General features: G+C 31.4%; 12 protein-coding genes and 3 long non-coding RNA genes across 22 annotated transcripts; 9 read left to right on the forward strand and 6 right to left on the reverse strand.

The window, feature by feature from the left end:
• The first annotated feature begins 2952 nt into the window (after nt 1–2952).
• LOC126837466 (centrosomal protein 43-like) lies at nt 2953–4720 on the forward strand. 3 transcript variants are annotated; one of them, XM_050571378.1, is made up of 7 exons: nt 2953–3248; nt 3403–3456; nt 3534–3732; nt 3805–3872; nt 3956–4202; nt 4295–4530; nt 4628–4720. In XM_050571378.1, exons 1-6 carry the CDS (start codon nt 3165–3167, stop codon nt 4513–4515), a joined length of 873 nt encoding a protein of 290 aa, XP_050427335.1. In that variant the 5' UTR covers nt 2953–3164; the 3' UTR covers nt 4516–4530; nt 4628–4720. The 3 variants fall into 3 exon arrangements, with proteins under 3 accessions (XP_050427335.1, XP_050427334.1, XP_050427333.1); XM_050571377.1 differs by having other exon boundaries at nt 4295–4519; XM_050571376.1 differs by having other exon boundaries at nt 4295–4500.
• Nucleotides 4721–4942: 222 nt separating this feature from the next.
• Nucleotides 4943–20625, reverse strand: LOC126837465 (DNA-directed RNA polymerase II subunit RPB1). The gene is made up of 27 exons (XM_050571375.1): nt 20348–20625; nt 18536–18668; nt 18091–18227; nt 17844–17993; nt 17413–17706; nt 17188–17348; nt 16656–16877; nt 16287–16544; nt 15939–16149; nt 13121–13330; nt 12852–13020; nt 12448–12746; nt 11147–11369; nt 10607–11068; nt 9565–9770; nt 9336–9470; nt 8961–9252; nt 8644–8879; nt 8328–8531; nt 8024–8208; nt 7744–7862; nt 6919–7104; nt 6454–6829; nt 6257–6382; nt 6093–6176; nt 5671–5994; nt 4943–5578 (listed from the first exon to the last, which is right to left on the reverse strand). The coding sequence occupies exons 1-27, from the start codon at nt 20423–20425 to the stop codon at nt 5464–5466; spliced, it is 5595 nt and encodes a 1864-aa protein (XP_050427332.1). The 5' UTR covers nt 20426–20625; the 3' UTR covers nt 4943–5463.
• A 326-nt stretch (nt 20626–20951) lies between these two features.
• LOC126837467 (uncharacterized) lies at nt 20952–22350 on the forward strand. The gene is made up of 3 exons (XR_007685527.1): nt 20952–21176; nt 21985–22129; nt 22207–22350. It is a non-coding gene; the product is annotated as an uncharacterized LOC126837467 (long non-coding RNA).
• A 2269-nt stretch (nt 22351–24619) lies between these two features.
• LOC126837423 (probable serine/threonine-protein kinase dyrk2) lies at nt 24620–27542 on the reverse strand. The gene is made up of 2 exons (XM_050571326.1): nt 26419–27542; nt 24620–24889 (listed from the first exon to the last, which is right to left on the reverse strand). Exons 1-2 carry the CDS (start codon nt 27540–27542, stop codon nt 24814–24816), a joined length of 1200 nt encoding a protein of 399 aa, XP_050427283.1. The 3' UTR covers nt 24620–24813.
• On the reverse strand, nt 27539–30894 carry LOC126837424 (dentin sialophosphoprotein-like). The gene is made up of 2 exons (XM_050571327.1): nt 30875–30894; nt 27539–29654 (listed from the first exon to the last, which is right to left on the reverse strand). The coding sequence occupies exons 1-2, from the start codon at nt 30892–30894 to the stop codon at nt 27539–27541; spliced, it is 2136 nt and encodes a 711-aa protein (XP_050427284.1).
• Nucleotides 30895–31863: 969 nt separating this feature from the next.
• Nucleotides 31864–43892, reverse strand: LOC126837458 (protein ELYS-like). Of its 4 annotated transcripts, XM_050571365.1 has the most exons (22): nt 41659–41721; nt 41543–41592; nt 40893–41141; nt 39110–39253; nt 38730–38883; nt 38527–38661; nt 38288–38432; nt 37954–38146; nt 37690–37804; nt 37180–37473; nt 36821–37014; nt 36477–36657; nt 35878–36045; nt 35495–35663; nt 35171–35407; nt 34851–34968; nt 34518–34693; nt 34319–34428; nt 33980–34127; nt 33680–33864; nt 32315–32429; nt 31864–32061 (listed from the first exon to the last, which is right to left on the reverse strand). In XM_050571365.1, the coding sequence occupies exons 3-22, from the start codon at nt 41115–41117 to the stop codon at nt 31974–31976; spliced, it is 3294 nt and encodes a 1097-aa protein (XP_050427322.1). In that variant the 5' UTR covers nt 41118–41141; nt 41543–41592; nt 41659–41721; the 3' UTR covers nt 31864–31973. The 4 variants fall into 4 exon arrangements, with proteins under 4 accessions (XP_050427322.1, XP_050427325.1, XP_050427321.1 ...); XM_050571368.1 differs by lacking the exons at nt 41543–41592; nt 41659–41721 and adding an exon at nt 43688–43892 and having other exon boundaries at nt 35896–36045; XM_050571364.1 differs by lacking the exons at nt 41543–41592; nt 41659–41721 and adding an exon at nt 43688–43892.
• Nucleotides 43893–45108: 1216 nt separating this feature from the next.
• On the forward strand, nt 45109–49817 carry LOC126837440 (uncharacterized). 3 transcript variants are annotated; one of them, XR_007685518.1, is made up of 4 exons: nt 45109–45419; nt 45524–45925; nt 47797–47918; nt 49722–49817. It is a non-coding gene; the product is annotated as an uncharacterized LOC126837440 (long non-coding RNA). The 3 variants fall into 3 exon arrangements; XR_007685516.1 differs by having other exon boundaries at nt 45524–45719; XR_007685517.1 differs by lacking the exon at nt 49722–49817 and adding an exon at nt 49220–49461 and having other exon boundaries at nt 45524–45719.
• A 21307-nt stretch (nt 49818–71124) lies between these two features.
• Nucleotides 71125–73461, forward strand: LOC126837425 (uncharacterized). The gene is made up of 4 exons (XM_050571328.1): nt 71125–71252; nt 71994–72191; nt 72486–72626; nt 73263–73461. The coding sequence occupies exons 1-4, from the start codon at nt 71125–71127 to the stop codon at nt 73459–73461; spliced, it is 666 nt and encodes a 221-aa protein (XP_050427285.1).
• An 80-nt stretch (nt 73462–73541) lies between these two features.
• On the forward strand, nt 73542–74892 carry LOC126837426 (zinc finger protein 726-like). Its single transcript, XM_050571330.1, has one exon. The coding sequence runs from the start codon at nt 73555–73557 to the stop codon at nt 74890–74892; it is 1338 nt and encodes a 445-aa protein (XP_050427287.1). The 5' UTR covers nt 73542–73554.
• Nucleotides 74893–87325: 12433 nt separating this feature from the next.
• Nucleotides 87326–87830, forward strand: LOC126837441 (uncharacterized). Its single transcript, XR_007685519.1, has 3 exons — nt 87326–87449; nt 87515–87655; nt 87717–87830. It is a non-coding gene; the product is annotated as an uncharacterized LOC126837441 (long non-coding RNA).
• A 652-nt stretch (nt 87831–88482) lies between these two features.
• LOC126837427 (uncharacterized) lies at nt 88483–91506 on the forward strand. The gene is made up of 6 exons (XM_050571331.1): nt 88483–88522; nt 88990–89175; nt 89702–89775; nt 89895–90117; nt 90374–90495; nt 91339–91506. The coding sequence occupies exons 1-6, from the start codon at nt 88483–88485 to the stop codon at nt 91504–91506; spliced, it is 813 nt and encodes a 270-aa protein (XP_050427288.1).
• Nucleotides 91507–92556: 1050 nt separating this feature from the next.
• Nucleotides 92557–101580, reverse strand: LOC126837437 (tenascin-like). The gene is made up of 22 exons (XM_050571340.1): nt 101416–101580; nt 101117–101179; nt 100881–100937; nt 100510–100782; nt 99996–100198; nt 98824–98956; nt 97931–97999; nt 97566–97694; nt 97360–97500; nt 97161–97298; nt 96946–97082; nt 95918–96107; nt 95468–95541; nt 95105–95327; nt 94758–94879; nt 94279–94465; nt 94062–94201; nt 93814–93979; nt 93420–93667; nt 93286–93358; nt 92978–93189; nt 92557–92783 (listed from the first exon to the last, which is right to left on the reverse strand). The coding sequence occupies exons 1-22, from the start codon at nt 101516–101518 to the stop codon at nt 92646–92648; spliced, it is 3219 nt and encodes a 1072-aa protein (XP_050427297.1). The 5' UTR covers nt 101519–101580; the 3' UTR covers nt 92557–92645.
• A 4101-nt stretch (nt 101581–105681) lies between these two features.
• LOC126837428 (piwi-like protein Siwi) lies at nt 105682–114672 on the forward strand. The gene is made up of 17 exons (XM_050571332.1): nt 105682–105873; nt 105959–106001; nt 106074–106187; nt 109085–109314; nt 109385–109570; nt 109670–109849; nt 110804–110959; nt 111037–111185; nt 112063–112171; nt 112246–112535; nt 112603–112754; nt 112824–112948; nt 113007–113178; nt 113250–113371; nt 113454–113605; nt 114331–114478; nt 114556–114672. Exons 1-17 carry the CDS (start codon nt 105682–105684, stop codon nt 114670–114672), a joined length of 2637 nt encoding a protein of 878 aa, XP_050427289.1.
• A 7184-nt stretch (nt 114673–121856) lies between these two features.
• LOC126837439 (major facilitator superfamily domain-containing protein 6-like) lies at nt 121857–129252 on the forward strand. Its single transcript, XM_050571342.1, has 7 exons — nt 121857–121983; nt 125528–125890; nt 126034–126221; nt 126383–126519; nt 128489–128610; nt 128688–128930; nt 129033–129252. The coding sequence occupies exons 1-7, from the start codon at nt 121914–121916 to the stop codon at nt 129203–129205; spliced, it is 1296 nt and encodes a 431-aa protein (XP_050427299.1). The 5' UTR covers nt 121857–121913; the 3' UTR covers nt 129206–129252.
• Nucleotides 129253–129674: 422 nt separating this feature from the next.
• LOC126837438 (cytochrome P450 4C1-like) lies at nt 129675–135914 on the reverse strand. The gene is made up of 12 exons (XM_050571341.1): nt 135841–135914; nt 135440–135730; nt 133937–134043; nt 133778–133868; nt 133503–133694; nt 132887–132956; nt 131920–132046; nt 131780–131840; nt 131523–131704; nt 130237–130405; nt 129995–130174; nt 129675–129902 (listed from the first exon to the last, which is right to left on the reverse strand). The coding sequence occupies exons 2-12, from the start codon at nt 135660–135662 to the stop codon at nt 129730–129732; spliced, it is 1575 nt and encodes a 524-aa protein (XP_050427298.1). The 5' UTR covers nt 135663–135730; nt 135841–135914; the 3' UTR covers nt 129675–129729.
• Between the last annotated feature and the right edge of the window lie 8265 nt (nt 135915–144179).

Here is a 144179-nt window from a genome sequence, read left to right on the forward strand (position 1 = left end):
CTAGTAGTGTGAGCAGTAGCAGCACCAGCAGCAGAGATTGTATTTAATTTAATTGATTCCGTCGCCTGGTCGTTACATAATGTTAATCATACAGGGACGAGCAATGCGCTATGACAGCTAATTATGCTAATTGAAAAAAAAATACTACTAGACCACTCCAACTTTAAATTATATATATTATACACCTGTCAAATTAACACCAAAGGTAGCAGCATCTACACGCGGCCATCGTCCGCTATGATGTTACATTAGTATAGAAGATGTAAAATAAAGTATATAGTATTAAATTATACAAGGAAAAATCACAGCCTCGGGTAAAACGATCATATTGGATCAAGTCCAATTGTTCAATGCTAATTGCGCGAAGAGCTAATGTGAATGACATACAATTTGGTCATCTCCACGGTTTTGGACAAGTAAATTATAATATATATATATATATATATATATTTTATATATTATATTTATATTGAGTGGCACTCGACGGTCAGCTGTGGGACCTCAGAGGCACCAGCCATATGGTTAGGTCAAACTGGGTATTGTTATTGTTATTATAATCTCCAGGGGGTGAACAAAGTGTCTACAGCCGGTGTTTATTAATTATCACACCCGAGTCTGAACTCTAAACGATTCCCCGAGACTAGTGAGAGCAATATATATATATATATATATATATATTGTTTTCTTACAAAAACATACACCTAGGTATACAGCTTCGAGTTTATAGTTATATGTTTTATCATAGAAGAGGCGTTTTCAATTCAAAACTTCTCCAAAACAAAACCCCTCAGGGTACATTAGCAAATGTTTTAGGTAGACAATAAATTGTCTTTCATTACAAACGTAACTAACGTTCATTATTAACATCCTTATAAGGGGTTACTTCATAGTAATAATTTTATGGGGATTGCAGTCTGTTTTTTATGGAGTTTTGTATAGGCAATATTTAAGAAAAGAACGGTTTTAATACATTTTTTGTTAATTCATTTTCCGGCGTTAACTGTATTTAAGCTTCGAGGGATTATTTTGAATAAATATAATTTTTAAATATATATTTTATTTGGTCTTATTTCAGACCAAAGGAGAAGTACATGAAAAAATCGGTTAGGTTAGGTTATAAAAAATAAAAACACATAATTGTAAAAACAATAACTTTTCGGCTTCACGCGAAAGAGGTAATAGTCGTTTGAATAGTTAAAGTTGGCAATAGAAAAAGACCTATCAATTTTGAGAGGTGTGGAATAAGAAGGATGGAAATAAAGTGAAATGATTAAAGAAATTATTAATTATTATTATTAATTTCTATACATTTGATAGGTTCATTGTTTTCAATAGAATATTAAAATTTCAAAACAAAAAAAATAACCGAACTATTGAATTTGTATAGTAATTAAATTAGTAAAACATTAAAAAAATAATGTCTAAATTCAAATTTCAAACGCTAAGAAAAGATACCTATAAAGTCTTATAAATATAATATAAACTTAAAACAAACAGAGAAACAAAACTACTATTTTACAATTGTTTTATTTTATTTATTTAAACGAAAATTATAATATCAAAATTAAAAAATAAAATACATTATTAGTAATAAAATTGCCGAATTTTCAAAAATTGTATTTATAAATTTAATTTAATATAGTGTAAAAAAATTTACATATTTCAACATTCTTATTTACATACGTACCTGTTTTTGTATATTATTTAATCGTTTATATATATATATATTTTATAATAATATTATAATATGTATATATTTTAATGGTTAAGAGGAGCTTCTGAATTAGATTTTATCAAGTGGCATTGTATAGAATAGATTTTTCTATAAAACTTGACATTAAAACTAAAATTTGCATAGGTATATTAACGTTGTAAAGAGGCATCTGTATTGATTTATAATTTCAAATTTCACATGGAATATTTCAAATAGTGTAATTTTTTTTTTTTTTTTTCAATAACAACCAAATCGGCGGTCATTAATTCAAAAACGTCATAGTTACATAATTTGTAATTTTTAACCAAACGCAAATAACAGCTTATCCTAAAACTAATTACCTTACTTCAGAGAGTCTTGCAATATTTTTGCACTTTCACCTATTCATTTTTCAAGACCTGTGATTGACAATTATTCATAGCAGTGTTTCATTTGATTTTTATGTAAGTAAAACATATATTGTTATTTCACTCATGTGTTGTAGCGTTGGCAAGCATTTTTTAGCAATTATTATTATCTATTTAAAATGTCCATAAGACAAAAAAACCTAACTTAAATACACCCAAGTTATAAAATCAAATAAATTTAATACTCGCTGTTTCACACGGGCTATTCGAGTATTTTATTCAACACTGCAATGTCTGTATATTAAAATTTAGCATACAAAAAGTATTTAAAGTACAACATTTTTTTTGTACGGATTAAAATTAAAATCGTCTAGAATTTGGGGGAAATAACTAAAAAAAAGTATATAATAATTTTGAAAAAAATGTACTTTTATAACATCTGGTAGATGGCAATTACTATAATCAGGTGTGCCACCTTAACCTAGATTGTACTTTTTCCTAACAAAATAAACTCGTACAATAAACATGTAGCATTTCTATTACTATGGGCACTGAATTATTCTATTGTGTAATGCCTAGGTATGTAACGTCTTGTGCGCACGTTTAAATATTATTACAACTGATATTTACTTTGGTTCGGCGGTTCGGTTGGCCATTGTGAAAACGGTTTTTTTTGTCAAAAATGAAATAAAATAAAAGCGAGTATAAAAGAGAACATTTCAAATGAATTATTTCATAACAATATATTATTAACACTATGATATTATTAGATGACGGTTGATGTTGAATTTTTTTAAGCATTGGCTGTAATAGTTTTATTGTTGTGGGCAACACACAAACACAGCTGTTATCACAGTTACAAAAAAATAAGTGATAAGAAGTTGGTGATAACAAGAGTTGTCAATATCACGAGCCTTTTTTCAGTTTTCTTTATAAAATTAAGTCTCTGTGTGTGTGTTATTCTGTACAATTGAAGCTTTAATATTGTATTGTACATTTTATAGTGTGTTCAGAGTAAATGTGAACATCTAGTTCGGCGATTTTCCCACGGTATTATGTTCACTATTTAAGCCGGCAATTCGATAAATCCGTTTCGCGACAACATGTCCACCACCGACAACAACAACAGTCTGGAGACTATGGTAGAAAAAACGTTGGAATCCACTGGAGTTCTAAGCAAAATGAGAGTGAGTATTCCCAGTAATGGCTCAGCATATTATTGTTATTTCCAAAACTAGTTCTGTCTAAATATATTTTCTCAGAGGCTTAGGCAACCGGCTATTACTATTGTGTTACATTATACTAAATAAGTGTTATAAAATTATTGCTATTGTTTTACAGGCTGAACTACGAGCAAACGTTTTCCACATTCTCGAAAAAGGTGCTACGTTTCAAGTGAGCAAAAATCTAAAGTCATCAAAAGGCGGCCAAACAACGTTTTCTATTTCTATTATTTACTTTTTTTTTTTCAGGAAAAAGTTTACTCGGATACTATAAAGAACTTTGTTTCAAACAACAACGGCATACTGTTGCTGTCCCTGGTGAAAGAACTATTGGAATACTTGGATTTGAATTTTACATCGTCCGTGTTCGACCCGGAAACCGGTGTGGGAAAAAATTTCCAATACAAAAAGGAAGACGACATCGTAGAAGAGTTATCGGTCGCCAAAGGTAAAGTATATACTATATAGTATCTTAAGAATTATCGACGGCAAAATGTTTTATTTTATTCTTTTTACACAGATAACAAGCGACCGATGCTTTTGCAAATTCTGGAAGCGTATCAGACGCATTCGAAATCGACCGCAACGGTTTGACGATAATATTATATTATATATTATTATTATAACAAAAACAATTCAAAAACATTGACATGAATCGTTTGTTCTCTTAGGACTGTAGTAAAACGACGGCAAAAGACGACGAAGACGTGCCGCCATTCGGTAAGACTCCGTTTGTGCAAATTTCCAAAAGCAAAAAACCGGAACCGTCCAAAGCCGACAACAGAAACGATTCTCCGACAAAGTCCAAAAGTTCGTCTCCCATAAAAATCAGTATATTCGAACGGGACAACATCATTATCAACAAAAACGCCGACCCCGATCGGAAACTCGCTAAAGAAACCAAAGATCGTCGTTCCGGTAAGTGTTTGTGTAAATAATAATTTTTCTTTTTAAAAATCGTACTGAACGATAATAATTATCATTGTATTTTGTTCGTTATCTCCTTTTAGAGGTTACCGACAACGGCGGCGGCAGCAGCAGCGTAGACCAGCCGTTGTCGTCGTCGTCGGTCAACAACGACACCGACCGAGACAACAATTACGATTCGAAAAGCTTACGAAACGAATCCAGTCTGGACGAGGTGGAAACCGACGAAAACATTTCCGTGGCAAACGACAGCGTTCACAGTAGTACGTTGACCGATGGTTCATCGTCGGTGAGTGAAACGTAGTAACGTTAGTAATCGGTATTTATCGAAACGTTTGTCATTTTTCAATTTCTTTATATAAAGAGAAAAACAAATATATATATATATATATATATATATATATATGTTAATATAGGCTCAAGAAGGACACTTGCACATAAGAAAACAATAATCCGACGCTCGATCACAATGGTTCCTATTTCTACAGCGACGGATCACCGGTACAGGATACGTTAATCGTACGATTAGTCTTCGCAGCAACACAACTACACTTTTTCTTCATTTGTAAATCACAAATTATTTGCAAAAAAAATTAACGAAAACTATAATTTTGAAAACAATATTTAAAAAGATACTTTTGTGACAATACACACACATTGTTGTACCGTTGTAATAATATCAAGTCATACGTTCCTTTTTTTTTAAAAATAATTTTTTATATTCATATTAAAAAAATAATGTACCATTTTGTTGTAATAAGTCGATGACAATAAATACACAATACTACTTTATGCCTCACAAGTGTTTTTGTGTTTCCAACTATAATCGTTGGAGAAAATCAATCGATTACGTTACAATATTGAGAAAATAAGATTTTACACAGTTTAAGTATAAAACTTGACGCGCTATAAAAATAATAACATATTTTGTTTGTAACATTATGCCAAATGTGAATGCGTTATTGCGTGTAAAAATTACATCAAAATAATACAATCGATTGTTGTTGCTGTCGTAAATTTTCATCCTTTGGAGGGTTGATTTATTTTTTTTTTATTAATTATAACTTTTTTACATAAATAATTGAGTTGTAATAATATTATATAATAATAATAATAATAGTAATAATGATAAAAAAAAAAATTGAAATAAAATAAAATTAACAATCATGCTCGAAAATAATAATTACTCTTATGTAGTTATTTAATTAAAAGTATAAAACGAAAAAAAAAAAAAAATAATAAAAAAAATGCATTAATGTTCGTCCGGGCCGCTGAAGTTGGGCGACGTCGGCGAATAGCTGGGCGACGAAGGCGAGTAAGTCGGGCTGCCGACCGCCGGAGAGTACGTAGGAGACGTCGGAGAATACCTACACATATATTTAAATATTACATTATCATTAAAGCTAGATCACGGTGATAATAATTGATCAACGGTAGATCATTGTAGATCATTTTTTACCTTGGACTGGTCACCGGGAAATTCGTCGGCGAGTACACCGGAGAGCTCGGGCTGTACGACTGATTGTATTGCGCGTTGCCCGATCCGGAAGCGCCGCGTTGCAGTGAAGACGGCGAGTACGAAGCGCTCGACGGCGAATACATCGGACTGGTCGGAGAGTAAGTCGGACTGACCGCCAGGGACGGCGTGGTCGGCGAATACTTGTAATTGCTACTGTTGGATCCGCCGCTGGGAGTGTACGACGGCGAAGAAGCCGCGTACTGCGGAGAGCTCGGACTGTACGACGGCGACGTGGGACTGTACGACGGCGAAGTCGGGCTGTACCTAATCGATACAGACAATGCAATCGTTGTGTTAAGTATGAAATAAATAGTTTTTAATTTTACAACAATACGCTAGCCAAACGATAAAAATACACTTACGACGGAGACGTCGGACTGTACGATGGAGAGGTCGGGCTATAAGACGGCGACGTAGGGCTGTACGCTGGGCTGGTCGGGCTGTACCTGAAGAAAGGTAAAAAAAAAAATGCATTAGTAAATAACATAAACAATAATAAGTGTAATAGTGGACAAACGTTACTTACGACGGCGACGTAGGACTGTACGACGGAGACGTGGGGCTGTACGATGGAGACGTAGGACTGTAAGCCGGCGACGTCGGACTGTACGAAGGCGACGTGGGGCTGTACGACGGCGACGTCGGACTGTATCTAAATGAGTTATAAACACAATAACGGTGAATCAATGTTTTAGACACAAAACATTGCGTTGTTTGACTTACGAAGGGCTGGTCGGTGAGTATGAAGTGTGCGAGTAAGACGGACTCGTTGGCGAATACGAAGGACTGGTCGGGGAATAATTATAATTGGGCGACATCGAAGAGTACTTGGGTGTGTTCTGCAGATTGGCCGTGTACTGTGGGCTGGTCGGCGAGTAATTGGTCGGCGTCATCGACGGCGACATGGCACCGAACTGAGGGCTCGACGGGTAAGTGTAGTTGGGCGACATGGAGCTGGGGCTGGGCACGTACGGGCTGGTGGCCAGGCCTGGCGATCCCGGGCTGCCCGGAGTGCCGCCGCTGGTCATCCAGTACGGGGACGTGCCGCCGGTTTCGCTGGATCCGGCCGGAGAGAAACCGGGACCTCCGGGAGTCATGGCTGTAACGGTCAATAATCATTGTTGTAACACTAATAATTACAAACTAATTTTGCTTTCGAAATGTAAAAAACATCATTAGGCGACTCACTCGACGACCAACTGTTTTGATAGAGCGGAGTGTTCGTATGATCCCACGGAGTCATGGCCGGAGACATCGAAGGCGTACCTGCTCCCATGAACATACCGCCACCGCCGATGCCCATGTAACCGGCGTCCATCGGTATTTCTATACCGTCCTTGGCTTTCTCGGCGTCCAACAGCAAATCGAAACAACCTTTAAACGGTAATGATAATTATAAAATTAATATAAATTATCTAACAGTAATAATACAACATATATTATTAGTACATAAGTAGTAGATGCCCTGAGCCAATTTACTTTAAATATAAAAAATAGATAATAGTACATTTTAGGTTGGCCATGGAAAGTTAAAAATAAAATACACATGTATCTTAAAAGATGCAATATCAAGTTAAGGGTTAAATGGAAAATGGCTTGGAACAGTAAAACAAACTGCCGAAGGCGATCAAACTAGGCCTTAAAGTAGCCTATGGCCGGTTAAGAAAGCCTAACAAGTTATAACAATTCATTGAAACACTAACAAAAAAAAAAATCAAATCAAATATTATAAAATATTGCTTGGGATTGCCTAAAAATATATTTTTAAAAATTGTTTTTTTCCCCAACTTACTTTTATATTAAAATGAATATTAAGGTGAGAGGGGGGATTAAGAGCAAAAATACAATTTGTTTAGACCACCACTAAGTTAACAACTTTAAGTAATTGTAAGGTATTTTACTTATTATAAGAAATGTTACAAATTATATTTAAGGAGGGTTTGATTGATAGATGTGTCTAAATTATGATAAAACAAATTAAAAAAAAAAACAATTGCTCTTGTCTAGTCATACCTGTTCCCATCCTGGGCAATTGTCCCATAATAATGTTTTCCGATACACCTCTCATTGGATCGACCTCGGCGTGCGAAGCGGCATCTAACAAAACGTCGACAGTTTCTTCGAAAGAACATCTGGGAAAAAGTAAACAATAAGTCATTGTAACCATAATCAGCATATAAAATAAATTTAATACAATAATAATAATAAATATAAAATATTGTTTCTCGGTTACGACAAATCATTAGCGTACTATTCGGTAACTCATATTATCGTAATCGTTGAGTAATTTTACCTCATCAACGCTCCGGTGTCTTGTCTGTTGATACCGTGCCGAGTGATGGCCATCAAATGACCTTTGGCCGTCATCACGTCACACAGCAAAGCCAAATGCCGATAGTTTACGTACAGTCCGTAGAAATTCAACACGGTGTTCATTTCTTTTTCCACAGACTTACGCACGGCTTCTATGCCCAGCACCTGTGTAAACGGATTGTTATTAATGTTTTTTTTTTTTTTTATAAACGATCCAATGATTTTTTACAACATAAAAGTAGTCAATAAAAAATGCAAAATTGACAACGCGACGATACACTTACGGAGAATATTTCACAAATATCGTTGGAAAACGTTCTCACGGGATCCACATCCCTTTCGCTCAAGACTTTCATCAAGCTAGTGCCGTCGGTTTCCAGTAACCAATCGGCGATGGCTTTGAATTCACCCGTGTCCGTGATGATTATTCTCTTCTTAGAGTCTGTCTGAGGCAAATGCATGTACACTTTCGATATTGCTTCTATACCCTGTTGTTGTTGAAAAAAAAAACAGTAAATATTGTAAACATAAATAAAACAGTAAATATTGTATACAATTTAATATGCACAAATAAAAATGAAATTTTCCATTCCGACATACTTGCAGGGTCATGTCGGACAACATGTTCGCTTCGATACACCTGAGGAACATGTCGTCTTCCATTTTGTCCACCGTGTCTTCGTCGTCGCCTCCGTTCATTTTGCCGTCCTCGCCGTTCATTATGCGTATGCGCAAGATCAACTTCTCGGCGTTGTCATCGTTGAAAATACAATTGAGATCGTCGCCAAAGCCGGCGTTGATCTTTTCGGATATCGCTTCCATAGTCAATTTTTTATCTAATAAAAATAGGTACATTAGTTTAAATGGAGACAATCAAACTTGGATAATATTGAGTTCTTTAACTCGGTAACGCGTACCGGTCATTCTTTTGCGGTCCAACTCGATACGCAACAACCACGGAGAGATTCTGGTCGGATCGAAATCCGGCATCTCGTAGTAGACGTTGACAAACTCTTGATCTTCCCGGATCACCGTGTTTTGCGGATCTGGATCGTAGTAGATGGCCGTGTTTGCCGTGACTTTCCTGAGCGTCGTGTGTTCCAGACGGCAGAGGACATTTTTCGCTTTCTCCGCGTCCCTAGCCGCGGCACCCGTCAAGAACACGGTCAGCGAAGGGGCCTTTGGTTTTTTACTTATGTTGATGATTTCCTGTAAACGATTAAGAACTGATTAAGATTAAGATTTCATTGGACAACAACAACAATAGGAGGCGCACAGCCGTTGTCGTTTACCTTCAACCTGGGCACACCGAGCGTTACGTTCTTCGAAGACACACCGGCGAAATGGAAAGTGTTCAACGTCATCTGAGTGGCCGGTTCTCCTAGACTCTGAGCGGCCAACGCTCCGACCATTTCTCCGGGGGCAGCCTGTTTTTTTTTTAAAAAATTAAACACAAAACCGTTGTTAAGACATTAAATAATGCATTCGATTATTATCAAGCACTTCTTCTCGGTCACTTGCCTGAGCTTGTTTAAATCTGTTTTCGATTTCACCGACCAACCATTCGAACGCTTCCGAAGACAAACGGAACTTCTCCGACACCGACTTGGTGCACAGGGTGGACCGTACCAAACATTGGAACAGTAACGTGGCGTTTTGATTGGCCTGTCTGCTCAGCTGGTCCTGGCCGGCCACGATAATGCATTTGTCCAACAACTCTTTGACGCCTGTGTACCAAAACACCACCGACAGTGTTATTATATAAAGTCTAATTGTCATATTTGTCACACAATATATGGTAAAACTGTGCAATAACAAGACAGAATGTAAAGTGAAATTTCTGGGAGAATTATCTCATCAGCCTTTGAAGTAAACTCGGGTTTACGGGCAGGGAGATGCCTTATCCCCAACTTGAAAAGGTGATACGAGAAATAAATCATAGTCATCGAGTGGAGGTGATAAATAAAGAAATAATATTGGCGTATGCAGATGGTATTGTCATTTTAGGAAATTCCAGACAAGATGTCACCCAGACCCATGTCTAACCTTTTGGCAGCCAGAAAAAGGATGGGACTTTGTGTATTAACGAAGAAAAAACAAAATTTACGGCGCTTTCCAGGAGAGGAGAAGATCAGCGTGTGAGACTTGGTCTGCGACGAAAGGCGATAACAAAAAACTGGCGATATTTGAGAAAAAGGTTTTGAGAAATTTTTTTGGCCCGGTGTACAATCTCGACGTAGAAACATTCGAAAAGCGGAAAAAACGAAAATTTGTACCAATTGTATGGAAAACCAACTACACTAACGTATATAAGAACCAAGAGGACGGAGTGGTTTGGACGCATTTGGAGAGCTGAAGATGATATTATATATTAAAAAAAGATCACAAATGCAACGATACAGGAAAAACGAGACCACTGGGTAGACCGCGAACGAGATGGAAGGATGCTGTGGAGAGGGACATTCACAATTGGTGGAGAGGCTTAATTGTGGCAGCTCAGGTCCTTCAAGGACCGTTAAGCCGAAGAAGAAGGGGGGTAGGCAAAAAGTTCATATCAACCTACCGTTCAACACTTTGACGGGGTTCAAATCGGTCGGGCCCCGTTTGTTGATGTGGAAAATCTTCTGCACGTTCCATATCATGCGTTTGAGATTGCACGGCAACACCACTTTGCTCTCGCCCGACGGGAAGATCTCCCGCAGCGTGTCCCGGTCGGTGTTCAGCTGTTCCCATTCCTTTTCCAACTCGGCCACCGTGTCGTTGCTGCCCAACAGGTCCTTGAGCACGTCCTCGGTGAATATCTTCCGCATGTGCCTCTCGTTGGACGCGTCGAACCTGAACTCGGCCTCGAATTTCTTGTGCGACGGCTCGATGGTGGCGATGCTCTGGAACTCCACGGCCTCGCCGCACAGACCGTCTTCGCCGTAACGCAGCTGGATCAGCTGGCCGACCGAGTTGCGGATGGTGCCGTCGTAATGGACCATCACGGACTCCATGGCCTTGATCAAACGTCTCTGGATGTAACCTGAATGTGGAACACGTGGAACACGGACGGTGTTAACATATCATGTTAATATCGAGTAGAGAGGTGCTGACGATTTACCGGTTTCTGCGGTTTTCACGGCGGTATCGATGAGACCTTCGCGACCTCCCATGGCGTGGAAATAGAATTCGGACGGTGTCAAACCGGCCAGGTAAGAATTCTCCACGAACCCTCTGGACTCGGGACCGTAATCGTCTTTGATGAAATGCGGCAACGTACGTTTGCGGAAACCGAACGGTATGCGTTTACCTTCGACGTTTTGTTGTCCCACGCAAGCGATAACCTGCAAATAGCAAGTAGCAAATCGGTAGTTTTAAATAGTAGTCGACCGGCTACACGAAAAGTTTTTTCAGCAGAGTCTCTGCAACCGCGAAAGAGCATTTTCCGTGTCTCGTCCAAGTACCGAATACATTTACAGTGGTGGTGGGAATTATAGATAATGACAGTATATAGTATATTAACGAGCAGTAACAAGCTAGTATAATAATATTAAAACATCAAGTTTCTCCGGGTAATATCGTAGTGTTTAATATCTGGCCTAGAAACAATTCATAGAGAATTTGGACCCTTAAACTATTTCGAAATTATCATTTAGCTCGTAATTTGAACGTTCAACGTACAACATATCTCTTATCTCTTATCAGAAAACCGCGTAACCCATTCCTACTCCCACCCCTCATCTATTATCTCCTATATCTTACCCCTATCTCATAACTCCTATATCTTACCCCCTATCTCATATCTCTTAACCCAACCCCGTTCCCACCTCCAACCCCAACCCATTTCAACCCCTAACCCCTTATCTCTTATCTCATATCTGTAATCTCTTATCTCTCTTATCAGATAAATCGTTATGATAACCAACCGGTGTCGGTGTCGATTTTTCCGGTTGTGTTCCAAAGTAAAAACCCATAGATATATATATAATTAACTAGATTGCTAACTGTATACACCACCAATAGAGAAGATTGAAGCAGCCACTTTCCGCCATCTTGATGGGAATTAGAACCTTATCACGCGAGAATTATATATGTTTATAACAATCACATATATATATAATATTGATTGAATAATGTATACAGATATAATTATATGCATTGATAACACACATAAATCCCACCAGAATGGCGGACCGTCGGCTTCAATTCTTATCGCTAGTTAGCAATCTAGTTTATTATACATATACATCTGTGTAAAAACCATCTCTTATCGATTTCCCTTATCTCTTATCTCTCTTATCAGATAAATCAGCTGTTATTTTTCGTTACGATAACCGGTGTCGATTTTTCGCGTGTGTGCGCCAGCCATAGCAAAGACATGGAAATAATACACTAACCACCATGTTGTGACACACGTCGTACCTGAGAAATGTTAATGTTCGATCCCTTGGACCCGGACACGACCATAGCCTTGAGATTGTTGTACTCCGTGAGGGATTTTTTCGCAGAACCTCCGGTCTTGTCACGGGCATCGTTCAAAATCCGGTTCACTTGGTTTTCGAAAGTCTGACGCAACGTGTTGCCGGGCGTCGGCTCCAGGTCCATGTTGTGCGCCTTTTGTATCACCTCGATAACGTCTTCTTTGGCTTTCTTGATGGCCTTTTGGATTTCCAAATACGTCTGCGGATCGGCAATAGTGTCACCGATACCGATGGAATGACCTGAATGAAAAACGACGTCACAACAGTTTTACACAAGTGTTACACACATCGTTAAACATATATATATATATATATATGTTTACATATATAAATACACAATATTACCTTCGTACAACAGCCAATTGTTGACCACGGTCTGGATGTTACCGTAGAACCGACCGCACACCTCGTGTCCAAGTTCCAACATACATATATGAAGCAACGAGCCGGCCGACGTACCCAAAGTCTTTTTACACAATATTCCCATTACCAGTTCACCGTGTTCCACCATTACCTGGGCAAAAAAAAACAAATGTTACAAATACACAATTATACCACATATTGATGATAACATTCAAGTGGCGGTGAACTACACCACCGCGGGTCACACATACCTTTGTATCTCCAGGGGATATCCATTTGTACGGTCCGTTGTCTTCGTCGTCCGGATGCGTGGAATGCGTGCGTATCATGTTAACGTTGCCGGGAATGATCAACGAGAACAACTGTTTGCCCGTCCACAGCGGTTTGGGTTTCAATATACAAGGCGTAGGCATTTTCCCGTCCCATATGGGCAAGTGCATCAGCAAGTTCATCATTTGTTCCTATACACACACACACACACATTAACAAATAATATTATAATCTAATTGGAAATATAGAGTTGTCCGAGGGTGAGGTAAGACAAGGCTAGATCGAATATGTGATATATTGTTTAAAGGCCAATGTAGTATATAATTGTTTATAGACAATAATTATGTTTACACCTTGAGTATTTGCTTTGCCAATGTTTTGGAGATAACGGTACAATGGTTATACGGTTATTAACGAGCATTGGCTGGGTAGATTCTCTAATTATAACAGGTAAATACTCTTTACAGCTTTATACTAAATAAATATATAATAATATATTAACATTATTATAAATGGTATATTAAATTAATGGTATATTCAATATATTTCATCAGTAAATTGTATCATTGGTTACCAAACATACATTTACATAAAATATTATAATTTTAAATAGAAATAGCGTCGTCTAAAGTGAGGCGTGACACTTGGAATGAGACACAAAATGTGGTTTGATTAAATATGTAATGTTTCTAAGGCCAATATAATATAATTATTGTTTATATTCAATAACTATCGTGTTACAATACACCTTGAGTTCGCTTTGCCAATGTTTTGGAGATAACGGTACAATGGTTATACTATTATTAACGAGCATTGGACAGATTCATTTCAAATTCACCATATATTACAAGCTTTATGGCTATTATACAAAAAATAGATTTCTATTAAGAAAAATGGGCCTATTATAATATTCTTTACAGCTTTATAACCGAATATATTTTTGGTAATAGAAAATATATATATTTTTTAATATATATTATATACGTCTCGATCAAATATGTAATGTTTCTAAGGCCAATGTAATATAATTATTATTTATATTCAATAACTATCGTGTTACAATACACCTTGAGTTCGCTTTGCCAATGTTTTGGAGATAATGGTACAATGGTTATACGATTATTAACGAGCATTGGACAGAACCATTTCGAATGTAACATGTTATTACAAGCTTTATGGCTTTTATACCACAATTAAATTTCTATTAAGAAAAATGGGCCTATTATAAAAGTCTTTATAGCTTTTAATGTATATTATGCATCTCAATCAAATAATATGTAATGTCTAAAGGCGATTGTAGTATAATTGTTTATAATTAATAATAATTAAGTTACAATACACCTTGAATTCGCTTTGCCAATGTTTTGGAGATAACGGTACAATGGTTATACTATTATTAACGAGCTATTGGCTGGATCGATTCAACTATTAAACAGCTTAATACTTAATAAATATATAATAATATATTAATATTATTAAAAATAGTATCTTATTTAATGTATTTCATCAGCAAATTGTATCATTTGTTCCTAAATACACACATTTACAAATATTATAATCTAAATAGAAATAGCGTTGTCTAAAATGATCTGAGACATGATCAAGTATGTAATGTTTCTAAGGCCAATGTAATATAATTGTTTTTAGTCAATAATTATAGTGTTACACAATACACCTTGAATTCGCTTTGCCAATGTTTTGGAGATAATGGTACAATGGTTATACGATTATTAACGAGCATTGGACAGAACCATTTCGAATGTAACATGTTATTACCAGCTTTATGGCTTTTATACCACAATTAAATTTCTATTAAGAAAAATGGGTCTATTATAATAGTCTTTATAGCTTTATAACCAGAATATATTTTTGGTAATAAAAGAAAACATATTTTTTAATGTATATTATACATCTCAATCAAATAATATGTAATGTCTAAAGGCGATTGTAGTATAATTGTTTATAATTAATAATAATTAAGTTACAATACACCTTGAATTCGCTTTGCCAATGTTTTGGAGATAATGGTACAATGGTTATACGATTATTAACGAGCATTGACAGGATATATTCTAATTATAACAGGTAAATACTCTTTATAGCTTTGTACTAAAAAAAATATATAATAATATATTAATATTATTATAAATGAGGCGTCTAGTTTCAAGACCAGCTAAAAGACATTTTGAAAAAGGTTTTTTCTTTTAAGTTAGCCACATTGAATTTTACACGGTGTGTAAAACTATTATTGAATAGAAAATAATAAATATTGGCAAAATCTTGGTTGGTTTTAAAATCGCCCACCTCAAGGAATTTTTTGTCGTTTGAGAACATTTTCAAAAAAATGCTTTTAGTTGGTTTCAAACGATATACCACTGTATAATGTGTCTGTTTGGCTGGTTGGCTAAGCTAGGCCCAAACGACAGTCGATAGAGATATGGATATATTTCTGGTATTAAAAATGTATGTTCTTTAAATTTGTTTAAAGAAAAGTCATAGTATAAATTAATCGTTTAGCTGCAAAGCTCGATTAAACACATGTAATTTTTTAAGGCCAATGTAATGTGTAATTGTTTATGTTCAACAATTACCGGTGTTACACCTTGAGCGTTCGCTTTGCCATTGTTTTGGAGATAATGGGGTACAATGGTTATACCGATATTAACGAGCATTGGACGGGGATCGATATCAACAACGCTATTAATACGGCTTTAACACCAGTAAAAACAAAATAATAATGTATAGCAGTATTAAGAAAAATGGGCCCTCCTTAAAAAAAAAAAAAAATTAATTAACAACCTTCTCGAGGAAAACGTCTCTCTTGGTCATTTTCCTGATAGCCGTCAGCGTGTCCTGTACGATGCCCATGACGGGTTTGTTCGCTTGCGGCGTAATGATCTGTCTCGGAGTGATATGGATGTTTTCTACTTCGGCTCTCGTTTCCATAGACTGCGGCACGTGAAGATTCATCTCGTCGCCGTCGAAATCGGCGTTGTAAGGCGACGTACAACTATTTGAACGATAAAAATAAAATAAATATACATATATACATCTCCTTATTATCGACAAAATTACTTAGCGCTATTATCTTTGACCAGTTTAAATTATATCACATTATACATCTTAACACACACACACGACGCTCACCTTAAGTTCATACGGAACGTAGACCACGGCAACACGCGGACACGATGACCCATCATACTCATTTTGTGCAACGTCGGCTGTCTGTTGAACACCACCAGATCGCCGTCCTTAATGTGTCTTTCGACTTTGTAGCCGCACTGCAAATGGAGGTCCGACGGTTTGGGATGAAAGCGTAAGTCGATTCGTTCGCCGTTGTCGCGTATAATGTACTTGGCTCCGGGATACTGGGAATTGCCGCGTCGCACCAACTCGAGCATGCTAAACAAGGTATGAAAAATATTAACATAACATTATCGACAAATTTAATTATTCGTCCAACGTTTCCGTTTTACAAATGCCAACCCTAAGACTTTGACTGCTTGCACTCACTGGTCAATGTTGAACGGAGTGACAATTTCCGGAAACGTCATGTTCTGAGCGATCGAACGGGGAACGCCGACCTCGTCGATACGCAAATTCGGATCCGGCGTGATGACGGTACGGGCCGAGAAGTCCACGCGCTTCCCCATCAAGTTGCCTCGGATCCTGCCTTCTTTGCCCTTCAAACGCGCTTTGATCGCTTTCAAAGGTTTACCGGACTTTTGCATGGCCCTGTGTAAAACAAAAAAACACACATACATTTAATCTCCTAAGTACTGTGGTGGGTACTGAGGTTAGGTTAGGTTAAAGAGAATACACAACATTTTAAATGCCCGGTCAAATCCGTAAACAAACAATTGACTCTTCACATTTCAACAACTTATTAAATATAAGTTAAAATTAATTAATATATATATATGAACTAGTGTACTTGTAAATATATATATCATATATATTAATTTGTATTTTATTGACCAACTAGGTTTGTTATGTAAAAAAAATAGTGAAAATTCATAAGTCAACTGCAGTAGTTAGGCATTACCTCGGCAGTCCGGGCATATCGTTGTCGACCAATGTAGCCACGTGGAATTGCAGCATTTTTATATTTTCAGATATAATGTGAGTGGCGGCGCCAGATTGTTCGTTGCGGATTAATTCGTTGTTACATTTTATTATGTCCGCCAACTTATGGGTTAGATCGTCCTGGGGGGGTTAAAAAAAACAAATTGAGAATTTGTACACGTTACTATTAGGTACGGGTACTAACTTGATTTCTGGCCGATCCGAACATGACGATCGCCGGTCGGACGGGCAACGGAGGCACCGGCAACACGGTGAGCACCATCCAATCGGGTCTGGCGAATCTCGGGTCCATTCCCATGATGACCACCTCTTCGTCGGTAATGTGTTTCAGGATTTCGTGCACCCGTTCCGCCGTCAACGGTATTTTCTTCTCTTGAGAATCTTCGTTGACGTGCTTCCATTCGGCCGTAAGGTCCAGGCCGGCACGTCGAATGTTCGGTTGGTACCGACCGCAACCGCCGTGACCTTGTTTCTTCGGCTGTAAAACGTTAATAATTGTTATAGCTGTGTTGAATGTTTCAATATTAAACCCTAATATTTTTAATAGGATAGAATATAAAAAAATTCTTCTTTCCCGATTAGAGTATAACGCCATTGGCTTTTTGTCGTACTCACTGGCAAATTGGGATCGTTCTCTTTGTTTATGTCCAACTCGTCGCCTCCTTCGCATATATTTTTTCCTTTACACAAATCGTACACAAACACCAAACGTTTTCTCGGCTGCCCTTTGGATTTCATCACGATCTCTTTGACTTTAGGATGAGTCTGTGAACAAATTTAAAAACGTGGGTTAATTTTGAAAAATTAAGCATATTTTGTTTCCTTTTTTTTTTTTTTGCGTCCAGCATCTATATATACTCACGGGGCTGACCAGAAGTTTCGAACAGTAGAAACAAACGCAACGTAATATTTTTATCACTTTGGGGATGAAACCGATGTGAAACACAGGTTTGGCCAGTTCGATATGACCGAAATGACCGCAACACTCAGTCATATTACCTAAGGCGAACAAAAATAATAATTATATGTTATGGTCTTATGGAATATATCGTATATATTATAACTTGTAGGAAATAAACACGTTTAAGCTCCAAAACAATAGGCTCACATAGAAAGTTGCAATATTTCATCATCATACTCTGTTTGACATTGTTGCAGTGTAAGGTTTGAGTAAAATGTTGAGCTAAGTGCATACTGTACTGTTTTAGAGCTTTAGGGAGAGGGGGGTTTATTTTTCTAGAAGTTAATGATTCAACACCCAAAAAAGCCACGGTGTGTTAAATATACACCGATACTGCTCGTCGTACCTGCACACGTCTGACATCTTGAAAAGCGATCGATAACTCCTTGTCTGGGGTCCATCAATCCTCCGAGTTTTGGACGACCGCCTTCCATCGTCTCCGAAAACCGGATACCTCCTTCGGTGACCGACATTCGGCGCTACGGATGCATTGAAAAAAAAATGTGATAAGTGTAAAACAACGGCATATCGTAACAAGTGACATAATAAATGTACAAATATATATATATATATAAATGTATTTGGGGTTTGTCGTGTCGTTGCACGATCGGGCAGAAACCACACCGCTGAATGTGACGAAAATTTAATTGAAATTTGACTTTCGCGCATCAACAATAGAGGCAATCGACACGTCAACAATATTAATGCATTAACATAATCATTTCAAACGTTTTTTTTTATGATGTGTACCATAATTATGTGTGTAAATCCAAGTATGTCAGAAAAAATATCTATAACATTGATGGACAAACAAAGAAAACACAAAATGGATCTTTAAACATACAATAGATACACGGGTATCCATTGACTTTGTCCATCATCATAAGTCTAAAACTAAGATCGCTAATTTAAAACGTTTATCTATTTTTGAATACTTTGTACATAAAAAAAACCGATATCCATTAAAAACAATGTTCTCTTTATTAAAATATCCAAGATCTAGTAGGTATCTGATCAAACGTCCACAGTATCCGTTTGTAGTAAATTATGTCTATTGAATTTTAATACATAGCTAGGTATATATTGTGTAAAAAAGGTGATATATTGTGTAATTTTATATAAAGTAAATAATACAACTATAATTACAATTTTGATTTTTCAAGCTAAATGAAATGTAAATGCCCGAAATGGTTTGCACTAGACAAGGCAAACCTCTCAATTGGTCCATAAAAATGTAATGGAAGCGTATTTAATTGCGAAATTTAAGGCTGTCCGTTTTGTTTCACATACAAGGACAAAAGAAATCGAAACTAAGCATAAAAAAACAATTGTCAGGCAATATTAGGTAACGTCATGACACCTTTATCAGCTTCTGAAGGTTTGGCTTACTTCCAATCGAGGACACGGATAACACAATCATGGACGATATATTTGACAAAGCCGATGGCCGAGATCAACATAATGTCTTAGGCACCCGTGTGTAGAAGCGACCTACATACGTGGACGAATAACCAGGTCTACTCACAAAAGACATGACCCAAACGATAAGAACGTTCACACGTTTGTTGTACGTATACTTAACCTAACAGTATACTAAATAATAGCCAAAAAAACTACACATGGAAATTCCAGGCGGTTTAAGCGGCGTTTCCAAAATCGGCCATCACAATACGGCAAATCTTTTGGAGTTTATCAATACGGATTGACAGTGACACATCGGTCCTTCCAAACGATAGGCTATCACACCAAACAGTACACATCATTGTTTGACCAGATTGAGAAAATATTCTTACTACCCAGAGCGCTACTCGTCTTGGACTGATTTTTCATTATTCGACGGCCAGGTATAGATCGTTATCGTCGAATAATGACACGCCCAAGCGCGCCGTGTGAACGAGACACGATATATTTGAATGATCGAGGTTTTTAAACGGCATATCGTAGATATTTTTTTGTGTAAAGTAAAGGAAGAGTATTTTTGTTTGTTTTTGGTGGACATGCCCGTTTGGACGTGCAACAATTGTGTGGAAAATATGCAATTCGTACGTCATCATTCGATGCGGTTTCTGCCCTCGGCCGAGTGGGTTGTGTAACGGATTTTCGTGGAAGAGATATTGTGTACAGTAAAAATAAGGAATTTCGTTCCAAAAAGACTTACACATTCGTCCGGAGACAAAATGCCGAATTGCACCCTTTTGACCGTCCGAAGCGGCGCTTTGGAATCGCTGGCGGCCATTATTTGTCAGAAATCGTTCAAACTTGCATTTTTTTTAAACGGCAAAACGAACTCGGGAAAAGTCAGTCGCAAATTGTTGTGTGATTTTTTTCGGGCATTCGTTAGTAACACACACACACACACACTTACACGACCAGCGAGTTTCAACAGCGCGGATCAAACAAGCCACTGGTGGTGACTAGCGTGTCTTGATAATACAAAATTCTGGTCATAATACTATTTTATTGTAATCAGAGAGCGCGGTCGACCCGCCAACTCGTTCCGCGATTGGACGGCGCGTGTTCGGCAACGTTGTGTTTGTTCCAAGGTTGGCGGTTACGGCGAACCGCGGTAACCACGACGGTAACCACAGCGGTAACCGCCGCCGCCGCCGCCGCCGACGGCGGGCGCCTTCACAATATAATGTCCGGCGTGTGCCTGAAGTTGGCAACGCGGCGCTTTCGAAAACCGTAGCTAACGTCACGGTAGTGATGACCAAATATTATGTCGATTGATAATAATATTGTTATCAACGTTGATTGTTGGATAATGTTATTGTTGAAAATATGTTCTCATTTATATTATAATATATTATTTTCAAAATGTAAGTATAAATAGTGAGTACAGTAAAACCAGCGAGGGCCCTGTTCCAAAAGAGCGTCTTGTGTGGAAATTTGAAAAAAAAAAAATCATCCTAGTACTTAATGTATCGACTTTACGTTACAAAAACAATGCGACACACATACGTGTATCAAAAAAAAAAATCAAACGGGTAATTTGCATTTTGTTACTTTTTTTATTCTTTCTTGGTTATTGGTTCTTTTTTGTTACTTTATTTGCTCGCAAATAACCCTCTTATGTACTATCTACTTTATTTCAATTATTACGTAGGTACTTATTTATTATCAATTTTCTTGTTTTCAAGTCATTGGATTGATTAGTACGCTGTGTGGTATTGGCAACTCGAATTACTGGGCAGCTCGCTTTATGTTATTTTATTAATAATGTTGTTGTATATATATATGAAGAGTGAATATGTCAAACGTTCCAAGTGCCGAAGTATAATAATTGAACTTTATAATTTGATTTGTATTTTATTCATTGGCGGAAACAATTTTGTACATTTTTCAAGTGAGCGAGTTATTTATAAAAAAAAAAAACTATCGTGTATTTAACACTTGAAAAAATGTCAAAGTGTCTCCGGTAATGAATTGACTACAAATCAAAAATTATTAAGTTCTATTTTTATACTTTGGCATTTGGAACGTTTGACAAATTCTCTCTTCATGTATTATACATTATTAAGATTCCGAGTATGTGTCGCAGCGAGGAAGTTTTACATTTTGTGAAATGAGAGAAAAACCAAACGTTAATTTTTACAATGATTAGTATAGGAAATGTTTAGGGACCGACGGAAAACAACGTCTTAAGCAAGTAGTACTGTATAAATGTTTAGACAAATTAATGTTTTCTTTTTCCACCAATAACTGTTTTAATTCTAATAAACTATTAAATACTAAAATAATTGTTGTTTACAGTTGTTGTTTGACTGTGAGTTGATTACGGTTTTTGTTTTTCAGAAATAACCGGCTGGAGTCGTCAAAGTCGTCTTGTTGCATACGTTACACGTGTACAGCTTTGCGCCAGTATGCAGGAGCTAATGTTTCTTAAGACTTGAGCTATGAGTAAAGTCCTGTTTGAGACGATTAGTACAAGAAGATATAAGTAAATTTAATTTAAATTTTTTTTTTTTTACTTGAAAATCAATTTTCAACTAAACAATAGTTAATACTTTTATATAGATGTATGAACGACCACCTGAAAAAATCAACAACTTAATTGTTGAGAAAAAAAAGGAAAACTAAGCCGCCGTGTCAGTCCAGTTGATAGCACCGATGACAACTGATGTGAAAATAAAAATCAAAACAAATCGACTGTATAATAAACATTTGGTATGTGCTAGAAAAGAAAAAAGTGTTATTATATTATGTTATTTCATTAAATAAATATTATGAATTTATATTTTTTTTTTTAGTTCAACGAATCGTCGGAGGAATTTATGAAAAGCGGTTTTAGCCTGTTTCAGCTTGGATCGAGAATGCGTCTCCGTTTTAAAGCGCAATAAAAAAAAATTAAAAAAACATAAGAACAAGTACTCTCGTTATTGTTATTATTATTTTAACATCATTAAAGCTATTGAATTAAAACAATTTTTAGTTTATTCGATTTTTTTCTTTTACACCTACTATTATTACTAGTTAAAACATGGATAATTTTAATACTAGACTAATTCCTTCGAGTAGCGACTGTGTAAATCACAAATTTTATCTAGTTGGTACTTTCGAGGGGGGAAGGGGGTATATTTAACTTTGTGTGATACTGCTCCTGTATAATGTTATTAAAAAAAACTATAATTTTTACAATCTCCATATAAGGTTATTGTAGTATTGTTAAAAATGTAAATGTAACGGGCAACAGCCGACAGCTACTATAAATCGTTAGTGCTATTTAACTAATAAGTACATGTAAATATGTAAGTAAAATTTATTTTATTTTCTCCATCACACAGTACCGCCAGTATGAGTTTTAATTTTAACTTCAACGTCAGATACATAGATTTTTCTTTAGAACACAACAACAACAAATTAGTATACAATTTAAGGATCCATGCAAAGATTTTTTTTTTCAGTTGCATTTCGTTCTGTGTACATTAGTCAAATATCTAGTAAAACAGAGCTGTAAACAAATAATAATCTATAAAGTATCAAGGGAGATGCTGTTAGTGTGAGACTGCTCCAACGGAAGTGTATAATACATAAATAACAATTTTATCGAGAACAAGGGATTATAATTGAAATTATGGAGTACAAACGATTAAGCCATGTATTATTATCATGACCATTCCAACTAAAATAACCAAGACATTGATTGTGTGTTATTCAGGCTATTGTGTTTATTGCAAAAAAAAACCAGTACAGTGTGGGGACGGGAAGGTTAAAACGATGGCAGTCAACGTGGTGTTGCAAAGAAAAAGAAACAATTCCATCCTTATATCGGTTTTAATTTTTTTCTTCTTAAGTTACCAAGGTGTGTGTGTGCTAATTGTATGTGTTTTATTTTTTTAGTCTTCCGTGAGCTGTCGATAGGTCAATGTACTATATTCGTAACCCACACATCACCGTCGACAGTCCGTCACAGAATTTTGAATCTGCTTGTTTTTTTAATATATAAATATACCTTGTGTTGCAGAGTGCATATCTGTTTATTTTTATTATTATTATTATTATTTTGTATTTATACACTTTTATAAGCACACCGTCGCGTCCTAGCAACGCTTTTAACGAACGTATTGTTCACCAGCTTGTGTGCACTGCTGCGGACCAATAAGTAATACAATTTTACTTTAACTTTTAACGGTAAACAAGTAACTCTCTAGAAAACGGCTTACTTTTTATTTTTATACAAGATCGAAATTTTAATTAATTCAACACCAAAAAAAGAATACAAATTTTGAAATATTTATGGCATTGATTTTGATTAATATAATACAATATATTTTTTTACATCGATACAAAACAACTCGACAAGTCTTAAATTGTATTCCGACTTGGATGAGAACTAAAATAATTAACGCGTTTTATTACAATTGTGAAATTAATGTTTGAATTTGAAATTTACAAAGCTTGATAAATTCTAAAATTATTGTTATGTTTATTTCATCAAACAATAATCGGCTTCTAAGGTTAATACAAAAGGTTTAAATGTATTAGACACAATGAGTAATATCAAATTATTATTTATTCGACACTTCCTGTGAATGTATTTAAATGTACAGGAAGTAACGTAACAACGGGCTTGTGAAAACAGTAACGTCGATATCTTTTACGTTACCGTTTTGTTTGAACAAAAATCTACTTTAAACAACATTAAATTGTGAACAAAAAAAAGTATCGAAAATATTTTTAAAAAAGGCCATACAATTTTTTTTTTTTTTTATGTTCTGTAGGAAATGTAGGAACCGACTTGGTAACTTTTGGTATACATTTTAACGTTAACGATACTCTTTTATTGTTTTTTTTTTATATATACACATAATATACAACAAAAATCTACTCGATTTTATAAACAAACAAAATTTTATAACAATAAAACGTAAACAATATAAAAAAATTATCAAAAATATTTTTAAAAAAAAACATCAATTGTTATGTTCTGTATGAAAAATGTAGGAACCAATGTACAACTCACTCGTTTGCTTATACATTTTTTTTTCAAGTTAACTAATACTCATTTTATACAACAAAAATCGACTTGATTTAATAATAACAATAATAAAATGTTATAACAATAAAAGATGAGAAAAAATAAACAAAAAAAATTATCAAAAATACTTCTGCCCCGTCAAAATATTATTTGTTCGATTTCTTTTTTTTGCTTTGTTTGTGCACTCTTTGCTCGTCGTGAACAGAATTATTGTCGTCGTGTCTGAAAAAAATAATACAAACAGGCTAATATTAGAAAAATACAAACAAAGCGTACTATATTTACTATTGTGTAATAATTAAAATTGATATTATTGAAATAGTCAACACGCTAAGAATTGCACGCGGTTTGTTTTTTAAGTAGTTTTGCATAGACACAATATTTAAAAAAAACAGCGGTTTTAATAAATTTGGACCATGCAAAATCAATTTACCGGTAAATTTGTATATTAAGCTGCTTCAACGCTATTGTTTTTATAATTTAAATCATTTATTCTACGAGTAAAAACTTTTTTTTTTTAAATATTTGTTTTAAGAGGGCGTCGCACCGGTGATTTTCAGTGGTAAAAACATGTTTAAGCAGACTGAAAATAATTCGCTTAATTTTGGTTTTACAGTAAAAGCATCCATTATAAAATTAAAAGAGAACAATATTCAGGAGGGCAAGACACGGTGCGTTTTTTTAAAAAAATTATTTTTTTGAAAAGTTACAGTCATTTAAAAATGTTAAAATAGTCGTTATTTCTAAACTATGTATTGAGCGTTATACTTGGAATAATGAAAAAAGCGCACCGTCTTGCCCTCCAGAATATATTGTTCTCTTTTAATTTTATAACGGGTGCTTTTACTCTAAAACCAAAATTAAGCGAGTTATTTTCAGTCTACTTGTAAACATGTAGAGATGAAAAAACATTTTTAAATCGCTTTCAAGGATGCTGCGATAGTCCGAAAAATAAATTAACTATCAAAATAGAGTCCTAGTTATTGAACTAATAGTTACACATCACTGTTTAACCTATAAATTAAGATTTTGTGAAAAATTGCCTATACTTTACTCCTTAAAAATAGGCGGTGCGACGTCCTCAATATATTTTAAACATTACATATACATATATTAATATATACATAGATGCATATATGTATGCTTTGGTCAAGATTAACAATGCATGAACAGAGAAATACATAAAAATTCAAATGTTGTTATTCAAACCAACAAATATCTACTTGGGGGTCAAATAAGAATAATATACTCTAAAGGAATTGCTAAAAATAATGGATCAAAATCGATTATTTTCAAATCATAGTTTAGTCAAGTTGATTTTTATTTCAGAAACCGTTGACAGACAGTGTGTGTGGCGTTCTCTTAAATAATATTTTATTTAAATATAAATAATGCTCAACACTGGGAACTAAAAAAAAAAACTATACTACTTGCCAGACCGGACCGTAAAATTAAAAAAAATATATACTAATTATTCGGACCGGACCGGACCGCCCTAGGAATCAATTTTTTTTTTAAATTTTACGGGACCAAAAACAACAAATAGTTATTATCAAATACTGCACACAACCTAGACACCTAACCGGATATCATCAATTATACAAATTGTAGCCAGTGACTGGATTACCGGAGCGACCCGGGGGCAAACGGTCCGGAGGCTTTTGCGGTCCGGTCTGCGGGTAAGCCCCGTGGGACCGGACTGATGTCTACGTGTGAGATACGCTAACCGCAGAGTGTTGTACAACGCTAACCTGGGATTTTCGTCGTCGTCGTCGGTCGCTTCCACGGCGGACTGGTCGGATTCTACGGAACTGTGAATTCTGCTCATCAATCGGGTCGTCATTTGTCTGGAACTGGCAGAGCATCCGTTGGAGGAGCTCGTTGTCGATTTAACGCTTTCGCACTCCAGTTTGTCGTCCAAGACGTATCTGGTAGTTGTGGTAGGCGTATCGGCAGAGGCGGTTAGTTTTGGTTTTTTTTCCACATTAGCAGCAGATGAGGACGAGGAGGACGACATCATCAGTCGTTTCCCAGCAGCAGCAGTAGCTTGTTTTAACTGTGTCGACGACTTCGACCGGCGGTGGCTTTCATTGTCGTCGTCGTCGGAGGAAACTTTCAAATCGGTGCAACTAAGACTTTGTCGGTGGTTTTTCTTCGCATTTCTTTTGGCGCTGAAATTAAATTTCGACTTGGGTCTGCTGGCAGTCGTTGCGACGGCCATTACACGCTGTCCCCCCGCCGTATCTTCTTCGGGTATTTGCTCCAACGCGGGTTGTCTCTTCTTGGCTTCGTGTTGGGCTTCACCGTGCGTCAACGACTTGGAACGCAACCTTTTGCGTTTCGGCTGTGCACGTTTGTCGCCGGCCACGAGGTCTTCGTGGCTTTTGCTCATCGACGACAACGACACTCTCCTCTGCCGGCTACAGTCTGCGAACAACCGGAAAATATCATCATCTACCGGCTGTTGAATTGCCGTTTTTTCACTATCTTTCGACGGCTCCTCCTGCTGTTCCGTTTCCGGGACAGGCGTCGTGGGAAGTTTGCTTAACAAGACGAAAGAGCTGGTCAATTTGTGTACGTCCGCGTGATCGACGACACCGCTGCTGCTGCCCGAGGAGGAATCACCCTTGCCGTTGCTTTTCTTGGACGACAAGTATTTGGCGACCTCTCGTTCGAGCTCAGCGACCGGGGCGGATCTAGGCCGAAGTTTTGTAGTGTTTCCGCCGCTGCTGCTGCTTTTTGCTTTTTTCGTTGCAGTCCTGCGGTGGTCGTTTTTACCGTGTGACGAGCTGCTCCTCTCGCGGGTCGACGGCCACAGTTGGCAAGGGCAAACGGTCAAGGCTTTAGCGCGTTTCGACCGCAGCGTCGTCGTCATAGTAGCTGGTTGTTGTCGGTCTTCGCTAGCCGCACGCCGTCTTGTTCTTTTCTTCGTAGCAACATCATCATCCTCCGTAGTCTCCACCATCGTCGACGACAAAGGACACGATTTCGTAAGGCTACCGTCGAGGTCGTCGTGCGGTTCTTCAACTGCACCACCACCACCACCGCGCCGCCGGTTGTTTGCCAGTCACAATTAACGAGCAACACAAACGGTTCGCTGGTATCGTGGACCATCATATTATCAACATTTGTCGTTTCGGCCGCATCTGGTTGCGATAATTGTTGCGAAGCAGCGTTTTGCTCGGACGATGAGTTTTCAACAATTCTAGGCGGCTCTGCACCGCCGGTGGACGATTCTGGCTGTAAACTATTCGATCTGAAACTCGACGATTCCTGCTGCTCCTCCTCCGAATGTACGCTGCTACACGATGATCTCGAACGTGCATTGTGCGGCGTTATCGTACCGCCGTCGTCATCCGAAGTACTATCGTCGGGTAAAGACTTGAGTTCGACAATATCTCTGATGTCGTCGTCGTCCACGCGGCCATACGGAATCGTATCTTGCGATTCCGTTTCTTCGGCGTTTACCAGGGTGTTGACGGTGGATGCGGTGGTGGAGGCGATGGTAAAGGTTTCCGTTTCGCTGGTATTACAGTCGGACGCACAATCGCCAGTAACTGTAGTAGAAGAAGCACAAGTACTAGTAGTAGTGCAATCGGCACTAGCGGTAGTATCGCTTTGGGACGCGTATACCCGACCGAAAAGAAATACCGGTTTGTCGTTGTCGTCGGACGCGTCTTCTGCGCGCCGTTGTTGACCGAACAAAAACGAATTGGGCGGCTGCTGCTGCTCGTCGACCACCATCCTCGTCGGTTGCGAATCGTCCGTTTCTTCGCTTTCGACTTCGCCCAAAGTGGTAGCGGCGGTGGTGCAGTCGTCGCTATCGTCTACATCAGCTTTGACCGTACCCGGCAAATCATCATCATCTTTTTGTCGGTGGCCGATATTCGAATGGGCCAGGTTAAAGCTACTGAAGACCGTAATAGGGTTTGTTTTTGGCGCCACCACGTCGTGTACATCTTCCACCGTGTTGGACTCTGACACTTCTTGACTGCAAGATTGGTCAGCTTCGTTTTCAACACTATCCGATCTTCTGGCGGTGTACTCAGAGGCCGGTGTTACGCTTTGCTCCTGCTCTTCGTCCCAGTCATCGCGTTCTTCGATTTCGGACGAATAGTTCAACGACTCGTCTTCGGACGAATAATAATTCAACGGCTCGTCGTCTTGGTCCGATTGCGGCGGCGACGGTTCATACGACGACGTTGTAGGTCGATCCAATTCAACGGTCGTTATGTATTTTTCTTCTTCTTCTTCTTCTCCGCAGTTTTCGTCCGTAGCTGCAGCGCTGCCGTGATATTTAAATCTACCGTATCTGGTCGTGTCCTGGTCGCTATCGCTATCGTCGTCGTCGGAGATGCTGTCGGAGGAATTTGACGAAATCGCTGCATCTTGGTCTTGGTCTCCAAACGCGTTCAAACGGACCGAATCGCCGCTTTGGTAGTCAGTAGCAACCGTGTCCGACCGCGTGTCGCACGGCTGCTTTTGTTCCAACGGCTTTGGCGACGACGACGGCGGTTCTTCCGGTGTTTGATGAAGACCGCCTGCTGTAAACTCCGGATGTGATTGTTCCGGTGCCGCCAAGCTATGTGCCGGACCAATAGATATGGTAGACAACAACGATGACATCATCACGGCGTCACCGGGAGCGGTGAACGACGGCACATCGATATCGGACCCGTGTTGCTGCACCACCACGGTATAATCTTTCGTCACGTCCATTTGTTCATCGCAGCCGCCGTCGTTGATTATTTCCGGTTTTTCTTCCGGCCAAGACGGCGGAACACCGCCGGTTGTGCAATCGTTGGTTTGGTGGTCGTACACCACACAGCAATCGCCGCTATTTGTTTGTGCATCGTCTTCTTCGCTGTTTGTTTCGATTTCCCGTTGTTCAACGATGACAATGTTGTTGTTGTTATTATTATTATTAATCGTCCCGAGGCTATGGCTATCGTCTTTTGTCGGGTCCACCCGTTCTACGGCGGTATCCCTGGAGAAAAACACAAGTAAAGAAAGTTAGTATTATATTGTATAAAGTATTTTTTCCGCCTAAGGTATTTTTTCCCACACAAATTATGATATATAAAAAACAAAGCAACTGTTTTAATAGGATGTTAAAACAAAATTTAATATTACTGTCTTAAAATAAAATTACTAATTAGATACCCAATAGAAAGTGAGCCTATTCGAATGAGAAATTATTAAAATTGCTCACTCCTAGCTTCATTCTGAGTACTTGTGATTTTTTTTCATTTGATCAACATGGGAAATTTTAATTTTTCAATAAAAAAATTCCAACTTGAAAATTGTTTACAATAAAATAATAACAAAACTAACTCTACACAATTATTTAAATAAAAAAAAAAAATTTTTTTTAAAGCTGAAATATGACACTCGGAGATCGCTTTCTTGATATTGCACGATAAAAATTGTTTTCATTAAGTTACAAGTCCCATTGAAACTGATTATTATAAGCCTAGTGTTGAACTCCAAGTCTAGTCCTGGTAACTTTTATCTATTAATTGTCATCACATCCATAAATGTTAAGCAAACACCACTGTACGCTTCCTTTTAGTCTGTACTTATAATATAATTAAATGCCTGTCATGGCGTATATATATAAACAAAATAATACTGAAGATGGGCTTAAAAAAAAAAAAAAATGTTACCTCGAAACATCAAAGGACGGACTTACAAGTCATATCATTTAACGTTGAAAACGAAGAAAAAATGTTGAATTTTTTTAATTAAAAATGTAAGTTCTACCCATGTCAATCAAACACGAACAAAATTCAAGAGAAAGTACTCGAGCTAGGAATGTGAAATTTAATTTAATTGACGGCATTTCTTATCGATAACTAACGAGCTTATAGGGCTACTATAGATTGAAAGGGTAATCGGTAGGAAAAACAAAAATTGCAATAAACAGTCTATATTATAGTATATTATTATTATTATTATATACTATAGAGTTTTATATATTATATTAATTGCTATATAAAATTCATACCGTTGTTCGTTGGGTAGACTAAATCTCAAAGTCATTTTCGACGCGTATTTATCACTGCCCGTTGTTGTCAAAAAACGTTTATTTACAGATCCGCTAGTCTGTGAGGAAAAAAAACGTATTAATTGTGTTTGAAACGAAAAAAAAATACCATAAACTTAAACTATAAATTATGAACTACAAAGTTTTATTACGAGGTATACCACTTTTGAGGGGAACTCATGTCATCTGCTTTGTGAGTGGCTAAAAGGCCGATTTTTTTTTTTTTTCAAAAAATTTGTAAAAAGCATTCTTTCCCCGCGCAAGAAGGGATAGATTTTTTTATCTTTATTTCACTTTTTCGAGCAAAGTTTTAAAGGTTTAGATCTGAAAATTAGACCGAAGGTAGATCTAAAATGGATCTATATACAATTTTCTCGAAAATCTGTCTTTTTTTTAATTAAGGAAAAACACCAAAAATAGGGTAAATTTACCCTATTTGACCGCTAGTCAGACTTTCTAGGGTGCTACGTGCGAGTTAATCATCAACAGTCAACGGGTAATGAAAATAGTTTCATTATATTGTTAATTATTATTATTGATTAACCATTTTTAAGCGATGAACCACACGAGTGTGATGGTACTGAGGTGAAGATATTTTATTTATCCTCCGATTAAAATACCAAAAACTGACACTTCGGGAAACTGGTCATTATGCAAGCCTGGAATAATAATGTAGTCGCACCCTCAGTAGTGGAAAACATTATTGAAGAAATCATTGAAAAAGTACAAAAAGAGGAGACTGATAATATAATATAGTCGCAGTACACAACCGATCTGCCAAAAAGAAATTAGTAATTTAGCTGTTGCAAAAATCGTTGTTCAAGAGGAGGTGGTGACTATACCAGCATCTAACCAGAGCCTATCACCTTTACCCGTTAAAAGTGTTTACAGATGTAGTAAAAGTGTATGACAGTACATTTTTATAGACAGACGATCAACCCTTCGATCGTATCCATACCCAGCACAAGACTAAATGTTAAATTTTCAAGTAGGTACATTATTGCTGGCCCAACCATATCTTCTGAACCGCTTCCAACTGGTCTGAACACACTGTCCGCAGATTCTATATTATTAGTTATTTTGTCAAGTACCTTGAGTATCGACGAATAGCAGCCAGTGACCAGAGGCGACGGCGTGGTTTTCACCACCAACGGAGTGTCCAGTATTTCCAGGTCTCTTTCGCCGTATACAGGTGCACGGTTAACACTAGGTGTACAAGGCAAACGGTCGCGGTGGTCGTCGATTCTTCTACGTTTCTCGTTATTCATGGTCGTCGTCGTCGTCACTGGACAATCTTTTAAGCGCACATTTATTGCCAAACAGCAAACTCTTTGTTGCGTTTGTATCGCTTTAAAAAAAAAAAAAAATCGAAAACGTTTAGTTTTGCAACGACACGATTTGAGGCGCTCTCGAAAGCCAAACTGTGTGTGATTAACTCCATAAAATGAAATTATCTCGGCCACTCAAAAAATTGTACACTTTTGTCAATCCAACCGTGCTATTATTGGCAATTCAAAAAGAAAAAAAAAGGTGTAGTTAACCGGTTTGGCGCATCTGAGCGCGCCTCATTTAGGAGAGATAATAATAATTGTTCTTCTTACTTTTTGGGTCTGAACAGAGTGCGAGACGAATTTGACAGTTTTAAAGTGTTTGCTCGGATTTTGTCCAGAACATTAAACGATTTACTGGTCGAGTTTAGACGTTTTAAAACAGTGTCTGAAAAAAAAATAAACAACAAATTACTATGAATTGTAATAATTATTACAATTATTAATTATTACCAGAAACGCTTGTTGTTGTTATTTGTTAATATATTCTAATTAAACGAAATGTTTGTCATCGTGTATTATCTTTGCTAAATTTTATGGGTTTTTTTTTTGTATATACATGTTTTTATATATTTATATTTATATTTAATATGTTGGAAGACTCCCCCTCTCAACACAAGCTTGCCTAAAGAGAGGGGGGTAAACGACTCATTTGTATTATATTATCTATGTAGTACACCTACCCATTGTTTAAACTATGTTACCTTTATTGAGTCGAGTTGAAATAAATATTAAAAAAAAATATCAAATAATTTGAATCGATTTGGTAAAAAAAAAAAAAAAACATGACAATATAAATTTTAGTTTCGACGAACCAGTTAGGTTAGGTAAGGATACCGGAACATTTTTTTAAATAATTATAACGTTGTAACTTACTAATATACAATAACTGTGAAATACAAAAACATCAGTAAACAACAATACTATAATAACAATAATTTTTACAAATTAAGAACAGTAGTACCAATGCAAGTTGTTCGAACAGTATATCTAGCATTATATCAAGCATTAATGCAATACGGTCTACTTATTTGGGGAGGCCTTTCTGCTAACGCTCTAAAACCTTTATTAATCCAACAAAGACAAATTGTTCGAATATGTTTACAGAAACCTACTCTTGAAGATTCAACAAGTCGAAAACTTTGTATTACCTGTGGATTTACTATTTAAAAAAATTTTATGGGTAGGTAAGAATACAGATAATCGGAGAAATATAAATAATGAAAAAAACAAAAAGTGAACATTAGGCATACGACGTTAAAATGATGTATTTTAAAAAAAGCTTTTGGTCAAAAATTCGTGGACCACCTGGGTCCTACTTATTTTAATTCTATGCCTGTTATTATTGAAAAGAATATAATCGACAAACATAAAAATGTTAAAATAACTATTAATAATTGGTTATTATTGAACTTAGAATAAGTTATTTATACGTTTACAAGTAGTTATCGTGTACACTTTGGTATTTTATTTTTATTTTTCATTCATTATTATTCAATTATTATTTGTAAGTAAACTGTCGCTCTCCACCTTCAACACAAGCTTGATAATCTCTCATTGTTATTTATGTAATACTTATTTTATGTAACAACAATGGATTTACAATAAAAAAAAAAAATTTCAAAAACAAATACTGACCGGTCTTTTTGTATACGTTTCTCGCAGAAAATCCGTCGAGACACCGAGGCACTATTTTTTTCGGTACATCTCTATCGAACCCGTCCACTAATGAACTGACAACTATTGTCAAGTCGTCGTCGTCGTCGGTGCTTTCGTAGAACGTTCCGGTCAAAGACACGTTGTATTCGACGGCTTCGGAATATCTGCAACGCAATGCGGTCGGTCGGTTTTCACAGGCACAATTTTTTAATGTTGGAAAAAAAAAAATGGAAAATTCGTTGCAATTTATTTGCAATATACCATTAATACCATTATTACCTTCCTCTTTGTAACAGAAACAACATTTTCATCGACATGGATTTGGCCGCGTCCGGTACGGACTTCAGATAAACGTACAACGCGTCTTCTTCGTGCGACTCCCACGGCAGTTCGATCAAGCATCTCAACTTGTCGATTTCTTTACATCCTACAGGGTGGTGGTAAAATGATGCAAGTACGATATAAGTACACATACGTTAAAACTATACAAGTATACTTATGTATACAAGTACACACACACACAAATAAATAGTGTAATTGAAAATACATTGTAAACCGTAACCGAGAAAGAGTACAATATAATATAATAAAGAATTGTTAACGCGTTATTGCTCTTACTGTCGAATAAGTATCTCAACAATATTGGTTTTTCTTCGGCCGACCGCTTCCTTATGTGTCGTAACGCTTCGAAACACTGATTGTTCATGATTTCAAGATTTATATAAAATCTAACGAAACAAATAAAAATAAAGAGCTGTATTAAAATACTAAAAAAAAAAAAATGAACATTCAGAAACAAATCACAACTGCTGTTTACTTGTGGTCATCAACGTCGGTCAAGTCGATGTCGACGAGCTTCGTGTAGAATCTAGCCCAAAAATACTCTCCCTTGAACACCAGCAATTTCGCGACGGTCCAATGAAACCAACGCCAAGATTTGTCTTTGGTCAACGCCGCCCAATCTTTGTCGCTCGACAATATTTCCATCGCTTCCTGCAGAGAAATCGTACAAATTCAAATCGAGTATAAAAGCAATAATTTTTACTAGGAAAAAAATGCATTAACACAATAGTATTACTATTACTATATACTAGTGCGTTACCTATCGGCTAATATCAATATACCGTTATATTTGTACGTACGAATTTACCTTGAACATGTCGTGATCCAAAAGCCAGCTCGCTCGACAAAGCGTGTTCAACATAACGTTTTCCACGTCGAATTCGATGGCAAAATTACACATACGATTCGCGACGTTCGCATCGAGACTGCAAAAAAAAAAATACAATTGAAAATAGAATATAAAAAAAATATTGGTCAGGTTAAACCGATAGTATGTTTTTACTCGATAAAAGTTAGTCGATTTCATACGATGGACGGGTTACAATTTTTACACGCATAGACAAAATTCTATGTCGGCTTGTCGTGACGACAATATTGTCAATTTATATTATATACGTATGTACTCACTCTTTTGTGGAACACACGTCTATCAGGAAATACACGGTGATGTAGTTTTTCAACAGGTCGGACAGGGCGGCGTTCAAGTATATTCTCAGCAAACACTGTACGTTGGCCGGCGGATACATGCCGTTGGTCGCTTGGCCGCCCTCGTTCTGCCACTGTTCGTACAGTTTCGAACCGCGGCGTTCGTGACCGACTATGGCGTCGATCAAATACAACTGAGAGTTGCCAAGTTCGGTTCGCCTTAAAAAAAAAAATGTTGTATTATTATTTATTATTTATTATAATACTATATTTCCACCTATTATACTGTTATTGCGTACGGTTCACCTTTTATCGGCGTAATCCCTTAACGCAGCAAAATCGTATTGCACCGTCTGCCGGTGTGGGTTATCCACGAGGCACCGTTCGGGCAGCAGGCCGTAATTGACAAAACACGTGACCGCTTTGAAGTACTGAGTGACCAGGTTGAGCGTGTAAACGCGATGGGTGTAATCGCCTGCAACGTAAAACACCATGTCACGGTTAACGCCGTGGGTTGTGTTGGAAAATGTTTTTTTTAAAAAAAACCTTAACGCTCTAACGTTTTGCAACAACAAAACATTTGTACAGTACGTATTAGTCGAAAATATGTAATTTAAAATATGTGTTAGTGTCACTTGTGTGTGGGCAGTGGGTGTATGCAGTAAAAATAACTTTTTCACAATTATTACTTTTATTATTGTTATTACTATTGTTATAAGTAATGGTGTGAACGCCGTATTTGCTGTGTAAATCTTGTAAAAAAATTTTGACGCATTGCATCTGCGACAAACAATATTTGAGTACGCGTTTGTTTTTTCCGTCCATCTGGGTTCCGGAATAATCGAACAGCGGTACGCCTGAAAGACATACATACACGTAGGTTACATAATATTTGATACTACATACACATAGGCTTAGGCTATATATATAATAAACGTATACGTTAGGGTGTACCGAAAAAAAATGTTTTTTTTTTTTTTTTGTTCTTCCCTTGACATTAGTTCCATAATGTGAAGTTTCATTATTATTAAAAATACTGGCTTATTGCTTTTTTTCTAATAATGATTTTGTATACAAGCCAAGTTTGTTTAAAATTGATATTTATACCTTAAAAAAATTAAAATCTACAAAAAAAATTGCAACCTCTAAAAATAATTTTAAAAATCTGAAAAAAAAATAGGGAAATATTATTTTACCCCTAGGAACATAATGTCAAGAGAACAAACCTTTTGGTACAACCTAGTATATGTATAGACTATATACGTAGGTTTTTTTTTTTTACACTTACATAGTTTATCGGCAAACTGTTTGACGATCATGACGTGATTCCAAAGGCACTGCACTAAATGCAACACGGTGACTTCGCTCGTGCCGTACGTTCCGTTTTTCCATTGTTCGGCACAAGCGCTCAACACGGACATCATTTTGTTTTCGACCAATACGGATACGACGAAACTCCTCTGATCCGGCTAACGTTTAAACGAGAAAAAAAATATATAATTATTTTCAAAACACAAACTAGATCCAATATAGTATATTATATACACATTGTGGTCTTGTACAATAATGATAGTTTAAAAAAAAAAACAATTATATAAATTTTACGACATATTCCCTGTAAAAGATCCTCACCAAACTATAGTCGACGTAGTCGTCGGGTTTATCCCAGAAAAATGGCGTCAGATGGGCTTGCAAGCATTGGCCAAACACCAAACTCGGATTGATCAGTAACTTCCAGTTTTTCTCCACCAAACGATCTAGTATTTGTTGTTGCACTCCGGCGTGTTTCAACCGAACGAGCTCGGTGTCCAACAGACAATCGTACTCTGGAAATGCAACGATCGATAAAAACGTTAACGTTAAAGTAAACAATTGCAATTGTTATTTATTTTTTTTTTTTTCAATAAGTAGTAGTTAGTGTAAGTGAATAATATTTGTAGTAGCAGTTGTAATAATAATCAGTGAGTGAGTGAGTAACATATACACGGTACCAAAGTAAATCGAAGACGGATAGTACAGTTCTTCGACGCCGTCCCTGAAATTGGTGCAAAACGGCCGTAACGTCTTGGGGGCAATAGTGAAATCCAAGTGGCGCGCGTCGTTGTGCGGCAGCTGTACAAAACTGGCGTACGAGTTGGACACTTTCAGATGGCTGATGATGGGCGGCATTTGCGCTTTGTACCACTGGTTGATGTCGAACAAGAACATGTACGATTTTGGGCTGCCGTTCTGTCGTATTTCCATCAGCATGGCGAAAAGCCGTATTTCACAGTCTTCGTCCATGTCTAAAATAAAAACAATAAAAATATATATATAAGTAAAAACAATAAAAATAATTACGATAAAACTAATCGTATATATCATTACGACAGCTGTTTATTCAACTGAAAAATACCTACTCGGTTAGTGTTTGATAAAAATTATTTGTACAAATTTGACAAATGTGTGCAAACATTGTATTTATAAAAAAAAAAAATCTATATAATGTTAAGAAAAATTACCAGTTTCGTTTTTGGCCATATTTACATTGCACACGGACAGAGCGGATACACACCGTCCAGAACCCGTCTCTCGCTGTAACGACATTTCTAGTTTTACACCGTGACCTTGGTAAGCCTGAAAAAAAAAACACACACATCAACATACAACAATTAACAACAACAACACACAATAGTGGAATATAATACACAGTTATACACAACAAACAAAATGACACAGAGAATTGCATTAAATCATCATATCGAAACGCTTGAACCACCACTTACACGGTACGCCGAACGTCCGTTTGGCGTTATGACGCGTTGCTCAAAGATTAGCGCCATCATCGTGGCCAACGGAAGTCTGACGTTGTCCGACTGGACGACCCAGAGATAGCACAAGTTGTTCGGGTCGTCGGACGGTTCGATAAAGCCAATGTGAGTTACAGGCATGCTACACTGTGGCTCTCTTAGAACGTATCTAATAGACAAAGTCGATCGGTTAGATAGATAAAATACTTTTATACAGATGTTAATACAAAAAATATACACATATACATAGAATAACGCCAAGGATAATATTATTAACGAGTACACTCGCGTGCGTGTGTGGCATACGTACATGGTACGCATTGTTTTACAATCGCGTAGCTGCAAATGACCGCTGGAATAACCGATGGCGACAGTGTTGGTCTCTTCGACGTACAGCACGCTGGTGACGCTCATACGCAGTTTTCCGTTGTATTTACAATAATCGTGGAAATTTTCTGCGCGCAATACGGACAAAAAATTATATTATTGATAATAATATATTATCGTGTCGGTGTGTGTGTGTGAGTGGCGTGAAAAGAAACCGCGTACCGTTTATGAACATGGCCAGGTGACAGTCGCGGTCGTCGCTCATCTCTTTCACTTCCTGACAGTCTTCGTTCTTACGGATGACAAACAACTGGCTCGGTCGCGATTCGTTGACGACAATTTCGTTGTTGTCCAATTCTGAAAACAAACGGACAGAAAAATTAGTAACTCTTTACGTTGCCGCGCGGCGATTTCAAACTTCTCACGGTGTTCTATGTGACGGTGTCGAAGATCGACGGCGTACACTTGTCCCGTGGCCATGCCCACCAGCAGTACGGTAGACATTATCTTTAACTCGTCGCAAAGTTGGTCGGCGTCGTAGAATAATTCGTCATTTTTAATAGTCGTTATGTACGTCACCTGCAGCACACACACACAAAAGTCAAATAATGCACAATAAGATAAAGCGCCAATAATATATATTATACATAATAACATAATATTAGTATTATTTGTTGATAATTTATATACATACTGATAACATAATATATTACACTTTATATAATGCACCAGGTATTTGATAACGATAATACTACGATCGTTTTAAAAAAACTCATTTTATAAACACAATATTACTCTCACGTACCGGATTCGGTAACGCGATACAGCGAATCGTAGTCAACGCCGGCAGCCGACACACGTACACGAGTCCGGTGCTTTTAAGCGAACAGCCCACCAGTAGTAAATGCAATTTTCCTTGGCCGTAATTCAGTTCTTTCACGTCGGTAATCTGGAAAGCAAAAAATGTGTACACGTGTTAAGTTAAAAATCAACTAAATTGTGTGTTGTTCCACCTATGAGATGTACGTTGTTGTTTCGAGAAAAACATTTACAACGAGGGTAACATTAATAATAATAATAACTACGATGGTAACAATTTGTACAACTCGATTGGTATAGCTGTTAGTACACGTACAGCAGATGGATGTATGTACATACACATACACATCAGCCAGCGCGCTGAAATGTTGAAACGACAGTGAAAATACACAATAACTGCAACTAGACCGACAAATTTGTACAAACGTACCTACCAGAATGGCCAATTTGTCTGACACAAAAACATTTAAGTGTACTGCAGAGCCATATTTTCCATTATATATATAAATATAGTCTATAAAATAAAATGGGCCCAACTTCAGTTACACACACACACACAAACAATAGTTTATGAATATACAATTTGAGGATAGCTTGAAGTAACTAAAAAAAATCATGCAAAATCGGTTAGGGGGTTGTCCAGTTAAGTTGCAGTTTTTCTTGTTGTATATAATTAAAAAATGTTTTTCTATGACTTCAAATTTGTCAATTTAACAGTGTAAAAACCCCTAGGTTCAATATTGCACATTACCTGTAGTAATAATAATTTTTTATAAACCGTCAATTGTAAATTTTCATACATATACAATTGTTACGATTGTATATTGACATAATATTTATTTAATGTACAATATTTACTCTAAGCAGATGGACACGAAATAAAACTACCAATACCTACGTAAACTACTGATTGGGAACACCCAAAATTAAATTCAAACCAATAAAAAAAAAAAATTGAATAAATATTCTCAAGTTAAAAGGCTACCTTATCTTTAGTAACGATAGTTTTCATAACTATCGTTACTAAAGATATTTTATTACACAAGGCTAACGCCTTTTAGCCTAACCGTTATTTGAAAACCTAGCCGTTTAGGGGGATAAAATAAAAAGAGGCGGAATGTCGGACAGTAAATTTTAAAGAACACAGCAAGAAGAAAGAGCTGGGTAAACAAATTTAGCCAAGTAGAAAATAGAACCACAGACGGTTTCCAAATGGGCTTTCAGGAGTTGCTTTGAAAAAAAATTGTTTTAAAATTGGTTTTAAAAAAAAATTCTGATTGAATGTTGAAATAGATAGGTACCGCCGCCAATAAGCATACTCTTATCGGGTTATATGGGTGGTAAAAATTAAACTAACAGCTGTTGCGCGGTAAAAACTAAGTACATCAATTTGTTTGTGGCGGCCGCCCAGTATTGTTACTCAATCAATTCTTAGTGTTAGTAGCAGCAGCAGCAGTAGCGGTAGTAATATAATTAGTATAAATTGGGAAGGAAATTTTACAGAGCCTAGTTTCGTTCGATTACGACGAGAAGAAGAAGGCGGCCCTCACAAAAAATTGGTATTTTCCCCTTGTGGGTTCTCATAAAAAAAAAATTATCTAAACTAGGGGGCCGCCTCACGTCTACTCGTTGTAGTGTAGACATACATGTGTTACTGTGTATTTAAAATTAACTATTTACCATTATAATAGTAGGCGTTTTTTTTTTTTTACAATGACCAACAGACGAGAATATTATTATACACACACAACAAAGACGTGTACACTCACCGTGAACGATTTATCTTTGTTGTCGCCAAACGTCCTGGACGACACGACGGATCCCAGGCGTTTCGAGTACAGAACAATGTTTGCGCGGACGGCTAACCACGCGTACAGGCCGTCGGCAACGAGACCGCCGAGTTTTTCTCCGGCCGTTTTGCACGGCCACCGGACGGCCGGCAAACGTTGCGTGTCCATCACTCGCATCGCTTGACTCGTCGTTGTAGACATCATCGTCGGCGGTGGTCGTGGATTCGGCTGGAACAAAAACGAAAATCCAAATTCCATTCGACGCACAACAATTATTGGGTCTCGTCGTTTAGTGTAAATTTTACATATTTTTGGGTCAAAACGGAGTCACATTTAGAAAGTCTTGTATATTTTTTTTTTAAGTATACAAAAAAAGAAGCAACTGCAATAAAATATGCAAAAAAAAAAAAAAAATAGAAAACACTATGAAACAACACAAACGACTTGTATACGACGTTTTTCATGCGCACATTGATTTTCATACACAAAAAGCTCGTTATTCCAAAATTTCAATATTACAACGAGCCGATAGTATTGAATTTTCAAAATAAACTATACAAACACAATAATTATTGGATATAAATAGGCGAGTGTGTGCAACGAGTGTACGGAGAAAGTGTACCACCTACCTACACAGAGTCCGAAGCGACCGTTTAGTTGTTGATTCGCTTTTTTTGTACTTTTTACCGGCAACAGATACAATAATGTAGGTATTATTTTATAAAAAAAAAAAAAAAACACTTACTCGCAAAAGTTTTTTTTACAACATTATACACAATAGATACGATAACATTATAAACGTTTGGTAGCGAAAACCGACGGTCGTCATCACGACGTTAATAATAATAATGTATAGTCGTTTGGTCGTCGTGGAAAAACGGCTATACAGTGGTGTGCAAACAGCGAACACATGAACGAACAGAGAGAGAGAGAGAAAGAAAGACACGTCTTCGCATGGATAATATCAGCTACTACACATTACCCTGTTATTAACGGGGGGGGGGGCGTTCGGCCATTAGGTGCGGTAGAACAAAAGGCCGTCGTGGCCGCCGGTGACCAGCCCAAAGTTGCGCGGTAACCACAGCGGTTACCACGGAGTAACCAATTAACGGGGCGAGGGCGGGCGGAGGGTCGGAGGGCGTTGATATTTTTATTTGATTGTTTATATTATATACCGGTTTATCGCGCACTGTCTGGTGAAAACATAATATAATAATACATTATATATGATTATTATCAACAACATTTAACGATGATGATAATAATGATGATAATAATAATATTATGAACCCGACTTTGTGACCCCGGCAAATGCCTATTACCGCTTCCTATTCGTAGACCTATAAAGACGATAAAGATCTTTATACATACCAGTTCTTTTTTTATAGCTTGTCTACTACTATAATACTATGTCTATTACACCCCCTCTGGCGTAGATGAAAATATAATAATAATATTATGAAGCGCGGCAACCCAATATTATCGTGTGTTGTTCGTATAGATAGCGGCGCGTAGGATTATATACCTATATATTGTGTTTGTTTTGTAGCATCAAAAACCGGCTTTTTCCATTTTTAGACAACAATAACAACTGACGGACAATAATAGGTAATTGCGGGCCGTCGTTAGTTACTTTTATTCTGATAGAATTGGCAGACTGATAGAATGTGATTTTATATTTTGGTGTTTCTGGGTTGGTCACGCTGATAAAATAAAAATTGTGTTATCTTTTAGAAGAACTCTTATCTCTTATCATTTTTTGGAAGAACTGCCCTTCACACGTCGTCGACAGTGTTATTGTCAACACAATCGCACAAGAATCCGAGCATAAACTTCTTATATTATACTTTTCTTGTAAAATTACTTTTCCTCCAAAATCACGACTACAACTCTACAGCGATTTTGACTACTTTAGCCCTCCTCCACACACACACTTTTGATGCTCTGGTCGACGTGCATTTATATATATATACACTAATCCAATTGAATAAATAACTCTCATTCTATTGTGGTTCCGTTTTAAAAATAAATATAAAAATTGATTTTTCGACCATCGGCATATTGTATTTTGATTATTAGTTTCTTATAAATATGACGAATAAATATGTATTTGTATTCATATATGTAGGTACGTGCCAAGCGTTGATGAAGTTTAAAGAAACTTGTGTGTTTATTTTTACACAATGTTACCAATGCTCAGTGTGAAAGTTGGGTATAATAACACGTGAATAATATATATATTTTTACCAACATACAAGGTAAATTCGATTAACCTTGTTCTGACATACCTCTGTATATCCTTTAGCTATCAAAATTTCTACAAGCCCACATAAAATTTAATAAAAATAATCTCTACATTTTTTTATCATAACAAAAATATGTTACACACCGTTTTCCTCTGTTTCACCACTTCACTTATGATTAGAAAAAAAAACATAAATTTAATATTACTCTCTTGTCCACCACAATCGCGTCAATACACTACCCCAGTGGTGGCGTATTTTGGGCTTTTTTTTTCATATACATTTTTATTGGAAATTTTTAATTGATGTCTGGATGATCCATAGATTATTCATAATATATCAGATATTTCATATGGTGATAATGTACGCGGTTTATATTTATATCCTATATCATCATACATTCATAACATTAGTGGAATCACAGCTATAGTTTTTTTTTTTGAGACGAGAGTGGTTGAATCATCTGTATTTTTTATTGGGGAAATTATAGAGCTAGAAAAATAAATATTAACTATAATGTGTTGTACTCACGTGTAAATTTGACGTCAACGGTCGGCAGCAGTTCAACAGAAAATAAAATCGTTGTAGGTACTTGGAGTGTACTACTGTACACTTATATCTTTGCTGCTATAGTAGACAATAATAACGACAGCTGTTGTATTCGAAGAAAGATAATATAAGGCGATAGTCAATAATAATAATACGGCTGGCCCGACATCACGAAACGATAATACAATACAATAAGAATTTTCCTAGTCAATAAGAAGTACCTAGTTCACCGTTTACCGGAAGTTCAAATAACATTTTGCCTAATTGTTCAATTTTCAAAGCAGTTTTAAAAAAATTGTTCGTCATTTGTCAACGATATTTTGCGTTACTTTAGTAATGAGAATAGAACTAGAAAAAAAATTGGGGGGGGGGGTTAACCCCCAGGACACCCCCTAAATACGCCACTGCACTCCCCTTCTCTATTTCTCCAAGACATTTAATCTTAGGCAAACGGCTGGGCATTGATTTTAATTAAAATTTCAAAAAGGAAATCATTTTTTTAAATTTTAACCAATGTAAATAACGAATTTCACAAAAAAAATATGTTTTTAAAGTTTAAATAATGTAAAAATGTCTATTTGAATTTAATTATAAATAATAATAAAATAGCTGTTATTTACTCGGAACAATAAACATAAATCTCAAAAATTTCAAATAAAAATCGTTGTGAGCGCCAAATAACAAAATTGTTTGTCATTATTTTCATAATAATAGACGGGTAAGTGAAATCAATAATCAAGCCTTAGAGCATTGTTAAAAAATAATAAATTCAAATGATTTATTATTGTTGCAAAACAAATTGTAATAATTTATCCTATAGAAATGTCTTGAGTCTGACAAAAAAAAAACGGCAATCGATAAAGTATCCTCGTTACTACTGTACTAATAAGACGTGTACACTATATGGATTACTCTAAATTAATTGATTTTGTGAAAAACTGCCTGTACTTTACTTACTGTCCTCGTGTAACGTGAAAAGTGTTTGGTTTTTAAAAATCAAAACTCGATTCCATAATCGAATTTTTAATAAGTAAAAAAAAAAAAAAACAATAACGGTCATCTGATAACTGGCCGACGCCCATCACGATTCCATAAACAGGTCAGGTAACTTGCCCACGCGCGGAAAAGCGTGTTGCTTTTGTCCAATATGGCGGCCGCCGGCGTGACGTTTGGTACAAACCATAGAGTACACGGGTCGGCCGATCGACGGCACCGCCGGTGACCGCCATATTGGACTAAAAACGGCTACGGACTCGAGCTGTTGTTTTCGATTAATATCCATATTGTTGCTGTTGGTTATAATAATAATTAAGAACTGTCATAATATTATTATCATATCATCATTGTTATCACTTATCATAGTTTTTCCGACATCCGTATTGTCGGACGCACGATTATTACATTTAAGATATTTGTTAAGAAAGTTGTTTTGTTTTCATATTATTATAATTATGTATAACCTAACCTGACCTATATCGGTTTTTTCGTTACAAAATATTAGTGTTCAATTATTATTTTCACACAGTTACACCGAGTAGATAACGCCAGCGACTTGCTCTACTGGCTGTTTACCAGTTTTTGCACAAAAAATGTAGCTAAAACAAAATAAATGTATATGTACTTGAAAATCGCTTCCCGTCAATAATACACATCGAAGATAAACACCGACGTCGTAATAATTTAAAATCGAAAAATGATATTATTGTTCAATGTGGTAAGTCCTGTTCGACCTTTTACGTGTAATTGTTTTTCGCATATTGGACCTACTAGGCTGTTGAAAATGTTGGTGTTAAATTTTGTCCAAAAACCGTTTTGCAGGCCTCGTGAACGTTTATTTAACGTGTTACCGTCGTACGGCCTCTCCGCCACTGTTGATTCGGATCCGGACGCTCTACGGGTCTATAGTACTGTCTGGTCGCGGTTTGAACGAATGATGATAAGCGAAACCACGTCTCGGTGGCAATGCCGGTGCAATTGTGTGGCAATTACACACACTTTGGAACTACAAATAAAAGTACATAATAATATTCTACTCGACAGTAAAAGATTCATAGTAGCCCCACACGGTGTCGTGTCGGAAATTCATTTTTAACGACGAGTGAAATTGTTTTTGTTATATTCTCTACAACAATACTAATATCGAGTGTAAAATGGTCGACAATTATTACTGTAAAATATACAAGCAATGTCAATTTGTTTCATCCGAAACCGTGTGGATAGGTATGAGTATTTTACACTATTTTCTAGTAGATATAATAATAAGATATATTATGCTCGTTTGTAGAATAACCCATAAGTCATAACAAACGTGAATGCTCACGTTTGTATGGATGTGTTTTATTTTATTTTCAATCCAATTCACATATAGGTAGGTATGTACATACAAAGTATTCACCTATATTTGAATGTAAACTTTTGGAAAAAAATCAAAATTTTATTATGAACTATTATCGCTCTGTATTAAAATGTTTTCCACTCATTTTGTTCTTTTCGATTGTACCTAACGATTGTTTTTTTATACACAATCGATACTAAAGTATGGGTCTAAGTCTACTTGAATTGTTTTTTCTTCTTTCTTTCTAAATGTTTGTTTGGATGACACAAGGTGAGATCTAACATAAGAACATACAAATATAATTGTATAATAATTTTAAATAATTATACACAACGGTTTATGTTGATACTGGTGGTCGATGGTTAGGCTAGGCCTCAGGTCGTGTTTGTTAATAGCCGGCAATTTAACTTTGCAAAAATCCTGTGCGACATCAAATTGTAAAATAGTCGTTAACTCGTGTGTAGACGAGCATCGTGTGTACGCAATCTGTGTAAAATAGATGACAATTAACGTGAATGTGTGTGTTTTTAATGTTAAACTAATGCCTGAATAGCGACTTTCCTATTGCTACGCTTGCAAATATCACAAAAACAACGACATTTAAAGATAAAACATTACTAAACTGTTGTACTTTTTTTTTTTAAGACAACGACGTACGATTGAATTCTCACGGAGCTGGAAGCAAACGTTGTGCGCTTCATTAATAGAAATTCATTTCTGAATTTGTCCAATCCAAATTTAATAAACAGTTTCCAGATTTATCCAAGCGCTCGCATAGTAATTGTATTTAAAATATATAGGTAGTGTGTAATAGTGTGTAAATGTTGGAAGAAAATTAACGATGTTGTAGGCGTCGCCTGTATCGAGCCACAACGGCTTACGCCGCTTGTGTACTTTTGTACTGGCATTATCTAAATAATGATTCACCGTACGGTTTGTTTCCATTACGTTATGTTACAACTTACATATTATAGTTGGTTTTTTTTAGTTAGTTAGTTGTTGGAAAATGGCCAGCTTTATAATATGTTTACATTGTTATTGTTTTTTGGCCAAATCGATAATAACGATTGAAAAAATATGTGCACTGTATGAGACTACATATATTATATAACGTATACAATTATTTATGTTTGCGCTTGGATGTTGTCTTGTAGACGATTCCCATTTAGGATGTGTATGAAGACATATTCTTTAAATAGTAATAAAAATAAAACTTTAAATAACCTATACTACGATCAAATTTTAGGACTTTTCAAAAAATTACAAAATTTTTTTACATGTCTTTTTTTGACATAATCTTGTCGATATACATAAGCCGCACCGATAGACAAACTTAAGCCAGTGGAGGCTTTGTCCTCCACACTTTCCTCACACTTTTTTTAACACTAAACAAATTCAAAATTTAATAATCAAATTTTATTTATTTTTATTTTATTTACTCGGTAAAATGTGGCATGCATAGCAGCATGTCTTATGGCATCTCTAAAAATACTGTACTCAACCCTTTTATGTTTTTTTAATTTTTTTTTTATAAGATTCATTGAAACTACCGTTGTGTTTTCCAAACTCGATGAAGGAAAATTAATTTTTTATTTTCCATTTATACATTTATTTTAATAACTGTTAGTAATAATATCTACTAAGCAACTTCCGGTCCTTTGAATACAATTATTTTTTTAATTAGTTGACAGTATTAACAGCAATAATTATTAAGAAATCCAAATGTCTAATGAACAATTTTTTTTTTTTTTTTTAGTATAAAATAAAACATTAAAGGACGACAAGGCAATAAAGGAAGTACTCGGTAATTAGTCACTAATTAATAATGCTTTAATTTCATTGGGGCAAATATCGATATCAAAAAAAGAACGACTTCCAGTAAGTTTATTATTATTGTTTTTTAATTTACACTATTTTCAGATTTAATGATACTTTATTTATTATTATTATTTATATTTAATATACATATTATTAGAATATGGATAGTGCCCCCCCCCCCCATTATCCATATTCTATACTAGCCCCCCCCGGCTTAGGGGCATTTGCACAAGGCAATTTTAAAATAATCTCCCTCTAATATTTTTCCTGTTTATGTACTAAAACCTCTACTTGTGAAAATGTTTAATATAAAAAAATACAAAAGCTTTTTGCAGAGTCGATAACAGTACTTATTGTTCAGTATGATTTATCAATTTCATGTGGCTATCACTTACCCCCATTAGGTGTCTGCATCTTGTGAACGCTAGTTTCGCAGCTTTAGGAAGAATAAAGATTCGGCTTAGGGTTTCAACGAGACAGGACAGACTTGCAGTTTTGACAATATTATAAATAGAATAAGATATGACATACGTTTAATTGACACGAACAAAGTTATTGACACATTTGCAGAACAACCAAAGCGTTATAACTCTTGTGTAAAATACCTGTAAATAATTTACAATATTGCATACATTTTTATTATTTTTTGTTATAAAATAAAAATGCCAATAAACTAGTGTTAACTGTTAAATTAATAAACAACATCGTTGCTCAATAAAACATTAACCTCGTTAATTTAATATCAATAGCAAATGCAGATGCTTAGCACCCTCAATTTTTTTTATTGAAATTGCGTCTATGTTAATATTGATACTATATATTGTGTAGTATCAGGAGACTGAGTAGTAAAAAAGTCACTTACTGCTTTATAATCTTTTAAAAGAATTGACTATTTATTTATCATTAAAAAAAAAAATCGATTTTTTAAATTCAATTAAAAATTTAACTTCTAGCAGCGGATGCCAATGACCACAAATGTATAATATTGTACATTTTAAAATATCAAAATACGCAATTATATAAAATAATTGAAATCGGCTTAAAATGTTAGCTGACTTGTCACAAATTAATTATAACATTTTTCCCCGGTTGATTATTGCAAAAAGGTATTATGTGTATTAGGATGACATTGAATTACAATTATTTGTTATGATGGTGACTTAAAATAATATAAGAGAACAATGATAATTATTTTAAACATTTTGAACAATATTTTATGACTAGAATTTTCGTTTTAAACTTTTTCTTAAGCTCATACGCGTAAACCTCTAATAAGTCAAAATATGAAAGTATATGCAATATACGTTTACTGATTTGAAATAATATAGTCTTTGTGAATCGAATTTATACCCTATTTTTAGGCGTAAATCTGATTTCACTATTAAAATATGCAAAGCCATAAACATAACCGTGCTTTAGTTATTAATTAATAATAATTGCATTTCTATGTTCATTATGGCCGGAATAATTGGGCTGCCCCGACGGCCACAGCGGATAACCCTAATGAGTAACTTACTTGATATTTATTTTTAGAATTGCTGAAATCAAATGTTGTGTATTGTTTTAAAATAAATTATTTATTTAAAAATATTTGTTTTAAATGTATATAGAATATATATATATATGTACTGCCTTTGTAAGCAACAATGCCATAACTCGAAAAAATGTTTTCTTAAATTTTATGTTCACAGCTTATAGATTTATTACATGTACCATTTAAAATTTCAACCAAGTATACATTTTTTTTTTTTAAGACAAGTGTTTCCGATACGCTGAAAACCACCGCTTTGCTGAATGTCGGGTCGAAAAAAATAAATTATTTACAAATAGTTTAGTGTTCACTCTAATAGTCTGTTTGTTCAGGAATGGCATATATGTAAAGCAACAACACATCTCCAGAATAATTGCCCAGAGAAGGAGAAAAAATAATTTTTATATATTTTATAAATGTTAAATAAATGTAATTTTATGCTTAAGTTTTTAAATTTTTTTTATAGCTATATGTTTTTATAGAATCTGCAATTTTGTCATTTGTCGCTTCCTTATGGTTTTTTTAATTTTTTTTAATAGATTCTGTAACACAGAATGTAATACTTGTTTTAAATAAATCAGTGTACCTAAAAAGTATTAAACAACTAATTGATTATATTTATTATGTTCGTCACAGTTATTGATTTGGTTTCATCCCGTTCGACCGACAACATGATTGTTAACATTTTATAATACAATTCAAAAATATTTAATTTAATTGGAAAATATTATTTTAAAATGTATTTTAAAAATTACCCAAATATGATTTAAAATTTAGTATAGTTTGACCCAGTTAGATTAGAGTTAAGTAATTGCAACCAAGTTACGTTACTAAATATTTGTTTTCAATGAAATTCCAAGTGAATTATTAACATCATACAACGAGGCCTCTAATTTATTTGATAAAAAACATTGCAATTATTTTTTTTCAGTTAAATTAATAAAACATAATAATTTGTCTACAAATCACACTAAAATAAAAATATTATTTTTTTTCTTAAACAACGATTACTAGTTTCAAACAAACCTTTTAAAGTTTTATTACGTTTAATCTGAAAAAAATTAACGTGTTCGCCGTTAGCTGTTATTTGATTTTTAAAGAAATAATTACTAGCAGATCTTTGACCTGTATTTAGTTTTATTTTTTTATATTTTACATTTCATTAATAAAAGGTGAATTAATAAAATCTTTACAATAGTCGTACATCTTACATCTCGTAAGCCCAACTTTAGATCCTCTATTTCAAAAATTACTTAAGATAATAAGGTAAGATTTATTCTTACCGTTTAGTTTTTAAGTTTTTTTTTTATATTTTGAATTTTATAATTACACTAAATATTGAATGAGATTATTGTTCTTGTACTAGAGAAATGTGCAACAAACCTAAGATTCTTTTGACAAATAATATATTTGTTCATCAAAATCTATTTTTGAGAACAAAAACTAACTATATAATTGATGTTAAATCGCCATTTCGTCACCGTCAACAATGTAAGTCTTTTATCTGTGCTTGAACTTTGTTTTAATTTTGTTAACTTTGTCCATTAATTTTTGAAAAACGAATTGATAATATTTTTCTATTTTTTTTCCATGATAGTTTGGTCTCATAATTTTTGTATTTTGTCTAACATTTTACAAAATGACGTCTATTTCAAATGTATATAAAAAACGATTCTTTGTAGAAATATGCATGAATTTTCGGAGAGATTTTTAATAACTAGAATTCACATTTGTTTAAGTGATCAAACTCTGGCCCGTTGCAGCAACGAGGTCAACACATCAAATGAATGCGACGTGTTTAAGGAATCTTTTGCTTTTAACGGTAACCTCGGGAGACATGAACTTGTCCATACAGGATAAAAGCCTTTTAATTGTAGTTTCTGTACAAATTCATTTGCCAATAACGTTACCCTCAAGAGACATGAACTTGTGCATAAAAGACAAAAGTCTTTTAAATGTAGTTTCTGCAAGAAATGTATTCGCCAAATGTCTACTCTCCAGGCACACGTGTCCATTCACACCGGAAAGGCATTATACAAATGTAGAGTTTGCGAAAAACGTTTTTTTTTACCAATTTTCCGGTTGGAAAATACACGAACGTGTTCACATCAGCGAAAAATCCTACAAATGCGATGTATGTCAGAAATCCTTTAAAAAAAAATATTCTCTTATAGCGCATCGTGCAAGATTACATAAATAATACGTCATAGACTTCATGTTACTATTTTGCTCATAAGAATCTTAATTTTAATAATTTTTTTGTGTTTTTCTCGTTTATTTGTTTAATTATTATAGATTGAATTAAATATTATTAATATTTATGTCTGTAACGATTTGTTAAAATAGTTCTTTGTAAAATAAAACAGTATTAGTTAAAAATAGTTAGTACTTGAAAATATATTTCAAGTACCCATTAGCTCGGTTTTTTATGAGAAAATTGTCAGTGCAACAATTTTCAAACTATAAGTTTCAAAACTGTACATTAATAAACAATGAAATAAAGACAAATTTTTCCATCCAATACTCCAAGTTTAGTTATGCATATTGATTTCCAGAAAACATAATACAAGGTCATTCATCGAAAAAATTAAATTTCTTATTAAACCCTATAAGATATTGAATGGTTCACGGTAGAATGATCGCTCTGTATAGTAAAAAAGAACAGTACAATAATAAAGAACACTTACACTGAAACTTTTCAGAAATAACAAAAGGCCGTATAAGTAGAGTTTTTAATTCCTGCTTTCAAGGGTTATGTGTAACAGAAATTTAACAATAGTCATAGATTTCATTAAAAAAATATAGTATAAAAATTTAAAATACACATAACTTAATGGTTAAACTATTTATATTATTCGTAAAAATAAAAAAACATCACAAAATATTTTAAAGTAATTTTTTCAACAACTGCAGCTAAATTTAAGAAAAAAAATGTCTTGATTAAAAACATTTTAAAATTGCCTAATCGTTCAATGGCGTATAAAAGACATAAGTTAGAATTTATAAATTTAATATAATATATTATGTATAATATCTTAGAATTCTAATTATGTAAAGTTGGCTAAACAAACATAAACTTATTACTACTACAAATTATAATAAAAAGAAATCTTCCTATACTAGATAACTTTGTAGTTATTATTTTTGAACAATACATTGCACTATAATGGTTGATAAAATAAAAAATTTAGTTAGAACTAAACTTCTAAATTCTTATTTTTGCTTACATTAAAACTATGAGTTGCCTTCAAAAATATCAAAAATTAGATTCTACAAAAGGTCCAACTGATGACATCATATCATATTTTTAGTACTTAATTCTTAAAAAATAATTAAATTCTAGTTTTTATAAATATTGATAGTCAGTTTCCCTATTTTAAAATTAAGATTTCCGAACATGTTTAGGCATGATTTAACTTTTATCTGAGTGTATCATTATATGTTTTTTAAGAGTCCCGGATTGTGAAAATGTCTTCTTACATACATTACATTGAAAAGACCTTTCACCCGTATGTGTCTTTGTGTGCTGATTAAGATTTCCAGAAAGTGAAAATGTCTTCTTACATATATCACATTGAAAAGGCCTTTCACCTGTATGTGTTATTTTGTGCCTATTTAGATCTCCAGATTTCGAAAATTTCTTCTTACATATCTCACATTGAAAAGGCCACTCATTAGTATGTTTTCTTTTGTGCAAATGTAGATTTCCAGATTGTGAAAATACCTTCTTACATAACTCACATTGAAAAGGCCTCTCACCAGTATGTGTCCTTTTGTGCTTATTTAAATCTCCAGCTTTCGAAAATTTCTTCTTGCATACATCACATTGAAAAGGCCTCTCACCAGTATGTGTCCTTTTGTGCATAATTAGAGTTCCAGATTGTGAAAATGTCTTCTTGCATACATCACATTGAAAAGGTTTCTCACCAGTATGTGTCATTTTGTGCCTATTTAGATTTTCAGAATGTGAAAATGTCTTTTTACATATCTCACATTGAAGAGGCCTCTCACCTGTGTGTGTTCTTTTATGAATTTGTAAAGTTCCATTTTGTGAAAATGCCTTCTTACATATCTCACATTGAAAAGGCCTCTCACCTGTGTGTGGCTTTTTGTGCTTATTTAGATCCACAGATGATAATGTTTTCAGTCCTAATCCACAATGAAATGATTTCTTAGCTGTGTGTGTCGTAATACATTTTTTAACTGAGCTGGATAGAAATTCTGCAGTTTGAATTTGATTATATTTCATATTACTGATGAGTGTATTACTAAAAAGAATAGTTATACAAATATTATGATAATAACTTAATTGTAAATCTTTAATGAAATCTTTTGCATGTTTATACAATTCTTACTCGGTGTAAAGAGGTGGCACATCTTCGTCTTTGATGACTGTTAAATCCTGGTTTTTTTCAATTTCTATCCCAGATACTACAAAACAATTAATATCGATTTTATCGACCTCCTGTTTAATTTCAGCCACGGTGTTTGGTTTTCTAACAGTTGTTTCTTTATTTATGGTACTTGTTGTATCGAAGTCTGATCTAACACAACTTCAAAAAACAGTAAAATAAATTATATAACAATATTCTTAACATTTTTTAGAAGGTTATGATAAACAAATATTAAGATTAGTAGTTATTCATTGAGATGAATTTATAAAAAAGTCCGATTTTTCTAATGTAAAGAACAAGAAACTTCTTTTAATACCAATACACTTTGAAAGACCCAATTAACTATCAAATTTGGCAAAAGTTGTACATGGTTAATAATTTATCAGATACTATTAGTCCAAGGCTATATCTGAAAAAAAATGGCAAGTTCGCATTTATTTTCAATACATTTTTGAAGCTATGCTTCTTATGGGACTCCTTGGCGCTGGGGGTCAACGAAAAAAACTGTAACACTCGTTGGTGAACGCATCACTTGTGAACGGCTGGACTGATTTAACTCATTTTTTTGTTAATGTTCGAACATTCCGGAGAAATTTTTACGGAAATATTGGATAAGTTGCCCGGAAAATTGTAAATTTACGAAGTTAACCCCTTAACGTAACGCTCGGCTTGGCTTAGTATGTATATATATATATATATATATATATACGATATTAATAATAGGGGGTTTAATTATCGTCTAGCAATTATTACGATAGTAATGAGGGTAGCAGATATATACGATAAAATAAAAAATATTTACTTTCATATTATTCAAATTAGTGATGTGAACTAAATCCGGATTCTCCGAAAATCCGACAAATCCGGATTTTGAAATCCGTAATCCGAAAATCCGAATTTCGGATTTCAAAATCCGAAAGTCCAAAATTCGGATTTCAAAATCCGAAAATCCGAATTTTTAGTTTTACAATGCTTATTTCTGTTTTTTTAACCTGAAAGTCAAATTTTAGGTTCTTATCTAAATTGAAATATGTAAATCAAATCATTTTCACTTCTAAAGTCTAAGATACTGTGTTTTTATTTTAAAATGTATTTGTATAATTGATTTATTTAGTGTAGCTATTTCCGATAACTACCGATTATATATATATATATTTACTTAGATCTGATAAAGGATAATGTAAAAACCGGCTATTAGTAAACCAAGCATTAAGACTTTCCTGGGTTTTGGAATCCAAAATCAGGCATTTATTGAAATTCCGGATTTCAGATTTTGAAACTCTGATTTTTTATTTGTTTAAGCATTTATTGTAATAAAACTGTTTTAACAAAAATTCATTTATGATAAATCAAATACATTTTAACAATTACTGAACTTAATCATAAATAGACATTAATAAAAAAACAACAAAAATAGCCATAACGACAATGGCTATCTTAACTCAAATATTAAAAGAAATTATTTCAGACAGTAAAATAGTTAATTGCAATTAAACCGTAGTGTTTATTGCGCAAATGATTATTAATCAATTTTTAATAATAAACTTAAAAATGTTCCTTAGAGCAAAAGTTATTTTATTTGTCGAATGTTTATGGGTCACCTGTATTTTCAATACTTACCAATACCTCATTATGTTCTGTTTAAATAATAATAGCATCGATATTTTTTGGATATCTTTGCATTTAGGTCTTAAGAGGGCGTTACACCGGTGATTTTCATAGGTAAAAACTTATTTACGCAGACTGAAAATAAGTCACTTAATTTTGGATTTAAATTATAATAATAATCTTTATTGAGGGAAATATATTCCAATTTACAATAATATAATATATGACAGAGATGTAGTATTTATATATGTAGTGTAAGGACAGTAAGTGTTTAAAATATAAAAGCATCCATTATAAAATAAAAAAAAGTAGATTAAAAAATTAATCCAAAAATAACGTTTTTATGCGCCTTAAAAAGGATAAAATAACCTTCCGAGCGTCTTGATAACCAAATAGAATAGGTGAACTAGAAAAACCTGGGGCGCATCTTTCTACTTAGATATTAAAACCTAAGCTTTCATGCTAATACATTAAGTTGTCTCTCATAATGCTGTCGAGATGAAAAAACATTTTTTAATCGCTTTCAAAGATGCTATCATAGTCCGAAAAATAAATTAACTACCAAAATAGAGTCCTAATTATTAAACTAATAATTACACATCACAGTTTAACCTTTAAATTAAGATTTTGTAAGAAAAATGCCTATACTTTACCCTTAAAAAGGGGCGGTGTGACGGAACGGTAAGCGCTATTTATTGAGGGGCAAAGGATAGGCAATATTTGTCATATTTAGGCACTTTTTGAGATTTAGCGTACCTATATCTAAGAAAGTAGAGCTGACAGGAAAAATCTGATGACATATTTGAAATCAGCATTTAAAATACTATTAAAACCAGCAGGAAAATCTTACGCACCAAAATGTGTGTTGGGCCAGTGTTATTAATATATTATTATCCATAAACGTTAAAATCAAAACAAATATCATAAACCTTTTCCACCAGAATGGATGAAACTTTTTTCTTTATATCGCTTTTAGGGATTGAGGTCTAAAAATTAGTCAGAAGGTACCGATAAAATGGGTCCATGAAATACCTACTCAATTTTATTTGAAAATCTGAACTCAATTTTTTTTTTATAAAGAGAAAAATACTCTTTGACTATAGTCAATCTCTAGGTTGCTATGTGTGAGTGCGTCAACAGTCAACAGGTAGGTATTGAAAATAATTCGGCAATAAATTATTAAAGATAGGCAGTCAACCCTATTTTTTTCGTATTTTGCCTAATATTTCTATTTTTTTTCACTCAAACATTATTTTTAACTAATTAATTAAAAAGATAAATACATTTTTATAATAAATTACTTTTAAAGAGTGTTATTTATAAATAATACTTGATAATTAAAAAAATAATACACTAGTAAACTTTTATTGTAAAATATTTGTCTCGTAGGATAGATGTGTAATTTGTGCAATGTGCATTGTGCATGTATAGCATGTAGGTACAATGTGTATTGTTTAGTATGTTACCGCCAAAGTCGATTTTAAGAACAACTTAGTAAATTACCCATGCTTTATTTACCAATAAGCCGGTTTTCTTATCCGATAGTAGTGTAAGAAATTTATATACAGGGTGGTTAATCAATTATATGACACTCATGTTCTTGTAAAATTCGTAAAATTGTATCGTTTATTATTTAAAAAACATTTTGATTTATATTATTATACATTTTATAAAATTACAACGTTTTCATTGAGAAAATCTGAAATCCGGAATTAAAACAAATTTCTGGTTTCAGATTCCAAAACCCAGAAAAGTCCTAATGCTTAGTTTACTAATAAGCCGGTTTTTATGTTATTCTATATTAAATCTAAGTAATTATATGTATAAATATTATAATCGGTCGTTATCGGAAATAGCTACACTGAATAAATCAATTATACAAATACATTTTAAAATAAAAACACAGTATCTTAGAATTTAGAAGTGAAAACTATTTGATATATATATATATTTCAATTTAGATAAGAACCTAAAATTTGACTTTCAGGTTTAAAAAACAGAAATAAGCATTGTAAAACTAAAAATTCGGATTTTCGGATTTTAAAATCCGAATTTTGGATTTTCGGATTTCAAATTCCGGATTTCGGATTCCGAAAATCCGGATTTCCGAACTTCGGTAAATCCGGATTTTTCCCATCACTAATTCAAATCCTTAAAATTCCTTCTGATAATTGATATGTTGTACTTGTGACATAGCCGCAAAAATAGTAAATTCGCAAATATCGCAATTTCTATTGATTGTATGGATATGAAGGTAATATGTATAAAGATGTTAACCTTTTCTATATGATTGATTTTTTAGTTTGTTGACTTTGAAGCAACATTTTTCTAAAAATTTTATACGGATGTTTCTACTTAAAATAACAGTTTTGTGCTACTCAACCCAGTTATCCATGCTAAAATTTATAATTAGGTGCCAAAATACCAATTATAAACAGAAAGTCATTAAGCAAAATGTATTATCTAAGAAGTATATTTGAGAAATTATGTAAAAGTTAAACAATATTCACAGGAGTTAAATAACAACATTATTAACATGTAATAAAAGCTTAATGAATATGCCCAAAATCGAAAAATCGAAAAAAACCGGGGAAAAAATCGTCTTTTGACATGTAATTCTTTACAACTATTTTGATTACTTTGGTCGTTTTAAGACCTTTATATGTATCTTAAGCTCTTTTTTTTTGTTTCTAAGAGTTTTTATGGAGATTTCATAATGAGTTACACATTTTAAGTAAAATTTTTTTCGCTTTATGAAAACAATATAAAAAAAATTCTCAAATTTTGAGCAAAAAAAACCAACTTTTTTAGACCATAAATTAAATTTTAATGATTTTTTTGTTAAAAGAAAAGAAAAATTAGTATATTTTTCAGAAACCTGAGTTAATTTTAAATAAGAAACTAGTGTAACGGGGACACTTGACACCCCGTTACCACTCGTCCTAAAATACGCTTACTGGACATCTATCAATAAGACAATAGGTAGGGGAGACAGCGAACACACAGGACAATAGCCTCCGCGCGGACCCCAACGAGCAGTTGAGACTTGACCATCCTCGAACCGCGATTAACGACCATTTTAGCCCTCATCCGATTTACGCACTTTACCACGCTTTAACGCCGCCTATTACCATCCCGCATCGTGTGTGTTCGCTCGACTCCACTTCTACAGGACCAGCTGACAATCTCAGGGACCCAGGTAGAAGTGTATTATATATATATATTGTATAGTTAGTTTTACCTTATAAATAAATAGTTATAGTTGCATACTTCAGAGTTACGTCATTCAAAGGCACGACCGTTTAGCCCCTCGTGCGGTGCATATAAATATATAAAGGGGACTTTGGGTTTTACTTAAGTGTAGACACGGGGTAGCTTCCCGTTCTCAAGCCGAGATCCACTTACTCGATCCCATCGGCGACCGTTCAGTCTAGGATTAGCCCCTAGGCGAGCAGGCTCGTTACACTAGTTTTAACTTTTTTTTTTTTAATGGTGAGATATAAACAAACAGTAAAAAAGGGTGTCAAGATAAAAACTCAAAATACGATCGTGGTCAAAGTAATCGAAAAAAAATATCAAAAAAATTAAGAAGATTTCTTTCATCGTAACAGGCATGGTGTGTGATTTCCAAAATAATCAGAGGAATTTGGTCCAAATAATGGTTCGTATTATTTTTTACTCATATATCAAAATGATGAAAATAAAATGTTCTTACGCAGTTGAAAGAGTATTCACAAATTCGTCCTTGATAAGTGGTATATCTTGATTTTCTTCAATTTGTATCGTAGATTTGAAATAACAATCATTATTGATTTCATCGACCTTCCATTTATTTACAGACATGGTGTTTGGTGTGCTATCAATAAAAAAACAACTTTTTCAGAGTAATAAGTTTATATTTTTGTATCTCCCAAAATGTATTTTTGAAGTTTGGGTTAAAGTATATCCTTATTATTTTATCATTACATGCCAAGTTATTTTGGGCATAAACTACTAAATAATATTATAACCCAGCATTTATTATTATATTATATTACATTACTAAGAACCATTTATCTAAGGTAAATATTCCGCAAAGGAAACTGAAGCCGGGTTTATTATTTTATGATTATATAAATGACGATCAAAAAACTGGACTTACCTAATAGAAAGTGTGTGCACGTATTCGTCTTTTACAACAGCTAAATCTTGACTATTTTAAACAAGTATTTTTTTCAGAAAGCCGAGTTAATTTTAAATGAGAAACTGATATTTAACTTTTTTCTTTTTAATGCGGAAGTTACTAATACAAACAAACAATAAAAAAGGCTGTCATGATAAAATCTAAAAATACTTTATACGACGGCCAAAAAAATCGAAAAAAAATACTAAAAAATTAATATAATTTCTTTTATTGTCGACTTTATTTTTTTTAACTTTAATAATTGTCGTATCGTAATATGATCAACAAAACTAAAATAAAAACAGTATAAACAAATTATTATACCTAAAGTAAGGACACACAATACAATTGCGATAATTCACTGAATAGAAAATATGTAGAAATAAATCAAATACTTTCGATTTTAATTACTTTTAGTTTCACTTTCTCAACAAATCGGACGTTGTCGGATAAATTGTCGTCTAATTATTAAAATCCATAGAGTAACGCTAACATCTGGCCGTCAGATATCTCCTTGGTGTCGGACTGGACTGCTTTACCGCGTCTTTGGACGAATCAGTTGCCAAAATTTTATACTTTTATTTAAAAATGAATGAAAACTCTTACGATGACAAGTTGCACTATTCGATGCAATTGTTGTGATTATCACATTTATAGAATGTATAAAGTAATTATTATTATTAGTTCTGACAGGTATTTAATCATTTTTCTTGAAAATTATTAAAAATTTTTTTTTTTAAAACACTGAAAATATATTCGAATATCGATATACATTTCTAAACTGAGTACAAGATTCGAAAATATTCCAACAATGCCGTTTACATATTTGCCATTGATATTTCTTTATCGCAATAGCCTTATATTGATTTTAGTTTCAATCATATTTCGTATAATGTTACTGTATAACCGTTTTGTTAGGTATAATAATTTGGTTACGAATTTATAATTTTATTTTGACTATTAAATACCTAATCTGTGATATTACGCTCAGAAATATTTTTTTTTAAGTATTTGAATAATTATTAAATTTAAATAAATAACTAAATAAATAACCAATTACCTATATCTGATTAACGACAATTGTAGTATCGTAGTATCGGAGTATCGTTGTAATAGTTATTCGGTAAATGGGCATGGGCAGCACTTGCCGGCGATTAATTTGATTTATAAAACATTTTACCGTATATCCTCTATTATTGGCTAAATATAATAATAATAATAATAATAATAAGTTATTAAGAAAACATGCAACTATTGGCCCACGCATATTCTTTTTATCATATTTCTTTTGAAATAATATTAAAACTCGTTGAAATGTTTGTGTAATACGATTGTACTATAATTATAACTTGGCAGATAGTTGGATTTCTACAGCTCTGATAAGAATAGTAGTTTTAAAAAACACCTGTATATCAACTGTTACTAGTATTTCACATGAACAGTAAAATTATAGACTATAAATTAAAGAATGTTATAGTAACTTTACTTATATATATATATTGTTTATTGCGTAGTTTATAAGGATTTAATACAAATGTATGAATTAAAGAAACCAATATCATGTTAAAACATAAATTTAATGAAATTATACATTAATGGTTGAGTTTAGGTATTTAGTAGTTTATTAAAATTCTAAATTAACCTGACGGCATTATTAACATAGTCGTACGCGAACCCGAAGCCTTTAAATGCTAGTTCTTCAATTTGGTATATTTTCATGTTAAAGGTTAGGAATATATTCTCCCCGTCGTTCGCATTTCTAAGTGATGATTTTTTATGTTCCATATGGTATTTATACGAATGGCAAGATTGACGAAAATAGCTTTTCACATTTTCTTCAATATCGCTAATATTTTTTTTGATAATAGCAATTTCACCGTTTGAGTATTCTTCAAAACTTACTCTGTCGCAGAAACTCATAAGGTCTACTAGTATCTCAGACATTTTTATGTTGTATTCAATGTCTGGGTACATTTGGTAAAAATACGATACCGCACCATGCAATCGCACCAACAAATACTTTAAATTCTCTACTACTCCAAGAAAATCTTTGAAAATGTCTGAAGTGAAACCCTGATTCAATAGTTCAAAGATGTCATCGCAAATATCCTTCAACACTTTTGCGTACTTGCAGCATAAAAATTGATAGGCTAGATCAATTTTAATATTTACATTGTGTTTGGTAACTTTCTTCATTCTGTTGGGACAGTTCTCGACCAGATCCAGCACACCTGTGTAATCGTTGTTCGTTGATTTCTTTAAAATATATATCGAATCTATCGTACCGATCTCTCTCCATCCGTTATTATTTAAAATCTTGTTCATCTGTTCGACGCGTCGCATCTGATCTGGGTCAGAAATTATTATGTGCACTAGGTTTGATGGCCTATCATACACAAAGCCGAAATCCTCAAGTTCTGCTGCTAAGAATGTATCAATTACTTTTTTTGCTTCGGCAATCATTATATTTGACGCATAATTGGCCGGTTGGCCAATTAATTTCTGAACTTCAGCCGTAGCACTCGAAATGCCGTGTTGTACTTCGTGGTACGGAGTTGGCCAACAATTATTAGTGAAAAATGTACTCAAGCCTTGCACCATTTTTGACATGTATTCTTCGATGGCTTTGCATTCGGAATTGACGATTGATAAAATAGTTTCGGCAGTTTCATTTCCTCCCAACGAGCTACTGCCGACGGTCTTGTGGTCGTAAAAACTCTTGAAGTCGTCAATAATTTTAGATACATCTTTTTTGAACCGAGTTTTTGATGACGTACGAACAAACCATAAAAGTGAAGCTTGCATAGGCAATAGGATGGTATCGTTCTCCTTGATTACGTTGATTAATTTTCTTAAACACTCCAAAGATTGGAAAGGTTCGTTTATCCCTCTGCACATAGGTCCTATTCCCCTCTGGTAGTCGCTGAATTCCTTTATCAGTTTAACATACCGACAACTCAACAATTGGTGAACTTGTCGAAATTTAGTATCGGCATTTCCGTCGGTTACTATCTGTGCATTCGGACCTTTTGCAATCACTTCGTTTGCGGTGACCTGTTTTGAAATCAAACAACGTCGCTCAATAATGTTCACACAATATTCCGGATCCAACCATCCAGAGTTTACTAGTAGTTGATTGATCTGGTAAACCCGATTCGCCGACGAAATAGTACTTAATAATAATAACACGTTAGAGTAAATTACCAAAAAACGTACCGCTTCCATTTTTGCACACTAAAATTTAAAACTTCTGTTCGTTGTAATACACTTTTTTTTATTATGTTTTCAATTGAAATGGTCTGTCCCCAGTTGAAAACTATATTTTATCGTGTAAGCTTTCTATTGGTTAGAAGAAAAAGTAAAACATCGTTTTTTGTTCGCGTAGCAAGCACATTCGAAATGAGAACACGTTCAAGAAAATACCATTTATGTAAACAAAAATTGCATGTATTATTGTTGCACATTATTTTCGACGCAATTTTTGCAATTCACAAGTGTACAGTCAAAACGACACTGAACGCAACACTTACATGCGCCTAACCAAAAATCAATAACATTTGAAAATATATATGTTGTATTGTGACATAGTTTCTGCTCTTGAGTACAAGTTAATATTTTTTAGTTAAAAAAACCAGTACAGTGGGGTCGGGGCACAGTGGGGACGGAGCATAGTTAGGACGGGGAGGTCACAGGTTTACAGGAATTTTTTAATCTGAAAGTGATAAAAATCGCTTTGCATCGAAGCTAAAATATGACCTAAATTAAAATATATTAGATTATTAATAATTTGAAATAAATAAGACCCAAAAAATATGTTTACTAGATTGTTATTTTTTTACTCACTTTATCGTTTTTTTTTTGTTATATTCTAGCGTATTCCATGTGAATAAAATTCATAGTATAAAATAAAACCTAACGTATATTCAATACGTTCAAAATCTAACGTAAATCAATTTGAAAACTAAATTTGGGCTACCGGTTAAAATATTTTGTACACGTACAAGAAAATAATTGTACTAATTGTCTATATATTATTATCGATTTCTATTTTCTAATTTGTATTTTTACCGATCACGTCCTTCAAGCATTAGGTCATTGGACGCAAGCCAGTAAATGTCCTTATCGAAAGCTCAGCGAAAATACACATTAGAAACGATTGAGCACTGATGGCTTATACAGTTAAAAATTAATTATATTCTAAACGGTAGCAGATGTATTTACAATATTACAATATTAAAAAGTCAGTACAGTGGGATCGCGGCTAAGTAGGGACGGACCATAATGGGGTCGGGGTATAGTGGCATAGTTGGTATTTATTGGTTTTCTGAGGTTTTTAGCCGTAACTTTCAGACCTTTAGGTTGCAATTTTGTCAGTAGTTAGAACTCATATGTGTCTATAATATATTAAACGAAGAAAAAATTCGGCACTACAGTTTTTCTTTCAATGCCGGAAAACTGTGTTTTTTGCTGATTTCGTATATTTTAATAAGTTGACAATATTCTCGAGTACAATCATCCTATTTTAGGTTTTTGTCACACAGATGTTCCTATATATTTATTTAAATCTGCTAAAGGTATTATTTAAATATCCATTTAAAAAAATATATTTTCATTTAAAATAAAATCACGAGTAAATACTCAGCCGATAATTTTGCGTACCATAAAATATATGATTTAGCTCATGCAAAAGGGTCCTAATCACTTTTATTTAATTTTGAGTAAATTAAAAAAAACTTCCTAGTTCTTTTTGAATTTAAGATTTTTTAATGATTTTTTTTTTAGTGTTCACATGCACATGTGAAAAATGCAAAATGGAAATATAGTAAATTGGTGTGAAAAGGGACCTTAGTCCAGGAATAAGGCCCCTTCATGCATCAATCGGAAAATGAACAAGCCGTTTACCAGATCATGGAATGTCTGAATAAGGTCCTTTCTAGCGTAAACCGTTGAAACTACCCCCTAACAGTAAAAATCCGCGGTTAACTTGTTTTTTCCCAGAAATGGCGTTAAGGACCCTTTTTGCATGAACCAAATCGTATGACTTATATCCGTTGTCTTTAAATTTGATATTTGTGTTATGACTAATATTCTCTTTTCAGCAAAATGCGTGTTCAACGAGTTCTGTGTATACAAGTGACCCACGACGTGATTTTTAAGTTAGAAATGCAAAATTAAAAATATTTCTTAAGAATTACAGTCAAAACGGTTAATTTAAGATTTTCTCTGTTTAAGCATTTCTAATTCAGACACAGTACGCATTACAATATTTGTAACAATGTAATCAAGTGTTGACATTTATGCAAAAAAAAAAAAAACCAAATCGTGGACAATAATTATGTACACTGAATCAAATGTTTATTTATTCACACTAATTTTCTTTGAAAAAGCAAATACATCATGTCACATCCATTTATTATAAGTATAAAATGTGACATTTACTACAATGTTAAAAAAATTAACCCTTAATCCTTAAAATCAGGAAAACCCTAAACAAAGTTCAACAGTTATTCATTTTTAACTTTAACTCCCTGTAACTTTGTGGTAACCCTTTCTTACAATAACCTTAAATCTAAATTTCACCAAATTCTCGAACATACCGCAGAATTTTTTTATTAAAGAAAAACAGGGCATTCTAAAAAGTGCAAATTGAACAATTATTTTGAATCCACAGTTTCAAAACGAATCGTTGGTTTTAAAATGGTTTATCTACAAAATAAAATATAATACATAAATTTGTACAAATTACAGACGTGGTTTACATAAAAATCATTGTATCTATGTAATTTTTACACGTTATTAACGTATAATATTTTAATAACTTTAATGGATATTGAAAACGGCAAATGAAAAAAAATATATTATGTCAATGCATATATCGAACCTAACAATTATAATGTTTTTAAAAATGTATTATTATTGTCAGGGTGAATACGATTAGGGTTGTTCGTTTGTTTATATCAATTTGTCGTCATAATTATTCAATTCTCGGTTGACTGCTGATTCTCTCTAATTGATTGTATAAATAACAGTCAATTCAGAAATCAGTGGGAAAATATGTACTTTTTTTGGTGGTTTCTCTCGATTTCGAAACACTCGGTGTGGGTATCATTTTTTGCGTATACAAGTGTTCCACAATCTATAACGTTTTAATGCTATAAGCTACAAAAATGTTCATAACTAGTTTTTGCTAGTTGAAGACACAAAACTGTCAGTTTTTTTAAACAAAAAGTCTCTACACAATTGTAAACAATTTAATTATATTAGCCCAAAGAATACAGAAATCGTAGCACGAATGACGCTACACTGAAGCATCGGTCGTGCAAGTTATTTGTGTATAATATAGAAATATGAATATTTTGAAAAAAATAAATTATATACATTTTATACAATTCTCTGTCGTGGGACATACAATTTTTCTTTTAACATATTAGTGTTACCGTACAAATCGTCACGGCACAAAATCTAGGTGTACTTAGCAGGCTTGTCTGTGCGATTTTGTTAACATAGCTGGTTTCTTTTTATTTTATACCTAGTTGAAACATATTTACAATACTCGACGGGCTTAACCAACCCACCGGCAGCAAGACGTTCGATTTTTAGGTTTTTTTCTATGATAAGAAATTATAAAATATATAAATTTATATTTTATAGGTATTCACCGTTTTCCTCATAATGATAAAAATATTTACCGTTGTTGTATTACAGTTTACAAATTTTTATTTTGCCAACTATAAGGGATTTACATTGTTTGTCCAAGCTTAACTTTAATCATTTAAGTCACAACTGTTATTTTGTATTATTTTGTACTATTATATTTCTAACCCAAAGACTAGCTATGATAAATTAGCGGTTCAAATACGGTAACGATGACAAGGTTATCAATTGGGGTCATTATTTTTTTTAATGGGAAATTGCTGTGCTACTGTGGCAAAAACCGAAAAATATTGATATTAAATTTAAATCTTCGCAAAGTCATGCAAACGAATTGATTGACAAAGTATAAAAAATCTAATGCTACCATTATTTAAAATTTGTTTAGGTATTATGGAATTAAAAAAAACACGATCCTATTTGGAAAAAAAAAAACTAAATCCAAACATTTTTTAATAATAAGGGAAGAATGTAAACCTTTATTAAATATTGAAAAAAATCTATCTACAAGTATGGGAAACAAATTGTTTTCAAAATATCTATAGTTTCCAAGAAAACGAGTGACCTACATCAAATGGATCACGCTGTATTGTATAAGCATTTAAGTTCAAAACTACAAAGATATATATTACCTATTAGTTTATCTATTAGGTTACCTTACATGGAAGCTTATCTATACATATATAAAAATGAATTCTTACTTTCCGAAAATTCCACCGTATGGCCTCAAACACGAACTTTGTACTTTAAATGCGAAATATTTTGTTTGTAACCACGGTAACCCAAAATAAACACTTGGTATGTAACCATGGTAACCACGGTTACTCGAGCAAATGATAGGTGATGATTAAAGGAACAGGCCGATTCTATGTGCCACGATTCTGGGGATGATTTTAACTGTTGAAACGGGATCTGGGACTGAGACTGGGACCCTTGAGTAAGAAGAGGACATAATAACTGTAAAAAGTGTCACAAAAACGCTGTCACGCCATTGTTATCTGATAAGAGATAAGAAATTAGAGATTAGGGGTGGGGAAGGGAATGTGGGATTGGGAATGATTTTACTCAGCCCCGGCAGACTAAATCTCGCCGGGTCCAGACAGCTTGTAACTTGATAAAAATCAAGTAAAACTTTGATTTTTCGAACATCTTATGTTTGTTGTACTATTTTAAGTATGCGTCATCTGCATAAACTCATTTATCATAATTTTTCACAGTGCAAAACTGCAAAAAATATTCTTCTTACGATATAATATTATATTGTTTGTAGAATATCCTACAGATATATGTTATTACTTATTTACATTGCTACATGCGTGGTAAAATTAAACATAAGGTTTAATAAAAAACTGCTTTTAATCACTTTTGTGTGGCCATTTTAAAATGTATTTTAAAAATTACCCAAATTTGATTTAAAATTTAGTATAGTTTGACCCGGTTACATAAGAGTTAAGAAATTGCAACCAATATACGTTACTAACTATTTGTTTTCAATGAAATTCCAACTGCAAACAATTTACATTTTTTTTTTTTTAATAGCCTTTATTAAAAAATATGATGGCTTAACAAGTTACGTTACTAAATTTTTTTTTTAAATGAAATTCCAACTGAATTATTAACATTATACAATGAGGCCTCTAATTTATTTGATAAAAAATATTGCAAATATTTTTTTTCAGTTAAATTAATAAAACATAATAATTTGTCTACAAATCACACTAAAATAAAATGATTATTTTTTTCTTAAACAAGGATTACTATTTTCAAACAAACCTTTTAAAGTATTATTACTTTTAATCTAAAAAAAATTAACGGGTTCGGCGTTAGCTGTTATTTGTTTTTTTTTTCAGATCCTCTATTTCAAAAATTATTTAAAATAAAATAAAGAACGATTCTTTTGGTTTGTAAGTTTTTTTTTTTAATTTTGAGTTTTTATATTACAATATATCTTGGATGTGTTGATTGTTATTTTATTAGAGAAATGCACAAAAAACCTAACATGTTAAGAAACATGTATTTGTTCACACTGGTGAGAAACCACACAAATGTACTGTCTGCGATAAATCATTTGCCTATAACATTTGCCTAGACTTAATGTTACTATTTTGCACTTAAGAATCTTGATTTTTATAATTTTTTTTTTGTTTTTCTCGTGTATTTGTTTTAGTTATTTTTTAGCTATAATTGACGAATTAATTTTGCAAATCATCATCGTCCAACCTAACTTGATATTGTTTTAAAATGTATTTTCTACATTAGTTATGGTTTTTATAACTTTATTTTTATTAATTATTATGGATTGAATGGAATATTATTAATATGTATACCTGTAACACGATTTGCTGTCCACAACTTATAAGGTAAGTTAAACAAAAAAGAATATTAGTTTGATTAGACACAAATTTAATGTTCGAAAACTAAGTTTATAAATAATACAATTTATTTTAGATTGAGTAATATTATTAAATTTATGATTTTTCAACATTGAATTGTAGCATATAAGTATGACAAAGAGAGCAATGGAGTTTTTCTTAAATATGATGATGGCAGTTAAGTAAATTGGGTTATTGTATTGTTATTGCATATTATTTTAACGGAAATAATTTTACTTCCCGAATTTATTTTAGTCAGTATGAAATAATAAAAATTCAAAATTATGGTAAGCATAATTTTTATTTACTTATAATTTATAAATACATTATTTATTTGTTGCACTTACTATTTTAAATGTGCATGTTTACATCAAGTCAAAACCAGTTAACACAATTTGTATCTTGATTTTGCATATAAATAAAAGAATAAAAGTGGCATTTTATCATTTTAATAATGAAAATTCAATAATAGGTATTCTAAATATAGTACTATATATAGTATTACAGTAGAACAATTTGATAACAAAAAGTATAACTTTCGATGATTAATATAATATAAAATGTCAAAATATAATTTAAAAAAAAATCATTTAAAAATATTATTACATGATCCTAATTTGAAATTGACGCGCTAATACGTTTAAATGATTTGATAGTTGCAAAATTAAACTACCAGACAGTGCCACATGATTGTCTGATTTACTATGAGTACTTTAGTGGCCATTTTTCTGCCATGAACGATATTGGTCGTTTCCCGTTGGGCAGCCATATTATCTTTAATGCTGGTTTTTATCATACATTTTCAGTTGTCAGAAAAACTGCATTCGTCAGGTCTTTTGCACATTTTTATTTTTCCTTCACATAATAGCTGATGTAAACCCGTATACTTTACTCACAAAATAATATTTTGTTATGTATTATTTCTCGTGTTTAGTATTTACTATGTTGAACTATCGAATGAGCTGCTAAACGTAAGTACTTTATTATATTTTAATATTGATAGTAAGTTCTGCGCAGACTTAATACAAATAAATGGCAATTTGATTTTTAATATTGTGCGCATCGCTATACGATTATTAAATATTTGTGCTGAATAAAAATCACCTAATTATGATAAACTGCTCGAATTGGGATCACTTAAGCTGTTATTGGACATTTCCATCATATTTTATATAATTTGATTAAGTATTTTTTATTCGTTTGCAGAGGAAAGAGTGTTATTATGGGTAGCTGTTCTTATCTAGGTTTAATTATCGTTGGATTAAGTATGGCTATTTAGTTCCGCAAGTACAAATGCACACGATCTGATAATTATGTTGTATGCAAATTATGTTACTTTGTTTTATTCCAAACTTTTAATTAGACATTTTGATTTTAAATAAATTTTTTTTTTTATCCTTATGTTAACGGTTCTTATTTACGGTTTTTAACATGGTTTTGTGTACATATATTAGTTGTTATACATACATTTAAATACAAAAAAAAGTAGATAACTATAAAATTATGCTAGAACATTATGGTTATTTATTATTTTTTATGAAATATAGTGTAAAAAATGTGTTTTAAATTTAAAAACAATTTGTGTAACTCTTATAACCAGTAAAAAAATAGGGTTACATCATATATTATAGACTACATTATTACATTGATAGATTCTAATTATTTTCCACGTACTTCTCAATGAATAAATCCTTGTATAATTTAACTTGCTTTTTGTTTTTGTTAAAACGATATAACTAATAATAAGTATGAAGAAACTAAACTCAGAAGCAGTTAATATTATAAAATCTAGAGCAGCTTTCTACTGTTTAAGTTTATTTAATCATTCATTATATCCTTTTACACACTTATCACTATAATTTTAAAAGTATATAAATGTGTTCTTATATACCAAACATAACCTCAGTATTTACATTTTTGTTATTAGCAATTCAAACAGCGTGACGAAGATTAATTTGAAGTAATATAAAACTAATATTTCGAAGGCAAGATAGAAATCTAGATTTACCAGTCATTATGGATAAACATATGGAACCTCTTTCCACTGGGTAAGTCTAATTTCTATCGCAATTTTAATTATGAGCTGATTGTCTTAAATTTAAATCATTTAAATGTCCAATTTTTTCTAATAATCATGCGTGGAAAAGAGAAATTTGTTGTTTTGTAGATTAGGAGTATTTGATTTATTTCTACATACATTCTTTTCAGTGAATTATCGCAATTTTATTGTTTGTCATTACTTTAGATGTAATAAATTGTTCATTTTATTTTTTTTAGTTTTGTTGAATCAAACTACGACACGACAAGTATTAAAAATGGAAAAAACTGACGTTAACAACATTTCAATTTCCACAAATTCAATTCCAGAACTGCTGTCTATTGAGTAAGTCTATTTGTTAGCTGTTGTGACATAAGTCATAAACATCATTATTAATATAACAAATTTCTCCTTCAACTTAAACTTTGATAATATATTTTAAGAGTCAACAAAATATAACCTCATTACTCCTCTACAAATTTGATTTTTAATTTTAGCAAACCAAACACCATGTCTGTAAATAAATGGGAGGTCGACGATATTGATAATGATTGTTATTTCAAATCTACGATACAAATTGAAGAAAATCAAGGTATAGCACTTATTAAGGATGAATATTTGAATACTCTTTCTACAGAGTAAGTGCAATTTTACTATCATCATTTTAATAATCACAAAAGAAAAAAACCACTATATACGGGGTGATCCACTTAACGTATGTCATTAAAATACTTAAAGAATAATTGAAATATTGTATTTTTTTCTTTTAAAAATAATTTTTAATTGTTATATTTGTTTTAGTTTAAACTGATGACTACATCAGTCTTAGTTTTTCTCAAGCACTTAAAAGAAATTTAAATGATTTCGTATAAATTTAACAATTACAACTTTGAAAATAAAGTGAAAATAGCTGTCAATTGGTTTTTGATAATTTTCATTGATAGATTCTAATATTCTTATACATTTCTTATGAATTTCTCAGTGATGAAATTCTTATATATAAGTACATTTTTTTTAGGTTTTATTGAAGCGATACCTACAAGTACTGTTATCATTTTGATAATCACAAAACAAAAAAACTAATTAAAACCATTAAAACATAGTTTTTTATCAGAACTTTTTGTCGCCCAAATGTTTTGAATTAGTATAATATGTTTTCAGGTATCTAAAAAAATTCTACATAAAGTGTGTAATTAATATTGAGATCTCTAAAAAAAGTTTTTAAACAAAAAGAAGTTCTTTAGATTAGAGAAATTGGATTTCTTTATAAATACATCTCAATGAGTAAATCCTAATCTAAATCTTTGTGTTTATCATTACCTACTATTAATAAATGTTAAGAACATTGTTATATAATATGTTTTACTTGTTTCTTTAAGTTTTGTTAGATCAGATTTCGATACAACGAGTATTAATAATAAAGAAACACCAGTTAGAAAAACAAACACCGTGGTTGTAATTAAACAGGAGGTCGATGAAATCAATAATGATTATTTTTTTGTGACTGAGATAAAAATTGAAGAAAATCAAGATTTAGCTGTTGTAAAAGACGAATATGTGGACACTCTTTCAACTAGGTAAGTCCATGTTTTTGATCATCGTTTACATAATCAGAAAACAATAAACCCGGTTTTAATTCCTTTGCGGAATACTTACTTTAGATAAATGGTTCTTAATAATGTAATATAATAATATAAATATAATAATAAATGCTTGGATATAATATTATTTAGTAGTTTATGCCCAAAATAACTTGGCATGTAATGATAAAATAATAAGTATTTACATCAACCCAAACTTCAAAAATACATTTTGGGAGATACAAAAATATATAAACTTATAACTCTACAAAGGTTAATTTTTATTGATAGCAAACCAAACACAATGTCTGTAAATAAATGGGAGGTTGATGAAGTCGATAATGAATGTTATTTCAAATCTACAATACAAATTGAAGAAAATCAAGATATAGCACTAATCAAGGGTGAATATGCGAATACTCTTTCTACTGCGTAAGTACAATTTTATTGTCGTCATTTTGATAATCACAAAACAAAAAAACTAACACTCAATTATGTTGGTAAAAAATCAAAATAGAAACAAATGTTTGGACCAAATTCTACCGATTATTTTGAAAATTCCACAGCATGTCTGTTACGATGAGAATAAATGTTCTCAATTTTTTAAGATTTTTTTTTCTATTGTTTTGGCCATAATCGTAAAAAGTGTTTTGTTTTTTGTTTTTATACTGACACCTTTTTTTATTGTTTGTATTTGTACATTTTAAGAAATTAAAAAAAAAATATATACTAAAAATCAGTTGATCGTGTAAAATGAACTCAGTTTTTTTAAAAAAAAATTTCTTCTTCTTTTTGCTTAAAACAAAACCGTTAAATTTAGTTTATGATCTAAAAAGTTGTATTTTTTTAGGTATATGCTCTGTATTTTTGTATTATTCTGTATTATTATCTGATATATATATAGTATTTAAAATTTAAATTTGTTTAATAATTGGGTATATGTATTAAAAGAAGTTCTTAAGATTACATTTTAACGAGTATATCCTAATCTACACATTTGTAATTATCATTACCTACTATACATTTTAGGAATGTTGTTATATGATTTTTTAAATTTATTTCTTTAAGTTTTGTTGCATCAGACATCGATACAAGTATTAAAAATAAAGACACATCAGTTAGAAAACCAAACACCGTGGCTGTTACTAAACAGGAGGTCGATGAAATCGATAATGATTGTTTTTTTGAGCCTGAGATAGAAATTGGAGAAAACCAAGATTTAGCAGTTATCAAGGACGAAGATGTGCATCCTCGTTACACAAAGTAAGAATTGTATAAAAATAGAAAAGATGTACTAATATTAAGTTATTAACATAATGTTTGTATAATTATTTTGTTTAGTACTACACTCATTAGAAATATGAAATACAATCAAATTCAAACTGAAGAATTTCCATCCAGATCAATTAAAAAGTGCAATATGAAACACACAGCCGAGAAACCATTTGATTGTGAATTAGGATTGAAAACATGTCCATCTGTGGATTTAAATAAACACAGAAAGCCACAAACAGGCAAGAGAGCTTTTCAATGTGAGACATGTAAAAAATCATTTTCACGATTTGAAACTCTTAAAACTCACATTAGGACACATACTGGCAAGGAAGGGCCTTTTCAATGTGAAATATGCAAGAAATCATTTTCACGATCTGATACTCTGAAAATTCACGAAAGGACGCACACAGGCGAAAAACCTTTTCAATGTGAGATATGCAAGAAGAGATTTTCACATTCTGGAAATCTAAGTACGCACTATAGGACACATACAGGTGAGAAGCCTTTTCAATGTATGATATGTAAGATGTCATTTTCACAATCTGGACAACTAAATAGGCACACAAGGACACATAATGGCGAGAGGCCTTTTCAATGCGATATATGCAAGAAGACATTTTCACTATTACAACATCTTAAATATCACACAATGGCACACACGGGCGAGAAACATTTTCAATGTGAGATATGTAAGAAGACATTTTCACTTTCTGGACATCTTAAAACACACAAAATGACACATACTGGTGAGAGGCCTTTTCAATGTGATGTATGCAAGAAATCATTTTCACGATCTGAAAATCTGAAAATGCATAAAAGAACGCACACAGGTGAGAAACCCTTTCAATGTGACACGTGTAAGAAGACATTTTCACATTCTGGAAATCTAAATAAGCACAATAGGACGCATACAGGCGAAAAACCTTTTCAATGTGAGACATGTAAGAAGACATTTTTACTTTGTGGAAATTTAAATAAGCACAAAATGACACATACTGGTCAGAGGCCTTTTCAATGTGATGTATGCAAGAAGATATTTTCACAACCTGTAAATCTAAATATGCACAAAACAACACATACTGGTGAGAGGCCTTTTCAATGTGAGATATGTAAGAAGAAATTTTCGAAATCTGGAGATCTAAATAGGCACAAAATAACACACACTGGTGAGAGGCCTTTTCAATGTGATGTTTGCAAGAAGACATTTTCAAAATCTGTAGATCTAAATAGGCACAAAATGACACATACTGGTGAGAAACCTTTTCAATGCGAGATATGCAAGATGCCATTTTCACAACTAACACATCTTAAAACACACAAAATGACACATACTGGTGAGAAACCTTTTCAATGTGATGTATGTAAGAAGATATTTTCACAACCTGTAAATCTAAATATGCACAAAATGACACATACTGGTTAGAAACCTTTTCAATGTGATGTATGTAAGAAGACATTTTCACAATCTGGAAATCTAAATAAGCACAATAGGACGCATACAGGCGAAAAACCTTTTCAAAGTGAGACATGTAAGAAGACATTTTCACAATTTGGACAACTAAATTACCACATAAGGACACATACATGCTAAAAACATTATCAATGTGAGATTTGTAAGAAGACATTTTATCATTCTAGAAATCTAAATATACACAAAAACTCACATACTGGTAAGAGGTCTTTTCAATGTTAGATATGTAAAAAGACATTTTCACAATTCGGATGTCTTAATAAGCATATAATGATACATTCGGGTGAAAGGTTTTCAGTGTCAATCATGCCTAAATATGTTTGGAAATCTAACCAGTTATAAAATAATTAAAACTGTCTGGGGTAACCCGTAAATTTTTTAGTAAATACATTTTAATATTCTATTTGTTTTCTTTCATTCTATTCTTTATATATTGTTGTATTTAATTGCCATCAACTTGTATATATTTTCTGAATTGTATTTTAGTTATAAATCTTAATAAAAACTAGAATTTACTAATTTAAACTAATTTATTTAAAAATAAATTGCCAACAGTATGATATGATTCGATATATTTGATTCGATCTTGTGCACAACTTAATTTGTGATATTTTTGCATGAAACTTACATTTGTAACGTAAATATAAATGAGAACTTAATAATTTAGTTTCATGTTAAATTATTTATTTAATCAACCCCTAATGTTCAAATAAAATAACTACAAACTATCTGATATAGGGCGTTTATAGAGTTTGGTTTTTAATCATAACTAGTAGTAGTAATAAGTGTATGTATCTTTGGCCATGTTTACATAATTAGAATTCTAAGTTCTTTTAGTTCTAATAATTATACTTGTACAATAAAAATCGTACTTGAAAGGTACTTTATTAGACTAAACATTTAAAAAGTTTACCTATTCTCCTTAAAAATCTATAAAAACGCAATAAAAGCTGTTTGTGCAATTTATTTAAAACTACACACAATATATTTTTTTTTTAAATAGTCAAGTTAGACCTAAAGGTATCCGTAACTCGGGTTGGCTTATTTTCTATATTTACGTAACGGTCATTGAAGGACAAAGTAGATGTAGAGTGAACATTTTTTTTAATAACTATATCAATATTATTAATTGAGTAATAACGTTTCAAATTATTTTCAAATAATTTCATCAAAACGCTTTAATTTATGGAATTATCTAAATAGTTAAGTGTTAATGACTTTTTTCATTGTAAATTGTAGTTTTCATAATAAAATAGATTTGCGCAAAATAAAAGAGTTTTAAATTTGTAATATCACAACATTTTAATAGTCAATAAAAAAAACTATAGTTTCTTTTAATAAAATATTTCAACAAAACAAAACAGATAATAATTTATTAGCAATGCGTGTATCAGGCTTACCTAATCAGAACGCCGTCGTATTGTGTTATTATTATCACAATGAAAGCTGTATGTCGTCATGTGTAATCACAAACAATATAAATAAAATATAATTATCAAACTTATACTTATTCTTCAATTTTGTGTTATAATATAATTGTTAGTCGTCAACAAATATTCATGCAAAAATGTGTACATTAAAGTGTTAAGCCATAGTTATTTAAAATAGCTACTACAAAAAAGAAACACGTTGATATGAGTGGTTTTTGATAGAGACGTCAAAAAAAGTACACTATGCTATAACTTGATTTTCCAGCATTTTTATGAAAAACTTTTTTATGGAAGATTTTAACTTGAAAATACTTTTTACATGATGTGTTAAAAAACACATTTTGAATATATTCGCCATATATGAACCATACATAGATTGACATGTTTTAAATAACATTTATAAATCATTTTACGAAGAAAATCTTTATTCGAAATAATAAAAACATGTTTAGATTTATTTTGAAAGGGTTTGGTGGACGCGTTCAAGGATGTTGTAAGTATAGTTACTACAAGGAGATTACCTGTCAGGAAGATGCTGGCGTTACTCTGTGGATTTTAGTTATTCGACAACTTTCTGTTGGCCGGCGTCTGATTAGTAAAGTTAGTTAAAAGAACTAGTAACTGAATTTCAATTATCAGATCATTCGGGGGATAAACCATTTAATTGGGTGACAACGAATAAACAAAACGATAATAATATTGCACAGAACAGCGAAAAATCATTGAAAAATATGAAACCATGTGATTCTAAAGAAACATATAGTAGTATTTCGATGGGCTACAACGAAAACACAATCGATGGAAACACGATAAGGTAATATGATTTATTTAAGATACATTTTTTTTTATAACACTATATCTTGAATGTATTTATTGTCCTTGTATTAGGGAAATGTGCAACAAACCCAACATAAAAGTCGAGGTAGATATTATTTGTGGTTAAAGGTTCGAACCGGTTAGTTTGCCTAAAATTGTTATGTTTATCGGTAGTACTATATCTTAAGAATTTCCATACAAATGTGGAAACAAGTGGACTTTTATAAAATAAGATATGGAGCGAATTTTAAGTTGAAAAAAAAATTTTCGGGTGTTTTTTTCGATTTTAAAGGGAAAGATATAAATAATTTATATTTATAGTCTTGTAAAGTACCTTACAGGTACGATTTCTGATCTTAAGAGCTCCTATAGGAAGAAATCAGTTAAGTGGCTTAAATGATATCGTGGGTGACAGAAATATAAAAAAGCAAAATAAAAACACATCACTTTAAGTACAATACCTTCTCAGCTATCGCATCGGATCTAATAATATTTAACATTATTTAATGTAATCTAAGTCCTTCAGTTTAACAATGTACAGCTTTATAATTATTTTATTTTTTCTATCCTTTTATAAAATTTAAACAATAAAACATTCTTTGTTAAAATATGCATGAATTTTCGAGCCTTAATAATGATTGTTAATTCCTATAATTCACATTTGTCCTCTATACTTTCTCCAGTTTTTTTAACAATTAACAAATTCTTAATTTAATAATACAATTTTATTTACAGTAAAATGTGCACGCAAAGCAGCATGTCTTATAACATCTCTAAAAATACTGTACTCAACCCTTATATGTTTTTATTATAAGATCCATTGAAACTACCGTTGTGTTTTCCAAACTTGATGAAGGGAAATTCGTTTTTTTTTTACATTTATACATATTTTAAAAAATGTAAGGAATAATCTACTAAGCAACTTCGGTCCTTCGAATAAAATTATTTTTTAATAGATTGACAGTATTAACAATAATATTTAAGAGATCCAAATGTCTAATGAGCAATTTTTATTAAAGTATAAAATAAGACATTAAATTAAAACACTGAATAGCAAGCAGAGCTGTGCATTATTCGAAAATAAAAAGTTATCTAAATTATCATCTAAGTAAAAAATGATTCTAATGAAAATGATTCGAATAACTTTAAATCATATTCAAGTATATTGGAATACATTTCTAGTGCGGTTTTCAACTAAATTTTTTTAAAAAACATGATTTTGTTTAAATATGAAGAAAAAGAAATACTATTTAACTACGCTGGAAATTTTTTCATACTGGACCAAATCCTTCGAGTAGCAACTCTATAAATCGAAAACTTGTCAGGTTTTAGAACTCAAATGTATCCATAACATAATATTAGACGAAGGAAAAATTTTGAATTGATTTGATATATTTCTGTTTCAGTTACTTTCGTAGTGTTATATTATATTGCTAGCCAATTACACAAACGGTGGTATTATTGTTGCTATATAATGTGAATAATAACAAAATAAAACAAATTAACATTTTTATCGTTTATTGTCATCAATTTTTGAGAGTGAAACATCTAATTAAAACGTGCAATTGGAATTTCCCCACAGGGAGATTGCTGTTATTTTTCGTATGTGACTCTTTGAGAAAAGACAGAGTTGTAATATGTAATTTACTACTTTATTAATAATAAGATCACGCCGAGCGGCGATTATAATTCCGACCATAATCGGTTCCATTTGCATATCAATCATACATTATATTATAATACAACATATATTCACTTGACGTTATAGTAATAGTAATACTAATTAATAATTACTAATTTAAGTCGGTTGTGTGCATTTATAGATAATCGTAAAGGACGACAAGACAATAAAGATAGTTCTCAATAATTAGTCACTAATTAATAATGCATTTATTTCATTGCGGCAAATATCGATATCAAAAAGAATGATCTCCGGTAAGTTTGTTATTATTATTTTTTAATTTACACTAATTTTAGATTTAATGATATTTTATTTGTTATTATTATTTATATTTAATATACTTATTATTAAAACATGAATAGTGTGTGGGGGGGGGGGGCTTACGGGCATTTGCACCAGCCAATTTTAAAATAATAATTATTAAGAGAAAATTTAGTATCTTAATAAAGTCATAGCTAATGAACAAATAAATGAAAATTCAAAATTCAAACGCTAAAAATTTTTTTATTTTTTGTCTACAATTGTATGTAATTAAAAACATATGTTGCCATTAAAAAACTAACTAAAATAACCTTTTTTGGCCTTCAAGGATTGGAAAAAAATATTGTTCAAAATATTAATATATTTCGAGAAAATTAGTGTCTTATCCTTAATTAATGTACTACGCTCTACTACCCTCTATGTACTACGCTATTATTATATATAATATTATTGCATTTATTACATGCAATTGATTTCAAAAATTAACCAAGAACAATTTTTTTTTTGAGGAAATGTCAAGTATTTGATGTTTCCGATGAAATGGAAACAGGCGCATTGCCGAATGCCGGGTCGAAAATAAATGAGTTATTTACAAATAATCTGTTAACGTTTAGTATTCACTCTAATAGTCTGTTTGTTTCAGGAATGACATATGTAAAGCAACAACACACCTCCAGAATGAATAATTGCCCAGAGTAGGCAAAAAAATAATTTTTAAACATTAAAATTTTTTTAAATAAAAATAATATTATATTTTACTTAAGTTTTTTTATTTTTTTCCACAAGCCGATATGGGGCACCAGACAAATATATTTTTATAGAATCTGCTGTTTTGTCATTTGTGGCTTCTTAATGGTTTTTCATATTTTTAATAGATTCTGTAACACAAATTACAATATATGTTCTAAATAAATCAGTGTACCACCTAAAAAGTATTAAATAACTTCTATGAGCGAGGCATACAATACTTAATGGTATCGGACATTCAGTATGATGGTACTTACTAGTGCGGTATCTGATTACATTCCTGTATTAAGTAAAAATACTTTATTAATGTAGGATGTACTATTTGATTATATTTATTTTGTGTTCGTCACAGTTAATGATTTAAAAGTTTTATTAAGTTTAAACTGAAAAAAATTTATGTGTTCAGCGTTAACTGTTATTTGATTTTTTGTAAGATTCTTAAAGAAATAATTACTAACAGATCTTTGACCTGTGTTTATATTTTACATTTCATTAATAAAAAGTTAATTAATAAAATCTTTACAATAACTATAAATCTCATAAGCCACACTTTAGATTCTCTATCTAAACAATTACTAAAAATAATATAAAGAACAATTCTTACCCTTTTTAATTATTTTTTTTTTACTTTTGATTTTTAAATTACTTGTTGTGCACGTTTTTTGATTAATTTACTTATTTTATGAATAAGTAAGGTGGTGGTTAATTAGTATGGTGGTTAAATTGTATCGCAAATAAAATAACAAATTCAAAGAAAAATCCTATCAATTTAAAACAACCATTATTCTAGTAGAAGGGCCATTAAAAAGGGTAAGATTACTGCGTCAACTATATATTAAAACATACAGAAAACTATATTTTGTTAACATTATAAATCGTTTATTTAGGTTTTAGCATTGGGCATATCATGTTCAATGGTATTAAGTATTTAATAATAAAAAAATGTTGTTTACTTTAAAAATTATTATAATCTGTTGGTTATTTTATTATTTGTTTTGTAGGAAAAATTATAAAAATCAATTTTACATTTCCCGTATTTTTAGTTAAGTATTGTAATTTATTAAGTATGTAATCAATAAAATGATTAATAAAATAAAAAAAACATTTTCTTTCAATAAAATATTTGGTATATTCAAATTAGGTTAAAAAAACCAAACAGATAATAATTTATTATCAATGCGTGTATCAGATTTGCCTAATCAGAACGTCGTCGTATTGTGTTATTATTATCACAATAAAAACTGTAGGTCGTTATGTGTAATTCCATACCATACAAATAAAATAGAGTTATCTAACTTATACTTCAATTCTGTGTTACAATATAGTTGTTACTCGTCAACGAATATTCATGCATAAATGTGTATATTAAAGTGTTAAGCCAATATTATTTAAAAATAGCTACTACAAAAAAGAAACACGTTGATATGATTGGTATTTGATAGAGACGTCAAAAAATGAACACCATGCCACATAGCTTACTTTTTCAGCATTTTTATGAAAAAAAATGTTATGGAAGATTTTAACTTGAAAATACTTTTTACATGGTGTGTTAAAAAACACATTTTGAATATATTCGCCTTACAAACTAAGTTTTTTTTTAAATTTGTAATTTTTAAATTACACTATATATTAGATGTAATTATAGTTCTTGTATTAGAAAAATGCGCAACAAACCGAAAAATAAAAGTCGAGGTAGATATTATTGATGGATGGAGGGTCGAATCTGTAGTTGGAGAAAATTGACCTCTTGACATACCTTATACATTATATGGTAATACGTGGGTTTTTCCTGTCGACTACCACCAATATTGTCACTAGACAAGTCGAAATTCAAAGTCATCGAATGCATATCAGATGATACTAATTTAGGCGCAATTATTAGCCAAGGGTACCCTAAAAGCAAATAATGACCTATAATACTAGTATTTGTGTGTGTTCACTATTCGTTATAAAAACAATAGTAAGTTATTACTTTCTATACAATTTGGCATTATATAACCATTCTTGCATCCTTCAGTACATGCGCCGGAGAATATATTACATTCATCAGAAAGACAATTTTCTGAACACTTTTGGTTACAACCGAATCCGTAATATCCCCGAGGACATTCTAAAATAATGGCATCATCGTTTTGACGTTGTTTTAAAATGAAATTGGTCAGTAAAATTACCATCTTCACAGAACTCGCCAGTGTATCCAGAAGTGCACTGGCATGAGAAAATGTTTGTACAAATCATCGCTCCTTTGCAGTAATCTTCCTCCATTGAACAAATGCCGGTACAGTCAAAACCGAATTTATTTGGCCCACATGCTAAATGTACAAGAATTAAATATGTCATTAAAATTATTCGTCTGAGAAATGTCTACTTTATTTACCAAATGCACAGTTATCTCCTTTAAACCCTGGTGGACAGACGCATTTCTTATTTACATATATCCCTCCGTTATTACACGGCTTGTCTTTTGGAGTTGGCCAATACCCATAATTGTTTTTACTTGGATTTTCTATGAAAACAACAAATTAATATTCCCTACACGTTATTTGTATTTTAAAATAATGTTTTTTTTTGTACATTAAGTTATGCATTGTGTGTAATTAAAACTTACAATAGTAATTTTAACTTGAAAATACTTTTTACATGATGTGTTAAAAAACACATTTTGAATATATTCGCCTTACAAACTAAGTTTTTTTTTAAATTTGTAATTTTTAAATTACACTATATATTAGATGTAATTATAGTTCTTGTATTAGTTGGAGAAAATTGACCTCTTGACATGCCGACTTCTCCAATTGATGAAGGAAATCAACATAGGTAAGAATGTATGTTTTAATAGATACAATAATACTCATACATAAAGTAACAAACAATATACTTTATAAACTACATACTAAATATAATCTTTATAATACTAACTATAAACAACATACTTGTCAATAAGAAGTAACCGGTTTTTTTATATCTGACTTTAACGTATTGTTGTATTATTAATACATGTTATTACAATTTATAAAAATGTACGTTTATAAAATTAAGGAATAATTTTTTATAATTTATATAATTAAAATTTAATATCATAACTAACAATTTTGTTTATGAAATAAAATATGTGTTTTACTTATACTTGTATTATATGACGTTTAACAGTTTTCTTTTTTCATAAATTACTTTAGTACTAAATATATGTTACTAAAATTTCTTTGTAAGTCAGTTATTTCTTTTTACAAATAATATATTTTTTCATCAAAATCTATTTTTGAGAACAATAACAAATTATATAATTCATGTTAAATCGCCATTTTGTCACCGTCAATAAATTAATTATTTTATCTGTGCTTGAACTTTGTTTCGATTTTGTTAACTTTGTCCATTAGTTTTTAGAAATTGATGGATAATATTATACTCTTTTCTCCCTTGATAATTTGGTCTCATAATTTTTGTATTTTGTCTAACATTTTACAAAATTTTATCAATTTCAAGTTGATATAAAAAACGATTCTTTGTAGAAATATGCATGAATTTTCGGGGAGTAATAATGATTTTGAATAACTATATTTCACTTTTAAAGTGAACAAACTCTGGGCCGTTGCAGCAACGAGATGGAGTAGAGACGATACGAAGTGCTATAAAATGAAGACTAAGAACAAAACGATTAAAATAACAAAGACAATTTTAAATAAGTCCCGATCGTTTAAGAGTAGATAATGTGTGTCAAAAGAGGTTCACTACAAATAGAAATAATGTCCGTCATTTTGCGAAATCCAACACCTGTAATTTGAACGTGAAGCCGTCGCATAGAAAAACTACAATTAAAAATCTAGATACTAGTAGTTATGTGATTACTACAATCGACAACACCCGTTTTAGTTGCAATGTCTGCTTGAGATCTTTACCGTGTGAATTTAACCTGATAAGATATAAGGGCGAAATGCCTTTCAAATGTATAGTTTGCCATACAATTTCTACCCGTAATGAACACCTCAAGAAACATGTACTCGTTAATACTGGTGAGAGACCATACAAATGTACTGTCTCCGATAAATAATTGGTCCTTAACGGTCACCTCAAAACCCATGAGCTCGTGCATGCAAGCGAAAACCGTTTAAATGTATTGTCTGTAATATATATTTTTTGCGGAAGTTCTTACCTAAAAATAAACGAGTGTGTTCACACAGGCGAAAAGCCCTATAAATGCAATGTATGTAAGACATCTTTTGCTTTTGACGGTAACCTCGAGTGACATGAACTTGTGCATACAGGAGAAATATCTTTTAATTGTAGGTTCTGTAAAATTTCATTTGCCAAAAACGTTATCCTTAAGAGACATGAACTTGTGCATACAAGACAAAAGCCTTTTAAATGTAGTTTTTGCAACATATGTATTCACACCGGAAAGGCATTATACAAATGTAGCGTTTGCGAAAAAGTTTTATACTAATTTTGCGGTTGGAAAATACACGAGTGTGTTCACACAGGCGAATAGCCCTATAAATGCGATGTATGTAAAAAATCCTTTAAAAAAAAAATGTTACCTTATAGCGCATCATGCAAGATTACATAAATAATACGTCATAGACTTCATGTTACTATTTTGCTCTTAAGAATCTTAATTTTGTAAATTTTTTTGTGTTTTTTCCGGTTTATTTGTTTCAATTATAGTTTAGCTATAATTGACGAATTAATTTTGCAAATTATTATCATCGTCTAACCTAACTTAATATCGTTTTAAAATTTATTTTCTATATTATTTATAACTTTATTTTTTAATAATTATTTTGGATTGAATTGACTGTTATTAATATTTATGTCTGTAACGATTTGTTAAAATAGTTCTTTGTAAAAAAAAAAACAGTATTAGTTCTTTCATACAATCATAGTTACAGGATATAAATACCGTCATCAACAATATTATTATAATGAAAATATTTTTCAAGTACCCGTTAGCTCGGTTTTTTCTTTTTATTAAGTTTTCTTTATTTCAATGTTGACTACAGATTTATGAGAAAATTGTCAGTGCAACAATTTTCAAACTATAAGTTTCAAAACTGTACATTAATAAACAATGAAATAAAGACAAATTTTTCCATCCAATACTCCAAGTTTAGTTATGCATATTGATTTCCAGAAAACATAATACAAGGTCATTCATCGAAAAAATTAAATTTATTATTAAACCCTATAAGATATTGAATGGTTCACGGTAGAATGATCGCTCTGTATAGTAAAAAAGAACAGTACAATAATAAAGAACACTTACACTGAAACTTTTCAGAAATAACAAAAGGCCGTATAAGTAGAGTTTTTAATTCCTGCTTTCAAGGGTTATGTGTAACAGAAATTTAACAATAGTCATAGATTTCATTAAAAAAATATAGTATAAAAATTTAAAATACACATAACTTTACCTTAATGGTTAAACTATTTATATTATTCGTAAAAATAAAAAAACATCACAAAATATTTTAAAGTAATTTTTTCAACAACTGCAGCTAAATTTAAGAAAAAAAATGTCTTGATTAAAAACATTTTAAAATTGCCTAATCGTTCAATGGCGTATAAAAGACATAAGTTAGAATTTATAAATTTAATATAATATATTATATATAATATCTTAGAATTCTAATTATGTAAAGTTGGCTAAACAAACATAAACTTATTACTACTACAAATTATAATAAAAAGAAATCTTCCTATACTAGATAACTTTGTAGTTATTATTTTTGAACAATACATTGCACTATAATGGTTGATAAAATAAAAAATTTAGTTAGAACTAAACTTCTAAATTCTTATTTTTGCTTACATTAAAACTATGAGTTGCCTTCAAAAATATCAAAAATTAGATTCTACAAAAGGTCCAACTGATGACATCATATCATATTTTTAGTACTTAATTCTTAAAAAATAATTAAATTCTAGTTTTTATAAATATTGATAGTCAGTTTCCCTATCTTAAAATTAAGATTTCCGAACATGTTTAGGCATGATTTAACTTTTATCTGAGTGTATCATTATATGTTTTTTAAGAGTCCCGGATTGTGAAAATGTCTTCTTACATACATTACATTGAAAAGACCTTTCACCCGTATGTGTCTTTGTGTGCTGATTTAGATTTCCAGATTGTGAAAATGTCTTCTTACATATATCACATTGAAAAGGCCTTTTACCTGTATGTGTTATTTTGTGCCTATTTAGATCTCCAGATTTCGAAAATACCTTCTTACATATCTCACATTGAAAAGGCCTCTCACCAGTATGTGTCCTTTTGTGCTTATTTAAATCTCCAGCTTTCGAAAATTTCTTCTTGCATACATCACATTGAAAAGGCCCTTCACCAGTATGTGTCCTTTTGTGCATAATTAGAGTTCCAGATTGTGAAAATCTCTTTTTACATATCTCACATTGAAGAGGCCTCTCACCTGTGTGTGTTCTTTTATGAATTTGAAAAGTTCCATTTCGTGAAAATATCTTTTTGCATATCTCACATTGAAAAGACTTCTCACCATTATGTGTCCTTTTGTGCTTCTTTAGAGTCAAAGTTAACAAAATCGAAACAAAGTTCAAGCACAGATAAAATAATTAATTTATTGACGGTGACAAAATGGCGATTTAACATGAATTATATAATTTGTTATTGTTCTCAAAAATAGATTTTGATGAAAAAATATATTATTTGTAAAAAGAAATAAAGTACTAAAGTAATTTATGAAAAAAGAAAACTGTTAAACGTCATATAATACAAGTATAAGCAAAATATATATTTTATTTCATAAACAAAATTGTTAGTTATGAATATGATATTAAATTTTCATTATATAAACTATAAAAAATTATTCCTTAATTTTATAAACGTAAATTTTTACAAATTGTAATAACATGTATTAATAATACAACAATACGTTAAAGTCAGATATAAAAAAACCGGTTACTTCTTATTGACAAGTATGTTGTTTATAGTTAGTATTATAAAGATTATATTTAGTATGTAGTTTATAAAGTATATTGTTTGTTACTTTATGTATGAGTATTATTGTATCTATTAAAACATACATTCTTACCTATGTTGATTTCCTTCATCAATTGGAGAAGTCGGCATGTCAAGAGGTCAATTTTCTCCAACTACAGACTCGACCCTCCATCCATCAATAATATCTACCTCGACTTTTATTTTTCGGTTTGTTGCGCATTTTTCTAATACAAGAACTATATTTACAACTAATATATAGTGTAATTTAAAAATTACAAATTTAAAAAAAAACTTAGTTTGTAAGGCGAATATATTCAAAATGTGTTTTTTAACACATCATGTAAAAAGTACTTTCAAGTTAAAATTACTATTGTAAGTTTTAATTACACACAATGCATAACTTAATGTACAAAAAAAAAACATTATTTTAAAATACAAATAACGTGTAGGGAATATTAATTTGTTGTTTTCATAGAAAATCCAAGTAAAAACAATTATGGGTATTGGCCAACTCCAAAAGACAAGCCGTGTAATAACGGAGGGATATATGTAAATAAGAAATGCGTCTGTCCACCAGGGTTTAAAGGAGATAACTGTGCATTTGGTAAATAAAGTAGACATTTCTCAGATGAATAATTTTAACGACATATTTAATTCTTGTACATTTAGCATGTGGACCAAATCTATTCGGTTTTGACTGCACCGGCGTTTGTTCAATGGAGGATGAATATTGCAAAGGAACAATGATTTGTACAAACATTTTCTCATGCCAGTGCACTACTGGATACACTGGCGAGTTCTGTGAAGATGGTAATTTTACTGACAGATTTCATTTTAAAACAACGTTAAAACAATGATGCCATTATTTTAGAATGTCCTCGGGGATATTATGGATTCGGTTGTAACCAAAAGTGTTCAGAAAATTGTCTTTCTGATGAATGTAATATATTCTCCGGCGCATGTACTGAAGGATGCAAGAATGGTTATATAATGCCAAATTGTATGGAAAGTAATAACTTACTATTGTTTTTATAACGAATAGCGAACACACACAAATACTAGTATTATAGGTCATTAAATAGTCATTATTTGCTTTTAGTGTACCCTTGGCTAATAATTGCGCCTAAATTAGTATCATCTAATATGCAATCGATGACTTTGAATTTCGACTTGTCTTTTGACAATATTGGTGGTAGTCGACAGAAAAAACCCACGTATTACCATATAATGTATAAGGTATTTTTTTAATGTTCATAACATTACTACCTTGTTTACGCTATTTTAAGTATGACTGTAATAAAATGCATGGAAAGAAGGCAGTATAATACAAGTTAGAGAAATTTAGAAAGTATTCGCGGTATACAGTATACTAGTAAGAAAATAAGTTTAAATTCATAATATTTTGAAGGAAGAGTTAAAACTCGGAACTGGTTGAATGTAGATTTGATACAAATTATATTGATTAGATTTGTGGATTATAATATTTAAAGTAGCTGTAAGTAAGCTGCGTGACAAAAATTTGCCATTAAGTTAAGGAAAAACTGAATATTCTTGCCGACAATGAAATATTTTAGATAAAACTCACAATCAGATATAATAAGAACTTTGGAAAAAATCTATGAATCGTGTAAATCTAAATGAATGGAATCATTCAGGATCTGATCATGTACGTAAGAGGTATAAATAATATGTGAAATAACACACAATATTAATTAAGCTTAGTTGGAAAAAATTAATTGTTATTCGACTATAAATTATGTAAAGACACAAAATAGGAAAAAAGAAGAAAGCGGTGTTGTAAAATAAGTAGGTTAAAATTATTTATACTCGGTTCAAAATAAGAAGCGATCTCAGCGGCTATCTGAAAGCCACGTAAAAAAAGGTTTACAGGTAGCCGCCGAGGTCGCTTCTTATTTTGAACAGAGTACAATTAAGCATAGATGGGAGATGATTGATCAAAATTATTTTTGTTACTGTTATAAGTGAAAAGAGGCTCTTTTATCAGGGTCGAGTATACGTTTTAATATAAAATACTTTTCAAATTTTTATTTTGTAAATATGCACGTTGTTGTTTGGAAACTGCACTTCATGTATTACATTATTATGTTGCTTTTTAAGTACACATATTTTTCCATTAAAGTCAGTTTCGAGTGAAGGAAATGTTCAATATACGAATATAAAATACATCCAACAGAATATTAGTAATATAACAGACACCATTAATGGGCTAGCATTTGATACGTTGTACAGAGTCGGCGTTGTATTATTATCAGAAGACGGGAATTTTAACGAAGAAATAAAAACAGCTCAGTATATGACCACATGTTATGGTATCTATATAGTTTTTTTTATTAGTTTAAAGCATAGACTATAATAACAAATATAGTAAATATTTTTTATATTTACTGGCGCCTGTTACGTTTTTAGATCTATTAATTATAGGGTCGTATCACTGGATAGCTTCCCTACTCATAGTCTACAAGTCATTTATTACATTCTTAGCATATTTTCTTATTCTATATTTTGTATGTACAGATTGTAAATGTTATGTTAAAAAAAAAAATAAAATAAAAAATATCTATTACTAAAAATTTGTGTGGTGTAGTCTATTGTATGTTTTACATAAGTAAATGCGTTTTTATAATATACAATGTTTGTTATCTCTAATTTTGGTTTATTCCGTTAGTTTGGAATTAGTTTGAAAAAATCACTTTCCACCATTCTAATAATTGGAAATCATACTTTCATCAGACATTACTTTCAAATATCTTAACCACTCAATACATATTATTTGTGTCCAATACATTTTGTATTGGATATATTTTCAAAGGCTAAATATGTTTTATTGCAATTTAGAACCGGTTGACGTTATTTATGACTTGATGCTACATAGCAATGATCCAAAGACAATAACCGCAACTTGGAAAAAGGTAATCATATTTATTGGAGTTCAGTAGTTAATGTATTTCTATAATATTTATATGATATTATACAGGTTAGAGAAAATAAAGTATTACGTTAATTTATTCATTTTTTTTTTATTGTATAGCACACTCGACGAAATGAGACCGAATGCAAAATATACTATCATTTAACACTTAAGTTTAACCATACCATAGTGTCTGAAAACCAAATTAGTGAAGTTCCGAATATGGTTAACTTTACAAATGTATTGCCTGGTTATCTTTACACTGTTGAAATTCGAGCGTATACAGCATTAGGAGCAATAAACCTGACAGAAGTAGCTCATACAAGCACTGAACCAAACAAAGGTAATTTATTGGATTTTCAAAACAATTAAAAATTAATAACTAGTTAAGTTTTATATTAAAAAAACAAAAAAAAACTGTTAATTTTTAATTTCTATTAGTGTTTTAAATATGTATAATGAATAAAATAAAATTATACTCTATCATATCATGTGACATCCCCACAAAATCTGACGTATCACACTTTTCCAACTTTTCAGATTTTGTTGTTGTTGTTTGTTAAACGATATTAAAAAAATGTTTGAATTTTAAATTACAGGTAATATTATTATAAGAAACATCATAGGTAAAGCTGATGCTTTTAACCAAAGCGTTCGTTTGACATGGGAACTTGCAAATTCATTAATAGGAGACTCAATAAATTACACCATTAAATATAAGGTACTTCATAAATATCCATAAAAATTCAGCCCGTAAAACTCTCTCTTTGAAAAAATTTTATTCCACAACCATTCCTTTATTCACTTTGCACACATTCATATTTGTATTTATAATATCCACCTCTGCTTTGATATTACACTGTCTTTTAAATTCCTGTACTCTTTTAATCCTTATCTCTATCCTTATATCAGTCCTTTTTTGGATAGCTTGATATATTTTATTATAACTTATATAGCTTCTAATTTGTTGTCCTCAATATTTGTCTATTTATAATCTTATTTATTTCAATAGAAAGTTGGTTTTTTTATCTAGAAAGTATTTTTTTTAAGGTTAAATACAATTTATCTAAAATATTATAGGTACACAGATATTTTAGTTGTTCTCTTCATCCAGTTGAAAGCAATTGGACAACAGTTAATATTTATGGCCGATTGATGTATGAAATCTTGGACTTAACACCGAACACACAATATATAATAAACGTTGAACCTAGTATTAATTCAGAGTCATTGGAGAATGCAGTTTTTGTTAAAACACCAACTTCGAGTAAAATTGGATTTCATAAAATCTAGTATTATGCTCTTGTGTTTTAAGAAGAATTAATCAACCATACGATTTTACAGCACCAAATTTAGCTCCTGTTGTCGACAAAAACCAATCGTTATACATAACTAATCAGTCTGTCACCGTCAAGTGGATTTTCGATCAAAACCAATGTACCAAGCTCAACGGATTTTTTTCAGGATACCATTTAATACTGAAGGCATGTGTACACATTTTTATACTGAAAACCAATAAACTATTCAATCGTACTTCTAATCATTTTATATATTAATTTTGTAGAATTTAGAAAATGATACCCAAACGGTAGATGACACAGAAATTAATACCAAGGAGTATGTTAACCTTAATCCAAACACAAAATACGAGATACAAATTTACATAAAAAATAATAATGGATATAATCCCGATTACATGCTAGCGATACCATTTAAGATGAAAGCACATTGAAAGATATTTGGAACGAACTATTAATTATTTAAAATTGTTAAAATAATACTTATTATTAGCCAAAAGATACATTTATTAACAATGATATACAAGTAAATTCCTAGATACAATATTATACATATCGTTCACGTTATCTAATAAATCTGTCTTATTAATTATCATTTAACCCATTGTTCCTCTATAAAACATTTAGTTTTTTAAAACAACAATTTTGAAAAGTAACCCCTCCCCTTTTAAAATCGTGAAAAATACCAACAAAATTTACATTTTTTTCAACATAAAATTACGACGCTTCATAATTTTTTTTGAAGAAAGTCTTATTAATTACAAATTTGTATGGAATATTTTGTAAGCATAGTACTACTGATATACATTGTCAACCCAAAAAAAATAGCATAAACCATTTTCCCTAGAAGGGATAGATATTTTTTATTTATTTTTTTTTTTAACCTAAATTTTAGTAATTGAGATTTGAACATTTTACCGAATATAGATCTAAAATGGGACTATTTATAACATAAACGATTTTTTCAAAAATGTTTTGTTAAATTTTTTTGTATTAAGAAAACCCCCCTCTCCCAAAAAAGGGGATAATTACATTTTGACCGTAGTCAATTTCTAGGTTGCTACGTGTGAGCGAATCAACAGTCACCATCTAATGAAAACATTTACATAAAACTACAATATTATTCTTTTTAGTCAAACAGTAAGGAGTTAGTTTCACGACGTTAAAGACCAAGATGTACACTCGAAAAGTAGGCTAAAATTTGATTTAGTATACTGTATAATACATGCGATTCCATAATAAAAAGGATGGAGGAACAAGGCAATTAAAAATTTATGAGACTTAAGATGAAATTTATAAAATAACAGTAAGATATACGGACACAATATTATATTGTGCATAATTTTGTATTTCAATTTTTAATTTAAAGCTAAAGTAATAAACTAGATTACATGTTATATTTAGTTTTTAATTAAAAAAAAAAACTTACAATTATTCTTAGTAAGTTTAATTTGTAATTCTGGTTCAAAATCACCTTCGCTTTTTTTATCAATAGTAAAATACAATTTTTATTATGACGATACTTATAATTATTAGCTCAAGAATAATTGTGAAAAACATGTAACATTTTTTATTAGACTAATATTTTGGTCTCTGTTTGTGATGTGGCAGTTGACAACGTAGATACGAAAATTCGTTTTGCTAGTCCATACCATGATGTTTTCGACAATACCCCAATCGAGTACGTAGAACCTGGTTTTAGATTAGTCAACTGAAAAACATTATTAGAGTTGGTAAACTTAAACATCAACTGTAATGTATAGCAAAAATCTGAATACAAAGAATATCTAATATTGGATAGAGGTTTGGCTTTTATGAAATCCATAACTATTTCTGAGTTCTTAAACTGGTAACGGTTAAAATTTTCAAAATTTCATTAATAACGATAAAAACGCATGAATTTACCGTGCAGTTATAAGTTGGAACTTCTTTTGAAACGTTTATCTCAACATCGGGAAGACTTGCACAGCAAGTTTCCATGTCTACTGCTGTAACTTCTTCAGTGGTTACAATAAACGATTTTAAAGGGCCATTCAAAATCCACGGAATGTCCCATTGCAATGTGATATTATTCGAGCCGATAAGTGTTGCTCTTAAATTACCAGGCTCGTCTGAAACTGCAAAGAGTTCAAGATAAAAAATGATCAGTTATCTATTGCAAGTTTTAGAACTTCCATCGAAATACTTTGAAGATATTTGGTAACAATACTTACACCCGTCTATGAAGTTACAACTGACTGATGCGGGTAGACCTCCTTCAGCGTAATCTTGTGACACAGCTTTCACCTTTTTATGAAACGATCATACAAAATAGCATTTATTCAACAAAAAAACGCTAATATAATACCTTGAAAGTGTATTCATCTTTAGGCGTTAAATTTGAAATGGTTGCACAGTAATAATTGGGCCAACCTGTGCATTTATCTTTATTTGCGCGGATTTCCTTGAAATTAGTTAAAGCGTTGTCTTTAGTCATTGTGATTATAAAATTTAAGACTTCAATATCCTCTTCCTCTGGGTATCTCCAGCGAAGAGATATTGCCCTTTGTTTAGAATCTTTTTTATAGACAGTTAAATCTTCAACAGGCGATAGAACTGAAAATGAGTTATGTAGTGTTTACAGTAAATAATCGAATGGAATTTACTTATAAATAATTTTTAATAAATGTGTCTTTTGACTAATAATAAGTTTTACTTCAAAAATATTGATATATTAATATAATTCATTCTAAATGTCTTACACTGAGATTTTGTCTTAAACGGTATTGCTAGCATATAATTGGGATTATATCCATCATTATTTTTTATGTAAATTTGTATCTCGTATTTTGTGTTTGGATTAAGGTTAACATACTCCTTGGTATTAATTTCTGTGTCATCTACCGTTTCTGTATAATTTTCTAAATTCTACAAAACATTAATACTTAAAATGATTAGAAGTACGATTGAATAGTTTATTGGTTTTCAGTATAAAAATGTGTACACATGCCTTCAGTATTAAATGGTATCCTGAAAAAAATCCGTTGAGCTTGGTGCACTGATTTTTATCGAAAATCCACTTGACAGTGACAGACTGATTAGTTATATATAACGATTGGTTTTTGTCGACAGCAGGAGCTAAATTTGGTGCTGTAAAATCGTATGATTGATTAATTCTTCTTAAGACACGAGAACATAATACTAGATTTTATGAAATCCAATTTTACTCGAAGTTGGTGTTTTAACAAAAACTGAATTCTCCAATGACTCTGAATTAATACTAGGTTCAACGTTTATTATATATTGTGTGTTCGGTGTTGAGTTCGAGATTTCATACATCAATCGGCCATAAATATTATCGGTTGTCCAATTGCTTTCAACTGGATGATGAGAACAACTAAAATATCTGCGTACCTAAAATATTTTAGATAAATTGTACTTAACCTTAAAAGAAAAATACTTTCTAGATAAAAAAACTAACTTTCTATTGAAATAAATAAGATTATAAGTAGATATATATAAATAAAACAACAAATCAGAAGCTATATACGTTTATAATAATATCGAGCTATCAGAGATGGATATCATAAATAAAAATATGAATGCGTGCAAAGCGAACAAAGGTGTGGTAATGGAATAAAATTTGTTCAAAGAGAGAGGTTATACGGGCTGAATATATTTTTATGGACATTTATGAAGTACCTACCTTATATTTAATGGTGTAATTTATTGAGTCTCCTATTAATGAATCGGCAAGTTCCCATGTCAAACGAATGCTATGGTTAAAAGCATCAGCTTTACCATTAATGTTTCTTAATATAATATTACCTGTAATTTAAAATTTAAACATTTTTTTGATATCGTTTAACAAATAACAACAACCAAATCTGGAAAGTTGGAATAAGGGTGATACGTCATTTTTTGTGTGGGTGTCACATTTGATGGAGTATCATTTAATTTAATTCTTTTTCAACTTTAAAACACTTTGTAATTAATAATTTTTGTTTTTTAAATATCAAACTTATCTAGTTACTAATTTCTAATTGTTATTACCTTTAGTTGGCTTAGTGCTTATATGAGCTACTTCTGTCCGGTTTATTAATCCTAAAGCTGTATGCGCTCGAATTTCGACAGTGTATAGATAACTAGACAATAAATTTGTAAAGTTAACCACGTACGGAACTTCACTTATTTGATTTTCAGACACTGTAGTATGGTTAAACTTAAGTGTTAAATGATAGTATATTTTGCATTCGTTCTCACTTCGTCGAGTGTGCTATTGGATAAAAAAAATTAATGAAATTAAATTAATTAATTAAACTAATGAACATAATAATTTATTTTCTCTAACCTGTATAACAGCATTTAAGTTATATAGAAATATATCAATTACTAAATTTCAATAATTATGATTACCTTTTTCCAAGTAGCGGTTATTGACTTTGGATCTTTGCTATGTAGCATTAAGTTATAAATAACGTCAACAGGTTCTAAATTGCAAAAAAACAAATTTAGTCTTTCAAAGTATATCCAATACAAAATGTAACACAAATAATATTTATTGAGTGGTTAAAATATTTGAAAGTAATGTCTGACGAAAGAAAGATTTCCAATTATTAGCATGGTGGGAAGTAATTTTATCAAACTAATTCCAAACTAACGAAATACACCAAAAATAGAGACAACAAATATTGTATATTATAAAAACGCATTCACGTATGTAATACATACAATAAACTGTACCACACAAATTTTTAGTAATAGATCTCAAAGCGTAACAGGTGTCGGTAAACATTAGAAATACCTATCTACTATATGTGTTATTATAGTCTCTGCTTTGAACTAATAAGATAAATATATAAATACCATAACAAGTGGTCGTATACTGAGCGGTTTTTACATCTTCGTTGAAATTCCCGTCTTCTGATAATAATACAACGCCGACTCTGTACAACGTATCAAATGCTAACCCATCGATGGTTTCTGTTATATTACTAATACGCGGTTGGATGTATTTTATATTCGTGTATTGAACATTTCCTTCACTCGAAACTGGCTTAAATGGAAAAAAAAGGTGTATTTATAAGGCAACATAATAATGTAATAAGTAAAATGTAATAATATTAATATATGAAGTGCAGTTTCCAAGCATTGTTGTGCATCGTTAATTGCTTGTAACTTTTACAAAATAAAAGTTTGAAAAATAACTTAAATTAACTTTATACTCTGGTAAACGAGCCTCTTTTCACTTATAACAGTAATACAAAGTAATTTTGATCGCTCATATCCTATCTATAGACTATACTTAACCAAAAAACTTTAAACTATATACACCCCTCTTCTTCGTTTTCCTATTTTGTGTGTGTACATATATAAAGTCGAATAACGTTTAATCTTTTCCAACTAAGCTTAATTAGTATTGTGTGTTATTTCCCATATTAATTATACCTCTTACGTAGATGATCAGTTCCTGAATGATTCCATTCCTTTAGACTTACACGTTCAATTCATAGATTTTTTTTAAAGTTCTTATTATATCTGATTATGAGTTTTATCTAAAATATTTCACTGTCGGCAATGGTATTTAGCTTTTCTATAACTTAATGGCAAATTTTTGTCAAGCAGCTTACTTACGGCCACTTTAAATATTATAATCCACAAATGTAATCAATATAATTTGTATCAAATCTACTTTCAACCAGTTCCGAGTTTTAAATCTTTTACTTCAAAATATCATGAATTTAAACTTATTTACTTACTAGTAAATTGTATACCATAAATAATTTCTATATTTCTCTAACTTGTGTTATATTGCTTTCTTTCCATGCATTTTATTACAGTCATACTTAAAATAGCGTAAACAAGGTAGTAATATTATAAACATTAAAAAATACCTTATACATTATATGGTAATACGTGGGTTTTTTCTGTCGACTACCACCAATATTGTCAAAAGACAAGTCGAAATTCAAAGTCATCGATTGCATATTAGATGATACTAATTTAGGCGCAATTATTAGCCAAGGGTACTCTAAAAGCAAATAATGATCATTTTATGACCTATAACGCTAGGATTCGTGTGTATTTTGCTATTCGTAATGTTAATTACTTTCTATACAATTTGGCATTAAATAACCATTCTTGCATCCTTTAGTACATGCACCGGAGAATATATTACATTCATTAGAATGACAATTTTCTGAACACTTTTGGTTACAACCGAATCCATAATATCCCCGAGGACATTCTAAAATCATGGCATCATTGTTTTGACGTTGTTTTAAAATGAAATTGGTCAGTAAAATTACCATCTTCACAGAACTTGCCAGTGTATCCAGTAGTGCACTGGCATGAGAAAATGTTCGTACAAATTATCGCTCCTTTGCAGTTATCTTCCTCCATTGAACAAATGCCGGTACAGTCAAAACCGAATTTATTTGGCCCACATGCTAAATGTACAAGAATTTAATATGTCATTAAAATTATTCGTCTGAGAAATGTCTACTTTATTTACCAAATGCACAGTTATCTCCTTTAAACCCTGGTGGACAGACGCATTTCTTATTTACATATATCCCTCCGTTATAACATGGCTCGTCTTTTGGAGTTGGCCAATACCCGAAATTGTTTTTACTTGGGTTTCCTATCAATACAACAAATTAATATTACTAACATTTGTATATAGTTCGTTGATACTTTACGATATTCGTTCTTAAAAATAATGTTTTTTTTTTCGTAGATTAAGTTAAAAATTGTGTTTGACTAAGAACTCAGGAAATAAACCATAATAACATTATTCATTGAAGTAATCTAACAGAGTTAAATTTTAAATACAAACAATTCGTTAATTTATTTTTTAAAGTAAACTTAATTCTTTACCAAAGGGATAAATTCCGACTTTTGATGGGAACCTTTGCATAGGTAGACCAGTGTACACTTCTTCAAATTCTACAAGATAAAACATTAAGAACATATTATATCAACATATATATATATTAACTTAATAATTGGTAACATAATTATATATTTTATTAACTTTTCAAATTAAGAAATTTTTATTAATAATTTTGACTTGTTAATAACTAGTTTAGGACAACTATTTATAAGTTATAAGAGTTTAAAAGTGCGCACAGACGAAAATTATACTCCAATCTACCTCTACTCCCTCTAGATCTACCTTCAGTATAACTGCCATACATTGAATTTTAAAACCAACGCTCAAAATAGTGATATAAGGAAAACATTTCCACCCCTTCAAGATTATACAGTTAACCACCGTAAAGTTGAAAATTATGTAAATTTTTTGTGCGTATTTCTCCATATTGAAGGGTTAGTGGCGAGTTTCTTAAATGCTGATTTAATAAAGTAACTTTCAGGTACGACTACCGATAGATTTGCTACTTAAAGGAATCAGTTCGGCAGTTAAGAAGATATTATAGATGTAGACACAAATTAAAACGTATCATTATAAAAACAATATCAGCTACGCATCGAAGCTTAGCTTAGTTTTGTTGTACTTCTTGAATTAAATTCGATCAAGTTTATTGATTATTACTTATTTAGTACTTGTGTGACAAGATTTTGGAGATAGATAATTGGTCTGGCCGATCTGATTTGTACGGAGAAAGTTATTGCAAAGAAGAAGAAAAATCAGAGTCACAAGTTTCTTACACAAAAAAAATTGTTTAGGCAAAACAACTATTGAAAAACTATATATCTACTTTCCAGTTACATTCTAAAAGGGCTGTTAATTTAATATTTAAAGTATTTACCATTTAATCCCAGACATTGAACTATTCTCTTTATTCCAAAAACAGATTGGGAGTCGAACTTAAGTCGCAATTCGTACTCTTCATTTTCCCAAAATATCTCATTTGTACGTAATACTAACGTTTCTATGGTGTACTGCAAATACATTTTGTTTATAATATGAAATTGTCTTAGCAGTAAAAGCCAGATGAATTGTTGTAATTTTTATTTAAGTAAAAAATGGTTTATTAATTTTAGTACAGTAGAAGTTTTATCCATACACACGCTTACTGTGTGTATTATTAATTGATGTAGAAGGACTTTCGTTTTGTTTTATAATGTGTGAGCTTAAATATAGTTACATTTAATATGTTTTAGCAAGAGTTAGTAGTCGTTTTTGATATAACTGATAAGTTTTTTTACTATTATAAGTTAATCAAACCAAAAAACATTATTTATGCCAAATTTTAATTATTATCAGTGTTTTTTTTATGTTTAAAGTGTTTATTGTATTTTAAAAAAAAATAGTACTAACACACAAAAACCAAGGAATTGAAATAAACTATACAACTTAGGAGTTGACTTTAGCGTCAAAGCTCAACATTTGTGGAATAATAATTTAACGTACTACGTTTATACTACGTATAGTATTTAAATAGTCTTATATGAATTAATTTATACTTAAAGTGATATAGAAACATTATAAATATCTGAATAACCTGGTGGAGTGATTGCAGCACCCCAGGAGGGGGTCATAGATTTGTATTGTGTACTAATATTTGCTGACAATTATAATTATTATTGTTATTTGTTATGACTGGGCACAAACAAAAAATATGCAATTGAATTCCTTACAACTTAACTACAGTACTAAAAACGTGACTTATTTTTTTTAAAAATATTTTGATGTTTTGATTGTTATTCAATAGCCAAAAAATAAATGAAAATATAGCAAATATTCGTACTCAAACATCCACAAGCTCCTAACAATTTTATGAGTGCTTAATCTTACTAAAATCACTGATACACAATAAAAGTAATATATTAAAACATTGTAAAATATGTATATTTTTTATATATGTTAACATTAATAATATCTGTGCAAAATCCCAAAATAGTTATAAATAGTTGCTAAAGAAGTTGGCTTCTTTGTGAATGAAAAATAAAGAATAATACAAAAAACCGTTGAACTTACGTCTGTTCGCTCAAAACTATGAGATAAAATGGCATTTGGATGATTTTTTTTAAATATTTCCATTGAAGATCTAGAATTCAAAGAGTAGTAAGATATCGATAAACATGCTTGAATTGTACGGCTTGATCTCCATTTTATATTAAATTGATCAAAATCCCTTAAATTTGTCAAATATTCGTATTCAGTGATAACATCAGGATTTTCTGAAAATATACGTCTAGCCTAATTGTATGTTTTGATAAAACTCTCACTTAAAATAAAAGTAGGTTGACATAATTATTATCTTACACTAAACATAAAGTAACCCCTATTATATTTAGTTTAGAATTTCACGCCGAGTTATGAAGTTGTATTAGGTTATTTATAATCAGTATGAAATATTTTAACCCAAAAGACGAATCTACTAATGAAAAAACGGTAAAATGTAAAAAAAACACATACAACTAAAATGCATATTTTTTCAGATTCACATTGAAGCTAAAGATATTTTCTAACATTAAATTATAGCCATTACTTGAAGCTGTACGTCGCTTGTTATCATAGACATAGATATTATCATTTATTCCGCGACTGACCAAATCCCAATTGTTTCTTTCGTCATAGTCTATGTAATTGAATATATTTCCAAATGTCGAATCTGCAATAACCTCGAAATCTTTGTTACCAAAACTCAACAATTTTCCATCATACGTTACTGGTAAGCCAATAGCGTTCGTTCTTAAATGAATTTCAACTTTGTAACAATTGGTATGCGTGGTATTGTTCATAAAGTCATCGTTCCAATTACCTTAAATAGTATAAAAACTTAAAATAAAATATTTTATTTATATACTATTTGTTATTAAGCAAGTGTTTATATATATATTTTTTTTATAACAACCATACTTTTATTTTCATTGGGCCAAAAGTTAACGTCCAATTGATTTCTAATACTTGGACCATCTAAACAAATAATATATTATTATATTAAAAGAAATTAATTTTATTGCCTTTCTACAAGGGCATGCACATAACTTTACAGTAGCAATAAATTCAAGCATTTTTAGTAAAATATTTTAAGCTGCAATTAAAAAAAAATAATACTGTTATAATAGTTGATTAAACAACAATTAATTACTTACAGCAATTTTCCGGTTTAGCGTTTTTCTTTGTCTTGTAAATTGCAGTAATATCATAATTATTATCTAAAAACACAGCATGTACGTTGTTATAATATTTTTTACTAAAATAACGTTTTTAAAAAATTGTCAACTATTTTTAATTATTATTGTATACTAAATGTTTATAAGCTTCGAATAAATGTGGAATAAAATTTAAAAATCTGAACCACTTAATTAACGACATTTTATTTATATATTAATAATTAAAATACAATTCAAGTACGATAAAACACAATACATTTTTATGATTTAAAAGATACCTGTGGTATGGGATTTTAGTTCGCTACTCAAAATATCCGCAGAAGAAAAACCGAAAGTTGTGATGACGGCATATACGAAAATTTCATTAAATTTTATTTCCATTTTACTACAGTATTTGAACTAGTACAAAACTTGTTAACCACTGGTGTGGTTAGAATGTTGTCTAGAATAATAATACAATAATAACGAGCCATTGTACGCGGAGTTTTTGTTGATTTCAATATTGTACACTAAATAGTGATTAACATAATCATATTTGATTACATAGGTCATAGTTATAAGGTTATTTTTTAATGATGATTTTGCTTAGGTGAAATAATAGTAAACATAACGTGATGTTTTCGTTCTTTGATCGTTTCCTGATAATTATTTTAAACTATGACTTTTAGCTTCGATGCGGAGCATCACGGTTTTACAATGATGTGAGTTTTTTTTTGTGCCTGTATAAACTATAACTTTTTTAATACTGGGCCAATTCCATCGAGTAGCAATTCAAAACCGATTATCAAGTTACGGGTTATTGCAGTTTTAATAAATAAATGAAGTAAGCAAGCAGGTGTGATGCAACCGAGAATATTTTCGAGTGCTTCTATACCCTGTCCTACCTTATATGAAAATTACACTTTAATATTACCTTAAAAGTATTTATTAAAAATGTTATCGCCAATCAAAATTTTAAAATATCCCTTAAAATGTTATTGTAATGATACCAATATTCCAAAGAAATTTCACAATGGTGTGTATATGTTCAATATTTAGTATATTAAGCACAGTGGTATATTATTTATTAATAATTAAAAAAAAACTTCACTTTAATATTTATTGTAATAATAATTAAATGATTTGTAATTATACAAGCTATGTCACAGCTAAAACAATTATAATCACCTTATTATCAATAGAATTTGTCGTTGGAATATAATATAAAGCATAGTAAAATAATGTTCTTTTTATATTTTTGTATTACTTAAGGTTTCTAAATTGTTCAAAAAACTTATTGTAATTTATGACAAAAATGATTATTAAACTCAATAATATGCAGCCTCACAGAAATATTTTATCAGAATAATTGAAAAAAATATGTATTTTATTTGAATTTAATTAAATTTATTAACATTTTACGGGACAAGCCCTTTAATTACAGAAAATGATAATATCTAAAGCAACCGAAAAAGAAATGAGAACAGAAAAAAAAATTTTAAAAATTGTACATAAAATAAGTATTTTAAGTTTAAAATGTATAGATAATTAAACATATTAATGAGACACATGTAATAATGGGTTTTAATTTGAAAATGTAAATAAAGCTTTCATTCTTAGACTTTTGTAGGACATACGAGTATAAAAGAAATCCACATCATTACAAATTTTTAAAAATGTTATTTACTTTTGTGCATAACTGTGAACTATGTACCTATGATTCAAATATTATGAATAAATTCGAAATGTTTTTAACACATAATACAAAAAAATTTTTTCAAGTACCAACTTGAGAACTTACATCTTATAACTTCACTATCAAAAATCACTCGTATTTTATTTTTTTAGTAGCTTTTATAAATAACATTGTCACAATTGTTTAATTCGTAGCATTAACAGTTTTTTTTTTAGCCTAATCCGAAAATACCAATTTTTTTTATTGAAAAAACCATATTATTTTAAAAAAATACAAAATTTTATCAGTGATAAATTCAGTGCGGTTTGTAATATTCCCTAAATAATGTTGTCACTAAATTATTTAATAAAAATAATTTATCTTTTAAAAACATTATTAAACGGAAAAGAAAAATTATTTTATATTGCTCAACTACATTTCACAGTAAAGGAGTATAGGGGGAACTAAAATGTCTTATACCATATTAAACCTATTATTTGGAGTATTTGAAAACATTGAAAGATGGACTAGCCAATCCAATAATACTCTCTTTGTTGGTTTAAACCCAAAAAAAAAATGTCGGATGTCTTTGAAGTATGGACGTTGTAGTATCAAAGCATATTTCAAACAATCCGTAGCAACGTCTCATCGTGATCATCGACCATTTTGTTTGACTATTCATTTTTATTTCATTTTCCGAAGTCAAATATTTGTATAGCCAAGTGTCATTACATTAAATACGTTTTCTCGAATCTCTGCGTGTTATCGTATTTCTATTAACAGGTAAGAAGATAAACTCTTATAATGCTGTGCCACTGACATAACAACGATAAAATACCTAGTCTTAAACTTAAGTTACTAATAAATGATGTTTTAGTAATAAAAGTTAATTCGCGATAGTTCATAATATTTTATCTTTATAGGTGCTAAAAACATTGCACAATAGTTTAGTAGATAACAACAAAAACATAGTTAAAAATTACTTTGAATAATGCTCTTACTTTCACTTCACATTACTTTTAATTTTTAACCGTTCAATGAAAACAATGGCGTGAGTATATTTCTATTAAAATAGAAGAATTTAAATTTCAAATGTAAACTCGCCAATTACCTGAGATAACATTTCTAAAATGTGTTAAAAATAGCTTCTTTTATATTTATTGAACACCTTATATTATATGTATAACGGTTATAGTCATATTTTTTTTCTAATCGTTACAAGTACAGATAATAGATCACTTGTATCGTTTTATCTGTGACCGTTCATTGTCACCTCACATTTGGTTGGGCTTGTAGATCTATGATCTAACTTTTAGCACCGCTTGAGTCTACATATTCGTGATAAGTAATTGTACACACAAAACGCATGTTTATAACATGGTCTTTGATTTAACTAATAAGTCAATGAGTTACTGGTGCTTCTATATGGTAAATATAACGACATTATTCGAACTATCACTTAACCAACAGTTAGCCCATACACCCGAAGTGCTTGGTGTTGACATTTTGGACAGTGAGTGAGTAGTATGACATAATGTGAATTTATACATATCTATTTTATAGATAGAAATACAGTAACAAAAGCTAATACGAGGTCGCGGCATATTGGTGTTTTCTTTCGCCTATACAATTCATTTGTCTATCGATAGTGTCTATGCGGATTTGTATTTTCCCCTAAATTGCTACTAGTTTGCTTAGTTGCCTAGATTAGGTGATTTAATTTTGGATTTCCATTCCTATGGAAACTTTTGCCACGTTACTCTGGGAAATTAGTTAATTGTAATCAAGTCGGTTTTGATGTAGTCACGTGTAATTGATTTGGCACGAATTTTTTCATTATAAATATAAATGTAAGATATATGAATATGTTGTTCATTATGAATATGAAAGCTTTTCCACCATGGTCGTTTATACATAGCGTTGAAAAAATTTGTTGCCATTTAACAGTTAATAGGCAAATTTTAAAATTCATATTGAAAATTAAAAATAAAAATTATGTTATCATGCTCAACTAAAACTGACGGCAAACAAGGGTAAGGAGAACTAAAAATATGACCTATAAATGTTTTATACAATTTTAATCATATTAACTGGGAAACAGTAGTACATGGTAGAGGGACAAACCAATCGACTACTAATCTCTTTGTTTGTACAAACATAAAAAGCAAATTTCGGATGTCTTTGAAATAATATGGAGGTGGTAATTTCCAAAGTGTATTTTAAACAATCCATGGCAACGTCTCGCGATCATCAACCATTTTGTTTGAGTGTTCATTTTTATTTCATTGTCGATTGTCCGAAGTCAAATATTTAGTGTCATTACATTAAGAAAATTTTTCGGATCTCAGCGTGTCATTGCATTTCTTTTGACAGGTAACTAGATATTCCTATGCTGTACCACTAACATATCAACTTATCAACGATCGAATATCTATTTTAACTTAAATTACTAATAAATATAAGAGACGTTTTACTAATAAAAGTTATTTAATGATAAACCATATTATTATTTCACCGCAAGTGTATTACTGTACGGTTACTATACAAAAATTTAATTTTTATAGTAAGACTATTAATGTATTTTTTTAATATTATTTATTATTGTAAATTTACTTTTTTGTTTTCACTAATCGGGTATGAAAAATAAGTAGCTCTTATCTACCCAGCTTTCTGTTAGTACCTTCTGTGTTTTATTAAAAGAATAAAAAACATTTTAGATAGGTGGTAGATAGTATGTAAACATAAATATTATCATTTTTGACGGTATATGATAAAAACAAACTTTCAACTACATTAATAACAGAATACGGACTTATTCTTATGTTTTTGTAGAAAACATATTTATTTATTTTTCGTGTTTTCACAGTTTTTTTATTAGTTTAAAACTAAAATGAGCGGTACTGCACCGACAAGAGGAAAGTCTCGTCGCTTAGATACCGGAATGCGTTCTGCAATCATTTCTGCGCCGAGATACCCACAGCCATACGGTGTCCGTCCACCGCATCCACCGCGTCCCACATCATTCCAAACTCCTAGACCGGTTCTAATCAGACCACCTGTCTGTGAATCTGTTGCTCCACAAGTAAACTAAAATCGAATATAAATAACTGACTTAAGAAATTATGATTTAAGAATGACAATTATTATTCAAAACGTTTTTCTTTTAGGCTAAACCGGTTACACGAGACGTGAAAAATTTGGTCACGTCGGGTAAACTTTAATTATAACTTTTTCGAATAATGTGTAAAAGTAAAATCGATTTTACTGGGTTTTTTTGTATAGACGATACTACAATTCCTGTTGGTCGGGGAAGTATACGCGGTCGTAGAGTTCCTGAAATGGACAATTTCGTAGCACCTCGCCCCGAATCTTCTTTGGCTCCGACAGGAAAAAAAGGTAAATAATAATTAGATTATGTATAGGTATGCAGGGCTGTGTGTTGTATTTTAAACATGGGCCGTCGGTCGTACTGTTGTGTCTTGGTGCACAACTGTATACTTAATGAAAATTAACTAAAAACTGCTATCAATGTTTGTTGCCGAAATACACTGATCTTAAGATGATACCTCGAGTGTCCAAAATGACGCTTGTTTAACGTTTTTACAGCATCCCAAAAAGGACTAATGGTTTTTCTTGAATAGCCAGAATGCGTTTTGGTTCACTTACTCATGGTGTATACCGAAGTGTTGAACGCCACAAAAAGTTTTCTTTTTTTTTGCAAACACCCAACAAGTTAAGATGAGTGTAATGTACTTATTTTTTACTATTGTGTGTTTATAAACATTACAATTTTTTTTTCAATAGGCTAATTTGCATAGCTTTAAATTTGTTGGTGTTTTTTTTCAATGAATGCAACTGTTCGACTTGTAGTTACTTTTTGTTTTCATGTGTCTACAAGGCTTTTCGGATTGCTATTTTAGTGTCGAATTAAATCTTTTTTAACATTTTTATAAATATCTTTATGGTGGGTATATTATATGTATTGAACTTATAATAAGAACTACTTTTATTTTTTGCTCAAATATAAAGAACACATAGAACATTTTGTTTCAGAATCAATATAATTTTCAGTTAAATAATCCAATAATGATTAAAGATGAATGATTTAAGTGTTGCATGTTCTAGCATTGTTGTCATAAAAGACTTCAACAAAGCATTTATCGACATCATCTAAATTTAGTAATAGTATTCCAATTATATTATTAGAAAATACACCTAGCAGTGTATTGTAAATAATTGTAAACATTTTAGTACAATACCGGTTTTTTGATAAAGTAAAAATTGAAATGGAACGCACTCGCCCTACTAACAATCTTAATCTTAAAGCCTTATTTGTATTATAATTTAACTCCTAAAATTGGAAAAAAGTAACTGGTAAAAGCCGTAGTGACCCTGCAAAGCTAAAAATCAAACATCTAATTCTGATTTTAATCAATACTCTCGATATGAAAAAATTTTGATAAATTTTAAGTTTTAAGTCGTACATAAGCAAATTTCTTTACAAAAACTAAATATTTCCTTATAACATTATGTAAGATTATATCCAATTTGCCTTAATATATATAATATAACATTTAGGCCTTAGTATTATTCAATCTACCTTCATCATCGAGTTCAATGACTAAACCACGATTAAAAACAAACGAACGTGCCAATAAATTGTTTTTTCAATTATTATTAATATTTTTTTATAAAAAACACAAAGTAATATTAGATTTTTACCTATAGCTTAAAAACTAGATCTCACCGCTATATTGTAATTGCGTCAAAAAACACAATAAAAAAGTTTTTCACCCCTATAACTTTTTTGACTGTTGGTTTTGGGTTATTGTGATAAAAAAACAAGTTTTAAATTTAGGTGTTCTTCAGTTTAAACAATAATTATGTACGGGTTTTATTCAGCCAAAATATTTATACGTTCATTTCTGATAACTTAATAATTTATATCAGAATGAAGAAATCTACAAACTGGGATACTAAAACAGGATTTTGAGAAAAGGTTATTTTAGTTCGTACACTAAACACATATATAGTGTTCGAGTAATGGCTTAAAACCAGGAATTGAATTCAAGAGTTATACAACATATTAATTAAAAAGGTTGATCGTAGGTATTTATTTGTAAATCTTAGTACGAGCAAATTAAGAATTTTTAATAATCCTGCATAATTTTTTATAAAATTGTGTTAATAAAACAAGTTTTTTTTAAACAGAACTTACATATTTTTTAATTTTAAATAAGATTTCTTATATGATTGTACTCAAAGCTTTAATAAGTAACCGTCCAAATGGATCTTTCTGAAAAAGCTCCAAGTCTTTTTAGCACGTTGCTATAAATTAGTGTTTTCAGTTATATCAAATTTGTTGGATCGGATAAACGTTTGATGGGTTTCTTTTTGGATTCTTCTACAGACTATACAGTTGCAAGTAATTAAAAACAAATTTCCCATAAAAAAGAATACTTGTTCACTAACAAAATAGCTGGCTATGGGCTTACGTAATCCTTATGTTTAACTCTCCCACTAAGTCGATAACTGCCTAGTTCACTTCTGGGTAATTTTTTTATTTAGCGTATAGCTTGAAACAGATTTATATCATTATCACACAATAAATATATGTAAGACAAAACAGACAGCATAAAGTAATAGTATTAAATAATAATAATAATAGTGTTAACATTGATAATAAGTAATAATAAACAATTAATTATGGCAATTTCTTTTTTTATATTATATGGAGTTATAAGTCCAATAATAGCTTATTTCTGTATTTACTATTCAATTAAACAGGCGCACAACACTGTCGCTGAAAATACCAAAACAAAAACTCGCAAAGTCTAAGTATTCGTTCCCCATTTAATACCCGGCAGCTTGGCGATTATGGTATTTCTTGTTCTAATTTTGTTCGCTGTGTTTTCGAGATGTCCCTTATAGGTCAATGTTCTATCTAGAGTAACTCCGAGGTATTTAGGGATAAATTCATGCTTAATACTCTGATCTTCCGACTTCGTTTTCGTTTCAACGTTAGCTTCTCTGTTATTCAAATGAAATAGAGAAGAAACAGTTTTTGAGTAGTTGGTTTGAGCCTTCTTCTCGAAAAGTAAATTCTAAAGTTGTCCAGGGCCTCATTTAAAATACTTTCACACTGGGTAAATGAAGTACACGGATATAGCCATTTAAAATCCACAAATTTTAATAATATAATCCAATCACAATATCTAGGGTATCGGCACTACCTTGTAGTCAAGTTGTATTAAAAACAGTTTATAAGGGCTTGACTTAAATATAATTTATAGGTTTCTCCGGAACTGAATTAAAGTTGTTAGCAAATTATTTCCCGTTAACGGCTATTGCAACCAATAAAGGATTAACGCAATGGGAAGTATATCAATATCGAGTCGATTTCGATCCTGAGGAAGACCGCATTGCAGTCAAAAGAAGTTTATTGGCTCAACACCGCCAAATTTTTGGCGGTTATTTGTTCGATGGGACTATGTTGTTTACAAGCTCTAGGCTGAACCCCGAAGTAAGAACAAATGATTAGTACGGTTTTTTTTATGAGGTGCACAGAATAATGTTTTGTTTTATTATTTCAGTCCTTTGAACTAACATCGCAAACCCGAAATGACAATAAAATGGTCACAATAAAAGTTAAATTCACTAATCTCTTGAAATCTGGTGATTATGCTTACATGCAAATATTCAACTTACTTTTGCGTAATTGCATCCGGCATCTTGGCTTAAAACTTATCTCCAGAAACTTTTATGACCCGGAAGCCAAGGTCAGTACTAGTTATATGTTATTTATGTACATAATTACTGACGAGCGTACTTATATTACATTAAACATTTATAATTGTAATTTTTTTGATCTATTCTAGATTGACATTCCAGCACATAAGCTCCAACTTTGGCCTGGATATCAAACATCCATTGCCAAGTATGAGAACGATAGCATATTAATGTGTGCGGAGATATCAACCAAAGTAATGCGTCAAGAGACAGTCCTGGACTTTTTTCTTCATTGTGCCGCGGAACGATATAAGGATCCAGATTGGATGGTAAACTATTCTACAAAACTGAGCGGTTATAGCGCTTATATATGAACAAAATTAAAAATGACAGATGGATCTTGAAAATAATATTATGAATAATATTATCCTACCTATCTCAAGAATTTTAACTTGGTCCCTTCTTTTTCTTCTTCATCGCCTTCCTGACATTACAACTTTTTTAGAGTTTTTGTTGCTAGTCCCACTATCTAGATCCCTAAAGTATAAAAATTATAAAAACATAAGGATATAAAACGTAAGCAAACTATTTATCTTTTATTTTGTTCGTTTGTAAAATATTGTATACACTTTTTAGAATCTTGCAGCTCTCGAGACATGTTTGTACAGAAAGAAAAAAACAAGTGTTCATAAATATTTTCTTCAATACCGTTTCATTTTCTTCCTAGGTTTCCCACAACACAACATATTTATAACTTATGGATATAAAATTGAATTCATATTTCACATTACAAATAAATATTGCTAGTTTAAGGTGATATTATTTTATAACTAATTTTTTATAGTGTTATTTCTACAGTTCAAAACACTGAAGAAAAACATAAGTAATGCTAAGTAACTATATAATATATGTTATATGGTATTGTTATATGATACATGTCTATATAATTTTATAATATATCTTCATATAATTTGTTTGTATAAGTGTTATCAATAATAGTAGAATAATTTCAATTTAGGTACCTACATAATATTATTTTATAAAAATTTGAGATATTCTAATATCAATACTGTTTAATTATTTTTATAAAAAACTATTAGACAGCCTACAGGTTTTTCCCATTCTTTTTATCATTTTCTTACGTTCTAACGAAACTACTAATACCAACTAATCCAATTTCAAAGACAATACTACATTAGTTATTGGATTTGTTTTTTTATTGCGCTGCCAGTTAGACGGTTTTATTAACGCTTTAAATTTTTTTAATATTTACTTTTGTACAGAACACTTTTAAAAACGGAGTTATTGGAACAACTGTCATGACAGCTTACAACAACGAGAGTTATATTATTGATGATATTGATGAAACTTCGGATCCATCATCGACGTTTCCCAGAAAAGATGGCACAATAATGTCATATTACCAATACTACAAAGAGGTATCGACATTTTCACCGATTGTTGTAACATTTGTAAGTTATAATAGTTACCCATGTTAATCTATTATGTAAATTAGAAATGGAATGCACAAATACGCGGTGGTAAGCAGCCCATGCTTGTATCAAAAAACAAAAAAAAATCTGTACGACTATTTGGAGAAGAAGAATCTTTGGTGTATTTGGTTCCTGAACTATGTGTCATGACTGGATTAACCACTCAGATGCGGTAACTTTTATGTACTATATAATCCAATTTAGTATGTTTTGAGTGAGAAAAAGCGGTACCTTTTTACTCTGAGAACATTTGTCAAGAGGGGTGGAACAATATCTACTATATGACCCTTGCGCTATTTATAAGCTAAACGGATAATTTATAACATAGTATACTTGTAAATCTGATTTTACTAAGATTTTTTATTTAGTTTATTAGTTTTACGGTCATTATTATCTACATGTAAAACTCGATGTACTTAGACACTAGGTCGCTTTACAAATACGCCCTTAACCAAAAATAAAATAGGTACCTAATGTTTTTTTAGCTTAGACATTATTTGTGACCTTAAAAATCTTCGTTGAGAAGGCATTGTGATATGTTTTGATATTTCAATGTGTGTTTAACTCACGTTTATATAAAACATTTTTTTTCAGTTAATTGCAAAATTCTTTGCAAACGTCTAACACAGTCCGTTTAGGAAACATAAATAAATACGGTTTTACAAGGACAATTATTTTTAAAATGACTTTCTTTTTAATCCAAGTTAATAGTGAATATAGTTTTTCAAATCGTTCAATACTTACGTTCGTAACGTTTTGTTAATATATAACAATAAATGTAGGATTTAAACTCGATAAAAAAAAAACAAATCTTAATTAACTGATAAACCTTTAAATTATAATACATAAAACCAGGATATTTCCTATGACTATAGAAGATACTCTGGGGTTTTCTTGTCACCATACTATGGAATAAATAATATATTATATCAAAGCAACTTTATTGTTTTTCATTACTATTTATAAAACGTGTACATATCATCGTGTACATGTATTTCCAATAGACAATTAGTAATTTTTCATTATACATTAATTAATTTATGTTACAGAAATAATTTCAATCTTATGAAGGAAATGGCCTCATACACGCGTATAAACCCAGATGAAAGGGTTAGGCGGCTTCAAAATTTCGTTAAGCGTGTTTTGTCATCAAATAACGTAAGTGAAAAAATTTGTGCCGGTAAAACGTGAATTTCCAAAATTTAGTGAATGATTGTGTTATTTGATCGCAGTCTGTTGAAGAGTTCAAGAAATGGAACTTGAAATTAAGTAATAATCTTGTTGAAGTCACCGGGCGCGTTTTGAATTTCGAACCGATTTATAGTAATTCAAAGAACTATAGTGGCGGAGAGGAGGCCGATTGGACGAAACATTTACGCATGTTACCCATGTACATGTGTGCAGTGGTTAAGTGCTGGGTCGTTGTGGCTCCTGTACAAAACATACAAGAAGTGAACAATTTCGTCAAAAGTCTAGAAAGGGCGGCTAAGCAGATGTACTTTACCTTACCGCAGCCCGTTATGTGAGTATCTAATATTTGATTCAACACTAAAGTCCTGCTACACGAAACAATTAATTTTGTTTTACAGGGTACCTCTGCAAGATGTTCGACCAGATACCATTATATGTAGTTTGGAACAAGTAATAAATCAAAGAAATCCACTTATCATACTTTGCGTTATTCCACCCAGAGGACAGCTGTACGCTGTCATTAAACGAAAATTGTGTGTTGACCGGGCAGGTAAATCGTCGTTGAATAATACTAATATCGGATGGAATTTAAAATAATGATGATTAATATGTTGTCTAGTGCCATCTCAAGTGGTACTTCTAAAAAATGTACAAAAAAATAATTTGTCTGTTGCTACGAAAATTGCTATACAACTAAACTGCAAATTAGGAGGTGCTCCGTGGCTCGTCAAAATTCCCAAAAAAGTAACAATTAGTGAAATATTTTAAACAATATTAAAATTTATTCTGTTGAAATATATAGGGTATGATGATAGTTGGGTATGATGTTTACCATACTCAAAAGGGAAAGAAAAAGATATCATTTGGAGCTTTGATTGCCACAATGGGCGATACCCACACTAATATATTTAGCTGTGTCGAGCCCCACGAAGTGGGCGAAGAGTTGTCCAATCATTTTGCAGCTACTATAAGCAGTTAGGAGATCATTTTATTTACGTTGTATTTTGTCAATAACAAGGTTTTTTAATTTTACAATTTTTTCCAGAGGCCTTATTAACGTATAAGTCAATAAATGGATGTTTGCCATCATGTATAGTTGTATTCAGAGACGGGGTGGGCGAAGGGCAGATTCAATATGTTCAAAAAATCGAAATTAGACTGTTTAAAGTAATAGCTGTTTTTTTATGCTGTTGTTCAAATGGACTTGGAATAATTTTAATAAATTAACATGTATATCCTTTAACTATAGGCCGCTATTAAAGAATTCTACGGCGACGCCGGAGTTCCAATGACGTTTGTCATAGTTACCAAACGAATTAGCGCCAGGTTTTTCACCAAACATAACATACGTAATCCACCAGCTGGTACAGTTGTGGATACTGTTGTTACCGACCCCACAAAGTAAGCGGATATAATTATTTTTTTGTTTATCTTATTGTACTAACTTAGTGTAGAAGCAAATACAGGTCATACAGGCTTTTTGACGGTATGATACATTGCATAATATATCTGTAAAACCTTTTTGATTTACAATTATATTACATTATATATTATACAAGCTGCCCCGACCCGGCGTTGCCCGTGTATTAGAATAGACACACAATTAGCTGATCGGATCACTGTATCCCTTTGGTAAGAAAAACCATAGAGATGTATTGATAACTATCGATACTATTGATAATCATAATTAGTCATTTTAATTAATTAAAAATTAAAAACATATTTTATCGGATCAAATTTTGAATCTAAACCTTTCTCGAATCAACTTAATCGTGCACACAAAATTGCAGAAGTATCTGTCCAGCCGTTTTAGGAGGAGTTTGCATACTTACACAGTGACAAAAAATTTATACATAAATTTATATTTATATTTATGATAATAATCATTTAGGGGGGAGGGTGTAACTTAAATGGTACCCCACACATACAAGTAGTATTTAGAGTTTATAATGAGTTAATTTTATTTTCAAATCCTAGTTTGTGTAATTAATTAACTGACAAAGCGAATTAAAAATATTATATATTATCAAATGACAGACGTGTAGTGCAGACGTTATAAACTTAACTAGTTTTATAATTATTATGTTGTGAATTGTAATGTTCTTAATATCTGTACCATATTTTAGATACGATTTCTACTTAGTGTCACAACATTCAAGACAAGGTACAGTGTCGCCAACACACTACCAGATTATTGAAGATACCTTAAATCTTCCACCTGATCATATGCAAAAACTTACATTCAAGTTGTGTCATATGTACTTTAATTGGTCGGTGAGTAACTATTGTTTTACTTGAACTAAAAAATATTTAATTATTAAAACGCTATAGCATGTTTGTTTTTATTTCAGGGCACCATTCGTGTACCAGCCCCGTGTTTATTAGCCCATAAATTGGCATATTTTGCTGGTCAAACTTTAGGAGGACCACCTAACACTGGTTTGGACCGACTCCCGTACTTTTTATAATCTTACATATTTCTATACTACCTGTATTGTACCCTATAGGTATATAATTTTCTTTTTCGTTGTTTTTTGACCATAAAACCTATATATTTTGCTTGTACTAAATTGTATCTTTTGTAGTTTTTTGAAATTTGTTTTTAGTTGAAATATTAATGAATGAATGTATAAAATGTAAATTTGTATTACACCTAGTTCCTTTTTTTTATAATTTGTTTTTCTATTGTAATAATAAATTAAACATTAAACTGTCTCTACCTCATATATATATCAATGATTTTAGTTTCTGTTTATTTTTTTTAATTCCGGATTATTATAATCTGTAATATTACATAAATGCTATCATAATATATAATATAGTATATATATATATTATTCAAATATATGCGTAATTTGAAAAAAAAAAATTGATCTACATTCTGGACAAATATCTGAAAGTACAAATTTAAATTAAGAATGATGATGTTAAGCAACATTGAAATAAATAAAAAAAATATATAAAAAATAGTAGGTATGTTGTGTTTAGGAATACAAATTATATAATAAGACGACAAAAATTATATTTTATTTTTGACAAGTAACTAAAAAAAAGATTTTGAAAATACATTTCATTATGTTATTATAAATTTGTTTTTATTAAACTGTGATTGAAAAAACCTGTATTTTTTCAACCGCTAACATATGACTAAATTACTGCAAACCGTTGAATATTGTATTGTCAATAAATTAATAATGATACATTAGACCGGTTTATTGGAGACATTCTACACTACCTCTACGTGTAGGTGCTGGTCTTTTTTTATGAATGACTATTAACCTCAAGTCAAAAAGATCTTCAATTATTAAAGTACACTCCCAGTGATGGAATCCAATTTTTGTTAAAACGGAAAACCCCTTTGCTTAAAGCTGTTATTAAATATTATACATATACTTTTTCAGAACATAATTTTTATTAAAACAACACAAATATGATAACAAATTTTAATCTATAATTATTCAGGCATTACTGCAATTTGCTGAAGAGGCGATGTGTTGGTACACTTCGGAAGATGTGTATGCAATAAACGAGTTGACGATAGTGAAGTCAACGTCGGACAACGCTTGTATAGCGATTTTGACAAACGAATGAAATTGTTCAACTACCGATGCGGGAAACACTTCAGTGTCTTCTGTATTCTTGTGGTAGTTTTTTATTAAAAACTTGGATAAAGCTAGGGCTGTAATTTTTAATTCTGGCAGGAAATATGTTATTTTATTCTTTATCTCCTCGACACCAGCGTTTCTTGATACCGCATCACTATAAATTGTGCACGATTCGATACGACCGATTATGAAGTGTATGGTGTCATCAGTCCGTTCCCTAATGACGTTCACGAGCAGCTGAACGAGGTTCTTGAGTTCAGCAAAATTCAGAATGGCTGAATGCTGCTGGTTGTCGATTACAACTAAAAGTGTGCTCGAGTTCAAAAAACTGTGCACTCTATCCGCGTACAACCAGAATGACCATGCGGTGTGCTCAAGACCTCTTAAATCGGGCATATTTATAGCGGTGGCTAATATCACCGCAGCTTCTTCTTCGAACAACAATTTTTTAAAGTCATCTTGCTTCAGACAATTCGCCGGATCCGCCAAAAGTTCTTCGATCAGTTGCACGTATCGAATAGCGAATAACGCATAGCTGCACTGAAGTTGTTTGTAAGTATACTCGATTCTTCTTTTTGTCATAATTTCCATCTTTTCATGATTCGTATTTTCTTTTATAAGATATGAACCCAAATGAAGACGTTTGACTTTGTTCATGTCGTCCTTTATTCTTTTTTTCCCCACATCTTTCGGCGGCATCGCCGAAATCACACTTGTAATCGTTAACCATAATAATATGTTCAAAAGTAGCATTATCTATAATTTTAGCAGAACTATATTTTGAGAGTAATATAATCGCACTCATGAAAAATATATAGCATACGACAGATATATTACTAAAAGTGTAATAAAGTAAAATAATATATATGTATTGTTTTGTACAGCTCAAGTTAGTTTTCTCAAGACATTTTTTTCTATTTTTTTTTTGTGCAAGAAAACTACACATGACCATAAACATATACGAGAGGATCCTGTGCTATAATATTGTGTATTTTCCAATATTCTTTACCTATGAGAATTCACGATACTGACCGTTTTTCAGTCAAAACACAACATTTTTTGTCCATCGCACAGACTGAACTAGTGATCAGATAAGCAATCTAAAAACATATTTGAATTTTTCACGAAGTTTACTTGAGTTCGGTTGGGGCACTTTTTTAATTTTTAATTTTAACCCTTTCCAAATTTGATTTTAAAATTTGAAAGTTTACAAAATCTTCAAACTTGGGTTTATACGTAGTAGGAATAAAATATAAAAAAAGTACACTGGGCCGATCTCATGTAATTTCATGACAAATTCAAACATGTTTTCAGTTTACTTATCGGATAATTGGTTTGGCCAGTGTGATGCACATGTGCATGTGCGTGCATGCACTTCCCTCTTCCTCTTCTCACACTGTCACCGAAACAGGTATAACGACGACCGAAAAATTCGGCACTCGCTGAAAAAATGATCGATAATATTTTTATAAGATGATAAAATCGAATTGTTTAGATATATTCTATTGATGGTATAGACAATTGTAATACCTAGTTGACATGCGAAAATTTTTCAAATAAAAACCATTTTTGAGGCTAATAAAATAATATACAATAAAAATTAGTGGTGTCCAAAATGTCCCGCTAGTGTAGTTATAAGTACACTGTACTTTTACGCACAACAAGTCTATTGAAATAGTACAAAAGCGACAGTACTGTTCATATTCCTACATACGCATAAATGTTTAACGCTGTGCTCTACATACAGGGTGATTCTTTTATCATGATCCAGTCAATATCTCACTGGGTTTTATTAATAATTGCATTTTACTATTTTATAACGGTTTTATAAAACGTGATCTCAATTTTTCACAATTTTCATTTGTTTTTACCCCTTCCCAACTTAGTTTTTTTTGATAGCAACTTTTAAAACTTTAATGGTAACGCATATATTTCATTAACTTTTTAATTTAGAATAATGTACTAAAAATGTTGACTGGTCGATAACCAGTTTCGGATAACTGTTTTTGAAATGTTTGCAGTTTCAAGTTAAGGGCATGGAGAAAGAAGGAGTATATTTTAATTTTTATCTGCGCGCATTTTCCAACCGCAGTTCCTCTCCCATCCTAACTTCTAAATTCTTATAGTTTTAAAAATATTTATCGACCAATCAAAATGTTTAGTAGATTATTCTCAATTTAAAAATTTAATAAAATACTCGTACATATAGACGTTATCATAGTTTCAAAAGTTGCTATCAAAAAAACTAGTTTATGGAGGGGGGTAAAAACAAAAACAAATTGTGAAAAATTGAGATCACGTTTTATAAAAACGTATAAAAAAAAATTTAATTACCAATTATAACCCAGTTAGATATTGACAGGTTCATGATAAAACAATCACCTTGTAATACATTTAGGTAGTTGTTATACGTTAAAGGTCTTGTTAGGGGTAGTTTTAATATGGAAAGAGATACGCATAAAAAATATTATCTACATACCTAATTTACAATATGGTTATCATCTAAGATTATTCGGTCTGACAAATCGATAATTAGAACAACTATATTATAATCAACTCATGTTGTCATTTCTCACGAAATGGCTGCCAATTTATAGTTACATAAATTAAATTCGGTCAACCCGCAAAAAGTAGAGTTCTGTTCAAATAGTCTTTATATCAACTGTGGCATAATAAAATCCATATTCAGTTAATTATGTTATGTTGACAAATTGGTTTTTATTAAATAATAAAAATTGATAATGTAATTATCAAACTACGTCACAAACGTTTTACTCTGCAATACAAGTTACAACCATAATAAAAACAAGCGTTTTTGTAGATGGAATTTAAAAAAAAGAGATTTAGAAATAATATATGAAACCATATACAATGTTTTGTATCAACTGATTTCATTTCATACAGCAACGTTAGTTTATGCAAATAAGAGTGAAGTTATCTGAACACACTTTTATAGGCATTTGATTTTCGACTAAAAAATGTATGACCATTTCAGATTATACGAGTTAATTTGACAAAAAAAATTTACTATACCATGTGTGTTATATTTTTTAACTAGTTTTGTTGTACAGATTAAAGACATTTCAATATATTTAGAAAATCGTTCAACTGGCGGTAATACTGAAAAGATACTCCACTGAGAGATAAGTCACATTGTAGTAAATTAATTGTTCAAACATGTACAACACAATTAACCATTTGACGACGTAAAATAATCCATATCAGTTATAAAACCATTGACACAGCAATCTCTTTATACAAACATATAGTGAAGCCGTAATATTCGTATTAAGTACTGTGAAGTGCGAACCAAAAAACTTTAGAATACTCTCTTGTAAAATTTCTCTCGACATTTTGTACTGACAACATTTTTTAATTATGCTATCGATAATCCATATTTCAACTTCCTATATCTACTACCTATTTATACAGTAGATCCTCCACAATAAAATAAATTATTTTGGTTTTAACTACATATCTTAATACCCAGCTTCTAAGAGTTTTGTCCATATTTTTAATATTAGAATAATTTTACATATGTAAAAAAAATTCACGAATATTCAATCAAATAAACTGCTTGAAAAAAAACTATGTATTCAATACACGTTTTTACAGCTGGTTTTTTTATTGATCGGCTATGTACTAGTACCTATGTAACTTAAATGATTTAAAAAAATCCAACCAACCCTACTTTACATGCTTTGTATTTTTTTGAAATTTTAGCAAGGCTCTATTAAATGTTTTCACATAGGTACTACATATTATATTTTAATTTTTACCGGCTTGCGTACGCCTTGATACCACTTGAAATATTTTTCGTCGCTAACCCAAAATAAACACTCGGTTTGTAACAATGGTAACCACGGTACTCGAAAGGTAGGTGATGATTAATTTTTTATTGTGGCCAAAAGTTTTTAAGTAATTTTTAATAATTGGCATTAATCGATTAATAGGCGAAACATTCACTTGGTTAATTATATTGAATCAATCCGTTCATTCAAGTTTGTTCGTTGTGAAAACAAAACATAATTAAAAATATTTAACATCTCCATCCCCGTGTATGATTAACTGTCGATTTTTCCGTTTGTGAGCCAAAGCAGACATAAAAATGTCAATAATTCTTTATATTGTTATGGCATATTAACATGGATATATTATTGGGCTTGGGGTCATTCCAAAATATGCATGAAAAATTCGTGTTTTATGTTTTCACGTCATCGACATACGAATAGAGATTCATTTGTTGAGCAATAAATATGTGTTCTAGGGAATTATAAAACCCACGAATACTCTGCCCAGTGTAGTTCACATCATATAGTGTTTTCTGTATGTTTTGTGTTTCTTTACACAGACAGCCAGGAAAGATGGAGTGTAGTAAGCTGTTAAAATATAATATGTAATACCTTTCTTAGAAAAATAACTTTAAGCCAAGCCATTTTTTTGAATATGGAACGAAGCACTGAAGATCAAACAGACGAAAACAAACCGACGGAAAATAATCAGACCCCTAGAGGTAATCAAAACCCCTTGCTCGAAGACGTTCAAGAAGAATTGACGAATATAAACAATCTCCGTAGATCTGCCATCAACCTACAGCGCCGCTACGAAATTCTAACCTTGGACCATATTTATGATGTTTTTGTGGTTATAATGGTATACTAGGTATACCGTGTCACTATAACCAACCTGGTAGACAGGCACTCCGCTTTATATTTTAACAAATGTTGTTCTCTCTCTCTATTTAAATATCTATGTGTGCTAAGACAAAAAAAAAAAACTGGTTAATCACATTAACTAGGTACGATATTTTAGTAATGATGTAATCCAAATACAGTAGACTCTCGGTAATCCGGCCATCGATAATCCAGGCCTATTATTTTCGTAGTACATGAAATTTGTTATCTACAGAGTTAACACTTGAAAAAAATTGGTCCAGTATTAAAAAAGTTACAGTGTATAAAGTGTAGTAGGAGCAAGGAAAAATAGTGTTATTATGAAACTAAGCAATATATCTAGGCCAAATGGCAAACAGTTAATATGTTTATACAGCGAAAATTATATTTATTTCTACTATTTAAAGCCGCACAAATTGTGATGTAGAAGAGGCACTCTCTTGGGCTTAGCCCGGGGAATGGTCACTCTCTCGTGTATTATCGTTTATACGAGGGGTGTTTGTATCGCGTTGATGATCGTTTGTGTACTTTTAACTTTTGTTTGAATGCTTATCATATATTATTTTGTGCGTAAATCCGTTTGAAGTTATTATTTACTTTTACTTTTAAAGAGTTACCTTTTCCTTAATAACTTAATTATTACGAAAGTGTAAAATATAACAATAGTCACCGAGTTTATTTATGATAGGTTTCTTTGTTATAAATTGGTCTCTTAACTCAATAAAGTAAATACGGAGCAGTCACTGTCTCAACTAAGTTCTCATACTTAGCTCTAGGTCAAAGTGTACCGATGGTATAATCCCTACGAGTTTAGAAACACTGGCTATTTATACTCTGAAGTCAGTAAATAAATATTACTCAGGTTCGACCCAAAATACAAGCGTCATTCAAGTGTACGACAAAAGACACAAAAAAAGCTCACATCACAGTAAAACGTGTCTGGGCGTATCTGAATAGTTAGAAGCGGGAGATAACTCGTGTTCTTTTTGACCGTATTGCCATATCTGATCGTTGTGTCTTATTCATTCAGAACCATAATTTAAAGCTACTTTATGAGTATTATGACCAATATTATCAGCAATTGTACTCTTCTGACAATTTCCAACTGTTTTTCTGTAAACTACACTTGAGTCTCATAAGTGTTTTTAATGCAGATTATATTGTCAAATAATTTAATGTTATATTATGGACATACCATCGAAAACTATCTCTCAAGTTATATACTAGATCATAAGATAAACATTTTTTACAAATCACGTGAAGGCCAATTTTAGCAAACAATTAAATGTCATATTATTCACATATCATTGAAAGCTATCTCTCAAGTTAGTTAATACATCATAAGGTATTTAGTATTTCAGTTGACAACACGATTTGTTAATTTAAAATTGTTTTCCATTAAATTTTTATGAAAGTAGAGAAAAATTAATCATGCTATGTGGCAGCAAAATCAACATGGATTTACTTTTTATGAAAATGAACTATTTCTTCGCATGGGGCGGTAAGATATAAAAATTATAACTACCATTTATCCAATATGGATACCAATAGAAAAAGCTAATACAGTGGGGTTGGGCATAGTGGGGAACAGATCATATTGGGGACAAGGAGGTCACCGGCTTACAAAAGTTATTATAATTGAAAGTAATAAAATCATTTACAAATAAACGCTTTGATGCGAATCATAGGTTATTATGTTCAAATCAGTACAGTCAAAACCAAGCACAGTAAGAAATTATTAAAGTGATGTGCAATATTTAAAAATAAGCGTCAAAGCGTTTCATTAAAAGTAATTTTATCGTTTTTATTTAAAATATGCCTGTACACCTGTGACGTCCTAGTCTCCACTATGCTCCAACCCCATTCTACTGGCTTTTTTATTGTTAAAATGTGTATAGAATGTAAATGATCTTGTATAAATTCTGAGCTCAAAAAAAAAAAAAACTTCACAGAAACCTAATCAAAATTAATAATTTTACAACACTTAAATGTATAAATTTAATTCCATATAATTTACTTATTAAAAGAATGATCTTAATAATAATAAACATAATACAATAGAACTATACTAACTATATTAATTATATAATTTGTTAATAAAAATTGTATTAAAATGTACGATGAACGTTGAAAGGTTCTGTTAAAAAGCAAAACGTTAAAATAATGAGCATACTGTTTTTTTTAATTTGTTATAATTCAACTAAATATTGGTCTATTTTTAATCGTGATGGAAAACTGGTTTCTTTCGCACAACTCCCGTCGCGATCTGTTATCGCCCGTCGTCGTCGTAGTAATAAAATACATTTTTATTAATTTCAATTCCCTTATCGCTCTTTACCGATAGTAAAATATCGCATGGCATTTTTGCTATAGCAGTGAGTTATCTGCAACCTAACCTACCTAACCTAACCTACCTAACCTAACCGCAATGATTCGACAAATAAAATAACTTTTAAAAAATGATTGAAACTAGAGTGGGGTATTATATTTACACTATTTACATGACTTGAAGTTACTCCCACTTGGATGTCTTGACTAGGTCGCCAACGTTTCGGAACACTTGCACGTCCCATCTCCAGGGCTGTGGTTCGATATTGCTCGTACCGCGCTCTCCTGCAGACTGACCGATTCGCTTCCGTGGGCGTATGTTATATACCATAACCCCACAGCATTCTCCGCTTCCTCTTGCCGCTGACCGCTGTTTTCTACGGCCACGCCCCTTCGCCTTGGCCGGCTACCGCATTACTGATTTTCGTTTTTGTTATCAATAGTTTTTTGCTGTATTTCCGGCTCTCTTCGTCCCGTTTGGTCTCTGGTTTCCTTTGGTCCTCTTTTTAATTGATATATCACAAGTTTCCACGTGTTGCTCAATTTCCAACCATCTTCTCGGTTGAAGTTTGTTGTGCATTTTTCGATTTCTATGGCTTCCCTCACCATGCTTTCGAGTAATGGGATTCTCGAGACAGGACCTTGATTTCTTCAAAGTTTACGCTATGACCTTCTTGACCCACGTGTTATGCTATGGTCCATTTTCCAGTTGTTTTGTAGTCCAAATTTGTTTCGTGTTCTCTTGCACGTACTTCAATAGGTTGACCGATGTATGAATGACCACAGGTACACTGAAGTTTGTAGACTCCCGGTGTTTGTAGTTTCGGTAGTTCATCTTTTGGACTCCGGAAAAATTCTTCCAATTTCTTCACTGTTGAGTAAACTGTGCTTATACTGTATTTTCTTGCTACTCGTTCTATGCGTTCGGTCAATCCACTTATAAACGGAATTACCACTGTGCCTTTGACCAAACGGGACAAAGAGGAAATACAGCAAGAAACTATTGATAACGGAAACGAAAATCAGTCATACGGTAGCCGGTCAAGGCGAAGGGGCGTGGCCGTAGAAAACAGCTGTCAGCGGCAAGAGGTAGCGAAGAATGCTGTGGGGGGTATGGTATATAACCTACGCCCACGGAAGCGAATCGGTCAGTGTGCCGGAGAGCGCGGTACGAGCAACATCAAACCACAGCTCTGAAGATGGAACGTGCAAGTGTTCCGAAACGTTGGCGACCTAGTCAAGACATCCAAGTGGGAGTAACCTCAATAAATGTAAATAGTGTAAAAATAATTTTTGTTTTAGAGAATATTTTTAACATTTTTTTTTTTTAGTTATTTAATACTCATTTGCGTTATAAGCACTACGTTTTTTTATTGCACCTAATTATTTTTTTTTGTTTCATTTTTTTTTAAATTTACGATAGCCATTTTATTAAAAATAATTTGTTGAAAATGTTGACTGGTCGATAACCAGATTTGGGTAATTACTTGCGTTTAGATACTAATGCACTTAAATAAAAATATCCCTACGCGCTTACTCTACCGCAATACACCTCCCATCGTATTCTTTTACCTTTGGTAACTTAAAAAGTAATTACCTAAATCTGGTTAACAACCAGTCAAAATTTTCAGCAAATTATTCTTAATAAAATTACTATTTTAAATTTTTTTAACAAAAATGTAACAAAAAAATAAAAAACATAATTAAAAAAAGTAAAATAGTTAAGTGCAATAAAAAGTGTGGTGCTTGTAGTGCAAATAAGTATACATAAATTAAAACAATTTAAAAATATTCACTAGAACAAAAGTTATTTCATTTGTCAGATCTTTGTGGGACACCCTGAATAGTATGTATCTGAATAGTAATCTATGGCTTCACTCTGTAATAAAACTAAAATTAAAAAAAGGAATTTTTTGGGAGTGATTAAAAGATAATATATTGTGATAAATAATGGTCTACCCATTGTATCCAATGATTTTATTTTAAAGTAGTAAACAGCGGGTGACAAATAAAATCCTGACAAATTTTCAACTAAAGGGTTCAAAAATTACAGCTAAAAAATACAAGAAACTTTCATCCTTATTTAGAGAGGGGGTGATGGGAAATGGGTATAATTTTTAATTTGAGACTTTTGGCGTATAGGGGAATATCAAATAAATGTTTCTTATACATTTCAACTCGATCCGACTCTTTTTCTCAATTTTATAGCCAGTAAAAGTTAAAACTTTAAAACTCGTAGACAAATTAGAAAGTAGATTATGCCGGCTGACCTTACTTAAACAAAGGTGGACAGACAAAGTCGCAGAGAGTCTAGTGGAAATTGGAATTCAGGAAGGAGATACAGTAGCACAGGATAGTGATAGATGGAAGCAGGTTTGTGTTGCGGTAATGAGAATTAATGGCCTTTGAAAAACCGCAAAAGAAAATTTATTGAAATGACCGACGACTGATGTTTTTATTCGAACAATTATAATTTAATCTAAAAACAAAAAATGAGATCAAATGATTTCGAGTTTTTTTCGAATATTTCATTTTTCTCAGGCTAATTAATTTACTGTCGAGATAATTTTAAAAAAAACTAATTGGCCAAAAAATAGTTATTCGAAACATCTTAGAAAGATTGAGTTCTTTATTTTTTTTTTTTTTTGTTGCATTGAAAAGTAGTAGCGATTTTTTTATTAATTATCAACGTTTTATTTCTATATTTTTAACATTAGCCTACGCACCTGTTGTACCGTTTTTTACCACAATTGGAAAACAACGAGGTTATTCCGCATTTGCGATGGGAATCACTTTGACTGGTATGCAGATACCCAGTGTTGTTGTACGGCCTGTGATAGGGATCGTCACGGACCGCTACCAATGCCGAAAATCAATATTTCTCATTGGAGAGGTGCTTTTAGCAATAGCAGTTCTCGGATTGATATTCATACCTGGTGCAACGGCGCCAGAGAGTATCGCTGATGAGATCGTATTTGAGACTTCGCTGTACTGGGTGTTCTTTTTTTTACTGTTTTTCTTTTACCTCGGATCTACAATGCGGTCGCTGATGGAGGACACGATCTGCGTCAGTCTACTCGGTATATGAATGCACCTAGTCGATAAGTATTTCTTCACTAATCATAAATGTTTTCGCGCTCAGACAGCACGTAATAAATTTTAATCCATTTTTTTTTTGTTATGACATTAATCGTTATTAAGACTATCATCATTTTTTCTCCAGGAGACAATGTACACGAATACGGACACCAAGTAGTTTGGGGAGCAATTGGTTTTGGTATAAGTTCTATGGTTTCTGGCGTGGTCGTCGACTGGTTTAGCAAAGGACGAGATCATAACGACTTTAGACCCGGATTCGTGATAACAATAGTATGCGTAGCCTTCGATATTTACGTTTCGGCTAAAATCAAGGTAATCTGTACTAAGAATAAATTTTGGTTTCACTCAATTTGTTCAATCGAACAAATTAATACGGCGATTTCCGAAACCATCTGTTATGGTTGTATGGTGATATCATTTTGGTAGAGGGATACTTTTTAATAAAGTACACTAATGAATCTGTATATTTTTAGGTTAAACAAGTTGAAAAAACAGAAAACTTTAATGGCGATATGAAAAGAGTTTTAACTGATTTTAGAGTAATCGTATTTATAATTGCAACCATCTCGTTCGGTTTCTTTTATACCTTTATTCAGTATTTTCTCTTCTGGTAAGATACAATATCACATCGATAGTATAGCGCACAGGTATCATAAGTTTGATTTTTTTATTTACAGGGACGATGTCGTATAATATATACAGGGTGATTAATTTTGGGTAAGATTTTCTCGGAATATATTAATATTTTGAACAATATTTATTTCTCAAAATATTTTTAGGTACACATTAGGTCAAAATACATTACTATTTTGAAAATATTATGAAACGAAAACCATAATAATTATAATAAATTTAAAATGTTTCAACCTCTACAATACTGATTTTAATTAATTTTTTTTTAAACAGTTGAAAAAAACTATTTACTTGATTTACTGAATTTAATAACTACAAATTAATAGCATTACCTACAGCGTTTTAAAGAGATAAGAATTGTATATTAATAAATGTTCAGTTATAGCTAAAACTTTATGGTCAAATTTCCGTACTGTATGTTAGACACACAACATTTGGGTAAGATACTATATATACCCTAGATAAATTTAATCAATTAAAAATAATATGCTTACATAGGTTTTAAGTAAAATTAATAACAATATTATTAAGAAGTGATTACTAATTAATGCATACTATAATTACTCATATTTTCAAAATTAATTTAAACATATGTGTTGGGTATTATCAACTCACATATACAAATTCAGGTATCAATTATTATTCGAAATTAATCATAACACAACACACTTTTCATTAAAATTAATTAATATTGATATTACACATTCACATGAATAATGTCACATTAGAAATGAATGCCTTATATTTACACATACTTTAATACTTTATAAGTTACACCTTGTTATATCATTGTAAGGTCTTGGATCCAATTTAAAAAATCATTTTCATAGTAATTGATATAATTGTTCATTCTCAAAACCATTAAGATAATTCTGACATGATAACATTTATTTTAAAATGATGAAATGTTTTCGGAAAAATTATTCAACTTAAATTAAAAACGCTAGTTGAATTCGTATTGTATTAAATTACATTTAGTCAAACTTCAACACACTTACCGGTTAAATGAATGCTGTGCCCTAATACAAACGTCAAAAATAAAGTCGACAGAAAATGTTATCAATTGATATTTTTAAGTGTATATTTAAAAAAATATAAGATAATGAGTTATGCCATTAAATTGTATACCTAAAAATATTGAAAAAAACAATTATTCAAAATACTAATATATTCTGAGAAAATGAGTGTCTTACCCAAAATGAATCACTCCGTATAAAAATAATTTCAAGTCCTCTAACAGTGAAAATATCAATCTTTGTGTTCCAATATTCGTACAAAAATTGTATAGAGGACTTTTAAGTATTATTTCTTATACCTCACCTAATAACAAAACAAAATTAAAATTGCGCTTTTGCAGGGTAATCATTTTATCACGAACCACTCAATATAATATCGTACAATTAAAAAACAATGTATCATTGTTTTTATTTTTTATAAAATGTTATCTCAATTTTCCATAATTTTTATTTTTTAAACTACACTTAACTTTTTTTTTAGAATAGTTAACTTAACATTTTGACTGGTTGATAACAATTTTTGCATGGTTATTTTTAAAATTATAAGTTTTGAGGTTAGGATGGTTAGTGCGCACTGATTTTAGTCCACTATTCTCAATTTATAATGTTAATAAAATGTAAGCGTTACCATTCAAGTTTCAAAATTTGCCATAAAAAAACTAAGTTAGAAGGAAGGTAAAAACAAAAAAAAATTGGAATCACATTGTATAATAAAAACAATATAAAATAAAAATCAATTTCTTATCAACCGTATGAGATATTGCGTGGTTGACGATAAAATGACCACCCTGTATATATCTGTACACCGTGTCATCGATATAGTTATAGATTCCAAATCATAATTTTGGAAAAAATAATAACCGTTAACAATTTTTTTAAACTTGTAAAATTTCAATTAACAATGAATAATTTGTTTTATTCTGCATTTAGGTATTTTGAAGACATAACCAATTTATATCATCCTGAATATGAACCCTATATAAAAACTATTCAAGGGTTTTCTCAGACTATACAATGTTTTTTAGGGGAAGTGCCGTTCTTTTTTATTTCAAGTAAGTAATAATTCATGTTGGTAGACGTGGCAAAATAATAATTGCGAATTGCATAAATGTTTTCTTGTATTTACTAGGTTATATAATCAAAAAGTTGGGTCATATGAACGTGTTTTCATTGGGGTTCGTGTTTTTTGCAATCAGATTTGGTCTTTATTCGATTATTAAAAATCCGGTGGTTGCTTTGAGCGTTGAATTACTTCATGGAATCACTTTTGCATTACCGTATTCTGCCGGAGTCGCGTATACCGCTAAATTGGCTCCAGTTGGTGCAGAAGGGATGATGCAAGGATTTTATGGAATGGCAATGAAGGGCATAGGTTTGCAGTGTTTTAAGTTTATATTCATCTTTATGGACGCTTTGTTGATTTGCGTATGATTATTATATTGATTTAATTTACAGTTATTTTGTATTCTTTTAGGTATTCCGATGGGAAATTTTGTTGGAGGTTATATAATCAAGAATCTAGGAATCATCGATGCTTTTAGAATATTCAGTATAGGTTCGCTTACGGTTTGTATCGTTGTATCAATAACGAATCTTATTGTAAACCGGATGTACAAATCCGAAAATAATGTTGTCCAGACTAGTTAAGATCATTCGATACGTACCTATTGTTATATGGTCATAATTAAATCACAATGAATATACTGGTAATATCTCTTTGTTTTGTAAATATTGTAAAATATAGGTATTCCTTAATGTCAACGTCCTTATATATTTTACTTAAAAATGCAACTGTACTACCAACGATGTGGTCGATAAAAATCTAACTTAATAATAATAGTAACGTTTAATTTTAAGTGTTTAGAACTGAGAATTAGAACGAATATATCACTTCTCACTACATTCTAGTAAATTTATTTTAAATAATATTATAAGTTTTTCAAGGCAGATAAAGTGATATTGTTATAAGCCATATAAAAAAGTAATAAATAAAATAAAAATATTAAATAAATAATATTAACTAATTTAAGTAAATTATTTGCTTTTATTATTATCTACTGCTTATTACTATGATCTACAAATATAACATTCTTTGAAGTATCTAAGTGGACCTTGTGTTCTGAAGTTTTATTTTTGCATGTTTTTGTGCTCAACAGCAACCCTAATTCTCATTATTTATGATTTTTGAAAAGTGATGTTATTTTTAAACTAGGCAAAGACTCAGCTTTTAATACCAACTGTGGAATAACAACAATATCTTTTTGCGTTCCTAGTGTTTCCAATTTCATGTATCTAACAACTGTTGATATTACAGTCTTCATTTGATACATTGCAAATTTCTGACCTAAAATATCAAACAGTAAATTTATTTTATCTTATAAAATGACAATCAAAATAGATTTTGTTAGACAAGTTTGTTTATTAATTATGTCATACCGATACAGTTCCTTGGTCCTGCGCTAAACGGTATGTATCCAAATGGGTGTCGATCGATACACTGGTCTGGTAAAAATCGATCGGGATTAAACATTTCTGGGTCCGGATACATCGACTCATCACGATGTAATAAATGAATTATGATGACTACAATAGATTCTGCAGGTATTATATGATTTTCTAAAATATTAATATTTTGATAATTGTATAGCCGAGTATAAGAATTCAGTTTTTAATCATACTAAGACGTAATGGTTGATTTATTTTTCTCATAATACCCGAAACACTAGGGTAAAGTCTCATGGTTTCTTTTATTACTCTTTCTAGTATCGGCATTGCTTTAAGGTCTTCCACTGTAGCATCTCGACGACTGTCACCAAATATTCCATGAAGCTCTTCTCGGATGTCATCCTGTGTAGTATTAAGGAGTAAAATAAAATAGGTGATAATAGTTGTATTTTGTTGGACAACATATTTTGCAAAAGAACCGTGTGACTTTATTATAGACACACATATAATATCACTAACCACGCTATGATTTAACAACATAATCTGGAATGGATTTATGGGATGTGATAAAAATCTACACAGCCAGGAATGTGGGGAGTTTTCATTATTTTAAACTCTCGGTAGTAGTTTAAGTTGTTTTATGAAAATATGAAAATTTCTTAACACCGTCCTAACATTTCTACAAGTTTTTTCAATATCAACAAATGAATAATTTAATAGATTAATTTTTCAATATTATATCGAGGGGGATTGGTTAAATCATCCCTAGGTACATAATTAAAGGTTAAGATGTAAATATAATGATGAATGGTCCGACCCTCACATTCTTTTTTAGGGTGTTTCGTAAAACATTTTAAAAGGGCACCTTCGATTTTCATTTAAAAAATACCACTTGAGATGTATTTTTCTGAGAAAATTTAGAGTAAAATCAAGTCTATACAAAATTAAAGCTCGAGACCATATATAGATTTTCACTCTGATAATTTTTTATTCAACTGATTTGGCCAATTATAAAACTTTAAAAACATGTAAAATTTAATGTTCGTTACTCAGTTTCTAACAACTATCAAAAACCGCTTATGTCAAAATCTCGATAGTGTCTCGATATCTAAATTTTGTACAAACGTACTTTCAGATTAAAACCACTTAGATACCAGAAAAGAGAATCTTCCTTTTAGATTAACGCCATAGACGTGTATCTGTACAAAATTGGCTTAACAATTATTGCGTTGTAAAAATTGAAACACACATTTGTTGATATCAATCAGGAATGTTTTTTTTCTATGTTAATATATGACTTGAACATTTTTAGTTAAATATCAAATTGTATTAAACAAATTTTATTAACTTTGCTGTTTGATTTACTTTGCCACCTAAAAGTCCGTCTCAAAAGGTTTTAAACTAAAACGTTTTGATCAATAAATAAAAATATCAGTTATTAATATATAGTTTGTAAAACGGCGATAAAAATTACCGTTTCGTTTTAGATAAGTAAAATTTATAGTAATAAACTAAGCACCTGGATGTTTTGATTCATGCCAATGTGAATCAATGCCATTGTCATAGCTATTGAACTGGTATCGTGTCCTTCGAAAAGAAAAGTGTCTACTTCTTCTCGGACGTCAGCATCTGTCATCGAGTTAGGATGTTCTTTGGAAATGCCGATTAATAGGTCCAGGAATGAATGTACTCTTTTTCTTTCTGTAAATAATATCAGCATTTCAAATTTAGTGCATAAAAAATAAATATCGATTACAAACAAACAGAATTTCAAACCCTCGGTGCCGGCAATTAAATTTTCGGAATAAATAAGTTTTTGTTTTCTTTCTTGAATAATCTGAAATTAGATTTTCGTTAAACATAGTACAAATATATTCATTTGTGTACAACTGTCGATTGTATAGTGCTATAATTACATTTTCAGTAAACGTATGCAGTACTTTTAACGATTTATAAAAGTCTCTACCGCCAGTGCTGACGTTGAAAATCGTGTCGCTCCAAAGCCAAATTGTTAATATTCTTTTGACGGCTATACGACACACGCTAGTAAAACAATATATCCAATTATTCCCATGTTTACACTTGGGAAAGCTTAAACAGTTTTAATTATAATATATACATATATATATATATATATATATATATATATATATATATATATATATATATACAGGGTGTAATGTAAAGTTCTACCGAGATTCAAATGAGACATTCAGAATGCTCTATGGGTGCAATAAATGGTATTCATTTTTTTTTTATTATAAAATTATTTAAAATATAACTCGTATCTCATTATAAAATTGTCTTACTAAAAAAATATATTCAGATTTGAAATCGGAAAAAAAATCTTGTGGAATTGATATGTAACATGTTTTTTTTTAAATCTGGCCACATTTGCGTCCACCGAGTGGCCACTGAGTGGCCGGCATGTGACCGAAACCAACATATGGCAAGAGACACATCATTATCAGTTAGAATTTTATTTTTAATTCCTTAGAATTATTTTACATTAAATTATGTGTCGCATGCCATATTATGTTGATTTTAGTCACATGCCGGCCACTCACTCGGTGGCCACCCTGTGGACGTATGTGTGGTCATATAGCAAAAAATCATGCTACATATCAATTCAACAACATTTTTTCTCCCGATTTCAAATCTAAAATAATTTTTTTCGTAAGACAATTTTTTTAATGAAATACGAGTTCTATTTTAAATAATTTTTAAATTAAAAAAAAAAATGAACACCATTTATTGTACTCATAGAGCATCTTGAATGCCTCATTTGAAGCTTGGTAGAACTTTACATTACACCCTGTATGTATATATATATATATATACATTTATATATATATACTTATTGTTATAATTGATTACACTTACGTTTTTATTGCATTAACGTAATCTGTGGATTGTCCTTCTTGAGATCTTAAGCTCACGCCCAGTATTGTTTCTATAACATCAATATTAAATGCGGTGTATATAATTTAACAAACATCAAATATACGATTTTTAATAATGATAGCATTTTTTTTTTTAACTACTTCAACCGTCTTTTTCTTTCAAGGCTGTAGTCGATGACAAACTCTAAGCATTTAATATAATATGTTTGACAAAATATAAGGTTTTTGTGTTACAACAATACCGGACTAATTAAATTGACAGTGCATTTTTATTCGATATTTAATTTAGTTGTATAGTTAAATTTATGTAAGATATAAAAAAAAATAAAACTTACTGAACCCGACATAACAAAAAAAAAATAGCTACAATTTTTGGAGATAATATTTTGAAAAAACGTTATTGGTTATTGTGAGAAATGCACCTCAAATCAAAACCTTTTCTACGGTGACTACTAATTTGTGTTCTGAGGAACGCTGAAATTTAAACTAATACCAGCGTACCTCCCCATTTATGCTCCAAATTCAAGCACTGCCCACCAGACAGGGGTAACATTATTTATTATTAATCTATAAATTAAAAAAAAAAAGCAGCTTACCGCATACAATATCTAAAGCGCATAGAGTCACGTGAGAACTTATGTTCGTGATAAGTTCATCGTTTTTCGATGCTTTGCCAAGGTTTTGCACTAAAGTGTGTGCATGCTTGTTAAAAGATGGTATATACGTTTCTAAAATTTTAAAGTGAAACGTGCTGGTCAGTAACTTTCTTCGCGCTTGCCATTTTTCATCTAAAACATTACCGTAGGTGTTTAATAATATAAAACGACCGTTTAATATTCGATACAGGCCACGAGTGGGCGACAGATCATACCGGTGCTGGTCAGAAGCCCTTTGTTCAACCAGGGCTCGAGCATCCTGTAATCCGGTCCTTTGGTGATGTGTTCAGTACTGGACAACAATATCTTTATGGCAAATACACATCTATTCTAATATTAAGTATTAGAAACAATGTAACTATTAACTTGCATACCTTTATGTCGTCGGGATCGTTTATAATGACGTAGTCACGTATTATAGCATTTATGCGTACTAATGGTCCAAGTATTTTAAGCATGCTGGAGTAATAGGGTAACACAGCTGAAAATTTCGGATGGTCATGTAATTACATTTTCGGCAACGCAATAATTTTTTTTTTTTTGTTAAATTATACTAAATGATTCACAATAGGTACGTCAATGAAGACTTGATGACTATACTCGATGAGCATTTTACCGAAACTCAATTATATTAATTAATTATATTCTTTTTATACAATTTCACCTCAATTTTTTTACAATTTCATTAGTTTCCACAACCCCCCAATTAACTGACTTTTTTTTTTATAGCAATTTTTGACACTTTCATCGTAACGCGTACAATTTATTAACTTTTTAAATTGAGAATAATATACTAATAATTATGACAACCAGTTTTAAACAACTATTATTAGAGTTGTTATAGTTTAAAAATTAACATGGGAGGGAAACTAAGTGCACACAGATAAAAATAATACTACATTCAACCTTTTCTCCTGCCCAATATTTGAAACTTTTTATCAAACAAACTTATATGGCGATTTCCAAAACCATATAAATTATGATAGATAATTTATGCTATCTGTTTTTATTGTAAGGTTATTTAATTATGGTATAGAGTTAATAAAGTACACTGAATGTATAATTTCAGGTTGAACAAGTTAAAAAAAAACAGAAACTTTAAATGGCTATATGAAAAGAGTTTTAACTGACTCATAACTTACTTCTTTTGATAGCAACTTTTGAATTGTAAATCGTAACGCATACATTTCATCAACTTTTTCAATTAAGAATAATTCAGTACTGAAAATATTGTGACTAGTCGATAATCAGTTTTGGATAACTTTTTTTAAATAATTATAAGTTTTAAACTCACAAATAGGTAGTGTGAAAAATTGAGATCACATTGTATAAAAAACAGTAAATTTAAGAAAAAAAAAATTCTCATTAAATCCTATGATATATTGAATAAATTATAAGTTAAAAAGTTTTAGTTTATAAGCACTTTCTGTGTTTGTTGTACAATTCTCGTAAGAAATATTTAAAAAATTACTGAATTCCATAAAAGCCATATTTAATACCTACATTATTTGTTTTCTAGACACTAACTCATTAATAAGTTGAAGTAATGTTAAAATGTTAAGTAAATCCAAATTGTCTACTCGATTAGTTATTTTTGTATAGCTATAGTAATGAAATAATCTTCTCAATTTTTATTTTACTGTTAACAGCATACTTTTTCTAACTAAAACAATACATTTTTCAATTACTTTAAGGTGTAAAACTATATAGACCTTACCTAACTCGATCAACTATTCCCCCTTTACGGTAAATTAATTTTCAAACATAAAAATAAGCTAAAATAATTAGAGTAAAATAGTTTTGGATAATTATTTTTGGATAATTTTTAGGCTTCCACTAATAATGGAAAATTGCTTAATACTTCACAAAAATATTACCTTGAGGGCTCAATCTAGCGGCGCTAAACGCGTTCTTGAGAACTTCCCAGTAGGTTTTTGTTAAGCTCGGTAGTAGTGACATTTGTTTTTGCCGTTCGATCGCACGTTTATCCCGAAACAATTTGTAGAGCCGGAAAGTTAGCAGCATGATAAGCGGTAACCATAATATAGAGATGTTCAAACTTAAAGCCAAAGCTTCAGAGAATTTTTCCAGCCAGTTCATTGTGAGATGACTCTGAACCAGAGAACTGTTGGCGCTGATATGCAATCAAGCACTGCTGACATTTACAACTGTATTTGTTGTGGAATACAAATAACTTATTAGACACGCATAGTTAACATATTAGCTTAAATATAATAGTATCAAGTTAAAAGTCATAAAAATAATAATTATTGTTTACCGATTAAGTATTCAATAATATATAAATTATAAGTATACGATATAATGTCTCAACGGAATGGATCGGAAAACATCTGAAACACACTAATATCTATAAAAAAAACTGCACCTGTTGTTTTCACTAAAACACTCATTAACCTTTGTAATCAACACCGTATCTGTTAAATAAAAAAATATGGGAAGTGAATTATTTATAACGCTGGTCCTTTGAAATGTTTAGATTAATTTTCTTACATTGTAATACAATTTAAAAATGTAGAAATTATTATTAAAAACTTTTGTGTACTTTGTATTTAATTTCCTGACAATTTATGATTTAAAACATATTTGCATTGTTAAAATATTTTGTAACAATTATCTTAAAAGGTTTTATGAGTTGCTCAATTATAATTTTATTTCCCTTGAGGTTACATATATTTACATTGTTTTTAAAATACACCTACAAACGTATCCTACATAGTATGTTTTACATAACCAAAAGACGTGTCAGATTTTCAATTTTACTTTAAACTATACACACAGTCATTACACTCATTCCCCATCGTTGGTTGCCTATTTTTTTTTTAGTAAATCCATACAATAATTTCTGTTAACTCGTGGATTGTTCAGGCTGGGTTTCCTTGTGTGAGCAACATGATTGCCACCGCTCTTAACGATAATATCACAAGAATATGGTCAGCCGTTAGCTCTATTAGTCCTTTAACTTCAACATGACAAGAGGGGATACCTTTAATTACGAAAAAGTCAAGTCGTTCGGCGGTTTTCTCCGAATTGGTTAGCTAGCGAATTGGTTCTTTGGTAGAAATGATTTCGGAGCGATCATTCTTGATCCCTAGTGATCAAGAATTCTGACTGCAAAGCACCCGTCTCCTAGCGTACAGAAAAAATCAGTAAAGTTAATTTAATCTACACCTCTTTGGGTCGGACAATAAATAGCAGTTACCGTGAGGTAACTTTTCCCATCTTTAACACAAACGCTTGTGGGTTATATGTGTAGTTTTGAGTATTCTTCAAGTTCGAAATGCTTAAGGGTGACATAAACTAGGAAGGGAGTTTTGAAGAAATTTGTATTTTAAATATTAAGGTTCCGAGTACATCAATATGCTCTCTTGGTATTAACTATTATCCAATCAAATCAGTTAATATTATTGCCATAAAGAATAGGGAAGACGGATGGGTGACCCTCGAGTCTAAATTAAGCTTGGGCAAGGAGACGAAAAAGATAACTTGTAAAAAAAAAACGTACGCTATTCTTTTATTGAAATGTAACAATATTTTTCAAACAAGTAAATAAATAACCAAGATAATTATTAAGATTTCAGACTGGCAGTCTATGAATGGATTTAATTAAAAACATTTCGATTAACTCTTTGTTTTGTCAAATCATTATGCCATTTAAAACAAACCACGATATAAATACAATACGACAATATAATCATTGATGTCGACTAAAAGACACTTTCTCTGGGTCAAAAAATTATTCTGTTTCATACTTTAACAAAAAATTATGTTCAAAATTTACAAAAATAATTGTTTATAAGTAATTTCTACAGGTTTTTACAAGTATCAATAATGAATTATCATAACAGACAGATAGATAGATAAATACAGCGTGTTATGCTTACCTATTGAAATAGTTTTTTTAATATTTTTATTTGTAAATGTAAATTCTAATCGTATGTTGTTATACAATGTATATAATATTATGATAATAAATACAAAACATACTAAAGTTCATATCAATTACCAGAAATACTTTTTTGCGTAGAATATTAGTAATAGCCATGCCGTTTGACTTTGGTTTTCGTTATCAAAAATTAAAAATAAAACATGTGCAATGCACTGATTAGTTGTTTATTGCTATACTATGTCGTAAACAAGCTAATGATTGTTATTGAAGCTGTGTTTACCATTGTTATATTTCAATGTTATAATACGTGACTGGTGAAAGGTGTGCGGTTTAATTCAACGTTCCTAATTATTATTAATGTTAGAATAATTATTTTATTGCCTCATAGCTATTATTGCCCAGTACTCAACAACTTACCATAAGACCGGACTGGAGCCCTGGTTAAACAAAGGGCTTCTCCGCAGCACTGGTATGACATAATTAACAAACAAATTAAACTAAAATATATACAGGGTGTTCCAGAATGAAAAGTAAATAATAGGTGATTGGACATCTGGGGGACCCCCGGATAAGCCCCCCGTTTTCATTTTTTCGATAAGTCAAAAATTGAAGGTTTCGACAGTTAAGTAAAAAAATAATGACTTTAAAAAAAAAAATTATGCCCTGTTATTCAGTGCGAAAAGCTCACCTTAAAAGAGGGGTCACATCATTTTCAGTCCCTAACTTATCTGTTATCATTTATCTCTAATCTCTTATAATTTATCTCTTACCAACTATCTCTTTTCTTTTATTTCTTATCAATTATGTCTTAGCATTTATCTTTTATCACTTATTATTTATTTCTGGTCTCTTATCATTTTTTTATTTAGAGGTCGAAAGTGACTGAAAATTATGTGACCCCTCTTTTAAGGTGAGCTTTTTGCACTGAATAACAGATCATAATTTTTTTTTTTTAAGTCATTATGTTTTTACTTAACTGTCGAAATCTTCAATATTTGACTTATCGAAAAAATGAAAACGGGGGGCTTATTTGGGAGTCTTCCAGATGTTCTATGGTGTTCATGCTGAAACACCCTGTACATATATATATATATTTGTATTTATATGTAACAGTATAATAATATTAAAACCCTTCAAATTTTGAAGTAAATAAATAACTGTTTTTTTATTTTATTAAACGAGAAACTTTATTTCGCTTATATAGGTGAAGATTTATGTGTTTAGGTCTGAAAATTAGACCTAAGGTTTATTTAGAATAAGGGTATAACATATAACATAAAACCCAAACAACAGGAAAAAATTTCACTTGAACAGTAGTCAATTTCCAGGTTGCTACGTGTGACTGAATCAACAGTGAACATGTAATGAAAATATTTTTATTATATTTTCTATTTACGATACATGGATAACTATGGCAATACATTTTTATAGACACATGATCAACCCTAATGGTATACACCCCAATATTAAAAATGAATTTTTAAGGACATAATTATCATTAGGTACATAGCTTCTATCGTTAATATTTTGTATTTTTATAAGTGAACACTGGACCTACCCCCATAACTTATTCACTTACTACTTTTACTACGACTATTAATTAGTACAACTATTTACTACTACTACTAAAAATGTTGAGAGGTTGTTAACTTGTTCTGAACAATAACATATATGTATAACTTATAACATTTTTAATGTTACAGAGCTGTTTTTTAAACAAGATGCAAGATGTTCATAAGAGATTTTTAAAACAAAAGAAGGGAAAGATGACCCACTTTAGGGACACCAGAAGGTACAGGAATAATAAACAGAAAAATAACTGGTTTAAAAAGTGTTTATTTGGAATTTAACAGTGGCGATAAATTATTACATAAAGAAAACGGTTATACCAAGACGACTAGCATGTATTTTCAAAACCAAGTTTTTATTGACTCCTGTTTTACTCAGGTTTGGTTTCGTCAATGTATTCTATGAGTGACCGAATGACGCCAAAGTCGACCCCAGTGAATATAACTTCCAGATGACTTATGAAAGCATTTGCGGAAGTCTCGGAACTGATTTCCACTAGTTCATCCTTGGTGTTCAATACGTTTCGCAAATAACTGTCAACTGTTTCCTGGCTCAAGACTGGTTCAGTCGCGTTGCACTCTAACGACTGGGCGATACTTTGCAGAATTATTTTTAAGTAATTTATTACATATGCTACACTTGTCTTTCGATTGGCGAGCATGTCGAAAGCTTCCAACAAATGCTTTATGTGCCGATCGTTTTCGATGCGTAACATGTGTCCGAATTTTTCCAACAACTTATGCCATTGGCGTGCGTAATGCAAATACTTGAGCGAAACGTATTCTATTAGTTTAACGTACAAAAGGTGTGTCCACGTCAGACGGAAAAAGATGATTTTCAAAAAATTAAAATGCGTTGTGTAGAACGATTTGACATTTTCAAGGTTGTCGGTGTTCCAAGTCACTTTAGCCGCACGTTTCCACGCCATTCTAAGTATGTTTTCCACGTTAGTACAACTCATCGGCGTGCCCGTGTTGTACCAAGTTACCAATACATAGGTGACGTTTAAACTGTGCCCGAATTCTTTCATGAACAGATTTTTCATTTTCAACGACTCGATCAATGCCCGGTACATCTGGTCCTGGTTTTCGTTCGTCGATTTCTTTATTTCATTTGAAAAACTTTGAAATTCGTGGTTATTCTTCCTTATCGCGTCTTGTATGATAGACAAGCGGGGATTTGGATTTCGTTCGTGCCACTGGGAGTACCAATCGTTCAGTTCACAACGGCGACAACCGGTAGCGTCCCAGTCGAACTGCAGTTTTTCGGTTATATAATTATGCGTTGTCAAAAGTGTTTTCCCAGTGTCGTATACCCTGAAACACTCGTGTTCCTGCATTAAATCTGAGATAAAGTAACCCCTCAACAGTCCTGTGTACAAGTGTAACGGCCACAACGAGCCAATTTTCACACCGGGCAAATTGTACAACAAAGATATAGTTTCCCTGCCGTTGTTCCAAATACTTACGGCCACAAGTAAATACGGTTGGACAAATGGGATGGGAAACGCCAACGACGACAACCGCATATGGTTCAGTCCGTAAAGCAAACATTGGCATTTCAAAACCCTATGCCGGGCAACATCCTCCTTCTCAGTGTAAGAGTTTTCGGAGATTAAGTCGGTTTCCTCGGACAGTTCAGACGGACATATCGGTACCGCCAAACACAAAACGATTAGTATTAATAATGTAAAATGATGCATTTCATAGGTAACTTTGTGTAAAAAAAAAAAATAATAAAAACAGAAACACGGGTTGTGTAAGCTTTGTATCGTTCGCGATTTGTGAACACGGCGATTGAACAACAACTTTGAATCATTTATGTGGTGCTGTTGTTTTCGAGATAACGTTTTTGTGGATAAACAATAATAGTTTTGCACCTTTTAGTATTTATTTAAACAACCAGTGTTAGTGTCGTCGGAGTATCGAAAAAAAACTTTTTTTATAATCCGTTGTTTTATAGTTGTACACGATTTTTAACAAAACCTAACCAAATATTACCAAAATTGTTAAATTAATAGAAATACACATCTTAATTATTGTAGCAATTCTCTTTTTCAAATTGTATTGGTATAGACTGCCGATTTCGTTAAGCGATCATCGCATAAAACCAGCACAAAGATTGGCTATGTTTTTTTTTTTTTTGTTATCCAAATGGCCCTTTAATGATTTAATGTATTTAATGCGGTCAAATCTTAAAGAGACTTTTAAATTTTTGACGATGTAATTGTCATTTATAATCTTTAAATCAGTATATTGTAATATTTACTTTGATCTGTATGTCTATGGTTGTGTTACCAATAAGTACTTAACCTATATTCGTTAAACCCACATTTATGATTATGTTGTTTACTTAATATACGTACTTAGCACAAACGCTTTTTAATGTGTTTGTATGCACTAAAATATAATATTTAAAAATTGTTGACTTGCGATAACCAGTTCCAAATAAATAGTATTAAAATTGTTCGAGTTAAAAATGTATGACGAGACGAAGAATCACGTGTGGAGTTATTTTTATCTGCATGAATTTCTCAACCGGGCTCCTCCTCCCGCCTTAAATTTTAAAACTTAAACAACTTTAACAATAATTATTCAAAACTGGTTACCGACCAGTGGAGGTTTTCAGAAAAATCACTCTTAATTTAATATTTCAATTTAATATTTAAGTTAGCATACCTTGCCAAAGTAAAAATGGCATAAATACAGGATTTGGACAACCTTTTAGACAGATATTATGATTCCATCAGCTTACAGTACACACAGTCTGCGTTTCTCTGTTCCATGAATTCATTTTGAACTTGTAAAATTTTGTTGAATATATTTGTGTTATTTCCGGCAAGATCCTTGTTGAAGGGACTAACAACAAGTTTCACCGAGCAGTTAAGACTCACCGTTTGGCTGTCAACCTAAACGGAAACCTCTCGCTTCGAAGATTCTATAAATAAATTGTTGTAAGTTTGTCTATATTTAAAATTAATTTTTAAGTGACTGTTTCAAATATTTCAACTTGGGTTGATAATTTAAATTACTTTTAAGTTGATCAGTCCATCTCCACTAGTTATGAAATAAATTAGCGTCAAATAATAGAATCCCCTCACCAATCTTTTTAAAATTAATTAGCAAAATAAACTGGAAAATAAAATTAATAATGAAAGCCACAACGTTATAGGTAAAATATTGATAATAGTATTTTTAGAAATAAAGATTTTAAAGAATTAATCAAAGCTACGGCTAATAGAGTTTTTAGTGGCACATCAGTGCTGGTGTAAAATTAAGTTTTTGAAAAAACTAAAAAACTACCAAAAAAGGTTTATAAAATGTTGTTTTTCACATTGGCTTTGGAAAATCCAACTCAATACCGAATTAACCCAGTATAATAAGCATGAAACAAATCCCACAATTATCATTTGCCACTTCAAAGAAATCATCCAAAATAAATACTCAATTTTTTTACAAATTTATACCGACGAATCTAAATTTCAACATGGAACTGGCTTTGCGATCATTAGAGACGAAACTAAAATCCTTCACAAACTTCCTCCGGAGAGCAGTATTTTCACTGCAGAAAACTACGCCATATTAGAAGCAATCAGATCTACTAATCTGACCAGTTCAAATAATAATATTTTAATAGTAAGCGACTCATTTAGCGCTCTCCAAGCACTCCAAAACCCCTTCTCGACAAACGAAATAACCCAGAATATACAAACAGAACTATATTCTACAAAAAAAAATGTAGAATTTATGTGGATAACATCTCATATTGGAATTTCCGGCAACGAGATGGCCGATAAGTCAGCAGACATAGCGACTAAAACCATCCTGCATCCAACAATCACTGACATACCGGCTAAAGACATAAATAAATCTATTAGGAATAAAATTAATATGACATGGCAAAGTTACTGAGATTCCGTTCCGCCTTCCAACAAATTAAAAAAAATCAAAAGATGCACTAAAAAGTGGCATTATCTTCACAATTTAAACAGACGACAAGAAGTCACTCTAACCCGAGTGAGAATCGGACATTCCTCTTTGACACATACTTTCTTAATCAGCAAAGATCCACCAACCATATGTAGGTAGGCATAATAGAGGAATAAAATAATTTATAATTATTTTAATTTAGCAAATTGTACATAAATTATGAGTTGTTTTAATTAGGTCATTAATCTGATGATACCGATGATAAAGATGACGAAGACGATTCTGGAGGTAGTAAGATATCTTGTGGGAGACGTGGCTTTTAGTCGGCGGTTTTTGGTTCTTTTCCCAATTTTGAAGTGAAGGGCTCCTAATTGTTTCAACATAATCTTGTTTTTACAATATACTAATTAATAAGTTACATAATTAGGTAGACATAATAATAGGTAGACATAATTATGAGTTGTTCACCCATATGTAATAAATGCCAAGAAGACCTAACCATCCAACACATCATCCTAGACTGCCCAGACCTACAAAACATCCGAAGTACTTTATCAATACCCAACAACTTAGAAGAAGCTCTCCATGAAGACAACACCATAAAAATTTTAAATTTCCTTACAAAAATTAACATTGTAAACAATATCTAATCAACACTTTTGTATTTCATTATTCTTATTTAAAAAATATTGTAACCTTTGATATTTAATTATTAATGTAACTTACACAAAACATGTACACAATAGCTAATAACCTCAGATGTTGAAGCCTCTTAAATATAAAAAAAAAAAAAAAATGTTGTTTAATAACGCTGACAAAAATAACAAGCTTGTTCCTTAATGCTGGCTAAATTGTATCCAATTCCTACGTATAGCTATTTGAAGTATAATTTATAGTTTATATGTGCGGTATTCGCAATAACGAAAAAAGTTATATTAAAATGAAACAGGTCTAATGGCAAATATACAATGAATTAGTAAACTTACTCTAGTAGATACGCATAAAGTTCAACGCCTTAAGTTCGGTTAATAAATAGTTTTTTTATAATGTAAACATGTTGAAAATAAAATAATATTTATAGGTAAAAAAGGTCGTATAAATATTACCTAAACATTTATAAAACTAGTATATCCTATATAATACAAAAACAATAATAACACAAACATAATAACTCATAAAGCATGATTTCATTAACCAAAATCAAGAATAGGT

This window comes from Adelges cooleyi, unplaced genomic scaffold, assembly GCF_023614345.1.
Source record: "Adelges cooleyi isolate 19-005CV unplaced genomic scaffold, UGA_ACOO_1.1 ACOO_flye_CR_arks_rails_tigmint_CR_PRNA_249, whole genome shotgun sequence".
NCBI lineage: Eukaryota > Metazoa > Arthropoda > Insecta > Hemiptera > Adelgidae > Adelges > Adelges cooleyi.

Coding starts and splice junctions, on each gene's coding strand:
- LOC126837466 (XM_050571376.1), top strand. CDS start 3,165: ATGTCCACCACCGACAACAACAACAGTCTGGAGACTATGGTAGAAAAA. Junction 3,249..3,402: donor GAGTTCTAAGCAAAATGAGA/GTGAGTATTCCC, acceptor ATTGTTTTACAG/GCTGAACTACGAGCAAACGT. Junction 3,733..3,804: donor AGAGTTATCGGTCGCCAAAG/GTAAAGTATATA, acceptor CTTTTTACACAG/ATAACAAGCGACCGATGCTT.
- LOC126837465 (XM_050571375.1), bottom strand. CDS start 20,425: ATGGCCGCCAGCGATTCCAAAGCGCCGCTTCGGACGGTCAAAAGGGTG. Junction 18,228..18,535: donor AAGATGTCAGACGTGTGCAG/GTACGACGAGCA, acceptor TGTTCGCCTTAG/GTAATATGACTGAGTGTTGC. Junction 5,995..6,092: donor TACAGTCCGACGTCTCCGTC/GTAAGTGTATTT, acceptor TGTATCGATTAG/GTACAGCCCGACTTCGCCGT.
- LOC126837423 (XM_050571326.1), bottom strand. CDS start 27,542: ATGACGACGACGCTGCGGTCGAAACGCGCTAAAGCCTTGACCGTTTGC. Junction 24,890..26,418: donor GACGACGACGAAAATCCCAG/GTTAGCGTTGTA, acceptor TATTTTTTTCAG/ACACGACGACAATAATTCTG.
- LOC126837424 (XM_050571327.1), bottom strand. CDS start 30,894: ATGAGTTCCCCTCAAAAGTG. Junction 29,655..30,874: donor ATGAGTTCCCCTCAAAAGTG/GTATACCTCGTA, acceptor GTTTTTCTCCAG/GGATACCGCCGTAGAACGGG.
- LOC126837458 (XM_050571364.1), bottom strand. CDS start 41,117: ATGATGTCTACAACGACGAGTCAAGCGATGCGAGTGATGGACACGCAA. Junction 36,658..36,820: donor ACTACGTCGACTATAGTTTG/GTGAGGATCTTT, acceptor TTTAAACGTTAG/CCGGATCAGAGGAGTTTCGT. Junction 33,865..33,979: donor TTTCTGTTACAAAGAGGAAG/GTAATAATGGTA, acceptor ATTGCGTTGCAG/ATATTCCGAAGCCGTCGAAT.
- LOC126837425 (XM_050571328.1), top strand. CDS start 71,125: ATGTCTGTAAATAAATGGGAGGTCGACGATATTGATAATGATTGTTAT. Junction 72,192..72,485: donor GTGGACACTCTTTCAACTAG/GTAAGTCCATGT, acceptor TTTTATTGATAG/CAAACCAAACACAATGTCTG. Junction 72,627..73,262: donor GCGAATACTCTTTCTACTGC/GTAAGTACAATT, acceptor TATTTCTTTAAG/TTTTGTTGCATCAGACATCG.
- LOC126837426 (XM_050571330.1), top strand. CDS start 73,555: ATGAAATACAATCAAATTCAAACTGAAGAATTTCCATCCAGATCAATT.
- LOC126837427 (XM_050571331.1), top strand. CDS start 88,483: ATGAATGGAATCATTCAGGATCTGATCATGTACGTAAGAG. Junction 89,176..89,701: donor GTATATGACCACATGTTATG/GTATCTATATAG, acceptor ATTGCAATTTAG/AACCGGTTGACGTTATTTAT. Junction 89,776..89,894: donor TAACCGCAACTTGGAAAAAG/GTAATCATATTT, acceptor TTTATTGTATAG/CACACTCGACGAAATGAGAC.
- LOC126837437 (XM_050571340.1), bottom strand. CDS start 101,518: ATGGAAATAAAATTTAATGAAATTTTCGTATATGCCGTCATCACAACT. Junction 101,180..101,415: donor ACTAAAATCCCATACCACAG/GTATCTTTTAAA, acceptor CTGTGTTTTTAG/ATAATAATTATGATATTACT. Junction 94,880..95,104: donor AAGCACTAAGCCAACTAAAG/GTAATAACAATT, acceptor TTTAAATTACAG/GTAATATTATATTAAGAAAC.
- LOC126837428 (XM_050571332.1), top strand. CDS start 105,682: ATGAGCGGTACTGCACCGACAAGAGGAAAGTCTCGTCGCTTAGATACC. Junction 106,188..109,084: donor GGCTCCGACAGGAAAAAAAG/GTAAATAATAAT, acceptor TATAATTTATAG/GTTTCTCCGGAACTGAATTA. Junction 114,479..114,555: donor ATATGTACTTTAATTGGTCG/GTGAGTAACTAT, acceptor TTTTTATTTCAG/GGCACCATTCGTGTACCAGC.
- LOC126837439 (XM_050571342.1), top strand. CDS start 121,914: ATGCTATGTGGCAGCAAAATCAACATGGATTTACTTTTTATGAAAATG. Junction 125,891..126,033: donor GATCTGCGTCAGTCTACTCG/GTATATGAATGC, acceptor TTTTTTCTCCAG/GAGACAATGTACACGAATAC. Junction 126,520..128,488: donor ATTCAGTATTTTCTCTTCTG/GTAAGATACAAT, acceptor TTCTGCATTTAG/GTATTTTGAAGACATAACCA.
- LOC126837438 (XM_050571341.1), bottom strand. CDS start 135,662: ATGAACTGGCTGGAAAAATTCTCTGAAGCTTTGGCTTTAAGTTTGAAC. Junction 134,044..135,439: donor CGCTAGATTGAGCCCTCAAG/GTAATATTTTTG, acceptor CGAAATTTTCAG/CTGTGTTACCCTATTACTCC. Junction 129,903..129,994: donor AGGACCAAGGAACTGTATCG/GTATGACATAAT, acceptor TTGATATTTTAG/GTCAGAAATTTGCAATGTAT.